The sequence below is a fragment of the Akebia trifoliata genome, chromosome 15, assembly GCF_017979445.1.
Source record: "Akebia trifoliata isolate Shusen 1 chromosome 15, ASM1797944v1, whole genome shotgun sequence".
NCBI classification, from domain to species: Eukaryota; Viridiplantae; Streptophyta; class Magnoliopsida; order Ranunculales; family Lardizabalaceae; genus Akebia; species Akebia trifoliata.
This window is the reverse complement of record NC_141389.1, coordinates 27,863,641-27,985,378: the sequence shown is the minus strand read 5'-3', so window position 1 is coordinate 27,985,378 and position 121,738 is coordinate 27,863,641. Positions and strand designations below refer to the sequence as shown.

Sequence of the window (121,738 nt, the reverse complement as noted above, 5' to 3'; positions counted from 1 at the left end):
TCCCATCCTAAAAGGGTGTAGGGTGTGTGGGGGGAGACACTGCGATATAAAATAAAAAATCATAATCATCCTATAAGTTTTCAGTGATTTTGGGTCACCATCAAAAGAAATAGACCCCGAGGAAAAGGCCAAATTTGATATGTGATGAGAGAAAGAGACAGATGAGGTTCAATTAACCACATTATACTAAATAAATAAATGTGGAGCACTGGGACAAGTAAGAAAACAAAGCTAGGTTATCTAGTTTGCATTAGTCTAAGATTCCCTAATCCCTTATTTAATCCAACAATATCAAAATGCTCCCTTTAATAATTCAATTTTTAAATTAAGATATGTTTAACAATTTTCAATCATTGATTAGGATCCGTGTTAAGAAAGTGGTTCGACTAACAACAACTTCAGCGTAGAAGGGTCGAATCAATAGCTCATTTGGTAAATTAGGTCAAGATTGATCTACTTGACGAATTTTAGAACTGTCGACGAAGTTTGCTAGGTTGAAACACGTTAGTATCCCAATCAAAGGATCTTACATTTGATAATTTAAAGTGCTAAAAAATTATTAATCAAACATTAACAAGGGTCCAACATGGTACTCTTATATTTAAGATTTAATTCATAAGATAAAATAATAAATCTTATAATGCCACACCTACTTTTATTATAGCACGTTCGATTGATGAACTTGTGAATATATAACTAGTTAATGTTTTTTTCTCTCCCTACCCTCTCATCCTCTCTCCGTTACCCTTTTCTTTCTTTCTCTTCGTTGTTCTTCAAAATTAATTAAACAAACTCACAAACAAAACCTTATACCAAAGATTTGGAATCAATTAAACAAATCATGTTCCTTCATTATATTCTATCTAAAGCCAAGTCTTTTGTTATTGAAAAAATTCATATTTATTTTCATTACCTCCATCTATGTTCTTTTGGATCCTCTTCTCGTTGTTTTCAAGCTTTCGATTTAAATTCTTGTAGTGGGATTGTAATGTAATCAACCTTCATTGAAGTTGTTCAAACCATCTCAATCGATTTTCTCTTAGTTTATCATTTACTGAAGTTATTCCTATAAAATTTTTTTTTTTTTTTTTAATTCTTCCATTTCTAATTTTATCTTTCCACTCAATTCTCAACTTCTAATTATTACACCCCAAATAAAAATAAGTAAAAGTTTGTGTGCCAATAGCAAATTGTAAACAACTAGTGTTATAATGTTTTTGAGGCAAAACTTTCTAATCTTTAATTGGAGGTGTGAATAATTTAAGAAATTGGAGTGTAATAAGTAAAAATTGGAACGTCAATACAAGCTCTTCCACATATTTCTCTATATTTTTTTCATTTTATTTAAAAATAATTTATTTAACTGTTTGGTTTTTATTAATATCCATGTAATACATATCACATCCATACTTATCTCGATGATAATCTTTAACAATTAAATTTTGTGTTTACAAGATCAAGATAGTCTGTCATCATTTGAGTTAAGAGGATCTATCCACAGTTTTAAAACTCGCTTTCACGTCTCATCTTGTCTCGTCCATGAACGAGACCAAGTCATCTCGAACGGAACATCCAATTTATATGAATTGTCTTGGACGATATTTAAAAAAAAACGATAAATGTCATAATTAGAACAAACCACGTCTTTGAGACAACTTATCGACTTGTCTCGTTGGTGGATGATTCTGAGACAACCCAAATGAGTCATCTCAATCACGGTCTTGGACAAGATTAAAACCATGACCCATCCCTTTAAATTTATAATACTAAATATGGCAGTACAAGTCCATCATCAAATTTTTTTTTTCTTTCACACCATTTTCGAAGTTGACTGGTGAGTTAGTTCAACCGACTTTTTAACTGAGTTAATTTGAAATCCAACCTACTCAAGTCGACTCAACGAATTTAAACCATGGACTTGTTCATATAGCAAAGAAGGGATGGTCAAGAAGATTGACAAAGATTTGTCTATAAAAATGGTGACCAGGTAAGTAGATAAAGAGAGCTTCTATGAGATTCACACGTGTGCTTCCCACTCTATCTCACGTGACAATAGGAATCCTTGAGAAATCCAAACCCCACATGATTTGGAGTCACGAGACCCTATGATTCTTGAATCTTTTTATTTTTTTTTATTTTGAGAAAGTTGATTGTAGCCCCTTTTAGATGTAAAGTTGATCACTCTTTAATAAGAAGTGATCCTTAATTTACAATCTTTTTTATGATCTAATTAAGATGGACCATCAGATCATACCCAAAATCCGATCCAATAGATCAAGGACTTGGGTTCCAATAAGGATACAATCTGAAAAGAATCCGATTTTATAAGTTATCAAATCGATTTTGTATCAATGTGTTTCAAATATATAAATAATATGTTTGTATTTTATTGGATTATGATGTATGTTCTTTATTTTTATTTTTTATATACTTTCATTAAATCGAATTGAGTTGGATTAACATTGATTCAAAAATACAGTTATCTCGAATCCGATTGGACCTGGTGTAAAACTGTTCTGAGATGTCTAATATTCTTATTGGGTTTGGACTTTAAAGAAGCAAGACAGTATCAAAAGGGCCTTTCCCAATGCGGAGTGGGCGAGGTGAATTTTATTATTATTTTGACTCTGTGAGGTTCCTTACAGTTGTGGACAGAGAGTCTGTAATCTTTATCGTTGATAGTGGATTTTTTCTCCCTCTCCTTCGTGGACGTAAATAATTTGACAAACCACATAAATAGGTACCAATCCAATTTAAATCGATCAATTAACAGTCATAATATTCCCCCGTATTTCTATTATGCTTGTGGGACCTAAATCGATAACATCTTAGATAACCCAATAATAAAATGTATAGTTCAAGTTAACAATATAATGGAGATAATCATGACTAGAAATATTTGAAAGAGAATTTTATTTTTTATATTTTTATTTTATTTTTATTTTTATAATATTTAAATTTGGTGATCAGGTTAGGCTGTCAACCGATCGTGTTCAGATCAAATGACAATCGAATTCAGGACTAATCCAATAAAAATCAAATTGAATCTTAAAACAATCCTACTTAATTAGATCGATTCCTTGATTTGGACTTTTAATAGATCGTAATATATATTGGGATCCAAAGTCCAAACCAATCCCATTTTGCTACTAAATAAAATGTAAATATAATTTATATATTTATATTCTATAACAAGGAGGATAAGCTCCAACCACAAGAAATCACCAATCAAGATCATTGAAAATGTAAATGATTAGAAAGAGGTGGGCCCTTTATTAAAGAGTCTAGGAATAGGGTGGACATGAGTACAGGCCTCGGATTCTTCTATTAGTATCTTATCCCACCCAGTTATCTTATATATCAAATAAAATATGATAAAATAAATAAATAAATCGAACCTCCAAAAGAAAAGCTTATTCTATTACAAGTAGGACATAATTTATCATTTTTTTATGCTCAAGTTGCATATAAAATTTCTCCTTCAGTACAGATATGAAGTGGATATTGTTACAGTATTTGTATTTTTTTATCTTTTGTGAAATAAACTATTACTCGCGTACAAAGAAAATAAAGACAAATTAGGCATATTTGAATCATGTATGAGAACCTTGAGTTAAAATATGCACCAAATTGGTTTAAAACAATGTAAAAAAAAAAAATTAATAAAAATACATTTAAGTTGAAATCTAACCAACAATGAGTCAATGACTTGCAACATAAAAGCCACCTTTAAATTTTAGGACAAAATTGACAAAATTATTTATGTGATCACATGTTCTTGAATGTGAAGATTATATAGCATGTGTGATTAATTAAAATCGACCCGCAAAATCATAAGGCCTTCTTCTAGGTTAAGCATCCAACCTTGTTGGAGGGGGTAATTTTCTACTTTTAGGAAATTAGGCTACCAAAGGATACTTACTATCTTGAGAGTTGAGAGGATCATAAAGTGAGAAATAATGGATATAGATCAAGATTCGATGAAAGTAAATCAAGAATGTCACTTATGTAGAATTTTTTTTTTTTTTTGCTTTGGTGGGCCTCATGTACCATCTCACTCCGTGCGTGTACAACATTAAGTAGTCACATTTTGGTGAAAGGGCATATATAGAATTTCGAAGACATGACCTGAGGAGCAAACCCAATCAACCTTACCATGCCACTTACGTACATAAATTACAACAAGATTCAATAATTGGAAATCATGATAAAGAGAAATGAATGTCCCAGTAACAAAAAGGATAAGGAAAGATTCCAACAAATGAGGGTGATATGCTTATTCAAGCATAAATATTACTTTACATAAACTTTTCTAAGTGATTTCGACTAAAAATTGACTATGAATTTGATTTAAGCATTAAAACTTATTTCATGGGTACCACACCAATGATCAAGAACTAGGATTATAAGGTGGTTGAAAGTGTTTAAATCTTGAGTTATCGGATTGATGGAAAATAATATTTCACAATAGATTATATATCTTGTGAACCTTTTAAAGGTCATGTGGATCGAATTGCCTAAGAAGTATTATTGTAAAATTTCAGTAATTTTACCAGTAGATAAGATCATTATTAGTATTATCATCTAAGTATTATTTGTTGTGTAAATGTCTTGTATTCTGTTGTGCTACCCTGACCGAGCGGGGGTGGTGTCCCAAACCCAAATTTTTTAAGGAGTACAAAAAGGATAATTGTGTAATATTTTTTTAAGGATTTTCTATTGGTGGGAGTTTTATATATTTTGATAACTCTCGGTTATATAAATAGAGATCTCTATGATTGTAAAACTTATGAAAAAAATAGTGATTGTTCTCATTATGTTCCGTGAACATATAAGCACAATGTCGAACTATATAAATCCTTGTGTTTTATGCGATTGTATTATCTTTGCTATTTTGTTTTCTCACATTATTTTCAAAATGTGACTTTAGTTGAGTGAATTGGTCTTCTTCACACAAGTCATGTTTTATGTTAATTCAAATATGATCAGTTAACTTCACATTGTATTAATTCAAATTCTTTTTCAAAGACTACTCAATAAGTTTACAAGTCATATTGATTATGGTGAGAAGGACCAAGGCCAGACTACACATCTACACATCGATAGAATCCCCATCTTTACAATTTTTGTAGGATACCTAAAATTCTATTAATTAAAATAGATTTTTTTAAAAAAAAAATTTTGAAACAATTTAAAATCACATTAGAGATTCATGAATTTAGAACTTTTTTTTTTATCATTAAAGGATAATCAATTTAATGAACTTTACTCAACAAAAACATATTTCGTATTTTAGATAAATTTAGCTTCACCTTTTATGAAAGAGGAAGATGTTTTATCAAAATTGGAAAAATGTCCAAAATTAGACAGTGATGATGAACAGATATGACCCTTATCACTTGGTCATTTCAAAGGGACATTTCTATCAAATCAGTGTGGCAAGGGAGTCTTAAAGCTATGAGGCTTCCTTAATATGGAAACCATTGATTCATGTTCGCTCTCAAATAGTGTATCCACATTGAATGGTAATCTTGTAATTTTTTGGTCTTACAGGGGTTTTTATGGCTAGATATTTGAGTTCTCATCATTATAATTAGAACTTTTCCAGCCTCAAATAGCATTCGATGCAGTTGAGATGAGATGATCATACACTAGTTTCCTAGGGATCAGTTCAAATTCTAGGGATCTGTTTCATTTGATGTTAGGGACTGCTCTCTTGATGGGGAAACTCAAATAGGATAGCATTTTCCTTAGTCCGACTAGCCTTACAAAATTAGTAAGGATGAAATCCTTACTAAGGATCCTTCGCTCACCTTGTGGTATCCAGAAGCATAATAAGATGCCTTAGGGTTGTAGAGGATACAAATTCTATGAACGTTTAAAAAAAAAAAAAAAAGAATTTTGAAAAAAGAGAGAGAGTTAATTTTCACCCTTGACTTTTAATTTTAAGTTTGGGAGTTAGGTGGAAGTTCGATCGTTGTTCAAAGTCTTAGATCAAATTCAAACGAGGTTGAAATGCCTTGAAATTTTTTAAAAAATCAATACTATTTTTCTAGGGACCAAACTAATTTTCTAATTTTACTTTTTTAGAAAATTATACCAGAGGCTCACTACAATCACTAATGGAGAACCCAAAAGGTGGTCTGAATTAAGCTTGTATTTTCCCAGGAAAAATTTCAATTTCTTAAGTTTTGAGAAAGACTTTTCTATCTTCAAAAGGATTTTATTAATGTCTAAGGATCACTACATATTTTCTAGGGATCATTTTCATTGGTTAATTAAGGAACTATCTTTACATCTCAGCCTAGTATTTTCCTTTCAAACTAAGGATTTAATCTAATCTCAAATATAACTTGCAGAGAGCATCAAAATGTACATTAACATATATAGTTTTAAATCTCATCCACTGAGACGACTTGTCTAATACGTCTTGGTATTGTCTACCAACGAGACGGATAGACAAGTCATCTCAAACTATATGTCTCTCAAAAAGCTAGTTCATTTATCTCGTTGTTGAACAAGACGATTCAAATGTATCAGGAAATTCGTACAAGACAACTCGATCTCATTCATGGATGAGACGAGATGTCAAAACAAGTTTTCTCAGCTTAGCGATAAAATTATTGATATGGATTGGCTCCCTTTGATCATGTGATCAAAACTAGGTGGCATCCTGACTTACTCGATTAAAATTGGAAAACATTCATGGGGTCAGGGCATGCGAACGTAAGGACTAATCCCATCACAAAGGGCTTCATGATACTTGTGATATAAAAAAGAACAAAAAAAGAGAGATTTTGTAGGGATTTGTTTTTCATGAATAATTCTAGTATATCATTCCACTTAATTGTTCATATGATGTTTTGCTTTAAATGTCATTTGGGATTGTAATTTTGGACAAAATAGATCTTTAATTTCTAGTCCAAAGCTACTAATGGAAAGAAATCCTTTATGACAAGAATTTCAGGGTTTTATTTTATTTTATTACATAGCACATGGTTCTGCATAGATACGGAACAAGAAATGAATTATGTACCACTTATTTTTGGTATTAATCGAAACTTTGTTGTGTCAGGAGAAGGATAATTAGAATAAAGAGATTTGTTGGCGTATTAACCGTCAACTTATTTTGTACTACCAATCAAAAAAATTACAATGTACTATGATCCCAATTCAAGTCTGTTGAATTAAATAAAGAACTTTTCTATCTTTAAACAACATTTATTAATACATCATACCTTTAGGATACGTAGAGATTTCTTAGGGATTTATTTTTATTGGGAGTCCCTAGAAATACCCTCCCTACTCAATTGTTGTTTGGTGGAGGCAATTTATCTTAAATTGATGAACATAATTGATGTCAAAAGGAGATGGAAGTTTTATACAATGAATCCTCTTTTTCTATCCTCACTTGAGATCGATCTCGTCATTATAACGAAGTGAATGAATTTTATTTTTAATACAAATTTATTTTAAATTATAATTTTGTTAATTCAAGTTTTTAATTTTTAATTTTTTGCTGAACCTCGACTTTGTCTCTAGACTCGAGATCAACCAACTAGTGTAAAAGAAAGAGATTTGTAGTTTTTTTCTTTTTGAAATTCCAGATTACTTAAATTATATACTAAAGTATTTTAATTTAATAGACTTGTATACGTAGGTCGTTGATGCCATTCAAATGTTTGCTTAACAAATTCATGAAAGGTAGAAAAGGGATAAAATATAAAAATAGATTGGATAAAATGTTGGAATCGATTTGTGAATAATACATTTATAACATGTGCAAGCATGGTTCCTCTACAAAATGTTATATGCACAAAAAAAAATCTATCAATATTTCAAAAGTTCCAACATATGATATGTTTATCGAAAAATGAAAATGTGCATATGAAACATGGTTAATACACAAACTTATGAACCGAGCAATTTACAGGATTTCTACGATAAAACCTTGAGGGGTTGGCTCAATGACAATTTCGAATCCAATAAACGGTGAGAGTCTATATGTTGTGTGTTCGATATCCAATATGAGCAATGGTTCCTCAAGGCCACTCATGAAGGTGTACTCTCACTTATCTGGTGTGTGTGACGTACGCGCATTGCACGTGCTCGGGAGAGAGACCCATATGCCCACTTGTCAAAACTAAGTTCAGATACCTCCGTTAATCCCAAAAAAAACAAGCAAAACTGATAAGGTCCCAATAATATCATTTTGGGACCGTAATTTCACCGAGATTACCATCGTATAAATACTAGTTCCCTTAAAATAATAATAAATTTTATTAAATCCCAAATTAATGTGGCTAACAATAGTTTGTTATTAATTTCAGGTAAAAATGGCACATTCAGAAACCAACAAAAGAAATAACAATTACTGTTACAACATGCGAGCAAAAAGGAAACATCCGGCAAAATCTCGAGGATTTTGGGTGCCACGTCACCGCGCCGCGGCTAGCCAAGACCGCGTCGCGGTCATTTCGAGGAATTTGTCCTCGAGATTTTTACAGAAGCTTCGGTGGTTGTAACTGATTGGGCCATTCAAATCAAATTATCCGCCAAATCACCCCGATTACCCGAATACGAACATTATAAATTTGAGGGTTGATTTCAAAGAAGGGGTCCCCTCTTGGGTCCCTCTTGACTCTTCTCCTCTTCTCTTCTTCCATAATTTCTGATTTTTCTTTCTTTCTTCCCTGTAATTTTTCCTTTGGGTGAGCTTTTGAGTGTAGTGAGAACATCAAGAGTAAGCCATTGGCTCTATTGTAACTCTTTTGAGAGATTTTCAAGAAAGGAATCAAGTTGTATTTCTATTTTACATTTTCTTTTCATCCATGTTCTTTGCTCTCTTATTAATTTCTGCAATTTTAATCCTTGCAATGAGTGGCTAGATCCTCATTAGAGAGATTAAAGATGCCAAAGCAAGTTTATCCCTCTAATGTAGTTTTAATTCCTTATTTTGCTTACATGTTTACTATTCTAGAAATTCTACTTTGATTAGATGATCTACTTATATTTCTGATTCAAACTTTGATAGCCATTACTTAGATAAGTTCAAGAACGGCTATGCTCTGCGAAGAATCTGAATATAAGCTAGGCAATCTCAATTAAATCTGAATTTTCATGAATGTCTCTTGGTTACCTTTGATAATTAAACCGCTCCACTTTCCGATCCATGAGCAATGACTTGCTACATGAATTGAGTTATTCTTGGAATTGATCTGCATTATGGATAGTTTGCAAAAGCTGATTTGATTTCTCTAAACCTCCTTTCTTATATCTTCAATCTCTACTTTCTGTTTTTATTTCAAATTACAAGTTAATTTCCATTTCATTTGTGCAACAAATCAATTTGTTTTTAAGAAAAATCTATTTTCTAATTCTGTTTTTGTTTCTAACCGAATGAATCTTTGAATCTTCATTGTCCCTGTGGAACGAATTCGACTTGCCCAAAGTCTTAATTCACATCTTAATCTCTGCATTTATTTAGCAAGATCTACAATCGATCAAAAAGATATATAGGATAAAAAAAATGTATATGATACACATGGAGTTTTTTAAATTGCCATCCCAAATGTGAAATGGAAAGGCGAAATCTTCAACACATCTTTGGACTCTAGTAGTTAAAGTTGAGCTTGACATATGATTCGGCCAAGACTTCTATAGTCAGAGTTAGTCTCATAATTGGGACTAACTTTAAAAAACATAAACTAACTTCAAAGATGGAGGCGAAAGTGCGAAAGACCCTCTACATGTCCGAAATTGTGCCTTCAATTATTGAATGTGGGAAGTCATCGACATTATATTAAGCTAAACCAAAAGATACATGTGATGATAATCTAAAATCTATAGAAATAAGGGTGAAAAAGGGTCAAAAAGTGTAAGTAGAGAGATAATTTTATTTACTACATGCTTAATGACTTAGGTAAGTGTCTTGGCAAATGTCCCCAAGTGATGGAAGATCACGAATCAAGGCAAAATTAATTGGATTGAAACATCAATACAAATCACAAAGTAAGGTTCGTTTTTTTCTTCTTTTTTTTCCTTTACACAATTCATTCTTTTTAGGGAAAATTACTAAAAAAGTATGAGATATTTTAATATTTATAAAAGAGAATCTATTTTTTTTCAAATTACAAAAAACAAATTAAATTTTTGGACAATTCTAAGTTTTAATAACTCACTGGACTGTTCAATGTTTTAAATGGAGGCTAAATTTCTAGGGTATTAAAAATAGTTATTAAAACATTGGACAGTCCAACGCTTTAATCATTCGAAGGGCATTTTTTATATATAAAATGTATTTTAACACATTAAAGCCTTGGACAGTCTAACAAATTACTAAAACACTGGATTGTCCAATGTCTTAATTCGTTTTTGATAATTTAAAAAAAAATAGATTTTATTTTATAAAAATTAAAATATTTAACCTTCTTTTAGTAATTTTTCTTTCTTTTTATTAAATAAACAAATAATTAAAGGAAGCTTATCCTCTATAACACATATCCAATGAATAAGAGAGATAGTTATCTTGAAAAAAAAAAAAAAATAGCATCTCAACCTATTGTGAACATGATTTAGATCTGATTTAAAAAAAATTCAAAAAACAATTTTTTTTCCTCTCGATCCATGTCTTTAAAAATGAACGGCTATTAAACACCCGATATTTTAAATGTGAGATCTAACTATATGACTGTTGTGGCGCTCTTTCAACCGTTGAATATATGCTATAGAGGATCATCTTCCATAATTAAATTAGGATGAGAATACAAAGGGTAACAAATCTGTCAAAAATCAATTTGATCCAATGGTCATGCCCATCCTATGATGATGATGATGATGATGATGATGATGATGACGATGATTTTAAGAATATGAAATGATCTAGGTGGGGTCCATCCAACAGTGGACCATTATTACCCTATAGATTCACCACCTTATAATTATGCAAATCTAATGTAGCAGTATCAAACAACCATACAAGAACGTATATTTGGGCTCACTAAGTCAACACTGAAAATATATTTGGAGCAAGATTTTAATAAATATGTGTAAGGTCTAACAGGAACATCTAGCCAGTTGTCTTGGATACAAAAAAAAAAAAAAACATAGTTTAAGAACCGATTTGGAATCTGATTGGTAACCCGACCAGAATTGTTTGAAATGACGAACCAGTCTGACTCATACTAATGAGTATCAAATTCCTTCAAATCAAATAAAAGTTGGAATTGATTCGATGATTGATAAATTTATGATTAAATTAAAAATTAATTAAAATAATTTTTCTATGGTAAATTGAATTAATAAACATTACTAGTTTTCTATCAATCTTGGACATCATTTAAATTCTTAAAAATTATTTACATATATGAAAAACACTAAAATTGTTCTACTGGAGTGATTGAAATCATCCACATTTTAAAAATTCAAATGAATCAATTTTTGATTGGGGAGACCTTTGAGTTCTTTCGCTCACTTGAATTGGAATGATTGAGCTGAGATTTAATGCCATTCAATGAGATTTATTTTGTTTAATATCATAAAAGTTTTCCACACCCTTTTAGAAGGGAGTAGTCCATACTTCATGCATGATTGCACACCTTGACCTCACGGTGGTTTTTTATGGATAAAATACGAGATCAACCAATTTTGATCACACGACCAAGAGGAGTAAGCCCCTATCATTAGTTTTATCATCGAGTTAATTCCTTGTTATCATATTATAAGATTTTGATTTAATATTTTTAATGCTAAGTATTATGGTGAAAGCGTTTTTATTGACACGTCAAATCTTACTTATGACACGTCAATGAATATAAAAACCTTTACTTATTTTCAAGGGATTTTTTCTAAAACATATATGTGAGTGAATTCATCATTTTATAATCAATGAAATTATTGATATATTTATGAATTCGTAGATTATAAAAATGACGAATGCATAATTGAAAATAAAAAAATCCTAATTTTGTTATATTCAATCCACAAAGTGGAGATTCGCCTTATTTTCATAAGGATTGGTGTGTTGTAAGTAAAGTTGGTGCGTTAATAGATTTTTTTTTTTTTTTGATAAATAGAAGCAATTTTCATTTCATCAATTAAAAATTTTGAAAAAAAAAAAATACAAGGCAAAACACCATCTACTCCCATTCGTCTCATCCGTCATCAAAACATTCAAAAGCTACATCTAGAGAGAGAAATAATTATCTAGTAGAAAGAGAAACTAGTGAGAGAGAGAGAGAGAGGGAGAGAGGTAGAGAGAGAAGAGAAGGGGGTCATGTCGAGAGGGGCCAACCACGTGAAATACCAGCATCCCACTCACTCTCTTAGTCATTCGGCCATACTTCCCTCTCGACGTCCCATCCTCCCCACTTTCTCTCTCTACCCTCTCTCTCTCTTCAACACCCCCAAAACCCTCTACATCTCACAAAAATTTCTTAAAAAAAAAAAAAAAAAAAAACCAAAACTCCATTAAGATCCTACAAAAACTTTGGAAAAAAAAAATACAGAGAACTACTTCTTTCTTCCGCTTCTCAGTCCTTTACTTCTCCTACAATGAAAGATCCATAGTTGAATTCTAAACCGAACCCATCAACAAAAATCAAATTAATTACAGGGAGAGAACCCATCAAAGAGTAGAAGAAATTAAAGTGATGGACTCAACATCTGGTAGTACTTCAGAACCCAAACCTACTGAAGCCCCATCAGCATCAGGAGGAGGAGGAGGTGTTAGTGGCTCGGCTGAAGGCTCAACAACTGCGGTGGCGACGGCGGCGGCTGCTGCGCCACCGAGTCGATACGAGTCACAGAAGAGAAGAGACTGGAACACGTTCTTACAATATCTGAAGAACCACAAACCACCACTATCATTATCTCGATGCAGTGGTGCTCATGTGATCGAGTTCTTGAAGTATTTGGACCAATTCGGAAAGACTAAGGTGCACCTAAATGGGTGCGCCTACTTCGGACACCCGAACCCACCAGCACCATGTGCGTGTCCATTAAAGCAAGCTTGGGGTAGTCTTGATGCTTTGATCGGACGGTTGAGAGCAGCTTATGAGGAGAATGGTGGACGGCCAGAATCGAATCCTTTTGGAGCGAGAGCTGTGAGGATTTATTTGAGGGAAGTGAGAGAAGGGCAAGCTAAAGCGAGAGGGATTCCTTATGAGAAGAAGAAGAGAAAGAGAGCAACGACAGCAACAACAACAACAACAGCTGTGACTGTAGCACAAGTTGATGGTGGGGTTGGTTCGAGTTCTGAGGCTGGTGGGGGTGGTGGTGGTGTTGCTCCAGCAACTACTTCCGTATAGTTTTTCATTAATTCTTCTCTTTATCTATTTTAATTTTCAAAAAAAAATTCAGTTTATATATATTATATGGTGATTTTTCTTTTATAATTTGATTGACCATGAACGAATCTAGTTAGAATTTTAGAAATCTATGTCTCTTTTTTTTTCTACCTAAGTTTGAGAAATGAGATCAATCAAATAGAAGAAAGAAACCCACTCTTCTTTCTCTTGTCTTTAATTACAGAAGCTTAATTATCTTTTTTTATTTATTTTTAATTTTTTTAATTGAGTTCAACTAAGGTTTATTACAGTGCTAGTTGGAGGGAATGATCTGAAAGAGGAAGATTTGAAAATAAAGGGGAGAATTGAGATTGTGAAAGTGGATGTGAACACACTTTGAATAATAGAAAATGGGCTCTGTCTAGAATTAAATGGAGGCACAGAATTTGATCTAGCTTTGATGATGATCATGATTGGATTACTTGAACTACTAAGAGAAGACCTAAAATTTTTCTGCTAATTCTCGAACTTGTTGTCTTTATGATTTATTGTATGTTTTCAGCTTTCCATTAGAAATGAAGAAAACCCATGAATTTCTTCATTCTTTTTCTTTATATATAATAATATACAATGATGCATTTTGTCCCTTTGTTTCATCAAAACACCATGAAAAGAGGTAAAAACTCCACCAATACTAAAAAAGAAAAAAAGAACCCATTTTAATTTCATTGAAAATGTTTACATGCACACTATAATTAAATAGATTTGCTACTTTTATTTTTCTTTTTGTTGAGGAACCCAATTAAGATTGAAGTAGAAAAAGAAGCCCAATCTATTTCTTTCTTGTTTCTCTTATCCATGATTGATTGCAGATGTTTTTTTTTTGTTCAAAGTTGAAAGAGTATTTAGGTTAAAATTTGAATTCTAGTGTACATTTGTGGGACGATGGTGATAGTGGTCCCCTAATCAACTGGGCCTCTGAGGGATTTTATCAGGCTTTGAAGGCACACGTGCGCCATCACCCATGATTTACCACTCTCAGTCTCAGCCAATTCAGGTGCCACCCTTCCCCCAAACATCACACACACACACACTTGATTTGGGATTAAAAGGGATGGAGAGAAAAGTCTCTCTCTCTCTCATGATGCCGACAATGAAACCAACATGAGAAGGAGAAGCAAACAAAATGAAGAAAGATAAAATATAATATGTATAATGAAAAATATTTTCTTATTTTATTGCCACTGATGACCACCTCAAGGTGAAAACAACCAGCAGCCAACCCTTTCTCTCATTTTATTTGAAATTAAAATACTACATAGCCCACCAATTACATTTACAAACAAAGAAATTTTTATAATTTCAAATTTAGGCCCATTTCCCAATAACCATGGCTAAAAGCTATATCTACTCATCATCACATCATCATTTTCAATTCCTTCTGCTCCTCCTAAATGTCTCTAGCTAGACTGAATTTAGATCCATGTTTACTGCTAGGAAAAGTTATATTTTTGTTTTTTTTTTCAAATCATACCCATTTCTTCATTTTTCTATCTATATGGCTATAATTAAATTGAAAATAGGTACATGTTTACAGCAATTAAAGTTGAATTTTCTTTTCCATATAATACAATATAAAATAACCCTCCTCTTAAAGTATTATTTGTTCAATTTTCCTTTGTATGATTTTAATTTGATTGGAATTAGGCCTATATATGTTTCTACCTAGTAAAAGTTGTACTGTTTTTTCATATAATATGATATAAACTTTATTTATTTATTTATAAGTATAATATGATACAAACTCAAATCACACTCTCTTAAAATACCCATTTCTTCATCTATCCTTACAGTGATTTTTTCCATTTCAATCTCAGTAAAAAGTCCGAAAACTTAAATAATTAATGATTTAAATTTTAAAGTATAGAGGGATAATTTATTTAATTAATTAAATAGCATCAACTCTGAAATTTGTATTATCTCACTGGTGAAAGGCAACATACCTTTAACCTTAAAAATTAATCTGAATTGATGTGCTTTGTATTGAAACACATTGAGTTAGATCTTAATTTCCATTGGATTGTTGAGATATTGTAACACAAGAAGAGATCAAGATATTAGAGGTTCGCTAGATTTGGGAAGTGTATATATAATGTAGTTTGTTTTTTGGGATATTTTGATTTCTTTATTCATGAATACCCTATATTTAAACTCCCCTCAAACCCTTGTTCTACTCTTCCCCTATCTAGTGGATCAATCATAAAACTCCTTCAAGTTTTGAACCGTTCATTGCCTATCACTAAATGGAAAAAAGTTGAGATTTGTGGCACGAAGTGCTCATTTTTCAATATTTTTCTCCCCATCGCAGCAAGCTTCTTTTCAAAGGCACTCCCACATTCAAGCTAAGGAGTAATCTAAAAACAATCCTCATAGGAAGTGAATGCCCTAGTACCTTCTTTTACTTGTACTTGTAGATTCTTTTCATCTTTTTCTTTTATGAAGTTCCATTTTCGATTGGGATTCTTATTAATTGACATCCATACTTTTGTTTCCCTGATTCTTGAAATCATGATTAAGTTTCCTTTCTGTTGGTATAGATTGAGTCTTTATTATTATTTTCATATTCTTGACAATTGATTTGTAGCTCTAGATCATCTAACATATCTTCTTGTAACTTTTTGGGGTTTATATTGACCGCTATTGAGGGTATTTATCGTTCACATTTCATCATGATCTTATCTCCAGTTTACACATGTACAATCAATGAGTAAATTGTATTTAATTTTGTTTCAACATTCACCATTAAGAACTTACTTAATTGTGATAATTAGATTAGATATGTTACATACAATAAAAACAACTAAAATGTTACATAGATGTATCTAAGATTGCAAAGCCCTTAAATTTTCTAATTTTACAAGAAACCCCAAATTTATAACTGATTGAAACCTAGTTGTTGCTTTACTTCTATAGTAAATATGTAACATTGATGTATTTAAGAGTTCTAACCTTACATGAACCCTATAATTTTTAAAAGCAAAAAAAGACTTAGCTAACTGTTGTTTTTTCTTTATCTCATTCCCTCTGAACTTTTTTCACTTACAAAATTGAAATGAGTTTTATGATATAGCTTTGTTGTTGACAAGACTTCTGCTTCTCTTCTTTTGGGTTTTTTTGTTTGTTTACGCTTCACTTGAAAGCTTCCTCGTGCTGATATCACTTCTACTACCTTAAATATCTCTTGATTAATGGAGGAAAACCAAAGGTTTATTCTAGTAAGTTAATCCACTCATTTTATGAATCAGAAGATAAGTTAGTTAACGATAATTTCAGAAAGGAAATGGTATGTCCAACACTTCGTGGTAAGCTAACATCCTCAATCATGTGTGATTTGCAAATATAGCATTCCATATTTTGTCATTTAATGCAAAATAATTAAAAAAAAATCATTCAATATATTTCCTTTCTCAGAATTAGGGTCAATTATCTTTGATTACATATTTACATGAACTGAACAAAGGGTTTGAGTGGATTCCCTAATTCAGTTTGGAACTGGGAGAGAAGAGAAAAGAGGAAAAAGGAAGAAAGACTCGATGGAGGGTCTTTTACCCCAAGGGGTTGGCCTAGTGGCAAGCCGTGCACTTGACAAGTACTTGAGGTAGGTCATGTGTTTGAAACCCATGGAGCTATGAATTTCTTGGGGCCACCCTCCAGGGTGATGCTGACCCTTGACTCAACCTACTGAACATAGGATTTCCTGAGAGGGCGGTGCGTGTGATCGTGGGAGTAGCCCCTCCAAAGGGTGGGGACAAGCACTGATAAAAAAAAGAAAAAAAAAAAGAAAAAAGAAAAAAAGGAAGGTGGAGGGTTCTTTTGTTATATCTAGTTGGTGATTGATTGATCAACAGTGTTGTCTTTTTAATTAGAGGTAAGAAAGAAACATTCTTATTTCATCCAAGGAAGGTAGACATCTATCTTTTTTTGTTTTGGGATTTTATCTAGGTCTCTCTCACAATAAATAAAGTGCATTCCTAGAGTGACAATTCAGGTCACTGCATTAGACACTTAGCTGACGTGGAGATATGCATAGATTCATAGTTATTTTTACTTGTACCTCAAGAAAAAACATCTACAATTCTATGCACACTTTCACGTTAATGCAGTGTCAAATACAGTAATATCATGTGCAGTCACTTAATCATTTTTCATAAAATAAGTAAGAGTCATGTTGGAGTGACCTTAAGTTGGAACCTCATGTCACACTTCTCACATGAAAGTGGATAAGAATCATAGATATTTTTCACTGGCATCCCAATGAAAAGCATCTATAACTCAAATGCGTCAAAAAGTGGGATATGAGGTTAAAATCTGAGGTCACTTCAGCATTATTTAATAAGTAATGATGCAAAGTGTATTTTATAATGCAAAATTTCAAAAGTATATATATATATATATATATATATATATATATATATATATATAGAGAGAGAGAGAGAGATTTAATTATCTTTGTGATTATATCTGGGTTTCTCCAACAATAAATAAATAATGACTGACAGTGTACTCTGTGACGCACAATGTAAAAAGAGAGGGAGAGAGAGAGAGTGAAGAACAAGAGTACTATTGTATTGTTTTTTTGTTTGATAAATGATTTGTTTACATCATAATGTGATTGGACATTGGTGGGTTTGAGTGAAAAGGGCAAAAGAAGTAAATGTTGTTAGGTGAGAAAGTTTCGAATTGCTTGTTTTGTCCCAATCAAAATCCATCCGTCCATCACAGCCTCTCCTCTAAAGCTTGGATGATAATGTACTTTCGATTCCATTTAAGAGAGTGAGCCTCAACCAACCATGGGTCAAAGGCAGGCAAAAGCTTGGGAATGATGGGGCCTTTGAAGCACCTGCACAGTCTAGTCTTGTCTTGTCCAGTCCTCCCGCTCTATTATTATTGTTGTTATACTTGTATATTATGGATGACTAATGGTTGAAATTGAATATAAATTTAAATTAGAGAGCTTTTATTGCCACACTAGCTTTTGCTAATACCACCCCAATTCATTCCTGAATCACCAAAGAATTAGCCTGCATTTGAAGTGGCCTTATCAAATTTTGGTGTGGCAATAGAATCTCTATTAAATTAAGACCTCCCTTCGTCGTTACATTTTATATTATGTAAGACATCAGATGGCCCTATTAAAAATGTCCTACTTTACCTCATCACATCATAAGCACATATCTTCACAAACGAAAGGTCAACTATCAACCGGATGGTCATTGTGAATCAAAACGACTCGGGTGGGTCATCCTTGTCAGGAAAGGTCGAAACCCACCAATCAGTTAGTCATTGTGAATCATCCATCACATTGATTCCTCTAAGATAAAGATGATTTGAGAGATATTTTGAAAATACCAATCGATTTATCAGTTGGGTTTTGTGTTTTTGATGTATAAATATTCATTTTTTTTTTAATTTTTAAATTAATTTTATGTGTATAAATAAAGATTTTGTGATGGTGCAATTATTAATTCATCTTATTACAAGAAAAATATAATTATTTAAATACATATTTGAATTGATTTAAATGATTTTTGACTCATCCAAGATGCAATGACATGGATGACCGAGCTCAATGTCAATGGAGAGGAGATGTGATACCAAGTTTTAAGACTATCTTCACAAATGAAGAGAAAATTGTGATTTTTCTTGGGTTTTGTGATGGTGAGGGGATGATAAGAAAATATGACCTACATAAATGCCTTCGGATTGGAATTCTAGAATATTCACCCAAAATTTTATAGAAGAAAAAAAATATATTACCATAGAGAGCTTGAAAATGGATAAGACAAATAAAGATTTTTGAGTCATGAATTTTCTATAGAAGATTCAAGTTAATGGATTGAAGATGAAATTGAATAAATTAAAAATAATTTGTCATAAAAAATTTGAAAATGGCATGGTTGAAGATCATTTAGATCATTTTTCGTTAGTCAATCAGAGAATACAAAAGAGGCATTTTATGAATATGTAGATCAATTGTATGATTGACTTTAGATATGAATAAAGCTCTTTTGAAAGCCTTAGTAGAAGTGGGTAATGGAATTGGGTGAATGGGAGGAAAGGGAGTCCAGACGATGGAAGAGTAAGGGGGAGGCCGGTTCATTTGACAAAAATGGAACATTTTATCTAAGCGGCTAAAGAATTCTTGGAAAAAGATGGAGCAAACCAATGAAAAACTATAAGAGGAGAATAAGGAGTGTATTTCCACGTGAGATTGAAATAGAAAGATAATTATATAGTTAAAAAATGTACTTGTTTAAAAAAAAATTTATTTAATTGGAATGAATAAATTATTTAGTAATTTGAAAAAAAGTAGGGAAGTCTGAATTTTTTTTGAGGAGTTGAATTGAAATTATTCTAAAATTCATTTGTAATTCGCTAATTATTTGGAGGATTGCTAATAGCTCAAGAAGACACAAGGGTATGTCAAATATTGACCAAAATTTGCACGGATGTGTTCTTTAAGATGAAAGTGATAAGTTAAATGGTTATAAAGATCCACTCAGGTTGATCTTTTATAATGCAACACCTCATATTTTCTTTGCTTTTTGAGAAAGAGAGAGGAGGAGGATTTCACTAGAATGTACTCCATTCTTCCTCTATAGCTCGTTCAGAACTGTTTCCATGCCTTTTCTCCAATTTTTTATTTTTTGTTTTTGAATTATGATTTTTAAGATCAGCTAACTCATGGTGGGGCGTAAAATTTGCATTCAAACTCTAATAATTACTTTTTGGACATAAATTATTACATTATATGGTCTTCACACTCTTATTTATGCACTCGCGTTGGAATAACATCTCACATCGAAACGATACTTTACCCTTATATGTGTGAATTAGTCGGTACTAACCTCTATTTAATTTCACCCAAACTTCATCTTGATTGTGAATAGATCATGCATGATTGAGTCTATAAGCAATGACAGCTTCCCTATGATGACTCATAAAACTTACTTACATTTACTACTTAATTTTAAGAGAGAATCTTGTTGTAAATCGTTTCGTTTTGAAGGATAGAAACCTTAACCCACAGTAAATATACTTATTAATGAGTTCTATGAACAAAGAGGAGCTTCTAGTTAAAGCAGCGACTTCAGACAAGTTAAAAGATCAAAAGAGACAAGAGGAGGGACAATAATTAAAGATTGACATGGTAAGGGTTGATTCAACGAATCCTTTTGCCGTCATAAGGATGGTTTATGTCTATCGAAAGAAATGACAAAGGATGGTATGGGTGATTATCAAGAAAATACACACTACATGAAAATTGAAAAATTCAACTGGTCAAATCCCACGAATTTTAAAAATTAAATTTTGATAGCCTAGGGCCTTAGAAAAAACAAATTTCCCCAAATTCGATGGCTCTAAGTCACTAAATTTCTTGCTAGTTGGGAAAAATTGACAATGAAAAATTTGACACCTTAATTCGTTAAATATGAATTTTTTTCCACATTGTGACAAGAGTCAGATTAACATAGATTAACATATCCTATTACCATCACAAGGATCATATGGGTTATTTTTTATTTTTATTTTTGTTAAGGTTTCACGATTTATCGATCAAAAAAAGTATATCATTTTGCTTTTAAAGAAGAATTAATATTTCTGTTTTTTATTCGGTGATTGGTATGTGTGTTTTCTTTTCTTTTTTATCTCTGTGCTTCGCATTTTATTGAATGCAAAAGATGATTTACTTTTTGTCAAGAAGGACTTCATTGCTAGATATTTTATAGAAGCTTTGTGTAATTTTTTTTCTTTCGATTTTGTACTTAATCAATTGAGAATGTTGCTATCTTAGAGAACAATTTGTGAACTTGATCTTCTCAAAAGGTTAGATACCGAGTTTTCTTGAGAAATGATTTAAGAACCCCCTAATAACTTTGTCATTTATAGAGTTTATATAAGAATAAATTTTCAATTATACCATTAACTTGATAGGTTTTAGTAAATCTTCCTCAAATTTTGGTAATTCTAAAGACTTTTAATGGGCCCATCCATTCCTTTGAGAGTGGGGCTTACGGCCAAACTATTTAATTCTTTTATCAACCCATTTTGATGGTTTTGTTTAGAGTCCAACCAGCCTTAGTAAGATAGTGAGGAAAAGGGTCTTACTAAGCCTCATACTCAATAATAATAATAAAAAAAAGGCATTCATACTCATGACAAATCCCGAGGACTTATTTTATGCATCTCCAGACCTTTTTATGGTGGATGGGGTTTAGTAAGGTCTTTTTTCTTACTATCTTAGTAAAGAAAGGATATCTCTTTTGCTCATTAGACTATGGATTTGTCATTTTATTAGATGTATGAGTTTAATACGTGGTATGAATTTCTTATATATGTTTTAATTTTATATGCAAAAACCTTATGTCCTATCTTAATCTAAGTGTCAAATTTGAATATCTAAGATTCATTTATGATGTAGAATTTTTTTTACATTTTATTTGAGATAGGGAGACTTTTTGCAATTTGATTTCCAAAAGGATAGTACCCCAAATCTTTCCTTGTCACACCCAAATCATAAACTTTGGATAACTACGTTTACATGTCAATCTTGGGTCCAATGAGGGGCAATTGATTACAAATTAGACTCCTTTTCCACCAAAACAAATTTCTAATGGATGATAATTGTACATTTGAACTTGACATTTTGAACACCCATGATAGAAACTTCAAAGATGCCCAAAAACAAAACCCTAGAAAGTGATGGGACATGCATTTTCCTTAAAGTGATGAGTCACCTGTGACTCTCTTTCAGTAGAGAATCTTATTGGGAATTACATGACTTGTACAGGTAAATAATAGGGTAATTTAGAAACATCCCCCTATGAAATTGATGATATTAAGTTTATCCCCTTACAAATACAAGATTAACCTTACCTCTCTTGACCTTAAGTCAATATTAAGTTTTATTGATTATTTTACGGGAAAATTTTAAATTTTTTTATTTTTTTGAGCTGTGTTGGAGTGACCTCAAACTGAACCTCATATCATACTTTTTGACATAAAAGTGGATAGGACCATACATGCTTTTTCACTCATATATCGATGAAAAGCATTTATGATTTCCATACATTTTCACGTAAGAAATACATTATGAGATTCCAGGCTAAGTCTTTTCAGCATTTTTTTTCTTTTAAAATACCCTTCAAATACTTAAATTAATAAATCAAAATTTGGTAAATATTAAAATTTCCCTGTTAAATCATGGATAAAAAATAACGTTGGCTTACGAAAAGGTGATAAATCTAATATCACCAATTTTATAAGGGGTGTTTCTAAATTACCCTAAACAATATGACTTTCAAATTTAAAGTAAAAAAAAAATTGCTAAGCCCATCAAGGGTACTAACGCAAAAATGATTTTTTAGTTAGTCATTCTACTTAACAAATGAGGATAGTAATTTTAACATCCAATGAAAATGTGAAATAATGATAATAATATAACGATCGAGGGTTTATATGAAAAATAGTATTTATTTCAAATTGTCAAATCCATGAAATAGACCGGCCACTTATATCATGCTTGTCTATATTACATTATTGATATTATGCCATCTTCTAATATAAATCCTAATCAATTCATTCATTCAATTAGACATAAATGTATAGAGAAACAAGATCTGTACAGCGGACTTCATTTTAAATGAGACTTTCATGATTATGATACTCAAATGTCACGGTCATTGTATTGTATTTTATGAGATCGTAACCTTAGTTTTACCTTATAGGGTTGAAATTGATATATTCAATGATGTTCACACACACAAGATCACATCATCAAAAGGTATTTATACAAAATTTACATCAACATGAATCCAATGCATCTAACTACTCATCAACCAAAGTTACGTGAAAGAAATAAATATAACACCTAATCTACCTAAACCAAGTCAAAAACATCATTTTAGCGTGAAATTTGAGAAACAAATTCAAAATTATTAATTTTGGTCAATTTTTCAGTTTGATTTTAAAAAAAAAATCTATTTTTGAAATTCAACTCAAATATACCATCTGATTCTAAAATTGAATAATGGAAGGTGGGTGAGGCTAGAAATGGAGGGCCCATTGCCTTGATGACACCCATGTTGTAGTTTGTGAAGCATGATAATATTGATCAACAGAGAGGTACTATAAATTCATCCACACATTCACACCAATCAAACTTGACGTTGAGCTCGTTGGGGGTGTGAGGGAAACCAATGCCCCTTCCCTTAGGGAGGCTTGGGGCAAAGGCCTCGAAAGACAAAAGGTTCTTTTATAATTTCATTAATATTATGTAAAATTCTAATTAGATTTCCTGAATTATTTATATTTCACGTTTTTTGTTTTTTGTTTTTTAAATTGTAATCTACATGTTTGAACCGTTACCTCAATCTTTAGATAATCATGTAAAATCTTTGTGTTTATTTTTGTGATTATATTTTATTTTATATTTATTTATTTATTTTATTAAAAAAAATTGAATTGCACCTATTTTCTTAACAATCAGTCATGGATGATGCCTAACCATCTTTAGATTTAGATGGTCAACCTCAAGTCTACTGTAACAAAATTAAAGGGTAACGTGTAACAAAATTAAAAAGGGTAACGTGTGAAAGTCGATATTAAAGAGTCAGGTTTTTTTTTCTTCTCCAGAGTTCCAGCATTTGGGGGGCCCATATGACCACCACCTTATGCTTATAAAAGTGAAAACTGAAAACTGTAAAAAAAAAAAAAAAAAAAAAAATTCTCCAAAATTAAAAGTCATCAGTAAAGACACACGTGTGAGCGTACAGTCGGTGGCAGGAAAGGACAAGAAATCTAAAAGAGAGAGGTGGAGATGATTAATAGTGAAGTGGGTCCCATTCGAATGGTTTGACTTACTGTACTTATAGTCGCCGACAAGATATCTAGGCCGTAGATTCTTGACAGAAGCTATCGTCCTCTCATCCTTTCTTACTCTTTTCTTTCTCGTGGATACTTTATTCTCTTTCTATATTTTGTACCAAATTTGAACTTGAGAAATCTACTCTCAAAACAACTAACTCTCTCTCTCTCTCTCTCTCTACGTCTCTATGGGATGATTTTTGTTGTATAAGTTATGTTGGCAACAATCATATACAAGTGTTACATGGACCCCACCTCATGTACATCCAATGGCCCAATTGGAGGTTGGAGGTGAAACCTGATTTAGGTTTCTCTGGTGAAAAGGCTCTTCTAGAGTTGAATGGCAATGGCTCAAAAAAAATTTTTTTGACTCAGGCCCATTTTGGGGCCCAACTATAAAAGGGGTTTTTAACCCGGTATTGGTTCAAAAATTAGGACTCAGGCCCATTTAAGGCCCAACTATAAATGGGGGTTTCAACCCTTATTTTGATTTTATGTTAACAGAAGAGGGTTTGAGAGAGGAAAGAACTCTTGAATCTTGCCAATTTTTACCTTTCATATATTGGAATCGGTGTGCATCCGTGGGAGTACCTCAATCTAGAGGGAATCATGTAAATGTGTGTGTTCTTCGTGTTGTTTTTCGATTTGTTTCTTGATTCGATTGCACCAATTTTCTTAATAGGCCCAAGTCCCAGTAGTCCAAGATCTTTCGATCTAAACTTATTTCATGGACCCACAAAGTGAGATCGTTCTATTAGTCTTGATAGAGAACATGATGAGATGCAAATTGTGTTAAGGTAAAAGTGGAAAAGTGTCCTCCATTAGTGTAAAAGTGTAAACCAAACCTTGGGCTGTGAATAGGTGGGCTTGGACAAGTCCAAGTCCAAACCCAACTCAACATTACAAAGGGGTTTGGGCCGGGCTAAACCTTGAAAGGTGGTTTTGAAGTCAGGTGAGAAACAGAACAAAATCTTGGTTAGCTAAAACTTGGAATTTTTTCGATTTTTGTTTGATATTTTCAACTTGGGAATTTCTTTCTTTTTTTTTTTTCTTTTTTTCCAATTTCTGGTTAGGATTAATGGAATTTATTTGATTGTGAAACACTGCAGATATTGTGCAAACAACGTACGAACAGCGAAGAAAGATTTATTTGTTATTTATAGGCACTATGTGTGAAACATATGGTTCCATCGATTTATTTGACACAATGAAAAGTTAAAAAACCCGACAACTTCAAATCCATTTATTTCTAAGGTATGAAAACCATTCTCCAAATGAACTCGGGATAAGATATGGTCACTCCCCGAGCTAGAAAAACCTATCGAATGAGATGCTAGGATGGGAACGGGTTTAATGACAGCTATACAGTTACTCTCAACCATGACAATAAAATTAGTTTCAATGTCGAACTACTCTCCTCGGCTTTACTCTTCTATACCAGTGACTGAACTTTCCAAATCAATCTCGCCCATTCCCGTATCTTCCTCTTGTTCGCTATTTTCATCGCCACTAAGTTCCTTATTAGCTTTGTGAAGTTTTTCCATGTGTTCCGCAAATTGCTTATCATCTCGTTCGCTCACCTACACCGATTATCAAATCATTGTAATAGGGAAAAACGAGGAATGCATTTGGCTTCAAAATTTCTCATACAAGTATGTTTCATGTCCACAAAAAATTTAAAGGTTCACCGGTGTATTACATAATAGGGGAATTTTTTTTTTGGATGGGGGAGACATGTTTGACAGGACTTGGAAAAAAAAAGTAGAAAAAAATTGGCACTCACAGCTCTTGGTGCCTCCTTCACGCCAAGCTTTCCCTTGTGGCGGTCTATTTCTTCGGTGCAAGCTTTGATGGCTTTGTTGAGAACCAATATCCCTTGATCCTGCCCACCCAAAAGAACATAATACTAGTACACATTTCTCCATAACATTTTCTTATGCAAGAAATACAGACTGAAAATAGTGTAGTTAACAATCAAGAATTATCCGCGTAAAAAGTCAAAATATAAAATACCACTGGAGTCTATTTTTATATGATTGCTATAATTTTGAAAAAGTTCAAAATGTCGTGAATTTTTACAAGGAGTTGAATTGGACGTTAGTTTTAATTGTTTTTTGTATCATTCAAAAAATTGGATATAATTCGTGAATTATTCAGAATTACTTACTACGGTAGAGTCTGTGTAGTGTGTAATCATACCACAGACCTGCGACCAACCTTCACAGTTAAACCTTTCAAAGAAAAATCACAATTTCTTTCCTCCAAGTGTCATAGTGTTCTTAAGGTTTTATAAGTCACTATGATTTAGGTCAAGGAGTTCAGTGTTCTGTCTATGCTATCGCAACGTTTCTTAGCACACTTTCGATTTTCACAAACACTCCACATCTTTTATCATTTAAGTTAGAGAGTCATATATTGCTCCAGCAACAGAGACAAAGGTAAAAACAGTGCTAAATTACTAAGAAATCATTCACTGACCTTGTCAAGAGTTTGAGTGGTAAGAACATAGAGTGGTGGTGCCACCAGTTTAATTTTCACAGGGCACTCGTTATTGCCAGTAGCTTCAGCTTTCCGCATAGCTTCCTACCAAGTCAAAAATCAAAATTAATTGAAAAGTACAAAATTTCCAAATTCAACCACAAAGTACAAGTGTTTGAACTATAACCCATTAAAGGAAATTGGGTCAAAAAATGAAGAACATGAGCAATACCTTGATGTGAAGAACCCCATCAAACTGAAAACATTTGATTTCAATATCTGCACGTATCTTCAATGGTTGTGGTGTCATTCGCCTCCTAATATTTTTTATTAAACAATCTTTGACCTCCCCTGACATAGCAGGTACCACCTTTGTCACCTATAAGATTAGTAATGGATGTCTACACAGTCAATGTCGTTGAGTGTCAAAAAAAAGGTAATAAGAAGCCAATATTATGTACACCTACATTACCTCTTGCCCATCAGGACCAACTTCTTTTATTTCACGAATGAGAGAATTTAGAACAGAACCAGGATCAGTCACAATTAACTTGAATGCCTGCCAAAAAAACATACATGTATGCAACTCCTAATTGAAAAGCAAAGAATCCCCGTATAAGATGGTCTGCGGTGTTACCTCAAAAGCATGCCCGTATTTTCGGTACAGAGGCCAGCCAACATGGATATACAGATCCTGTGATGAGTAACTTATATTTAGAATATAATGCACGAGGACAATACCTATTGCGTATTTTTGACATAACAGTTGCTTACTTTGAGACACTTTTATATAGAATTCCCATGTGACAAAGTTTCTGCCTTAAAGCACCAAACGTTGTTGCTCTCTAAAATATTTCAGATGTTCATGTTTCCTTGGGCACCCTTGTTTGCTTCCCTTTTAGGCTGAAATTTTTTGGATTTCATATAATAAGGCTATTGTAGTTGGCTTTTGATCGTGTTGCATGACTTCATCAAGCATCTTCAATCATTTGTGATTCACTTCTGTTTTCTTTGAACTTGTAAATATTATCGAGTCAATTATAGCTTTTGAATTTCTTTATTTCTTTTTGGTTCTTAAGTTTTTGTGGTCGAATCATACTTGGCTTATTGGAACTTGGAAGGGAAATGTCATGTTGCCTTTCTCAACAGGGTTGGATTCCATTCAATGCTCCTAATTGCAGCCACTATTTCTACGGTAGTTGTTCTAGTTGTTCGTTAGTGTCTTTCGTAAGATCAACCACCAAATCATACATCTCACGCTGATTTTTCATGTCATACAGTCCCGTGACGGCAAAGTGCACAAGTTAAGGGAACCATCCACAAACACATTTTCATAACAACTAAAACCCAAGTTCCTAATTATCTTGAAATCAAATAAAATTTCAAGATTTCCAATTTTTCAAACTTACCCTTAAAAGTACTCTCAATGGGAAACATGGTTTTAAATCTCATCCGAGTCATCTCGGTATTGTTAAGCAACGAGATGGATATACATTGTGCGTTCACACCATCTTGTGAGATAAACGAGATGACTCGGACGATATTTTGAAAATCTCGGATGAGTCAATAAAACTCGGCCAAGTCAACTGGGTTTTTGTAGATTTTGATTAAGATAATTATTTTTTTAGAATTTAAATATTTATTACATAAATAAAACATGATTTTATGACTAAAAACATCTTCTAATCTATCTTCTTATATTAAAAAATTATAACTATTTTAGAGAGTTACTATTGCCACATCAACTTTTACTATCTCGAAATCAAATAAATTTTCAAACTTACACTTAAAGTTACACTCAATGGAAAATCAAATTTTATGAAAAATTAAACAAAATTGAAGATAAAATTACCTCTAAATCGAGTTGCAACGTCTCTGCAACATGACGCATTATAGAATGAACAAGTTTGCTCTTATTATACCTCTCCTCACAAACTTGAATATCTTCCTCAGATGCTCTTCTCTTGCTGAGATCGATGTAACCTTTCTCTTTATCAACCCTAACAACCATCACAGGTTCTTGTCGACCAACCTTAATCAAACTGCTTACACTTCGAATTCTTCTGCGAGAGAGCTCTGAGAACAAAATCATTCCTTCTATGTTGTTGTACTCAAGCAGAGAAACGTAAGCGCCCATGTCAGCGATGTTCTTCACTTGAATCATCACTGCCATGTCGACTTCTGGGTATTTTGATTCGTACATTCGACACTCTAAATTGGGTGTGTTCGTCGCCATGTTCAGTGTGAGAACGAAAATCTAGAGTTTCAGTACTGTGGAAGAAATGTGGGTTTCTGTTTGCGTAAAAATTCTCAATGTTCGAGACGAAAGTGGATTCGATTCTCTGCTTTTGGGAGAAAAAAATTTGAAAAATGTTCAATGCGTCGACAGCAGGAATCGAAATGTTAGTGTTTCTGTAAAAATTCTCAGTCGTCGAGACGAAAGTGGATTCGATCCTCTGCTTTTGGGAAAAAATTTGCAAAATTTCCATTGCGTCGACAGCAGGATTCGAACCTGCGCAGGCAAAGCCCAACAGATTTCGAGTCTGTCTCCTTAACCACTCGGACATATCGACACTTTGACGTAAGGTTGTTACTTTTATAAATTATAACTTTAATTTTTAACACCTGTAATTCTCCTACATTTGACCATGGGATCCGTTCGAGTTAATCATTTAGATCAATACCTAGATGAAAATAGTTAAAGAAAGAGAAGGTTCAATGTAATATGAGGTAGAAGAATTGGTCGACTCATCAGATTCATGATATGAAAGACTATAGGTTTGAATCCTATCCTCTCCTAAGAAAAAGAGTTCGACAACAGAGACAAGATCGGCCTTGGGCAACCTCTACCCTTACTTGATATTTTTAATCCTCCTTTTGGCACTTATAAAGATAATCCAACCATATATTTACTACTATAATGAGAGAAGGCGAATTAAAAGTGGTTTGACACCAAAATTTAAATTTCAAAATGCCACTACCTTAACATTTAAATTTAATATAATCATGGTCATTTTGGTCAACAACCAAGAAAAATGAATTGTACGTCCTTGAAATCACGTTCGTTAATTTCCAAATTTTCAAAAATATTGTCTTACAGACTCACACATCCTTTGGTCAATGTTTTAAATTACAGATAATCTCTTTTGATACACGTGAATTTGCACATGCCATAGTTTCCATAACTTGGAGGTCATCCTCATAAAAATCCATTATTATGAAAAATTGACTTGAATTTGGTTAATTCACTTAAATCATTACTTCAATTAATTTTTTAGGCAAAAATATCATATGCTAAAGTGCAATTTTTTTTTTTGTAGTTTTAACTCAAAAAACACAAGAATAATGATACATAATCGTAGATTTTCTTTCCCCAGGATGCACAACTGCACATGTTGATGTGCATCATATACTAAAGAATAATGATTTTCAGCCTTTGCTTGCATTCCCATGTTTTATAACTTTTTTTCCTAGGTAGATTCTTGGTGACTTTTTACTTGTTTCTCAATTCCTAGAAAAAAAGCCATTTGTACCTCTCATTCATATTTTCTTTGAAAATTCTTCTTTCCTAATGGTGAGAAATATCTCTGATAAATTAGAAATTTTTATGAAAAAAATACAAGATTTCGGTGGGGGGTTCATTTTTAGTGTGTTGACCCGTAGAAGAAAATGGTGCAAATGAAATTTTAATATATGGTAGTTAGTTATAAAACACTTTGCAGGCAGAGCTCATGATCTCTTGTTCCACAAACAACGCCAATTTGTGGTGGGGAGATATGGGGATATCGTCAAATCTTCAGGATTCTCCCTATCAAACATGAATCAACAGGGAATGTTGATTTAGTGACTGTATTAATCTTAGCTAAATGATTTAGTAATTTATTTATTTTTCTTTATTCATCGGCCATGTTGGTTTAGTGAAGGTATTGTTAACAAAACCTAATATCATTGCTCCAAATTCTTTCGAAGAATTTATTTTTTACAACTGAATAACAAGTTTTAGTTTTTAGCTATTGCTTAATTTTTAATGATCATCATCATCATCATCAAGGCCTTTATCCTAAAAATTTATGGTCGGTTGAATGAATCATGTTCCTCCATTCAATTATGTCTAAGGGCGAATCCATTGAATAAAATAAAAGTATTTATCTTTAATTTGGGAATTCAGATTGTCTCAAGGAGTTGACTAGCCTTACTAATAGAGTAAATCTCGAAGCCATGTTTGACCATGGATGAGATTAAGGTATTGTTTCCTCACTAAGTTAGTAAGGCTAGTGGGACTTTTAGACAATTTAATTTTTTATTGGACATAAAGGTGTCTCATTTTTTTTTTTTTTTTTTTAAGATTAAAAGGAGGGGGGTGTTAGACAAACCTCCTACCAGAAAACAAGGAACGTACATTTTGTCATAAGCATGCCCACAAGCATCCTTGCTTACAATTCTTTGCAAATCAATAGGCAAATTCATAGGGTGTGACATGATAGCACTTAGGGAGTTGAGGAAGGATGTAAGGAAGTTCACGACTTGATTACATTCCCTGTAACAGAAGGAGATCTCAATGCTTCTGAATTGGGCAGCTGCAGCCTTGATAGCTTTGGCAATTTTTTTATTTTTTTTTCTCTCCATGGAGCCGTTATTTTCCCTTTTATGCAGTTTATGCCTACTTTAGTGTCAGCCCTTACCTTTAAGTTGTTGATTCTCAATGAGGCAGCCATGTTAATTCTTTTAAAAATTGTTGTAAGCTCATGGTGAAGGACTGATCTCCCTTGAGAATTCTCTACTAGAGCCATGATTATTATCCCTCTACCATTTCTGATAATAGCTCCCTCACCTCATTGATTATTTCTGAAGGACCCATCCGAATTTAGCACATGGAATTATTCTAGAGGTCCAACCCAAATACATCTCGTAAATATTTTTATCTAGAATCTAGGTTGCAAGTTCCATGAACTCATGAATTCTCTAGAAGATGCATTATCCTCTGAGGTCGCTTCCATCCCTTGGAAGGGCACTCATCTTAGTAAGTGCACCATTTTAACTTGTTTCTATGGTTTGACCAGTCCAAGAGATTTCAGCACCCCACCTTTTTCTTTTTTATGTTGATAGTGACCAAGCAATGTTGACATGCCTCTTTCAATGTCGATGTGAACATGTCATCGTAAGAAGGTTGCTATAATCATGATAAAACTTAAGTAAATACTTAAGAGGTAATTATAAAAGCACCCCACAAATTAATAAGAACAACCCACACCATAGCCGACTTGTTTTGTCATATGGGTTAAACAAGTCATTGAAACCATCCTCATCAAAAATCACCTCATTCCAAAATTTTCAATACATATAAAATAAAATAATTCGGGTATGGTGTGGGTTGTCCTTATTAATTCATGGGGTGCTTTTATAACTACCCATAGTTAAGTTTTCAATAATCTGTGGGTGACCTTATTAATAAGCGCCCTTAAACGCGCAGATTATGGGCATCTCGGTTGCTATCGAGAGGGATTGAGAGAGAGAAGCGTGGGCAATTCTCAGTCATCTTCAGCTGATCCACGTTTTGCTTCTGCGAGCAGGTAACCAACTATTCTCTATCTCTCTTAATTTCTTTTATTTTCAGAGATTTTACCCAAAAGGGGCTTGAAGATCTAAACTGTATTTTCCTCTCTCTCTCACTAATCAATCGCAGAGCAATTCACAATAAATCTCTCTCTCCGTTTTTCAGGCTAGATTCTTCACCCCCTCACTGACCCCCATAATCCCAATCTCATTAGCGAAACCCTAATTTCCTCAATTTTCGATTCATTAAGTCAAATTTTGATTCAATTTATGTTTGTGGTGCGCTTTCGATCTATTTATCTCTGATATTGCATTTTTGGTGTATTTTTAGGCGTATTTTGGGATTCCAGGTTCTTAGTCAGAGGATGTTCGATTTGGTTACGCAGAAGCGTTGTAACCAAAAACTCACATTTGAGGACCTCGAGATTGCTAAAGTAAGCGATATAGTATTAAAATGTTGATTGATAGTTGTTTTAATCTTTTTTTCCCCAATGCACTGTTGTTTAAATTATGGATTAAATTGTTCTTTCGCAATTGTTTGTCGTCATTATTTTAACTTAATTAGCTTATGATCAAGATGCTTAATGCTTCATCCATGGTCGAGTGTTTGTTTGGACAATAGTGATGGAATTGGATTATAATTGATCTAATTTCATATGGAATGGTTGGAATACTGGCAAGATTTGGTGCTACCATGCACAAACTTTACCACCTCTTCAAGGTGGCACCTTCGAATGACACATCATGCTTACATGCTTATGGTGTCCTTACAACTAGCAATTCCTTTAAGTTCCCACTTTAGCTATCTCAGAACCTTAATAAGACATGATCCCATCTCAGACAAGTTATCTTACTTCCATGCCTTCCATCTCGGGATCTTGGTTTTTGTGGTCTAAGTTTCCCTTGACGGTGCCTTCAGTGTGAATCTCAAGATGACAAGTGTATGATCAAAATTATATTTATATTTCCCCCCCTACAACTTCCCATTCTCAAGGTTGTGAATTCGAATTTAGAGCCCTGAGTTCTAGTTGTACTCACATTGTTTCAAGATTATTTGAGGCCAACTGGCAATTGTCTAGTTGTACTCTTAGGTCGGTTATAACTACTACTCTCATTCCTCGAGACCGCACCATTCTATGAACCGTCATAATGATGGAACATTACCTATCTTTGTTTCTATTCACAACACGTTGCAATGCTCCACCTCTCCACCAGCTTTTGCATTTTTGCTATAATTGGTGATGTAGCGCCCTTTCCTCCTATGCTTGCATTCCCAAGTTTTATAACTTTTTTTTCCTAGGTCGATTCTTGGTGACTTTTTTCTTGTTTCCCAGTTCCTAGAAAAAGGTCATTTCTACCTCTCATTCCTATTTTTTCTGAAAATACTTCTTTCCGAATGGTGAGAAATATCTTTAATAAATTAGAGATTGCTATGAAAAAGTATAAGATTCCGATGGGGGTTCATTTCCGGTTTGTTGACCCGTAGAAGAAAATGGTTCAAATGAAATTTTAATCTATGTTAGTTAGTTGAAAAACACTTTGCAGGCAGAGCTCACAATCTCTTCCACCACAAACAACGTCAATTTGTGGTGGGGAGATATGGGATACCATCAAATCCTCGGGATTCTCCCCAACAGACATGAATCAATGGGGAATGCTGATTCAGTGACTGTGTCTATCTTAGCAAAAAAAAAAAAAAAAAAGATTTAGTAATTAATTTAATTTTCTTTTTTCATCGCACCATGTTGGTTTAGTGAAGGTACTGTTAACAAAACCTAATACCATTGCCTCAAATTCTCTCGAAGAATCTATTTGTCGCAACTGAACAAGAAGTTTTAGTTTTTAGCTATTGCATATTTTTAACCATCATAATCATCATCATCAAAGCCTTATCACAAAAATTATGGGCCAGCTGAATGAATCATGTTCCTCCATTCAGTTATGTCTAAAGCCATGTCTTCTGCTGTCAACCATAATGTAGAGTTTCTTTTGTTAGTTTTCTTGAACCAACAGTGTAGATTCTGTGGCAGTTTTCAAATGCCATACTTTCCCCAGATGTGGAGAATCTCCCTAGCCGTTTTTCCATCTGTATCACTTTAATCATCTAAATCAGTTCTTTATAATCATGTATACCGATAAACTTGGTCATCTCATGTATGTATCATACAATATTGATACCTGTCTCATGCTATTTGTTGAATTGATAAACTAGCCGAATCTGTGGGGTGTCCACAAATAAACAGGCTAGCCAAATCTGCTTTGAACCTATAATATTATGTTATTTGTAAACACAAATAAAATATTGTTAAAAAAAAATTGGATTCAATAATCACACAGCATAAATTTTGATCAAGATTGTTGGTATCTCATTTTTCTCTTGCCAGTATTTAACTTTTGTCTATGGTATTGTGGTGCTGGATTGTATCTATATTGAAATGTTTTTGAGATGTACCTACAGTTCCTTTTTATATTTTCTGATTCTGATTATACAATGTGGAGTAGACAAGGTCAGAAAAATCATGACTCAAGACTTGACTTGCCTTGCAGTTAAACATAACTCGGGCAAATTGAGTTGATCATCACTATCATAAATTTTATATAAAATATTTTATTGGTGAGTTTGAAAAATGAGTAGTGCTTTCAGAATCTGTCTAATGTAATATCGGCAAGTCATTGAGGTACTTTTGAAAAATCTTGGTCTAGTGATGACCCCTGTCAGGTATTGCAGAGAAGGCAGATTTTCCACCTTTAGATGGCTAGGGTTAAAAAAAACCCATCTTGGTCTTGTCACGAATCTTTTGATTTATCTTTATTATTATTTGGCTGATTTATTTCTATGATGGAATGATTGCAGGATGCATGCAAATCTCATCACTTGTCACTTTCATCTGCTTGATGGGAAGAAAACAAATCATTCCTTGATGCTGTTCTTGTACCAATTCCCTGACGTATTATGTGAAAAAGAATGAAACCCAAATATTTTCTTGTGTCTGGCCGCTGATTACCATTTTTCTAAGACGTAAGAACTGCTACGAAATGGCATTTAGCAGAATCACAGAAATTGTTGCAGCTGCAGTGAGTCGTACGACAGCTCCCCATTCTCCAACTGGACCACCTATATCATCTGGAATATCTCCCTTGGAAGGTCCCGATTTAGCCAATCCTGGACAGACGAGCCATTTACGATTCTCCTCATCTCTCCAAGATTTCTCAACGTATCGTGGACTTAATCCAGAAGAAGGTCATCTTGACCTTAGGATCGACCGGAGTGAGACCCGGGCTATACTGCCTCGTTCCTTAGAGAGAGAGAATGGTGGTTTAAGTTTTTCAAAGGAGAAACCCTTACCTGGAAACCCATTCATACAGAAGAAATGGGTTCGAGCAACTATGGTTATTCTATGTCTACTCATATTCTTTTTTTTTATCTTTTCGTGTGCCAGATTTTTTATCACTTATTGGTCTCAAGAAGGATCGCAATTCTATGTAGTACTTGATTGTGGGAGTACAGGCACTCGAGTTTATGTCTACGAGTCTTCTATCGTTCACAAGAAAGATGGCAGTCTCCCCATTTCTTTGAGATCATTACCCGAAGGACTTCAAAGAAAAACTAATTCAAGGAGTGGGCGTGCGTACCATCGAATGGAAACTGAGCCTGGGTTTGATAAGCTGGTGCACAATGTATCTGGTCTGAGAAAAGCAATAAAACCACTTCTTCAGTGGGCAGAGAAGCAAATACCGAAGAAAGCTCATAAGAATACTTTTCTCTTTCTTTATGCCACTGCCGGGGTTCGCAGGCTTCAACACACCGATTCAAAATGGCTTCTCGACAACGCATGGTCCATATTGAATAATTCATCATTCGTGTGTCGGAGAGATTGGGTTAAGATTATCACAGGCATGGAAGAAGCTTATTATGGATGGGTAGCTCTTAATTATCAACTTGAGATGCTTGGGTCCATACTGGCAAAAGAAACTTTTGGAGCACTTGACTTGGGCGGTTCTTCATTACAGGTTACTTTTGAGACTGAGAAACTTGTACAAGATGAGACAAGTTTAAATTTAAGTATTGGAAGCGTAAACCATCATCTCAGTGCCTATTCTCTCTCGGGATATGGTTTGAATGATGCCTTTGATAAGTCCGTGGTTCATCTTCTCAAGAGTCGTCCTGGAATTACTAATGCGGATTTAATTAATGGTAACATTGAACTTAAGCATCCTTGTTTGCAATCTGGGTACAAAGAACAATACATCTGTTCACAGTGTGTTTCATTGAACCAAGAAGGTGGGAGTCCTCTAATTGGGGGAAGACATATGGGTAAAGGAGGAAAACCGGGAATAGCCGTCCAGCTTCTTGGTTCACCACATTGGGAAGAATGCAGTGCACTTGCAAAAGTAACGGTCAATTTGTCTGAATGGTCAGATTCGAATCCTGGAATTGATTGTGAGCTACAACCTTGTGCACTTAGAGATAACTTGCCTCGCCCCAAAGGGAAATTCTATGCCATGTCTGGCTTCTTTGTAGTGTTTCGATTTTTTAATTTGACACCAGAAGCCACACTTGATGATGTATTGCAGGAGGGTCAGGAATTCTGCGGAAAAACATGGGAAATTGCAAAGAATAGTGTCGCTCCACAGCCTTTTATAGAACAGTATTGCTTTAGGGCACCATATATTGTATCACTATTGAGAGAAGGTTTGCACATTACAGATAGCCAAGTGATTATTGGTTCTGGTAGTATTACTTGGACACTCGGGGTTGCTTTATTGGAAGCCGGAGGAGCATTGTCGATTGGAATGGACCTTCATAGATACAAAATGCTCCAAATGAAGATAAACCCGATGATTCTTTTTCTTTTGGTGTTTATATCACTGGCACTTGTAATTTGTGCCTTATCGTGCTTCGGAAATTGGATGCCAAGATTTTTCCGTAGGCATTATCTCCCACTTTTCAGACATAACACTGCAACTGCGACCTCTGTTCGTAATACTCAGTCTCCTTTCAGCTTCCAGCGTTGGAGTCCGATTAGCTCAGGTTAGTTTGTTTTTCAGATTATTTACATGCATATAGTGTTTCTCTTTTCCCTTCAAATACTTTTGAAGTACTACTTGGTATATGCTTAAGATACTTATTGTTAAATACTATTTATTGGGTCTTTGTTAACATGTGCCCTCTTCGAAAATTGGATTTTGTACTGAAAATTCCCTTAAAAGAATCTTTTATTACCCATCCTAAGGGGTATTTATTGCACTTTAGGGCACACGTTAACAAACCCCTATTTATTAATCCATTTACTCTTTTGTTTTGTTCACTAAATTTGGCATTCTTTTTAACACGCTAAACTCAAGTTTCCAATAAAATACAATAAATAAACAAATAGATAAATAAAAATCCAACATATCAGGTCTCTAAGGGTGGATTCCACTATATAGGGGATGTTTCAATGGAAGAGTTGTCATCTTCTCTACTCTAGGTTGATCTACATCTTCCTTGGTTCCTCTTCGTTTTTGCAATAGTTGTAAAACCATGGTTAGAACTGTTATAACCTGTCCCAGTTGATTGTTGATTCCTCCTACTAACCTTCCATGAGATTGGTAAGACCTTGATTGATTTCCTCTTCCTGTCCTTATTAACAAAGTCAAAGCTTGAGGCAGTGTAACACCCTCTAATACCATGATGCAAACCTTAATAGAATTGACGCAAATTAAGCAAAAATAGAGAGAAGCTTTATTGAAGATGTTCAATAACTTAAGTTCATCAAGCTTAATTAAGCTTTCTTAGTTGAAACTGCAAAGCTATGATTATTAATGTTTCTTTACTACTATAATTAGGCAAGCGGAGTAGAAGTGGTTCAACACCAAAATTTGGATCTCACAAATGCCTGACCTTTACATTTAAACTTAATCCAATCAGGATCATTTTGGTATAAAAAAAAACCCAATAAAATTGCAACCCACAACCCTATAATCACGTTGGTTAGTTTTTTTTTTCTTCAAAAATATCCTTTTACTCTGTAATCTTCAAAATCTCTTTAATTCATATTTTAAATTGCAAACTGGCCCTTATATGATACATGTGCATTTGTGCATGCCACCTTCTAGTTTGCTTTTAAAAACATTTCTATGTATGTCTTCCAGGTGATGGAAGAATAAAGATGCCACTGAGTCCTACGGTTGCCAGATCCCAGCAGAGACCATTCGGTATGGGATATGGGTTGGGAGGCAGTAGTATCCAGCTCATGGATTCTTCCTCGCACCACTCAAACGGAAGCGTTTCACATAGTTATTCCTCAGGTAGTTTGGGGCAGATGCAATTTGAAAATAATGCTATGGGTTCCTTTTGGACTCCTCATGGAAGTCAAATGAGGCTTCAAAGCAGGAGATCACAGTCTAGAGAAGACCTTAATTCTTCTGTCGCCGAGGCACACATGACGTAGGTCTGGCACAGACACCGTAGAGAAGCTCTGGTATGAGCACTTCTTCCCCCACAATGTATTGGTCATTGAGATAGAAATACTGAATTCTACATCAATTGCCTTGCCTTGTTTACATGGTTTCAAAACTTGGTTTGACATCTCACCTCTGACAAGATAAACCATTTAACTCAGTTTAAAATGATTTATTCATATGTATATATATATATAAATATAAATATTTAAATTCTAAAAAAAATTAATTATTTTAAATAAAATATACAAAATCCTGGTTGACTCGGCCAATTTTTATTGACTCGTCCAAGATTTTCAAAATATCATCCAAGTCATGTTTATCTTGCGAGATGGTGTAAAGTCTGTGATGCCACGTAAATCCGTCTCGTTGTTGAACGATACCAAGATGACTCGGGCAAATCATTTCAGTCTTGGACGATATTTAAAACCATGCTTATCTATTCTACTTGGTCATTCCTTTGGTACCACAGCAACACCATACCTTCTGATATTTGCTTTGTTATTTTTTAGTAGAGCAGCTTACAAGCACATTTCTTAATCCATCAGTTATAAAAAAAAGAATCTGAATTTTACACAATTTTTTTTCTTTTGCTTCTAAAGACAGTAAAAGCACTCATGTCATCAAATGCTTCTATTGTATCAGGTGTGATTGCAGAAACCAAGGGACCCTCTAAATGAAATATGCCTACGTGAAGGTTTGAGTAATTCTTTTGAGTTATTTTTGGCATCAGAGCCTTCGATGCACCCAATTTTGTTTTCAAACACAACTTTAATGCCTTGATCATTCTTTAATTATAGAAGTTGATTTCATTTCGTGTCACATGTCACCATTATACATTGAATTCTTGAATGTCTGACGCTGTTCCACTGTTACTTCAGCACTTTTTTGATCAGTGTGGGACCAATGACAATGTGGTCCAATCATAGATTTCACTGCAACAGAGATCCCGCCCCTGGTTAACCAATCTGCACCTAAGGCCCCCCAATTTCTACAATACCCTTCTTGTTCTCTCGGGTTGATCAGTTAACACCATTATACTGTGGTGCCTTCATGTTGATTGGTTGAGATATTTGACCCAATCCAATAGAACACTCTTTTCATTCATCGATGGAGGTTAGTTATTTTCCTCATGTTGTAGAAGGAACTAATCGAGTAATTGAATTCCGGTATTTAAATTTTATTATTTTTTCTGTGCAAACTTATGTTGCTTCCTTAATCGTTGTTTAATCACCATATTCACACCGTGATGGATACACAATGTTCGTTAAAACTTCTCCATTTTTGCAATTACAAATACATTTAATTCGTTATTATTTTTGTTATTATTTAGATTAATTGAAGGCTTAACTGTAAAATATTATCCTATATCGATCACAAATATTCAAATTATATATATAGCTCAGCTGAGATTTTCAAAATATTGAATGTTAGATCCCAGATGAGTTAAATGTGATGGGTGATTCACATCGAGTTTCTCATCCGATTGTCTCTGAGACCAAGATGGCTTGACCAAAGTTTACCTAATTTCGATCTTCAGAAAATGTTTGGGGGTATTAATCAATAATTCAAAGGGGAAGGTACCGCTTGACCTAGGTCTCTTGTTATAGACTGATGAAAAGTGACCTAAATGCCTTCATTTTCAGCCTTACCAAAGACCATTTATTTTTCTACCAAATATGTCATCTTCAAGTGAGTGCTTCAAAGCTTATGGTAAATTATTTTAATCCATTAAACCTCATCATAAATACAATATTTTTCTACTTAACCTTAGCTCCTTTTAGAAAATTCTTTAATTTTTTTTTGACCCAAAATTATATAACGTCTTCTATTTCTCCAAAATTTCTTCATTCGTTTTTGAGGCCTCAAGGTTGAATTAGATGTATATAGTGACAAAGTCAGGGTTCCTATCGAGATTAGGAAAGACATTATCTTTGGAAAGATTTGATTTGATTAGATCATCTAGATTTAATTTTTATTTAGGATTCTCTGCTATTTTTATACAAATCCTTTTAGGGTTTTGATACTATGAAGAAAAATGAGATTTTATCGATTTCTTTGATTGAGATTACAATAGCCCTAAAAGGTTTTGGTAGGAATAGCAGAGATTCCTAAACAGAAATAAATTTCATTTCTCTTCAATTTGGACTCGAATTATTCGAGTCAAATCCAAATCCTTAAATTTGAGCCTACATCGATCTCAATCAAGCTAATGAGTTAATCACCAAGCTAGACCCAAATCAAATTCGGTCAGACTGAATTAATTAATTTCAACTAAATATTCCCCTGTTAAATTGATGATATTAGGTATTTAAGTTTACCCCCTTGTGAAATGCAAGATTAGGTTTGCTCTTAAATGGTAAGTCAAGGATGCTTTTTCTGGAGATTTAATAGTGAATTTTTGATTTTTGATTTTTGAATTTTTTTTTTTTTTTCAATTTTTGATCAACTAATTGAAGTATTTGAAGAACATTTTGAAAAGAAAAAAAATCAAAATCAAAATTTTATCGTTAAAATCCCGATTAAAACAGCAGATTGCTAATAAGGATTTGACTTTTTTCGATTTTTTTTTTTTTTGGTAAGGATATAATTCATTGTGATTGGGTCTCTGGCGATGCTTGTAGTATTGAGTTGCTTTGATCGGTTCTCCATTTTCGTAACCCAAAACTGAACTGCAACTTATTCCAAATCGGACCAAACCAAACCACCCCAAAGCTATCAGTTAGGTTCGATTCTCAATTTGAACCGGACCAAGTTGCACCCCTAGTATTTTTGAGTAGGGTTTATTATTATTTTTACTCTGTGAGATTCTTTGTGGCTGTGGACAGAAAGTCTGTAATCTTTATCATTGATATTGGCTTTTTCTCCCTCTTCTCCGTGGACATGAGCAATTTGCCGAATCATGTAAATCTTGTGTGTTCATTTTGTTTTTTTTTTAATCTTTACTCTTATTACGCTTCCGCAGAACAAACCTTATCCTAAAGATTTGGGATGGACTAAATGAGCCATGTTCCTCTATTCGAAGATGGAATATTTTTTTTATATGAATAAATGATAAGATATATGATGCAAATAAGCTACTAACTCCCAAGATTGTTTCCTTCTTCCAACAAAGATAGGCCTAACTATTCAATCATATTAGGGCATTACTGAGAAAGAGACATGATAACTATTCTTCATTTCAAGACCTCCAACACAGAAAACAACTATTTGTTAACAAACCTCTGACACACTCCTTGAACTGTAGCCAAGTTTCAACATCAAGCCGCAGCTCCATTGTTGAGCAGTGTCTGGTCAAAATGCCATACACCTGAGCAAACCAACCAAAACCAATGCACTTATTAAGCACCATTTTTAGAAAGAAAAGTTGAATAAATAATGAAGAGTGAGGGTTTGTGTTTTTCAATTTGATTCTTACCATGTCCTTTCCCCACCCTTCTTAATTGAGCAACATATTCCGATATCTTTTTTATGGCTTCCACCTAAGTGAGTTAATGAATCCAAATCAAAACCAAACCACAAACATGTCTGTCTAATCACATCCGACAATCATAATAAAAAACTTCTTTTCTGGTGTTAAAAAATAAAATATTTTAGTTTTAGAAAATTTAATGACCCCAAAATGTTGAAAATGATGGTTGCATCCTCCCATGGGCAACTCTCTACCATTGGTATTCAAGAAATGAAACCTAGTCTCAAATCCCAGTCTTTAAAGTTTGTGTCACCTGCAAAGTGTATAAAACTCTTATATTTATAAAGAGTTGTGATTTTGGGACTCCCCCACATGGCATACTCAAAATACTCTCCTGATGTGGCATATGCTAGAACCCTAGATTTTATGCCTCGGATACACATCTGCACATCCCCATATGTATGAGCAGTTGTGTATCCCGAGGGGAAAAGATCTATGGTTCTAGCACATGCCACATCAGGAGAGTATTTTGAGTATGCCACGTGGGGGAGTCAGTAAATCATTACTCATTTATTAAAACATTTTGCCAGCTTAGAACCCTTTCTGAGTCTAAATCAATCTAACTAAACATTGTTCGACACAACTTTCCTAATTAGTAATACAAATAAAGGGATGAGCACAAATTTCAGACAAAAAAGAAAGAAAATAGTAGAAAATTAAACATGAAAGCCAAACTTCACCTGCTCAGTCAGAAACTCGCTCTCAATGAAATCTGCCAACTGCACATCATTGCTTTGGTTTGCCACCTTTTGTTCATCAAGAAAAAAGATAATATCTCAGAAGAGGTGTAATGTGTCAGTAACTAATTTAAAAAAAAAAAAAATTTAAAATGTTAAGCAAGGATTGGATGCGCTAAGATGTTTTACGCTGTGCAAATTCAGAAGCTTCTCATTCGTCAACTTCTCCAAAGACAATACCAGCTCCATAGCTGAATCAAGAAAAATGAACAATAAATACTAAAGTAGTGGAAATAGTGTTCAATTCAGTGCATCTTAGTACATGTGAAGAAAAGCAGATAATAGCACAAATTGATCTCATACACGTATAGACCTAAAACCAATGCATGAATTCACCATAAAATGGATCTCCCAAGACTACACAACATCTACGCGTTCACCCAGACATCGATGATCATGAAAAAGCATTGATGCATATATAATTAATACACATAAATATTCATTACACATGCATAAAAGGCATGGAATGTATCTACAAGGCACTTACACACAACACCAAGAAATGGCACACACGATACCCCTTAACATAAATGCATAGGGGTGTAAGCACATACAAATTTCCATGAATATTCCCAAAAGTGTACAACAGGACGACATACGTGGTCCCCCACTAAATGCTCTTCCTTATTCTGAAACTCCTATTAAGTGCTTGCTCATCTGTCTTGGTACCCAGATGTCTATAGAATAATAAAGAATAATGATTTTCTAAATGCCCCCCGACATACTACCCCATATTCTCCTGACGTGTTTTCCTCGGGATACACAACTACACATATTTATGGAGGTAGAGGGCGTATGCCAAGAGGGGGGGGGGGGGGGGGGTTCAGAAAATTATGACTCAAAAATGAAAAAGAAAGTGTGAAATTTACCAAATCATGGATGAGAGATCTCGAAATTAAGGCGACAGTATACGTTTCAAAATATTTACCAAATCATGTTTTTAATTGTTTATACAAGGAAGGAAAAAATCAGTATTTTGCCAAATTGATATTAGGGGCATTTACATTATTCACTAATAGCCTTTAAACCATTTAAAAACATCTTATTTACGCACACAAAACTTTTTTTTTTTACCAACTTTGTAATTAGTTTGGTAACTCAACTCAAAAGCAGTGATGTCAATTTGACTTGACTCAGCATAGTTTTGAGTCAACTCATTGAGTTTCAAAACATCACAATAAAGCCATATACATATCAAATGCGTAACTGTCAATGAATCGGGTTCGGATCAAATCAATCCATTGAGAATCAGATTGGATCTAGAACCAATCCAATGCTTATTGGATAGGATTCTTGTGGGATCTCAATATTGGGATCCAATTTCAATCCGATAAGAATAATATATTTTTTCTAGAATCAGATCGGGACCATGGTTTTAAAACTCGGTTTCGCATCGGGCGAGTTTTCCGATAAGTCTGAGACTTCTCATCCAAAATTTTGAAAAAGGAATGTGGGGTTTTAAATCTCATCTGAAAAATTGACTTGTCCATCAGTCTCATCCATGCCTGATACCAAGACGACTTGGTCTTAACGAGTTTTGAAACCATGATCGAGACATGGTTGATCCAAAACCGATCCAATTGATAATAGTACCAGATCATTATTGGATTACTTCATTTTACTTGGAACACAACAAATCTTTGATCCGAACCAAAAGTTATCGGGCCAAAAGGATCCTAGTTTAAGTCTGATCCGATCCATTGATCGTCCCGAGTATCAAGTACCAACTAATTTAACTAATCGAATAAAATGATCCCATAAAGCTTACCATACAGCGCATCTCCCTTCTCAAGATGATCAAATTCAGAAAGAGGCATAACTATTGACAGCAACTTCACTCTCCCTCCTCGCTTATTCTGAAAATTATCAGAAAACCCAATTAAATCAGATCTTGTCCAAAACAGCACATATTACACATCAAAAGCTTCGAAAAAAAAAATAAATTAAACATAAACGATCCAACAAACACCTGATATTCCATTAGTTTCTCTGCGTGTTGCCTTTCTTCTTCGCTCGACTCCTTGAAGAACCTGAATCAAACAAATTTATAAATCAAAACTCAAAGAATATAAAACTAAGAAATCTAAGATGAGAAAAAATCGAGGTTTCTTCTTTGAAGGATTACTTAGCAAGGCCATTGAGGGCGACGTTATCTCTGTCAAAGTAAGCGAACAACGCATGATACACATACGACACATTGTATTCCACACTGCGATTTAATCAAAAATAGAAAAATCAGAACAAATCAACAAATCCTAATAGAAAAACAATATTAGATCAGATCAATCCAAACAAATATAGAAAGTTAATTAAGACGAAAATCTCACTTAATCTGCTCGTTAATGGCAGTCTCGCACGCATCTGAATACTTCTGCCGAGCAAGAGATTGTTGAGGAACAATTGGAACCATAAACGCTTCATTCTTCACTTCTTCGAATGGATCGAACAACACAGTTGTGAGTGATCGACTGTTCAAATCCTTCGAAGCTGAAATCATGAATCCATCTTCACCTTTTCTTGGTGAAAATCGAAGAACAGAAGGTGTTGCAAACCAAGTAGACGAACGCAAGGAACCAAAGCTCTCCAATTGTGTTGTTGAGAGAGAATAAGGAGAGGCGGCTCCGAGAAGCATTTTGTTTGGAAAATTAGATGAAATAAAGCCGAAATGATGAATGAAGAGAAGACCTGGCGAAGAGACGTAGATATAGTTGTTTCGTTTTGGTTTAGACCGTCGGATGGTTTGCCATGTGGACGGATGAGATTGCTTGGTTGAGAAGGTCGCGTGGCGGGCTCGTGGTTGTCATGCGCCAGGTTGTCTCGGTGGAATCTCCCATTAAAATATCCTATTTATGCTCCCAAGGGAGTCACGGAAAAGTTTTGAAATATGGATCATGTACTCCCAGAAGTTTCATATTCAATCAACTACACATAATCCACCACAATCACTGCCCATACACCATTTGGATTCGTACGTGGCGTGGATTCATTGGTCATAATCTTTATTAGATAACGAGTTTTACAAGGCTATCCAACTTGGGGAAGTACAATATATAAATTCGGGTTTTTTTTTTTTTTTTTTTTTCCTTTCTACCTGGTAATGAGCATTATGGATATACATTAAGGAAATTTGTCAAATAATTATGATAGTTTCATTTATTACGAAAAGGAAAAAACTGGAATGACACAGGGTATTTACTGCGATTCCCACAAGTGTGACGTGGATGTGCACATAATCATAGATGTGTTTTCTCGTGATACGAATAAAAATCATCTAAAGTTATGTATACATGTCCATGTTAAAATCGGGAGAATCAATAAATCTTGTGTCACCCCAACTAGACACTTATCAAAATAGTTACTGTATTTTTTTAAGGAAAATGCTCGAATAACACGAATAGAGACACAAATGTGACAAAAATGATGTGGTGACGCACACTTAACCGTAGATGCTTTTTACGCATATCTCATGGAAAAACATCTATGGTAATGTGTGCGACACCACATCATTTTGTCACCTTTGTGTCTCCGTTTGTGTCACCCCAGCACGACTCATTTTTTAATTTATCATTGAATCATGCTAGAGTGACCTCGGCGTGGGACACTTTGACATAGTGATGTGCATGTTAGTAGATGTGTTTTACTCGTATCTTGGAGAAAATGCATTTATGGGCATGCACATGCCACTACATCAAGATGTCCCCTGTGTGTCTCCCACCGAGGTCACTCCAACATTAATCTTCATCATTTCATTATTTCAGGACATAAAAATCATTTCTTTTTGTGACATTTACGAAGTTATCATCATAAAGTAATTACAAAGTTTTTCACTTCAACGTGTTTAACTTCACGAGATATTTACTGAGTGATGTGATATGTTGTTTTTTTTAAGAATCATTCGATTTTCTTGAGATAAGCATAGGCATTTAATTTTAAAAAAGAGTCATGATAAATGCACACAATAAATTATACGTGATTTGTACACGATTGACGTGGCAAGGGCACAAAATTATAGATCTTTTTCTTTGGGTTACACTAGAAAAAATATCTACGATTTTGTGCCCTTGCCATATCAGTTACGTACAAACCGCACGTGTATTCATTATTCTTTAAAAAATAATAAAATTAACAAAAAGAGCATTTAAACCTACAAAAAAAACTACAAAATGCCATGAAAAAATTACTAAAAAAATAATTGTTAACTCACATTTATCAAAAAATCAGACAATAGTGTGACTTTATGGTTGGATTTGTGAACCATCCAATTTTATTGAGATATACATTGTTTTGTCCTCATAAAATAATAATAATAATAATAATAAAATCGGAAACATATTCTAAGTAATGTTAGTCGTAATCATGTTTAAAAATGATACCAATCAAATGGGAAAGAATTATGTAAAAGCAAAATTAAAAATCATTAAAGACAACTTGTCAACACTATATGATAGCTCTATCAACACTTAGAGACGTGTATGTCAATATTATGTATTCATAGATATTTCACAATCTAATCATTGGACTAAGGTATACTAATATTTTGTTATGTTTAAAAATTCATATTATAATGAAACTATCAAAACTCTTTATGTGATTATTTTAGATAACAATGTAATAAGCATTTTAGCAAAATAATCATTTTTTTTTTTATAAATATGATTAAGATAGAAATCTTAACAACCTTCAACTTGTAAATGAAGTTTTAATTGAGATTTAAATATTTGTTAATCATTTATAATAATAAAAAAATTACTTGATCAATTTGGTTGTCTGTTAAAATTTTTGTTAAGTTTGTTAAAATTATTGTCACGAAATGTCAATCTTGTATGAAGTTTTTGTCAATTCAAACTCTCATTATTTTTTGATTTCACAATTGCAAATGTTAAGAAAAAATTGAATTATTTTCATTCAGATCTATGACAAAAAGGAATATTTTACTATATCTACTTTGGCATCATTGGATGAAGAGTATTCTTGTAACTTTATTAAAAGTGTTCTTCCCTATCAATAATGACAATATCGATGAAGACATTTAAATCACTTCAGTTTGGTAGAATAGTTCATCAACAATTGATAGGATAATTACCCCCGATTTGTTAACATTAGATAAAAAGTATGTTAACACTTTATGAAGATATTGTCAACATAATAAGAAGTATATGCCAACGTAAAATTGTACAAATTTTTTGTCGATGACTTGAGATATGATTGTTTAAGATTTGTCAACATTTAAATGCAAGTTTGTCGACATTTAAAAAATAATTTTTTAACATGATACAAAGTGAGTCTCGACTATTATGGAATGATTTATCCACTATTAAGATATTTTTTATCAATTCTTAAGGAATTATTTAGCAACATATATTATAATATTCTCTTTTGTGTTTGGAGAAGTATGATAAACTTTTTTATTGACATATATTCTTTCTTTTGCCTCTATTTCTACAATGCCAATATTCTCTTTTGTGTGCATTTCATTTATAATCCAAACAATGATATATGTATATTCATTCAAAGTGTATGTTTGTAGTTGATTTAGAAAAGTAGAAAAACTATTTATTGGATTAAAATATACTACCTTTTCATGTTTCAAAATCCATATGATGATGAGAATGCCATTGATCTTTCGATATTTCTACATCATTGGGCATAATTATGTTCTCTATCGATATCACATTGATAATTAAATTTTTTTTTTTAATGTTATACTTGTTCTTTTTCTGTCAATTTGACCGATCTTTTAAAGAATTGTTATCAACAAAATCGATTGAATAAAAATATTTTTTTAATATTTAGATTATCTCATTTATAAATGTATCATCTATCATTCTACTCTATCAATCCATCATAGAAACACAATAGATCCTTGTTAATATCTGATTCCATATACAAACCCAACCTTAATAAGAAAACACAATAGATCCATGCCCATATTACATTTCTGTCAAAGTTTTTCTCAAAGTTTGTTAACATAACGTTCGTGTGTTGTTAACTCTATAATAAAGACTTGTTATCATATATTGTATGTTTAGTTATATATTTATCTCGTAAGTGTGTTATAAGTAAGAACTGGTGTGACAATAAGATTTATCTAAAAATCAAAGTTATTCAAGAGAACTTCTCATGCCTGAATATGGCAAAATTCTGAATCTAGTACACTATGCACTGTTAATTTTTATTCTCAAAACATGTTTTTTCAGTGAATTTGTCACTTTTATAATTAATGAATTCATTGATAAATTACCAATAAACTCGTCGTTACTTGCAATCTCGCTGGTAATTTATCAACGAATTCATTGATTATAAAATTAACCACGTCACTCGAAAAACATGTTTTTGGAATTAAAATGATCAATGTACTAGAATCGGAATTTTGTCATAAGTTGAGCACATTATAGGAAATTCCACCCCTTCAATTTGAAAAGGATTGTTGTGTCGTTGGTAAAAGTCGATGTAAACAGTTTGACTCATCCAGAACGAGATGACTCGGACAAGTTAACTCGAGGACCCGAACGAGAAGAGATTTCTCTAGTCCAGTCTTTAGACACTAGTCCACACTTACCCAGCTGTCTCAGAAGTGACATTTCTGCATGAAACATTCGAACACCACGGCAAAGCTTCACAAATGGCGTCGAAGCTTTGTCTGATTTTGTTCTTTTGGGCTGCTTTGAGATCCGCTTTAATGGCTGAAGCTATAGGGGTGAACTGGGGTACCTCTGCTTCTCATCCTCTTCCACCTCCCAAGGTAGTAGAGCTGTTGAAGTCAAACAACATCAGCAAAGTCAAGCTCTTCGATTCAGATCCTACTGTTCTTAGTTCTCTTTCGGGATCCAACATCGATGTCACAGTTGGCATACCAAATTCCATGCTAAGAAGCTTGAGTTCTTCAAAGAAAGTTGCAGAAGATTGGGTCCACAACAATCTCACTCGATTTTTAACTAATGTCGATGGAAGAGTTCGAATCGAGTAAGATTTTCTATTACATTTCTTTTATCTTTTAGTTTTTGATTTATAGTTTCAGAGGATTTTAGATTTCTGGGTTGTTTTCTGTTTGGGTTTTGAAATGTGGATTTTTTTTCAAGAGAGGGGTTTTTTTTGTTGTTGTTGTTGAGGGGACCGGGGGTGGGGGAGTGGTTCATTTTCTTTGATTTAGGGATTCTGATTAATTCTTCATTTTGGATTTTTGGAAATCTTTTGTTCTCTTATTGGATTTTATTTTATTTTATTTTTTAAATGATAGATAGGGGGAATTGATTATATAGTTTTATTATTCCAGCTGTTTGAATGTTTTATAATTGCCTTATAGATGATCTTATAGCCATGAGATTGTATAATTTTAGAGAAGTTTCCTATGTTGCAAACCTCCTTTGGACCATAAGTGAGTATAAGTAGTTTTATGGGAATTAATTCGTAAATAGATCCATAATCGAAGGAGTATGATAAGAAGAAAGTTTGAAAGTTGATGTTGGAGTGTCCATTTAAGAAAGGGCCTATTGATAAATTTATTCTGGAATGGTTTATATCATTCATTGAATTGAGTTGTCGAGTGAGTGTTTGTGGGCAATCGCCGACGTGGATCCCAACATTAGATGTAACGAACTACGTCTATGTTGTCAATCCTCTCATTTTACTTGCTCTCTTGTGGTCCTTCAAATGAAGTTGTTGCTGCAAATGTTTATTGAGATGAGCTAAAACAAGCTCATCTTCGAAAACAACAATGTCCGTGGCACATTCAAGTAGTGCAGTACAGCTAACATCTGATTATAGATAGAAGAGTGTGGGCTTTGATGTATTTAGCGAAATCTGAAGTGGAGAAAGAATTAAAGACCATGTAAAACCATGCTTGAAGACACTACTTATGAGCACATTGGTTTTTGTACCGACGCTGTTTGAGTTAATTAGTCGCTTGGAAGCTTTATTAGAGCTAGCTCTTTGAAGTTCTTCATGTTCTCCTGTTTATTTCTCTTTTTAATAAAATTGTACTTATCAAAAAAACAAAAAAAATTTAAGGAAATACAATAATCCTGATAACGAACTTGTATTCTATCTGTGAGTTGTCCCCTACTTGCTCAAATCATATATGGATTGAGTAGTTGGTTTCATGGGGAAGCTACTTGAATACACTTCTCCCTACATCAAATTATGATGCCCAGGTTCTTTTTGGCACAATAAAATATGGCTTTGTATAGAAAATCTGTTGTGTCATTAATGCTTCAATATCAGTTGTTTGTTTGCCTTATATGACTTTTACATCTAGTTGGGAGGACTTCTCGTATTAAGAGCGTTTTAGAAAAGAAATTATGTTATAGAAGATAATATATTAGTCGGAAAAAGGAAAGAGAACTGAAAATGTGAAAGCCACATCACTAAATACATTATTTTGGAAATAATTGTTTTCCCTGATTGGTTGAAAGAACAAGAGATTTGCTAAAGATAGCGAACCTTCACAAACTTGTCAATTTTATACACATGTCATCCACACTGACAAACAAGGGCAATGAGGATCAAAAAGGAGAAAAGCAAGCAATGCATGGTATTCCAAAGATGAGCACACATGTATTGCAAGAAAAGACTGAGCAATTTTCGTAGTATCATTGCATTCATGCAATGGAGTTAACCGTCACTTTCTCTCACTAATTGTCACCTATCATCACCTTCCTTTAATTATTGGCTAATCAGGTGATGAACCATCAATATGACTGTATATGTGTCTATCATAATTTCATCAGTCAGATTGATGTGGTTTGTTAGAGACATGTTACATAGGCTGAATTTTAGATAAATTCCAACAAAGTTAGGTGACAACAATTCAAAAAGTAGAGTGTAAAAGATAAGGTGTCAGTTAAAAACTTCTTAAAGTCATGCATGGTGTCTTGATCGAGTCTTTATATTCAAAATACCATTTTCGTTAATTAACTGCAAAAGATACTTGAAATAACACTATTTTACATTCAAATTATTGTTTGAGCCCATATTTGGAGTACAGTGTAGTCCTTGTTTCTCATCATTTTTTCATGCTTCTTTTTCTTTAGAATGCACCAGACCCATATCCTTCTTGGTGGGGGTAATATCCATTTGCAAATCCTTGGGGTTGTCAAGGTTCACTATCTTGAACAATAGCAAATATACGAGAATTGTATTATGGGGCAACATTTTTCTTGATCACTTGAAATAAATTGATTTTTCAAGTAAGGGAAATCACCATCATAGAACCAACTTTAGTGCTGCCTTGTGCTTAATTAAATTGTGTAGCAAATTCTCTCTTCTATTGTATTAGTTTGCTAATTTAGCAAGAAAGACTGGATGGTGATTAGAGAAGAAAGCATTGCAATTAAATCTACAAGTTGGTTGCACAAATCAAGACTAGGGAAGTTAGGACGTATCCAATAACTGGAGTGGAGGTTCTTTTAGTAGTTACAGCCGAGTTATTTGGAAAATCTATCTTCAAGTTGCTTATTGGTGAATTTGGGAACAAAGAAACTGGGATAACAAGTCCCCCTATTACTCTATGCTAATTGAAAGGATTAATGTGAAGTTCTCACATTTGGCTCTTGCATCAAAAGAGTTTAAAGGTGCAAATCTAGAAATACTTACAGAGATTGGAAGTTTGTAATGCGGTCCTCCCCTTCATCCCTTGGAATCCACATGGACGAAATCCTTCAAAAGTAGATGAAACCAATTTTGATGGTTGTTCTTCAGGCATTGGTGTTTCCTAATTCCAGTGTGATCATTCATGTCTATTTGGTTCCTATTGGTGATAGTGATTCAAATATGGCTGGAGTGCTCTCGGTTCAAAAATAGCCAAAAGATTGCATTGATTGGAAGTTACTCTTCCCATCCCATTTATTGGACATCTAAAATGGAAAATGGAGAAAATCCACTTAAATCAAAGTAATCTAGCACTTAATATCTTCTTTGGACATCTCTTTCTTGTGTGCAAGGAAGTCAACAAATGAGGAGGCAAACATCCTAACTAAGACGGAGTGATAAAAGTCTTTTTTTTATTCAAATGTGGTCTGGCCTTTGAGATTGTTTCCATTTTTTTCTTGTGATTTACTCTTGCTCATTTAATCTATTTTCATATTGTTTCCAATAAAAAAATGACACCTGGTTGATCGTGGGTTGAATAAATGCAATTCATTTTCTTGCATAATTAGTTTTCATCATTTTATTGGAGCTCTCTATGTTTATTTTCAATGGTGGCACCATTGATCTTTGTTGTACACGACCAAGCCATATCAACTCTATTAACTATTGGGTTTCTTTATATTCTCTTCGATACAATCATGTTTTATTTTATCATCATTATCACCCATTCCTTATCCCAAATATTGGATTCAACAACAGGAGTCCCTTTTTCCTACTCAAATCTATATAAAGCTACATCTTCCTGTCAAGGAATTTGACTTCAGATATTTTCTTACTATTTCAATCAACCTGATTGTTGGCTTTGCTATGGCCTTTTTAATGCCTTCAACTTACACCAAAGCGATCCTTTTCACAATGTCTTCATTTCTCTCTGTTGTACATGCCCAAGCCATCTCAATTGACTTTCCTTGTCTCCTATTGAGATTATTCCTAGGTTTGCATTCCCGTACTCATTTATGATTTAATCTTTCCTAACTTTCCACTCATCGATCTCAACATCTTTGTCTCTGCTACATTTTTTTTATGAGCATGTTTCTTGATGGCCCAACTGTTGTGTAAATGTCTTGTATTCCGTTGGCGATAACGCTGAGTTGCAGGGGAGAAGTTCCTCTTTCCCAGGGGCTCGGATGGTGGAGCCCCTAACCCAAATTTTTTAGGATTACGAAAAAAGGCAATTGTGTAATATTTTCTTAAGGGTTTTCTTTTTTCTTTTTCTTGTTTTGGAGTTGGACACGTTTTTTTTAATTTTAATTATAGGAAATAACAACAAACAAAGTGGTGAGGTTGAGATGACTTACACTAAAAAGAAGTACAATAGAAAAATAAACAAGAAAGAAGCAAAATGCAGAGGTAGGGCTTTGAAAAATTACAAACACTCCCCCAGTGGACTAGGAAATCCTCAAAGAATACCCCTTTGAACTCCTTGAAGATCTTGCACCGAAAGAACAATAGCCTAAGGACACGTTTTTCACTACTCCTGGTTTCTTTAAATAGAGATCTCTAGGGCTGTAAAACTTGAAAGAAAATAGTTATTGTTCTTGATCTGATCCGTGGATGTAGGCACATTGCCGAACCACATAAATCCTTGTGTTTGTGTGATTTTTGTCCTCTTTGCTGATTTGTTTTTTTCACAAATGAAATATATGGTTAGTCTTACTGTTTTTTTGCAAATTTTTCCCTTTAACTTGTTTGCTACACTTCAGTTGCATTATACTCTCCAAAATGGCACCTCCACTTTCGCAAGTCAACCATGGTTTTAAATCTCTGACTCAGAGTTCATGTGCTTTGATGTTGTTCCATTTTTCTTGCATTTTTATTAGCAGCAGTTTTTGTTGGACATCCAGCTCATATCTAACACCATTGACACATTTGCCTCTGTCCTAGGGTGTTATTAGATCAAATTTGGTGGGTGTTTTGATCGTATGGTGGGTGTTACAGGTATGTTGCTGTTGGAAACGAGCCCTTCCTTCAAAGCTATGGACAGCAATTCCAGCCCTTTGTTATCGGTGCAGTGACCAACATCCAAATAGCTTTGATGAAAGCAAACTTGGCCAAAAAGGTAAAAGTTGTGGTTCCATGCAATTCTGATGCCTACATGTTAGAATCCGGTCTGCCCTCTAAAGGACACTTCAGACCCGACCTCAACAAAACCATGATTCAACTCCTCACATTTCTCACCAAGAATCGCTCCCCATTCTTCGTGAACATCTACCCTTTCTTGAGCCTTCACCAAAATAAGAACTTCTCCCTTGACTTTGCCCTCTTCAAACCAACTGCACATTTTCTTAATGACACCCATAAAACTTACAAAAATAGCTTCGATTTAAGCTTAGACACTCTGATTACTGCATTATCACGAGTTGGATTTCCAGACATTGAAATTGTTGTTGGGCAAATTGGATGGCCCACAGATGGAGCAATGAATGCTTCATCCTCTATTGCTCACAACTTCATGGTAGGCTTAGTGGATCACCTTAAAAAAAAATTGGGGACCCCACTTAGACCCAAGAAGCCTCCAACCGAGACATACATCTTCAGTCTCTTAGATGAAGATCAAAGGAGCATAATCACTGGAAATTTTGAAAGACACTGGGGTGTGTTCACCTTCGATGGTCAGGCCAAATACTATGTTGACTTAGGTCAAGGATCGAGGAACCTTGTGAACGCGCAGAATGTGGACTATCTTCCCTCGAAATGGTGTGTGGTGAACAATAACAAAGACTTACGAAATGTAACAGCAAGTGCTCTTGAGGCATGTTCTGTTGCTGACTGCACTGCATTGTCTCCCGGGGGCTCTTGCTTCAATATTAGTTGGCCTGGGAACGTGTCGTATGCTTTCAACAGTTACTATCAACAGCACAATCAGAGTGCGGACAGCTGTGATTTTGGTGGTTTGGGATTGATCACAACCGTTGATCCTTCAGTGGGCAATTGTAGGTTTGCGGTCGAGCTTCACACTTCAATTTCAACTTCATTAAGTTGGACTTTGTTCTTTTGGTGGAGGTTCTTGACAGTGGTGTACTTCTCAATTTGTTTGCTTGGTTTTACATAGTTGGATTAGTATGTGTGTATGCTCATGTGTCGTGCAACATTTTTTGGTATTCCTTGGATCTTCCTCGAGAATGAAAAATTAGGATTTAGCATATTGTACAAGGTTTTAGGTTCCTTTCAAAGCCTTATTTTTGCTGATCATGACAAAAAAAGAATCGAAGCCCCATTTGGTTCCAAATGAAGGCCTTGTTTGGTCTCTGCCCTTAATATATGTGTTTTTTTGGAATCACTTCTGTAAGAGTTATTATTGCAATATTGATTGTTCGCTGATGGTGTTCAGAGGAGTACTGTTCAGTTTGTCTAGATGTGCTTTCTAAAGCTGTTGGGCATTTTGGTCATTATGAACGTTTTAAACCAAATCACTTATTTATTTATTTATTTTTATTACATTCCTTTCCAATTCCTATAGAAACTAGAATTGAGAGAATAGTTAGAGTCGATTTCTGTAGAAATCTAAAAGCCAAGTGTGAACCAAACCTGATTCTTACACCCAAAAGCACTATTCCACCATTGGAAGCTAAAATCTAATGAGAACCCTTTACTTAGGGTCGTATTGTTCAAATGGATCACCATATAAGTTTCTTCGAAAAACTCATATCCCAAAGAAAAATAGTTAAAAAAACAATTTATTTTCAACTTGATTGAAGGTTTTGAAAATGGAGGGCTATCGAACTTCCACATAACTCCCAAACTTAAAATTGAAATACAACACTGAGAAATAACTTTTTTGAATCATACCCACGTGCAAGTTCATAGAGTTTTGTCCTCTAAAACCCTGAAGCATTAGATCGTGTTTTTGGATGTCACAAGGTGAGGTTGAGGACCCTTAGTGAGTGTAAAATCCTTACTAACTTGGTAAGGTTAGGCGGAGTCAAACCTAATCCCAAACAATTATACTAAACATTATATAATTGGTTTTGGACACGCTCCATGTGGTGATGGCGTGGTTGACGTGACAAGTGCATAGAATCGTAGATCTTTTTCCTTGTGTCTCCCTAAGAAAAAGATCTATGATTTTGTGCACTTGCCATGTCAACTGCATATGCTCATCATGACTCTTAAACTAATGATATTACCCTTGAACTAAGTCTTTCGTGATAGGCTAATAAAAACTAACCTGATTGCCCTTGTCTTCAACATGTATCAAAAAACTTTCAATTTTTTTTCTCTTCAAAACCAATCATCTGTAATCTCATTTTCAAATCATTTATCTTAAACTTTAAGAGATGGTTTTAAAACTCATTTTGACATCTCGGACGAGTTTTTTGATACGTTTGAGACGTCTCGTTCAACAAAGAAAAAAATGAACATGGATTTTAAATCTCATTCGATACATTGACTTGTCTGTCTGTCTCATTGCTTGGCGATATCGAGACACTTAGGTGATATGTCTTGATCTTCATATCAATCTCGGTCTCGGACGAATTTTGAAACCATGCTTTAAGGTTCTATCTACTTCACACCATCAGGCATGATAGAAATTTTGGGGGGAGCAAAAGAAGATAAAATTTTGTGTAGAATGAATTAAAAATTAAGGTAAGCTTGAAGGCAATGGATTTTGGGAGAAAAATAAATGATTTGTTTGTATAGAAGTTGAAATTAACGAGATTCTAGTTAAGAAATAAATATAATATATTTTAAAATTTGTGGCACAACAGTAATTGTTGATGAAAATCTGGTTCATTTGAGAAACTAAGGGTATGTTTGATTGCATGGAAAGTCACTTTCCATGAAATTTGAAATCCATGGAAAATAGGTAGGGTTGGAAAATCAAATTCCATTGTTTGATTTCACTTGGATAAAATCATGAAAAATTATGAGAAAAAAGAAGAAGGAGGAAGAAGATGAGAGGAGGGGAAGAGGAAGAAGAAGATGATGAGAAAGAGGGAAGGGGGAGGATGTGGTGACGGTGACGATGGCGGCGGTTGCGATGACGACTGTGACGACGGCGACAAAAGTAAGGGAGGAAGATGGGGGGAGAATGTGGTGGTAGTGGTGGCGGAAGAGGTGAGGGATGAAGAAGAAGGAGAAGAAGAAAAAGAAGAAGAGAGAGAGAAGGTGATCGGAGACAGAGTCGACGGCGATGGCGATGGTAACGACGACGATGACGATGACGGCGATGTTAGTATAATGGTGGTGGTGGTAGAAAATATTTGAGGATGAAAATATGGGTGGATTTCATTTTCCCACCCATATGGGTGGGAAAGTAAAATTCATGATTTAGTGGATTTTTTGAATGTGGTGAAAAATGAATTTTCATTTTCATGTGCAATCAAACACTTGAAAAATGTCATTTTTCATGAATTTTGATTTTTCACCCTATTTTCCATGTGCAATCAAACGTACCCTTAAATGTTTATTGTAACGTTGCCTCGCCGAAAGGTATTTAAAGCTCCAAAAGCGAAACCAAAAACCTCACCCGCCATTTTTCTCTCTCAAATGTCGATCCCGATGTGGGAGCAAATTTCCCTCTTTCGTTCCCAGCTTGAACACCGAAGGTTCGATTTCTTCTCTCTGTAACCCTAATTTCATCATCTTTTATCCATTTTTTGTTTGATTCAGATCTTCATTTCGTTAATTCTCAAATCTCGCAATCTCCGCAGATTCGATGACGGAACTCTTCGAATTCTGGAGTCGATTCTGGTTTCAAAAGAAGTCAAATCATTGCTGGAGATCCGATGTAGATTGAAAGAGTTTATGAGATCTGATGCTCTCTGTGTTCTTCAAGAAATTAAAGAGAAAACTATCGAGCAAAAGCTTTTCGTCCTTGAATTCTTCGTTCGTGCTTTCGCTCTTGTAGGCGATGTCGAGGCAAATCTTTTTTTCTTTCTTGAACTATTCTTGGATTTTACTATAATCTGTGTAATTAGTAGCTGATTTCGCTTCAAATCACTCTAACCTAATTAAAATCGTAAATAATTCTTTCTCAGTTCACATAACCTTATCTTTGGGGAAGGCATCTTAGCATCATTTTTGTTTATGTGGTTCTATGTGTCTTGCAGATGTTCAGGCAGTTTTGTTGATTTTTATGCCATTAAATTTCATTTTAATTGATTTGTTCGTTGTTTCCAGAGTTGCTTGGCATTGAAATATGAGGCATTGGTTTTGCGGGAACGTAGGTCCATAATTCATGACTGGCTTCAAGTTTCATACGAGGAGTGGCTAATTTTTGTTGAGGATTCACTAGATAATGGATTTAATTCCATTGCAGTCAAGGTAACAACTTATATCATCATCATCTTATATTGTGGTAAATATAATTACTTCAATTTATTAGAGAGCTGCTACCCATAGTTTTAAATCTCGTCCGAGACCAAGACAACTCATCCAAGTTGTCTTGGTATCATCCACCAACAAGACGAGTTGACAAATCATCTCAAAGACATGGCTTGTTCTAATTCTAAGGCATTTTTTAAAATCTCGTCCGAGACAACACAGTCTCGTTCATGGACGAGATGAGACGTCAAAATGAGTTTTAAAACCATAGCTACACTCCAATTAAAAATAAAGAAAGTAAGTGCATGGTTGAGAACAAGTAAAAGTTGGGGTGCCAATGGAAGTTCTCTCATTTTTATGTTGTAGTTGTTGCTAGTTTTCTATTTTTTTGGGTTCAGGATTTTATATGAGCTTAATCATAATTGTATACAACTACTGAAATTGTTTGAATGAGTGTTGTAATGTTAAGATTATGATTTGAGCCAAATGTTTGAAATATGTTTTAATCTTTATTGTTATTATTATTATTATTTTGGGTTGGGGGGGGGGGGGGGGGTTCGGTGTGCTGGAAGCAACTGGGGTGTAAATTGCATTAGGAAATGTACTCTTATGGGTTGGGGAGGCATACTGTACTCAAAAGGGAGCCTTGGAAGTTAACTCGACACAAAAATTACTTAGCTTGGGGAGGCATAGCATTTTTTTTTTTAATTTTTAAATTCTAAATGTATTAATATTAGGAAAAATCACCACTAATGCCTAGGTCATGCTAAGAAGCATGAATGTTTTAATTCATCCCTTATGTAACCAAAAATAGTCCACAGCCATGGTCATGCATTATTAGTTATCAAAGTACCAATCCGAAAGAATTAGAGCCAGATTTTCTGAATTGTGGAATCTTCACTGCCGTTATTGTTTGTAATTTGTGTTCTATTCTGATACCAAAACCCGTGAACATTTTACGTTTTCACTGTTTGAGTTCTAGCAAATCAAGCTGGTTTAGCTCTGTAATATATGGTAAAATGTTGTTGCATTTGGACTTTATATTGGTTTCAAATGGCATGGTATAGGATTTGAGTTTTGTGATATTCTGGTGTTCATCATTATTTGAATTTTTGGCTTTTGTAGGGGTGTGAATATGCACTTTCATGCCTTCGGCCCAACAATATTGTAGATTCCAGATCAGACATCTACTTTGATGACGCACAAATTGTTGAAAAAATAAAGAAACTCAAAGATATAGCTGTGGCATTAGTTGCTTCACACTCTAGTACGTTTTGTTTTATATTAGATTATGACCAATTTGTCTCTTAATATGTAGTCCATTTTGCAAAAGCAATTGTTCTTGCTAACAATCCCTGTATGGTCAGCTACAAAACTTAATGTACAACCCCTTATTCCATATTTATTGGAAATTTATATATTCTGCGAGGATAAGGAAATTTGTCTTGTTAGGCATTTCAATTAGACTTAGAAACAGACTTTTGGGCCATTATCCATTCTTATATGCCTTTATAGAGGGTGTGGGTGTGTGTGTGAAACCCATAAGCTTAGTTGACGCATATAATCACCGCGTTTACCTCAAATGCTAAGTTATTGCCATCCGTGATCTATTTATTGATGGGTGTGCTACTATACAAAGGCTTAGGGGACCAAAACAAGATTTTTACTGTTAATTAGGAAAACACATCGATTATATGATACTTAACATTTCCTTCTAATATGTTTAAAGCCATTACGATGAGAAATGTAACAATTTTTTTTACTGTTAATCGCTTTCTTTTCAGGCCAGATGATGTTATTTTGGTACTGAATTCTCTCTCTCTCTTTTTGTGTGATAAATCAGTTCAGGCGCAGACAGCTGAGCACTTGAAAAAGAAAACAATCCAGCAGAACAAAAAACGTGATTCATATTCGATGGATACACAATGTTTAGCAAGTTTAATGTTCAGAGATGGGATTAAGAAACGGAACGTGAAAAAACTCCGTGAACTTCAAAGCCTGCAGCAGAAATAAATGGTTAAATTGTAGAACAGCTTAATGCACAAATTCAAAGGGCCTGCCAAGTTTTCCTTCATTTCTTTCACATTGCTTTCATGTTTTCAGTTAGAAATTTCTCAAGGGTAATTTTGAGCTCCCCTCCCGATATTGGTAAAAATTAGAAATTATGTAGAGTAGTCAACAAACGTTCTTAGTCATCAGTGAAAGAAAATTATAGCTTATTTTTAGTATTATTGGTTTGTTGTTCTTTTGGTGGAAGTGTAGATCAATTGAAATTGATTATTAGATTTGAAGACTAGGGTTTTCTTTTTAAATAGTTGGGCAATATTTTTAGTATTCTCAGTTTGTTATTCCCCTATTAAATGATTTTCCGAAGAGTCCTGATAATATGACTCGACAATCGTGTATCCCGAGGTGAACAGATTTACAATTCTTGAACTTGTCACGTCAGGGAGTCGATTAGTATGCCACTTGGCAAGTCATATTAACACGACTCTTTTCCAAATAGAATAATGAAAATGTGATTTAAATGCTCTACTCTTCAGCATCCTTTTGTTTTCAAAATCAATCATATTTTACTTCTTGAATAAAATTTGTCACCTTTGTCTTTAAACTTGATAATCAATTTCAATCTTCAAACCTCAAGAATAAGATGAGATTAAAATCGATGGATTGAAAATAAATAGATTGAAAGTAGTTTATGATACAGGCTGAAGAGCATGTTAATGAAGGGTTTTTTTTTTCTTTGAGGAAATTCAAGGGGTTTGGCTAGAGGTTAACGATGAGGGTATTTAAGTCTTTTTTCTAACTAACTATATAGAGAAGACCAAGATCAAGGGGCATGTCATTACTCAGAAATTTGCACAAGGGGTATCTTAAATATTCACCAAAACTTGGAGGGGTACTTTCTAAATTACTCATTTAAAACATTAGCTTCGTCCCCCACTCTCCTGAAGGTTGAAGCCCTAAGCTTTTCGAGTAAAGAACGAAGAACGATCACCAATAGAACATCAATCTGAGGTTAGTTTCCTTTCTTCTTCTTTTTTAATGTTTTTTTTTGTTATTTGTTTTTAATAAATCACGAAGAAGATCATTGTCCAATTTAGGGTTCGTGATTTACTCTAAGAACCCTTCAACGAATGAACACACGGCTGCATTTTCATGATCTATGTATCTTGAATGTTTAAATTTAAGACATCGAAGAGGAAGAGACCCTCTTTTTTCCTTACTTTTTTTAATTGTTCTTTATTTTGTTGTCTAAAAATCTTTCTTTTTTGTTTTTTGGGTTTTGTAAACAGAGATGCATTTTTCATTCTTCATGATCTTTTGACACACTCCATATGTTTTTGAATCGGTAAAATTGAAGATAAGAGGGGAAAAAAAATCTCTTTATTAAATTGTAGGCATTTTGGTTATCCTAGCATTTTTCTATTCTTCAGTGACAATCCTTCACTGGGTTTAAACGACGTTTATTATTTTTTGAAAAAAAAAATCATATATTATATTTATTTTTAAGTTTTTTATTTTTATTTATTTTTTATTTTTTTATGGGTGTAGGTGGACTTGAATAAGTTACTTAAGTTACAAAATTAATACTAACCGCAGCCTAAACCCTACCAAAATCACATCATAGTCTCTCTTTGCTAATGGACCAATAGAAGAGGAATGAGAAGAAAGGTGTCTTAATTTCATTTTATTATCTTATATTAGGTCAAATAATTCTGAAAATCGAACTAGTTTATTTTATGCCTTCCATTCGGATAATAAGTTTTATCCTTCTATGCATGTTATTCATTTTAGTGTCATTTCAAATGGGTTTATTTAATTTGAAATTGTCTGGTAATTTATTTGATAATTTAAAAAATTTTCGTTCTTCAGTTTTGTAATGGGTTAAATTCATTTTGGTTTCATTTCGACTGGGTTTGTTTGCTTTCAAAGATAAGTGTTTGATAGCAAAGACTATATTGTTTTTATTAATTTATTATGTTTCCTCAATCAGGAAACCAGTTCAACAAAGGAAAAGAGATAGGAGAGAGGAAAATGCCTCTTTATGATTGCATGTTGTTGCTAAAGCCCCATATAACGAAAGAAAGTCTGATGGACCTGGTTGCCCGGGTAGGAAAACATGTCTACAAAAGGAACGGTGTTCTTACTGATCTTAAGTCATTTGGGACTGTTCAGTTGGGTTATGGGATTAAGAAGCTTGATGGGAGATTCTATCAGGTTTGTGCTTTGCGTCTTCTTATTGTGTGACTTCATCTCTAGTCTTTCATTTGTATTGTTTCACTTGTTTTCTTTCCTTTTTTTGGTATAGTTTTGCTTATTGCATTCGATTTTTTTTCTTCTCACAAGTTGTGAAGTGCCCAAGTCTTGTTTAATCTATTAATTTGGTGCTGGGTGCTTTTTAAGTACTTATAGAAATTTAATATAAAATGTTTTTGGGCTGTTGTTGATTACACGATGGTGAAGTTTCATTCCTAGTTCTCTTAGATTTAAATCATAGTAAATGTAGTGTCTCTCCATGAGGATTCAAGAGGCTTTTATAGTTATAAAGCTAATAAGAGTTCTATGAAACACATAAAACTAATAAGAATTGCTATCCAAACAGTTCTTGAAGAACTCTAGCTTTCTAGCATTCTCCTTTCTCAAATTTTTAAGATTGTAGTGGCTATCACTTGATTCTGTTTAGAGAAACAGATAGCTTAAATTCAATATTTCACCAAATTCTGTCACTTGAATCCCCCATATGTTGCAAATCCTTCCATCTAACAATGAAGTTAGGTTGTCTATCTTGAGCAGGGATTCCAGGGCCATGAAGGCTCCCTATTGAAAATTAAAGAGAAGATTGGAGAGAATATTTTTGGATGGAAGAGGTTTTTTATTATTGAACTCAACTTGTTCTTTTTTTGGTTGATACAAAATGGTGGGAGAACATCTCTATTTATAGGACTCCATAGACAATTCTAGATACACTATTAAATGACTTAGATTATTCTAGATAACTCTTATATACCAATTAATAAATAAGTGTTTTAAAAAATACAAGAGTATTTCAAGAGATTCTAGTAAATATATGAAGATTTTAGAAACTCTAGCAACTACAAGAAAATTCTAGAGACAACCTATAATAAATCAAGCTTATTATTTCAATGCCCCCCTTTAAATTTGATTTGTGACTCCAAGAATGCTTTGTAACTTGGTAAAAGATTCTCTCTTGAGTGGCTTGGTAAAGATGTCCGCTACTTGTTCTTGAGACTTAACGAACTCTAACCTTATTTCCTTTCTTCCAATACATTCTCGTATGTAATGATAACGAGTGTCAATGTGCTTCCTTCTTTCATGAAAGATGAGATTCTTTAATAGTGCGAGTGCTGATTTACTGTCAACACGAATTTTGACAGGCTTTTTTTGTGGTAAATTCAATTCTTTCAACAAGTTTTTTTAGCCAAATAGCATGACAAACACATGAAGTTGCAGCAACATATTCGGCTTCACAAGTTGATAGTGTGACGATTGGTTGCCTCTTTGACATCCAAGTGAAAGCAGTGTTTCCCATAAAGAACACAAATCCGGTGGTATTATTTCTATCATCCAAGTGTCCACTCCAATCGCTATCACTATATCTAACTATCTCATAATTGCTAGAAGATGAATAAAACAAGCCGTAGTTATTTATAATAAAAAAAAAACAAGCCGTAGTTGGTTGTACCTTTGATGTACCGAAGTATTCTCTTTGCAGTCTTGAAATGGGTTGTTGTTGGAGCTTCCAAATAGCGACTAACGATTCCAACGGCATAGAGAATATCTGGCCTAGTACACGTTAGGTAACACAAACTTCCAACAAGGCTTTTGTAGAGAGTTGGGTCCACCTTTTCTCCTTCATCATGCTTTGACAACTTGATTCCACATTCCATTGGAGTGCCAACTGGATTAGAGTCATCCATCTTGAACTTCTTAAGCACTTCTTTAGCATAGCCTTCTTGAGTAATGAAGATGCCTTTGTCTTCTTGTTTTACTTCAATGCCGAGGTAGTGAGACATGAGCCCAAGGTCTGTCATTTCAAACTCTTTCACCATTTCTTTCTTGAACTCCTCAAACATACTCGGGTTGCTACTTGTGAAGATCAAGTCATCCACATACAAGCATACAATCAAAATATCTCCATTTTTAACTTTGATATAGAGTGCATGCTCATATGGACACTTGGTGAAATTCTTGTCTTGAAAGTACTTGTCAATTCGGGTATTCCAAGCTCTCAGCGCTTGCTTTAAGCCATATAAAGCCTTCTTCAACCTCAAAACTTTATCTTCATGCCCTTTTATTTCATAGCCCAATGGTTGCTTGATGTAGACTTCTTCTTCAAGGAAACCATTTAAGAAAGTGGACTTTACATCTATTTGGTAGATCTTCCATCTATTTTGGGCTACCAAAGAAATTATTAATCTAACGGTTTCAAGACGTGCAACAAGAGCGAATACCTCATCATAGTCAATGCCTTCCCTTTGACTATAGCCTTTTGCCACTAATCTTGCTTTGTATCTCTCCACGTCTTCTTTAACATTCTTCTTTGTCTTGTATACCCATTTTACTCCGATCGCCTTGTGTCCTTGTGGAAGTGTAGCTAGCTCCTATGTGTTGTTCTTTGTGATTGAATTGATTTCTTTATCCATGACGTCTCTCCATTTTTTGCTTTCTGCCGCTTCTTGGTAGTTTAGAGGTTCACAATCACCAAAAAGACACAAAATAGTGATGTCATTTTCATTCGTGTTGATAGCAAATCAGCACTCGCACTAGCAAAGAATCTCATCTTTCATGAAAGAAGCAAACACATTGACACTCGTTATCATTACATACGAGAATGCATTGGAAGAAAGGAAGTAAGGTTGGATTTTGTTAAGTCTCAAGATCAAGTAGCAGACATTTTTACCAAGCCACTCAAGAGATAAGCTTTTGCCAAGTTACAAAGCATTCTTGGAATCACAAATCAAGTTTAAAGGGGGGTGTTGAAATAATAAGCTTGATTTATTATAGGTTGTCTCTAGAATTTTCTTGTAATTGCTAGAGTTTTTAGAATCTTCATATATTTACTAGAGTCTCTTGAAATACTCTTGTATTTTCTAGAACACTCATTTATTAATTAGTATATAGGAGTTATCTAGAATAATCTAAGTCATTTAATGGTGTATCTAGAATTGTCTATGGAGTCCTATAAATAGAGATGTTCTCCCACCATTTTGTACCAATCAAAAAAAACAAGTTGAGTTCAATAATAAAAAAAAACCTCTTCCATCCCAAGCTAGACAAGAAGGTTATATCCAATAAAGCAAAGTAAAGGGAATTGTTGATGGGTTGGGGATCAATTCCATGAAGTTCTACTTTCTTAGATTATTGAATGGCAGTCAATTAAAAATTATATGGATGGAGCTTGTAAAGATAACTAGGAATGGAATTTTGGTGTCGTTCTAGAAACATAAGTAATGATACTTTTAACATCAATGTCAAGTTATGAATTTAACGGATATCTGCAAATCGGATAAAGGTCTCTATTAGATGATCTTTCACCAGGCTGAATATGGGGGGATCGACAAGTTTTATAGTTTGAGTGGCCTTAATGTGGTAGTTGTGACCAATGTCATAAAAATGGAGTTGTTGAAGACAAGGTTCTCTTTGGTTAAGGAAAAAAAATATACTCAAACATAATCTTTTGGTCATAACAGTGAATGCATTGAATGCTATTATTACGTTTGAATTTGATGATGGGATGGAACTTGATGATGAGAGACACAATTTACTTTACTTTTTAAACTTGAAGTACAATTAAGTTGTAGAGCTTTTGCTAATCTCAAATGGCTATTGTACGGAGTAATGTGAGTTTGTAGCAAAGTATTTGATTCTATAGTTGGGCAAAGAGGACTCTTTGGGCTCTTTTCCCCTGCATGGCATGTTAGGGGCATTTGGAAGGAAAGAAACTGTAGAGTTTTTGAAGCCAAGAAGCTCCCCTTGCAGGGCTTTGTATTTCTATCTTGGGTTTTATTTTTTTGGTGGTGCAACGTCTTTGTTTTGTTTACGGGGGTCTTTTTTTTAGGATTTTGTGGGAAGTTTGGAATGGGTTTGTGGTCTCTACTCTTTCTAATTTGGATTTTACCTTGCTGTACTCGGTTGGTCATCTTGAGCACTTTTATACATAAATAAATTGACATTTACCTTAATGTCGATATGTTATTTGGAATTACAAAGATGATTCTAAATGCTTCCATGTTTATGCCTGTTAAGCCTATGATATTATTCTGAAACATTTTGAAGATCGTAATATATAGATATGCCGCCGTTATGGGTTTTTAATTTGTTTGTAATCTCTTACATTTGTATCATTGGATATTGAGAGCCATGTGCATGCCTGATGATGATGGTGATAGGGTTCATGTTACCAACCTTAATATTTGCGACAAGGTATAGATGATGACAATGATGATCATTAGTGCTACTTTCACGTGTGAGAGTTAACACTCTAAACCCTTAATAGATTCGAACAATCCGAGACAGAAACATTATTTATTCAGAACAGCACCCCGCACCCAGAGCCTATGTCTAAGTAGGGGTGTCAATGGGTTGGGTTTGGGTCGGTTCCATGTATTCCCAGAACCGGAACCAAAATTAACATCAGGTACGGTTCTTATTGATTTCGGTTCCGGGTATGGGCAGGGGTGGAGTTAGTAAGCAAACAACGGGGGCAATTGCCCCCACTCAACTTTTTTGAGCATTTTAGATACCCTTGAATTTATGTTTAAATTTGAGATACCCCTACATTTTGAACTACTGACATGCCCCGTTTGACCTTGTTGCCCCCACTCCCTCACCTTCCGCCAATTTTTGCCCCCTCCCCCTCCAATTAACTATAAGTTTGCCCCCACTAAAAGAAAATCCTGACTGAGCCCCTGGGTATGGGACCCTTGGAACCAGAACCAATCCTAGAAATACCCACCGGACATGAAAATAAACTTTGAACATAATGCTATTAATTAATAATTATACTACTAAATGTAAGTGTCCTCTTAAATAAGTAAAATAAATTTTCAAATACTTAACCCAATGGAGACGCGATCTTAATGGGTCCTTAGAATGACTACCAAGAACCGACCTGAAAATTGATCAGGTCCCGCATGGTGGATCCAAAACTGAATAATTGGTTCTAGGTACATCGAGTAATGGTCATTGATGACACCCCCATTTCAAAGTGTATCAATATTCGCATGGTTAATACTGGTGTGCTTTGTACAGGGTCAACTAATGCAGATGACAATGATGGTTACACCCAACTTCAACAAGGAATTACATTACCTGAACAAGGAAGATCGGCTGCTTCGTTGGCTTCTAGTGAAACACAGGAACACTAAGTACGGACTGGAATTTTTGAGCGAGGATGATGGGAAGGGTGAAATTGACGATTTCCCTAGAAGCAGCATATATGATGACGACTCCGAAGAGGATGATGATGATGACACTGAAGATGAGGATGATGAATATTTGTCAGGGGAAGAGAAAGAGACCCAAGAAGGGGAGAATGCTAATTGTTTTTTTTTTTTCATTTTCTATGACCATGAGGACTGATCGTTACATATGGATTTTGTTTGGCTTAACTAATCTTTAATATTTCAAATAATGCTTCTTTGTACTTTGTATCCCAACAGACCAAACCTTACAGGGAATAGGAGTTGGCATGTGCAAACACATACGTATTACAAATATTGAATAGCCCATGGAGTTAACTGCAATCGTATTCGTATCCCTAGTAATTTAATGTATTATTAAAAAAAATCCTTGTATTACCCATTTAGTATCTCAGATCAATTTGTATCATTTTGTTGTAAGAGTCGTGCTGATTTTTTTATGCCCTTTTGACATATACTCCCTGTCCCAAGAAAAAGAATCTAGGATTCTATGACATGACATATCAGGGGGCCTGTGTCAGAGGGGGGGAAGGAAATCATTATTCTTGTTATAATGGCAAAATTGCATAGAAATATTCAAATGCCAAAAAAACCCTAAGGAAGAAAATTCCCAAATCAAAGTGAAAGTGAAGATCAAAACCTCTTGGTGAGGACGTGTTTTATACTACAAGAATAACAGCGTTGCGAGATTGGTTTGATGATGTAGAATTAATTAGGTTCAATTTCCTGTTTTCAAGTAGTTTACCGGGTAAGTGCTGACCCTTTTAAAGGAAGCATACATGAGTATGTGACATACTTGACACTATCTAGAAGCACAACAACAAAGATCCGAGCTAGAGAGTTTGGTGATGAGATTACTCCATCGTCTACAGTGTTGTCAGCTCCTTTGGGATCAAACAGCACAGAAACAACCATCGATGAAACGGTTTTATCATTACTATTAATGTTCTCGTTCTGTGATGCTCGTCCAACATGTTCTTTGGTTTCGTTAAAGGCAGATTCCGCAAGGGGAATAGGTAGACGGTTGAGAATCCGTCTATTCATCCTCTTTTTCAAATGTTTGGCAGAAACATTGGTGATTGAGGATGCTGGGATCATGGCACCTCGATTGGCAGAACCTGGTGAGACCTCAAATTGAAACACTTCAGTACACATGCCAGAACTTAATATTGGTCCTGCACCAAGGGAAACGGAAAATTTATAATCAAGTATCCACAACAAAACAAATATATCAATGACACAAGTATCAACAATGATGGAAGGACTACCACATTAAGAAATTAAAACAGCTAATTTTTAAAATCCAATTGATGAATATATATTACATCATCAATAACTCTGCTTCAAACTACTTCAGTTCTCTAGTGAAGACTGGATCAATATCAGGTATCAACAGCAGAGAAAGTAACATAAGCACTGCAAAACAACTAAGTATAATGGAAACGTAGATTCCCACATGCCCCCAAAGGTTGGGCCAAGTTGTTCTGCTCGTGTTGGATGCATGTGGAGACTTGGATAACAAATGCAAGGGAAAATGCTACATTTTGCCTCCATAAATAAATATATCTTTTACTGTCTACTTGGAAAAGCAATGAAATTCACCTAAAAAGACCTGAAAATTCATGAAGGTATCTTAAATGAATGTGAACATTTCTCAAAATATATGTAGTAGATGTGGGGGAATGAATGAACCTATGTAATGTAACTATGGGTCCTTGTTGGAGTCATTTTGTTGGCAAAACCATTTTGGTTGCTCTCAATGTGTGTTTCTCCACTGTTTACTGGCTGGTGCACTTCGAATTTTTTTTACTTATAAAAAAAAAATGTGTGTTTCTCCACACTTTTGGTCTTTTCTTTTGTCGATACAGAATAAACTTATGTTGAATAACAGAGTTACAAATTTTATTTCAGGTGAAATCAGAAAGATGGGGTCAGAGATTTGGAGTTGAAAAAAAGAAAGATACCAGAACACAACGGCAATGATGGTGGTGGTTGAGGGAGGGGTTGTGAAAGAAATGGGGCAGTGAAGGCCAGGTTGAGAAAGAAAGAGGGGTGGCTGAGAGAGAGTCTTAAGGCATTGCTAGTTCACATTCCTCAATCCTAATATTTAATAGGATTCAAAGATTTGAATTGTGAATACTTCTACCTTTTGATTCACATATCGAAAAGAAATTCAGACAAATAATTCAAGTCATTTGACTTGAATAATCATACATGTCATCAATTGATACTGCTCTAACCCTAGCAAAAATCTCACAAGCAACTCAAAATATTATTCCCACCATAATGCTAAGAAGTGCATATCTGAAAGTAAAATAGCATTTAAAAAACTCCAACAAAGAGCATATCATTTATTGACACTTTCCAATCAATTTAGAGACTACTTTGAGATATTATGATTTACGCACAATAAACATCGTGCATGTTTCCTAATGAAAAAAGAAGCAATGATTCTTCATGAAAATTCCTACATGCACAAGTGAATCTGCCAACATGGTTAATTCGTGTTTTTTTTTTTTGTGGCCTCGACAATCAATGTAAAATCAGCGGTCTCAACAACAAACTCTAAAAGCTACTCGGCTCAAGCAATATGTCACTACTGATCAATTTTCTCCACAATGTCTTCAATTTCAGTGGAGAGGTTTCCTAATGTGATAAATATGTCATATAGGAATTGAAGGCATGTAGCGTTCCATGCAGCCACGAATACTAACAATCAGATCATAATGAAGATAACATAAATGACATAAACAAGAGCTATAATCATTACCTGCCAAACCTTCACGGAACCAATTTTGCAGCAATCCATCAGCTGCAATTGACTTTGGGTTGTCCTTGTAAGCATCTCTTGAACCAGAAGGAAGTGCATTCTGTCCCATAATTGGGCTTCTATACAAGTTAGAGCTTCTCTCTACATTCTTTCCACCTGTAGCCAATGCGGAACCCAAATTTCCAACAATTGCCAAACCAGTTTGTGTATCTTCGTTAGCTGAAGGTACAGTGGTATTGTAACGTGAAGATGCCATGGCTTTCTCGCTAGCCATAACAGAGTGAATTATCAAATTCCCATCAATCTTCACAAGCTTGTCATTTCTAGGTACATATAAAGAGGCAAAAAGAGGTTCACTACTATTCCCCAGGCGCACAAATCCATCTGAACCAGTGAAAGGTCGTGATCCTCGTTTGTTTTGTTGAACTTCTAATTCGACCCCTTCAGTCCAACTTCTTTCACAGAGCACCCTTTCAATGTCATCTTCCCAAAAACCAGGCTTCCCACTACACAGCCCTACTACTCCTACACTTTGATCTGAACTATTGACAGTTAAAACACTCCCTCGGGGTTGACCATCAAAACTGTTGGTAATTAAACCTAATCGATTAGGAACCATTTCTTTCTTTTCCTTGTATCTAACATTTACAAACGGAACTAAACCTCCGAAAAGAAACAAGAAAAACAGCAACCCAAGAAAACTAACACTTGCAACCTTTTTACTTCTACTCTTAGATTTCTTAGCCTTGGAAGCCGATATGGGTTGCTGTGGTTTCAATCGAGGAATTGGAACTAAAGGAACTTGAGATTGGGGACTCATTGTATACGAAGAACACGGAATCCATGGGTAATGCATAGGAGCAGCCATTGAAGGAGGAAAAACATCTCCTACAGCTAATTGACCTAATTGATGGTGTAAACTTGCATTCTCTGCCATTATAAAAGAAATTTTACTGTTTAAGCTCGCAATTGTAGAATGCATTGATCTTACCTTATGTTCAAGCTCTTGAACATAATTCTTCTTTCTCTCTCTAGAAAGTTGCGCACTTTCTCTATTTCTGATCAATCTTGCTTTTCTTTTATCCTCTTCTTGTGAAGAATTCACATTGTTCGAAGAACTTGATGGCCTTCGAAACTTACCATCGCTAGGGTTTTCATCTTGATTCTTCCTCTTCAACAAGCACTCTTTCCTCTCATCCATAGCCATGGCATCTGATGAGACATTGCAGGAATTGGGGGAACCTGACGACTCTGAAACAATGACGGAATTCGGTGATGCTGAATTCAGAAATCCAGTAATAGCCGATCTACAACCTCCAGAATCCTGATCAGAGACAGGTCCTGAAGAATCTCGTACACAATTTCCAGAATCAGGAGACGAAGAATTAAAAACTCTAGAAATATCACCCGAGGGCGGATCACCGGAATTCTGACACACATTGGGAATTCGTTCGGCAACAACCGATTTACAACCACCAGAATCCTGATCAGAGAAAGTTCCTGAAGAATCTCGTCCACAATTTCCGGAATCGGGAAACGAAGAATTCAAAACCCTAGAAACCTCACCCGAGGGCCGATCACTGAAATCCACACACAAATTGGGATTCGATGACAACAAAACATCCGATCCTTCTGCAAGAAAACCCTCGTTTATAGGGGGAAACGAGAGATCGTCAAAAGAGAAATCTAAACCGTTGCCAAACCCTAGTTCCGCCGTTAAATCTTCAGGTAAGAAGATATCGTTGGATAAGAAATCCATATCGAGAGAAGGGCATTGCAGAGAGTCGAATTCAATGGATAAGTTAGGGTTTGATTGATCGATCTCACCGATGAAATCGTACGGTACTGTTGGGTTCGCCATTGCTAGTTTTTTTTTTTTTGGAACCAGAGAAGGTTACGAAGTGATGCAAATAGTGACCAAACGAAGAAGAAGACTTGTTCTTATAAACGCGTCTACCTGTACGATTGGCAGGAAGGTTTTCTCTAATCTCAAACACTGCTTGATGCATAGATCAAACGAACGGCTGAGATGAGAGGAAAAACTAGTCTCGCGCGTCGGCAATCGAATGGGAATTGGAGTCCACGTGGAGTTGTTCTACTAGGACAAGTAAAAGAATTTGGATATGGTCCTATAACTTTAATTTTAATAATGGTATTTTATCATTGGTGATGGAAATGAAACTTACTTTTTTTTTACAAAATATTATAATTTTACTAAGTAGATTACAGGGATCAGATTAAGTTACCTATTTAATTGTGTTGGGTTCGGGATTAAATTTTTTACAAAACTTTTAAATGGGTCGGATTTGAGTTGGGTAAATTTTTTACACGATACACTATCACACTTACGTTTAACTGTAAAAACACTTTTCTTACTGTCTTTGTAAGATTTTAAGTCTTACTAAATGTTTTTTGCTTAAATGGATTACTACATCAGCAATACAACACCACAACACTCTAGATTTCATGGAAAAAAATTAATATCTAAATAATAAAAAATTCTTTTGGATTTGATCTAAGTTTTAAAAAATGTATGACTACTGAACTTTCACTTAACTCCAAAATTTAAAATTAAAATTCAATGATGAAAAATAACTTTTTTTTAAAGGAAAAAATTTTAAATTCATAGAATTTTGTCATCGACAACCCTAAAGCATTGGATAATGTTTTTGTATGCTATAAGGTGAGGACAAGGGCACTTAGTAAGGGTGGAATCTTTACTAATTTAGTAAGACTAGTTGAACTCTTTAACTATCGTAGCATTAACATGTGTGTTGGCTCCGCACACAATCATGTATATGATTGTGATAATTATGTTGGTGGACACAGGTTGTAATTGTGGTCAAATCGTAATCGTATTCAGGCCATGGGTTATGCATGTCAATCTCATTACGACACGACCCAACTTGTTTATTAAATGGGTTAAATTAGTCGTGTCATGTTACCAATCTAATGAATGGGACGGGTTCAAGTATAGGGATTGGACATAATTATTAAACAGGCAAGTTCACGTAGGATAAATTTTAAGAATACCCTTATCCCTAATTTTTGAATGGTGACTTGAAATTCCAATTAGTTAATTTTTTTTCTTTCTAAATGACCTTTCTCCGTAACCAAAGTTTTGAAGTTTTGAAAATAACACTTTCTCACCTCTTTTAATTTAAATTTTTTTGCCGTTTCAAACATATAGTCATAACTTCTGAATTATTCTGACGACTTGTCATGACGAATGACTAATAGATAATGGCAGACTCTTGATTTTGAAAAGTAAAATATTACTTTTCAATGCTACTGATTTTTAAAGCATCAAGTTACCTAGCCAATAAGTGGTTACATAATAAGTAAGCAAATAAAACATATAAAAATAAAATTGATATTTGAATATATTATTGATATAACGTTGTGGAGGCACTCTACACCCTAAGATATTTTTCAACTTGATTCTCCATATTCTTGCACCTGCCCTTGTACCTGCTCCACGCTCTGATCACCAAGGGTATGTACGAGTCAATTTCTCGTTCTCCTACTCTAAAGGAGTGTAAGCTGAAACCTTGTTAGAAATAAGTGTAAGTTAGATATGCATTTTAAGAACCATATCAAAGAAGCGTTGTGAGAGGTGATATTTAATTATATATGGTATCTAGGAATCATCCTAGATTCCAAAAAAGAAAAAAAAAAAAATTGATCAAAATAATATATACAAATCATCTTTGATTCCAGAAAAATAATAAGAATATCTTCCAATACAAACTAAAGCAACAATTGGTCCAAAATCCAAATGACACCTAAACCCTTTAAAGTTCATAGTCTATGTTAGACTTTTTTCTAAAAAAAATTATATATATATAATCTGGCATAATCTAAGACTTTGAAAAAAGATGATTATAGAACTCTTAACATTCAAATCTAATAGTGAAAATGTGTTTTTGTGTTTTTATTTTTTTATTCTTTTTAGAATTTATAAAATTTCATCTTTTATATTGATCCCATTGATGATATTTTTAGTTATCAAATGGACATTCGAACCATTTTTATATTTTAAAATATTTATAAAATTAGTACTTTGTATTTGATTCATTAGAGTTAACTCGCGAGTTGATTTCTTAAAACCATGATTTAGATTTTGGAAATATTACATATCCGCGTGCGGTCATCCATTGGGATTAAAACACGTGGAGATTGGTAATTGGACAGCATAAACGAATTTCCCGGTCCACTGTTTTAATTCTACAGAGTTTAATATTAAATAGATTCTATTTTTACACCAATTGTTACTAAAAGCACTCCAAAGACGTGTTCTAAATACTTCTTTGATATCACGGAATGTTCTTAGTAAACGTTGGTGTGACAATAGGAAATCTCTAATATTAGGGTAGAGAGAGAAGAGAGAGAGAGATAATATCTCTCCTTTTTGTCATTCGGTTTTCCTCCTCTTTGAGCGCGTGCGGTGCGAGTCTCTGATGCTGAAGAGAAAGAAAGTCTTCTTCGTCTCAATCCTTCCGTGACAAGGAAGGACAGAAGAAGAAGAAACAAAGAGATAGAGAGAGAAAGAAGGAGTAATTGGTCTTATCTTCTCTTCTCTCTCTAACAATGGACTCTCCTCCACCACAGGCGCACGATAGCCTCAGTCACAAGGATAAGGAGGTCTACGCTGTGGATCCTTTCTTGAAGGAGGCTCTTCAGAACCCTCGTCATCGCCTTACAAGTGAGCTTCGATTCTTCAATTATTTCTTGATTTTGTTTTTATTTCATTTGATTATCTTTTTAGGGTTTTATGTTTATTTTTAATGGATTCGTTTTTCTTGTTATAGATAAGGTTTTGTTTGGAGTATAATTTTTTAGGGTTTTTGGTTGAATCTGATCTTTATTTGTTGTTTAGGTCAAATTTTAGTTAAATTTAATGTAGATCTGACGGATTTGTACTAATTATTTCGTATTTTTGTTTGGGTTAGTGTTGATTCTATTTGTTATCTTGAATCAAATTCTCAATTTCCATGGATTCACGGCGACTCCTAAGCTCAATAGAGAAGACGAAAATAGGGTTCATTCGAAGAGTCTTTTACTGCCAAATGGCCTTTAAAATTGTCACAAAAATCTCTCTACCTTGAAACACCTCTCTAATTGTAGTTTTTTTTTTTTCTTCTTCAAATAATCGGTAAAATATATTTTTGATAAGCAAGAGAGTTAGTGGTTAGTAATTAGTAGGTGAAGGCTGCTTTTGAACCCAAGTCTTTGTATAAACACTCAGACTTTTAGCCAACTTATCAAGTTGGCCTCTCTGGTTATAACCCCATTTTTGTGGGACCTTTAGGTTTTTTCTCCAAGAAGGGATTGCGTGAGGTTTTGACTTAGGTGTTTGATCACGAAGAGAAATGAAATTGAAATTTGTTTGGAGTTAGGTGTTCTCCTTTAATTTGGCTTCATTTTTTATTTTTTTTAAACATTTTCTTGGTTTCATGACAAGTTGATCAATTGTCAAGGATATCTTTTTCACTTATAGGAAATTGTAGTTAAGTTCCGAAAAGAAGATGAATCTACACATTTTTTTTTTTTAGAATAAAAAAATTGATATTATCCATAGAGAGTTTATTTGGTCAAGAGAAACCCTTTCCCTTACTAGGATAGTGAGGAAAAAGACCTTACTAAGCTTCATCCACTGTCAAAAGACCTCGAAATACTCAAAACAAGACCTCAAGATTTGTTATGAATCTCGAGGACATGTTTACACATCTCAATGTCGTTTTGACGGCGGATGAGGCTTAGTAAAGCCTTTTTTTCCTCACTATCTTAGTTAGGATAGTTGGACTCTTTGGCGAATGGTATGAAAGATAGAATTTGGATTTGACATGTTTACATCATCAATAACATGTATGATAAAGTGAGAACTAATATAAAAACAGTTGGTGGTGGTTAGTGAGTGAAGGAGGTTATCGTTAGTTTGCATCAGATATATCCCCAATTTTTGGAACATTTTGAGTTTGTTGTGGATGAATTAGTTATTCTTACTATAGGAGAGGTATTGTGTTGTATTGTATTTACATATTATGTAACGTTATTGATGGAACTAGACATGGAAGTGTATTCAAAACTAAAACTATGGATGGACCAGGGATGTCCCCTAACAGAGAGTTTTCCCCCCGGGGTATGTTTGCCATATATCGGGGTGGAAGATGGAATCGGGGCGGTTGGCTGCGGAGCCTGATGCAACCCCGATACGGGCGGAATTCATATTTCAGTAGAGAGAGCTATTACTATTCCAAATTCACTGTTCGGGGGTTAGGGTCTATCTAGTAAGGGTAGGGCCCCAAAGAGAGTTGCCCCATCTCTCTTCCACCCTTTCCCGTGATATAGAGGCTAGCACAATTCCGAAGGTGAAGGCGATCTGCCTATTTGTTTGAATATGAAATCAATCAAATGCAGAATTGTCAGCCCGCTGCTCCCGTTTCCCGGTGTTCCCTGTTTAGGAAGTGGACAGATCTATTTCTTTATGCATACTTTTATGTGCTTCCTATGGCTTGTTGCTTTTGACTAGACTACTGGCACTAACTAAATAGCTTCCTTACTTGCCTTGGCTTTCAAACACTTTTAGACTACTGTCATGCTTGACCTTGACTTTAAGAGACTCATGAGGAGTGGTAAGAAATTGATGGGTGAGAGACATCCCAAAATGACATCTTCCATTATTTAAGTAAGGTTATCCCTAAATATTGAAAGATTCGTGAACCAAGTTTAAGGTTATAGAATTCAATTGATTTTTTCGGTTGTAACCAAGCCAAGAGATTGACCACCAATTTGAAGTTTATGAATCAATTGGCCATGTGGTTGATATGGGGTGTAGATTGCAGGGTATGTATATATAGGGACACATTGCTTTTATTATATATTATTGTTTCTTATCTATATATATATATATATCCAAATTTTAATGTACATTAAGATACTTCAATAGAAATATTTGATATCTGAACCCCATATCATAATGAATCCCTTACTCGTGATTTGCTGTGTCAACTTGGTGTTTTAGGAATCAGGATGGCATAGTTAGGAGTTGGTCATGTGGTCTTTGAAACTATGAAGGCTGTAATTGCTACAGCTTATAAGGCATTCTAATCCTATGTAGCACTAAGTTGGCACAGATGTGCTCTTATGGCTATCTTGGGTATATTCTTTAGTTTATACGTGATACTTTTTGGGATATGTGAAATGAATGCAAATATCACCCATTTGGAGTTCCCTAAGAACACTGGTGCTTGGTTGGAGCCCTACGATCATATATTCATTGTCTCTCTTTTGCTTGTATGTGTTAGTCCTGCGAATGGAATTGGATATTCAGAGGTTCATGCAGAATCCTGATCAACAGCAATTTGAGTTCCCACATTTCCCTACTTCATATCTTCGGCTTGCGGCTCACCGTGTTGCTCAACACTATGGCTTGCAATCCACGGTACTGGATAACAGTGTGGATGGGCTGGGAATGAGAATAGTAGTGAGGAAAACAGCTGAAAGTAGAAACCCTTCAATCTGTTTATCCGAAGTTCCGGCCGAACAGCCCGAAAACGAGAAACCTGAACATGTCAAGATTGCTATCAGGACGAGGCCAAAACAAGCTTCCCCAAACAATGCAGATGAAGCCGGAACTAAACGCAGTCCAACAAGAACTGTGGAAGAGAGGAAAGAGGAGTACGACAGAGCACGGGCTCGCATCTTTAGTGGCTCTAGTAGTCCTGACTTGGAGGGTGCACCATCTGCTCAGACTGCAATCAATGGAAGAATCTTTTGTTCAAGCAGAGATGAGAGTAGTGAAGGTTTCAGGAATGTCATTAATGAGCCAGAGAAGTCTCCTATCATCAACAGGGATGGTAGTACTTCTACATCTAGAGTCGCCATCTTTAGAGACAGAGAGAAGGACCGAAGTGACCCTGACTATGATCGGAGTTACGAAAGGTACGTACGTCATCTTGCTTCATCAATTGGAACAATATGAGGGTCGTTGGTGAATTGGCTAACCTGAATACTTTGCTTATATTGGTGCACAGGTATGTTAGGGGCGTCCCTCTTAGTCAGAACTTTAGTTTGGGGCCTTTCAACATGCAGAGCGTCCCACCTTCGTTTATGCAATATGAAGCTGGTTTTCCTCAGGTGAGTCAGTTGCCAAGGACCACCCAGTCGTCTTTTAACTATGGGCCTTCGTCGAATCCGATTATGAGTCCCTTCTGTGCTGTTGGATTGAATCAGACTTCTGGGGATGCTGTCTATATGCAGTGGCCTAGTCCTGCAATGATGCACATGCAGTCGTATGATCCATTCAGACATGCTGTTTTCCAGGTACACTACGGTTCCATAACTTCACATTGACAAATTGTTTTTTTTTTTAAATAGGAACGTAATATTTTAGTCAATATTTTGTTTATGATAATTTTTTTTTATCATGTTGTTACTGTTAATGCAGGCTCCGTTCTATCACCAACCACTAAGCTTTGATTACTCACAGAACCATTAGGAGATCGGGGGAAATAGTAGTGTAACGATTAATATGTGATTTTTCATAATTTTTTTTTTCTTTCTTTCTTTCTTTCCTTCGAATTTCTCTTAGGTTGCATTCAGAGTAGGAACATTGTCTTGAGATTGTTTTGACAGACTTTGTTTCAAGTATACTTTGTTTTTCTATTCTCTCTTTGAAGCTTTCCATTATCAGTGAGGAGCTAAAAGATTATAAGGAGAGGTATATAAATGGAGTCTGGATTTTCTGAAATAAGCTCCCTGATATGGCATGGGCTAGAATCATAGATTTTTCCCTTGGTATATACAACTGTACATCCCCATAAATATGTGCAGTTGTGTATCCTGAGTAAAATATATGGTTGTAGCACATGCCATGTCAGGGGGCATATGGGAGTGAAATCATTATTCCTATACATTATAGTTTTGAAACATGAGTTGACCAGAAACTTGGTTGAATCAACTTGACTTCAAAAGCCCTTGATTTTTTTGACCTGAAAATCCATCCATAGGCCCCAAAACTCCAACGATGTAGGGGTATGAAGATAGAAGGAGAGGAGGACACAAGGTTTTATCACCCGAGTTTGAAGTTCATTGGTTTAAAATCCATTTTTGTTAGTCTACTCTCAACAAAATCTTTTCTTCTTCATGAAGTATGAAGGTAGAAGCATATAAGATCTTAAGGTTGAAAGAGGGTTCAAAATTTTACCCTAGATTTTGAAGAGGACTGGTGTTGGGGAGAAGCACAAGGGTATGCATTTGGTTGGAGATTTGGATATTATTAGGGTATTTTAGGTCATTTTCTGTTATTCTCAAAAGAGGTGGGACACCATCATCAGTTTCAAATAAAGGCATCAAAACATACAATCAAGAAACTCGTCACATGTTAACGTATGTACTTAATAGTCACAACCACATGTTAACATATCTTAATGTATTTTGTGGGATTATGTCGAAATTTAAGGCTTGAATATCGACTCAATTCAATAGGATGTCAAGTTGACTCGAAAATCGAAACATGGTTTTAAAAATCGGATGAACGGTTGGTATGTACGACCACATTTGTAATAAAATTGATTTGACTAATTAATCATCCCATTTTTTAATGTCACTCTTTTATGATTATAGATAAAGGTAATTTAGGACAAATTTATACACATTTTTAAGGATTTTTTTATTTTTTATTTTTTATATAGTAAACATGGATTGACCAAAGCAAAATGAACTACGATCCGACCAATTTGACCTATCCTAGATCTGATCTTCAGTTTTATTTTTAAAACATTAGTTATATATAATATATTTCCATTATTAACTTAAACATAAAATTTATTTAGATTCAAAGGTTTGTTTCTTTTGTTTTTATCAGAATCAATCATTCATGAACTTTTGATCCTACCGGCAGTGGACCTTCACTCCCCTCTCCCCACACCACCACCAACACCCAACCTAAAAAAAAAAAGCACGGAAATTCCACCCTTATAATGATCAAGACTAATTATAATTGTTAAATTTATAATATTTTGTAATTTTAACATATAACACTTAACCGATGAGCATTGGGCACACTGGCCAAGGCATCCTCTCCTAAAAGAGGGAGGTCTTGAGTTCAATACAAGCTCTCTCGTTGCTGCATGCAGGGATTTTCCCAACTAACTTTGCATTTGTGGTTTATTGCAGGGATTTTCCCAACTAACTTTGCATTTGTGGTTTATGGGATTTGGGCGAGATGATTTTTAAGAGGTCAATTGTCTTGTTCCTGCTAAATAGTCCTAAGTGGGAGTTGAAACCAAAATTCAAGGAGTCATAAATGCCTCTATTCTTATATTTAAATTTAATAATAATCAGAATCATTTTGATAAATATATAATAAAAAAAAAAGAAAAAGAAAAAAGAAAATTGCAATCTCATCTTATTTAATTTTTAAAATTACAAAAATATTTTTTTTACTGTATAATCTTTAAAAAACCTTTAATCTAATTTTAAAATTATAAATAAGCCCTTTTGGTGATGTGGTTTGCACATGCCACCTTCTAGTTATATTAAACAAAATTATTTCGAAATTTATACACATATTTTAACACACGTCAAAATAGACGTGACCGATTTGGGAAATTTTAATTCGGTCGAGTTTGATTTACCGAGTCAAATCGGTCATTTGGCTGCGATTCCCCCAAACCAAAAAAACCATGACTCAGCCCCGAAACCTTTGAAGTGGAGGTTTTCTTTGGTTTCATGTACTTCTCTTGTCTGAGGAGTAGAGTTGCAGAGATGGACATCGCGCTTTTCTCTCCCTCTTCGCTTTTTGCTGACGAAGATGACTCCTCTTCTGGTACTCTCTCTCTCTCTCTGTCTCTCATCTCTTGCTTTCTAAATTTACTGACTTTTGTTTGCAGAAGAGGAGACAGAAGAGATCCATCAGAACTATATGGAGAGAAGCCACCAGTTTCCTGGAATGGTAAATTTATATATGTTTTTGAATCATATCCAGAGAGAGAAACAGATAGCAATAACATTTTATATGAATTTTATAGATTTTTCTTTTTCTTTTTCTGATAATTTCTTATTTTAGAATTTGTTCCTTAATATATAATTTCAAAGTACAGTTTATGATGGTGATTCATGTTGTTATTATTGATTTACTGAATCCCCTGTTGTTTCATTTAAATTAAACAAATTCCCATCAAGTGATTTGTGAGTTTGAGTTGTCTATAGGGGAGAGAATTTGGGTATTTTTTTTTTTACTTACAAATAAATGGCTAGATTGGTTCTTGTGCTCGAAAGATTGTTCGGTTCTTCGGGACTATGGGGATTTTGTTATTGACTTCCTTTACATTGTGATACCTAATATCCGTTTTTGCTTGCAAAGAAAAAATGATTAGATGGGAAGCAGCTTTTTGTTTTTTACATGAATTGGGTATTCTTCTCAGCATATGTCAAGTTGTATTCTATGTATTGGGAAAGTTCCATTTGTTGCAATCAAGTGAAGGAGGTGTAAATGGTTTCGCAGAAGAGACATGGATGGTTTCGCAGAAGGGTTGGTGGTTTGGCTTGAAGAACCATGTGAAATTCTATACGGACGTATAGCAGTTTTGAAATTGAGGTCAATAGTCTAGAATTGAGTAATTTGAAGCCTTGCATATATGAGTTTTATTTTAGCTTGTTTAGGTTTACAAGATTGGGTTGTTAGACATGGCTATGAATGGGATTATGGAGGAACAAGTTTTATTTAGCTGACCCAAAATCTTTAGGATAAGACTTTGATGATGATGGGGATGACGGCGATGACAAGATTGAGTGGTTGTGAATGAAGACCTCATTGAAATCAGCATGACTTGGATGTGAAAACCTATTGAAAGTGTCAGGCAAGCACTTACACTTTGGTGATACCCTGTTTCTCATATTTCCATATAATCGCCCATGTTTAGTTCAGAAGTCAAACAATTCCAACATGATTTGCATTCAACTTGGCCTTTACGGAGGGATTTTCAATAAACTTATAGTGATTTATTATAAGGTTGTAACCCTTGCAATCGCCGCGATTGTATTCTTTATTGCGTGTGTAGCGATAGATAAAGATTTGATAGTTAGTGTTATGAGAGAATAAATGATAGAATTTTATTAGTAACTAGTCTTAGTGATATACATTGGAGACCAACTACGCAACAATGAAAAGTATTTCTTTAGTGAAAGTTGAGGATTCAATAAATAGGAAAGGCTGAAAATAAAGTGGATTGATATAGTAAGGAACTATTTGAAGACGCATATGCCTTGACAAAAAACGTAGCTCTAGTTAGAATTGAACGGTAAGTTAGATTCATGTTGCCAACCCCAAATATTTGGGATTATGTTGTGAGTAAATTTATGTTTATTGTTAAACTTCATACAGATAGAAAGAAAAAATAAAAGAAAATAAGTAAAATTCATTTTTTTTTCGTACTATACAAATAAATTCATTGCAACCTTTACTAAAATCTCTGGATTGTCTACAGGATTTGCTTATCAGAGAGTTCTCATTTCATCAGCTGAATGCCAACTTGCTTTGGCCGGGAACATTTGCATTTGCAGAATGGTTAGTTCAACACCAATCCTTGTTAGAAGGACGACGCATCGTCGAGTTGGGCAGGCATGTTTCATGAATCACGATTACAATATGAGTATACTTAATTGTTGTGTGGTTATCCTTAGCTCGTACACATTTTCATTCTTGTTGCATGCAGTTTAGCCTTGCTACAATTGCAATTGTGTGCTCATGCACATGTTTATGTGACTATGTGCAAAAGAGACCTGAATCTTAGTACTACAAAGTACAAATCAGATATGAACGATATGCCCAGAATCAGGACATATTGCACACTTAAAGAGGAGCTTATGAGACTCTAGGCCTACCATTTGATGGTCCTATCTATGGGTTCTTATAGTTCGTATCTCGGATGGACGGATGGAGTGATTTAGGGATCTTTGTCAAGCATGTCTTATTTCTGCCCTGCTCCTTCAAACCCATCCTAATTCTCATTTAAATCTACCAATTCTCATCACTTAATCAAGTTTGTCTGCTAATCTGTTGCTTTTTTTTTTGATAAATATAACTTTTATAAATGGAGAAAAGGAGTAAAGGAGGCTGAGATAGCCCCCCAACAACAAACCACCAGCAACAACAAAAAAGAAACAAGTAATGGAAAAGAAAACAAGTCTGACGGGAAGCTAAGAATCACAAATGCTTCCCCAGTTAAATACAAAATCTTGAAAGCTTACTCCCTCAAAGTCCTTACTCATCTTCGACCAAAGGAACATCATCCCCAAAATCTCTAAGATCACTTGTTGAGATGAGCTTTCCTTACTGTGGAATATCTTGTTATTGCGTTCTCTCCAGAGACCCCAAGCAATGGCAGACGGAAGAATAGCCCAGAGATGCCTCTTTCTAGCAGAGAAGATATTGAAACTCCAACCCCTTAAGAGGTCAAAAAACGATAAAGGGACAACCCACTCTACCTGGAATCGTGATAAGAAGAATATCCAAATAACACGGGAGAAATAACAATGAATAAGAATGTGATTGACAGACTCCCCATCCCTCGAGCAAAGATAACAAAAATTTGGGATAATCCACCGCCGACGAATCAAGTTATCCAAAGTAAGGATTCTACCCAAAGAAGCTTGCCATATAAAAAATGATATCTTAGACGGAACAAGAGCGGACCATATGACAGAAGGAGCGAAGGACACCTCACCCGCATTAAGCAAGCAATAATAGAAAGACTTGACTGAGAACTTCTTATCCTTAGCCTTGATCCATTCCCATCTATCCTGCTCGTTCTCCCTGAATTGGATTTGATTAAGGAGGTCTAGAAGAGATGTAACCTCCATCAGTTCCCAATCATTGAAGTTTCTCCTAAATCCCAGATCCCAAGAATCGGAGTTCCCGTCTAGAATCAGACACTGCCTTACTGAGTTATTCTTTTTCAAAGAGCAAGTGTACAAGGACGGGAATTGGGTAGACAGAGATGGAGTTCCCATCTGTTGCTTGATGTCACTGTTTACTTGTAATGTGCAATATTTCTTTACAATTTCATGAATGATTTCTTGGACATTTGTATTAGGTAAGTTGTATCAATAGGTAGAGTTGAAGTATCCATATTAAAATTTGTCTTGACAAGTGTTTCTTCTATTTATTCCACGACAGTGGCACTGGAGCTTTAGCCATCTTTCTGCGAAAATCGTTTGGAGTTGACATCACAACTTCAGACTTCAATGACGAGGAAGTTGAAGAAAACATAGCCCATAATTGTAGGGTTAATGGAATATTACCCATGTTGCCACATATCCGACGTGTGTTTTCCTTCTATGGATACCTACAACTTATATATTAATTCATTATGGAAAAAAGGAAATCTAAAGCACCAATTGCATCCCTTTGTGCTGCAGAGGATGAAGGATTGCAATGAGTGCTTTGTTTTCCTGTCTTTGTCAAGGGCATGGTAACTTAATTAACTCATATTTCGATTTTGTTCAGATTCATGGGGAGACACATTTCCGACTAGTGATCCAGACTGGGACTTGGTCATTGCTAGTGATATCCTACTATGTAAGGTTTGTTGTTTGATCTAACGTTGCCATTTACATTCGTAAAAGAGTAGTTAAAAACACTCAGCAAGTTAACGTAACCAATTTCCAACACCCAGACTAGATATAGAGTACCAAACCAAGTTCCAAGTCTTAACTTTTTTTGTTGTTGTTGGACTTTTCTGTTTGTAGATGTGAAACAATATCCAAACTTGATCAAGACACTGTCCTACCTACTCAAAGCTTACAAGCCGAAGGATAAGAAAGCGAGTCCTGGAAGCTCTCAGGATAATCAGACGGGTATTATGCTAATTAATATTAGAATTTGAGTGAAATATCAAATGAATTAAATTTGATTTGTTTAGATCAATTTATATGCTCTGCAGGAACAGATGTGGGGTTGCCATGGCCAGCATTCTTAATGAGTTGGAGACGTAGAATTGGTAAAGAAGAAGAAGCACTTTTCTTTACTGGGTGCGAGGATGCTGATCTTGCTGTAAAGCATGTTGGGTCTCGCGTGTATTGCATCAGCCTTGGAAAGTCAATTATTGCAGAATTAAGTGAGAACTAAGCAGTAACACCAATACTGCAATGCGTTGAAACTCACCCAGAAATAGTTGCCATCTGCCAAACCAACTTGAGTTCTGAAAATGAATCTTTTAGCTTTATTGGATGTCTTTCTGTAGAATACTCAGAAGGCTTACAACCATTTCACTTTGTTTATCAAAACCATATCTTCTATTAATGCAAAAAAATTGGTTCTTTCTGCTCTTAGTACCTCATGGACTTTTGCTTAGTTTCTAATGTCTTTCTCATAACTTCAAATTTAACACATACAAAACTGACTCAAAGGCTACTCTTGGTACGCAAAAAATCATTCGCATTGTGAATGTTTTCTAGTGCAACATTTACTACCACAAAATCTTCCTCTACATGGGTGTATTTTGCAATGTAGAATAATTTACTTCTGAACATAAAATGTGGAGAAATTTTTTTAGTTATTTAAACTCATCTTCAACATCTAGCCAGAAATCCCCAATTATTCTTGTAAAAAATCCACCATCTTATCACATTTGAGGTTTGAAAGTTGCAAGAGAAAATCTTGAGGTAGAAGATGATAGGTTTTCAGCAGGAGGTTGAAGATAAAGGTATTTATATCATTGCAGTTTAGTTTTCAAGAAGTGACCAATGTCAGGTATGTTCAAATTAAATAAGAAATATTCTTCTTCTTCTTGTCATCTAAATTACCAAAGATAAAGGACATTCTTCTTGTTATTTGAATTATCATTATCATCAAATGGTTATAATTATTTAACTAAGCTTGATAAAAAAAATGATCATTTGAAACTATTGGGAGAAAGATGAGAATGCGTTCCCATGCAATTTTACAACGTAAATCAATCACAAAAAGCAAATTTTTTTGTTTTCCAAAAAATGCTCTAAGAAGCTCAAATCAATGTAGTTATTGTCTGTGTGTGCATGACAATATGAAATTAAGATAAACAGAATACAAGTGTATCGGAATCTCAGGTTGACGACTTACAAAGCAGAAGCAAACCATCAACCAGGCAGACCAGGGCCAACAAATCATCTTAACCATCTATCTCTACTTCAAAATATTGCAGGTTCATTTGCAAGTTCGATGTTCTGGAAGTGCAATGACCAATACAAGCCTATATCTGTAGATCATTAAATCTAATCATCTTGAGAAGTTATTTATTTGGCATTTTGCATTTGCCCCAATGATGGGGATTAAAAAATGTCGATCATAAATAAAATGAAAAAGATAATACAAGCTCATGCAACTTGCTGGCAAATCTTAAGGAGCCTCGAGGAGAGAATTTGAAGGGATACCTAAGAAATGAAAATTTTGGATCCCTCAAGCCAGGTTTCGTGTGTAGTTATGAGTTTTACATGGAGAAAAGTTCCTGAGCTGTAGAAGCCACAATGCAATCTGCATACCGAAGAGACGAGCTTCCAACAAGATCCCCTCCAACCATATGCTCAACCCTGACAAGAAGGACTTCTTTTGCAACATCTTTGTCTCGATAATTGCCTCTGACGAAGCTCTTCCAATGATCAAGAATGACTCTAGAGAAGACCCTTGCAACTGCCAAAGAAACCATGTCAGGGCGAAAGTTAAAAAAAAAAAAAATTGTCAATAAAAAAATAAAAAACTATATCTTGAACACGGTAGACTTGACTCCTTTAGTTAAATTGCATCCACTGAAGAAAAGACTAATGCAATACCAGACAATTATTGACTGCTCGTATGCAGTCATTGGTCTTCAGCATTAACAAAATTTCACGTGGAAGTCTCCTTAGAAGCTTCGAGATCTGAGGGAAATACTGGGAAGCGTACATCTGCCAAAGATAGAGAGAGACGATGTCAAACAACAGGTAGCGGAGGTTCTCGAAAAAGATCTACTTCACCCATATTATTGGAACTACAATGTGAACATCAGTAAATTTACTAGTATAGGGATGGGGTTTCTTGGTTTCACAAGATCATAATTTATCACACGAAACCATGATTCCAAATTACAGCATGCAAAGAAAGAACAGACAGAATCAACATACTTTATAATACCATCTGTATCATCATTTACTCCATCTAGCCTAAAACTCGAAAGGATCCAAAAAGTTGTGAGAACCATGGGTTTCAAAACCCAGTTTGACGTCTTGTCTCATTCATGGAGGAGACAGTTGTCTCAGACGAGATAAACCATTTAACTCGGTTTACAATTATTTGTTCATATATATATTTATATGAAAATAATTATAATTTTTTAATATAAAATAAAGTAGATTAGAAGATGTTTATTCATAAAATCATATTTTATTCTGATAATTATAATTTAAATTTAAAAAAATTGTTATTATTTTTTACTAAAAAAATACAAAATCCCAGTTAACTCGAACAAGATTTTCAAAAAATCGTCCAAGTCATCTCGTTTGTCTCATGAGATTTTGGAAACATGAGAAGCCACGTCCATCCGTCTCGCTCACGGACGATACCAAGATGACTTGGGTGAGTCATCTCGGTTTGGGACGAGATTTAACACCATGATGATAACAGCCCAATCCCTTTTTGACATAAGATGGCTGGTATGGCTAGAGAAAGACCTGGAATTCGGGCTTAGACCCATAGCTCAGTTGGTTTGACACATTGCAAAGCAACTTTGAGCTCGTGGGTTCAAGTCCAGCTTACCCATCCAAATATATATATAAAGAAAAAAAAAAGGAAAGACCTGGAGTTCTGAGCGGTCACTATCACCGCCTTGTATAACCAAATGATCAACAGATGGGTCAATAACCCTATTCCATGGCCTCATTGTGAGAATCCCAGCAAACAGTGCATAAAGATCTTCTCCAGCACCCAGTTTTGCACTATTTTCCTTTATTGCATTAGCATCAGCAAATATCAATCCCTGCAACAATGGACAGAAGATGAATGAGGGACTTAACAAGTGAAATGCAGTTGCATTGCAAGCATGGATACCAAATCTTTTTGGAAAACCAACAGATGACGATACCTTCCAAAGTGCAGCATAGTTGGTTCTAGTGGAAAGATCAAGATTCTTGTATAGACCATGGTCAAGCAGTATCAACTGTGGCTTTCTCTTGCCTATATATGAGAAGGAAATTTACAGATTCATATAAAGGAGGAAAATCTATGTAATATTCTTACAGAACTTCTATTGCCACACCGGCTTTTGCTAATGCCACCCCAAGATGTGTGCTAATTCCTTGGTGATTTACATGTGAATTGGGGTGGCATTAGCAAAAGTTGGTGTGGCAACCGAATCTCTCTATTCTTAAGGAAGCGAACAAAGATTAGGTGACACTAACAAACATGAGGAGTGATGTACAGTCATGATTGGAATAATAATGGGAATCCATATTTCATACTGTCAGCACTCGTACCAGTACAAGTGGTAATTTATATGAAATGGAGAAAGTTTGAATATATATTGTGAATGAGAATTGGTGCACTAACCTCCATAGACAAGTCTTCCAAAAATGCTCCTCTTGCTGTCTGGCAAGGGCCGAACCAGCAAGTTGGCAGCGTGTGGATCACAGTGCACAAACCCATGTTTAAAAATCATTTCAGCAAAAGTTTGGCTAACCTGCACAATTTAAGACAATAACTTCTCACTGATCATTATATATTCTTTCTCTTTCAACAATAAACGAGGAATACAAAGCTCAGGACGCCCACTCATCCAATATCTATACAACCTACACATTCCATATACATGATATACATGCAAACAGTTTGAGACTTTCCTTCTGATGTGCCTCACTTAACTGTAAGGACAAATGTTAATCAAATAGGATTCTAACGTTAAAGCCTGTTTGGATACACTAAAAAAGTAACTTTTTTTACTTTTGAAAGGTAAAAGGTAAGTTTGGATCCATTTTAGAAAACTACATTTAAAAAGTAAAAAAATCCAACTTTTTAAAAAGCTTTTGAAAAAGCTTTTGAAACTACTTTCAACTTTTTAAAAGCTACTTTTTCCCAAAGTTACTTTTCTTCCTAGCTACTTTCTACTTTTTATCCAAACGGGCCTAAATCTACGAGCGGGGGCGTGCGGAACAACTTCTACATTCTTTTAGATGGGCAGAAAAAATTCAGCTGATGGTCCAGAAAAAAAAATGTGTATAGATCAGACAGTTAGGATTACCTGATTGAGTCAATTATTTTGTAGGTAATCTTTAGGTGAGACCTACAAAATGATGGCCGGTTGGGCACAAGTACGGTGGTAAGTTGGACGTGGATATCCTGATCTATGTACTTCTCTAATAAATACACTTATCAGGTAATGTGCAGTCCATGGACTTACTAATTTTGCTACTTCACTTGGTTGAATTCCAAGTCTTTGAATTTCCTTCACGTCTTGTATCTCCGCAGCATCCATAAATTCCATTGTTAATAGCTTTGAGGTACTCAAATTCCAATAAACCCTTGGGGCATATACATAATCTGAAAGATGAGGAGATAACCTCCTGAAGTTATCCAGACACTTCTCGCTGTTTTTGGCTTCAACCAAGAAATTTAATTCCTGAAAAGCATAACTGTAACCAATCAAAATCATGTCCATAACACCTTGGATAACTATTGAAACCTATATAACAAAGAAGGTAACATGTGTGCAAGGGTGTTCCACATGGGTACAAAGGGTAAAATTCACTAAACCCACAAAACAAATAAGCCGACATGTCTGTCCAGTTTATTCCATAAGCTGAGCGACATAGTTTTAGAATACTTTAGTTAATGTGTAGGTGTAGAAAGTTTGTGTTTATATAAGCTGATATGCATTAAAATCCTATAAGTTGGCACATTAAGGCAAGTATGCAAGAGATCCCCAAATGGCAAATGGTGTATTTAGGAGAGGAAAGAACTTCTGAATAACTATAGGGGATTCAAGATGAGAAAATAAGGGATTGAAGAAATAAGAAGACAAGTACGAAGAAAGCAGGAACTCCTTACCGTGCATAGAGTGGTTGGAGATTCAATGAAATATACAGAGTCGAGAAATGACAAACAAGACAAACCACTCCATCTAATTTATTCTATGTATCAAACAAGACAAACCACTCCATCTAGCATGTTGTGTTTGGTCAGGTGATGAAACCTCCTGGAGCTTACAACACACGGAAGAACCCTAATTGATTAGGAAGTGGAATTGATTGTCAGCTTGAGGGGTTGCATTGCATACATCCTGGTCTCACCTAAAATTGAAGACAAGAAAGTGGGGAAAAAACATCAGGACGGAGTCTTTTAGGTCAAATCATATTATACCTTATTAGTTCAAGATAAAAGTCGCTCCTTCTAGGGATCCATTATTTGGAGCTCAAAAATCCTATCGATTTCTTTGTTTGGTCGGCAGTTCTGGACAATTCTATCTCTCAGCCATCTGATTTCCTAAAGATAGTCATTTTGTTTTATGTGAAAAGAAAAAAAGGAGGTGAAAATGTTAACCACCTCTTTATTTATTGTGATTTGGCCAAAAATGTTTGGTCTTATATATCACTTGGTTAAGAATGGGCATATGATGCAATTCATGTTCCAAACGTGAACCAATACAGGGACACTTCAAAAGTTTGGAAATTATAAGGGGATACTACTAATAACTTTTGCTTATCAGGGAGTATTGCAAAAATAACACAGTTATCTTTAAGAACTACCAAAAGAGCAGGAAAAAATACTAGTATATTAAAAAGTACTTGCCTTTGGTACACTTTCACGCATTTCATCAACCAACCACCTATATTTGAAATACAAAAACAGTTTAGTTGAATCAAGGTGCTTCAAAGACAACACAAAGACATACTTGTGTATGCGAGTGTGCATGTACCTATTAATGGTTAACATACTCAAATACCATATTCAAGACAATACACTTAGTTTAATAAACCAACAAAACATAGTACCTATAATCAAATGTGGGGAAAACCCAATTCAGGGTGTTCACTATCAAATTCACAGTTGCACAATCTGCAGCCGCAGTATCTGTCAAGTGAGTGTGCTGAACCTGGATATCGAGGTTGTAATGGAACATAAACAGAGAATACTAATAAGAAATATTTAAAATTTAATCAATAGAAAGCCACAACATTCAACTTGAAAGGTTCACATAAAGACTTCATGAATGGAGCTAAAACAATAATTGTAACCTTAACAGCGACTTTTTTTCCATCATGAGTGCGAGCAGCATGAACTTGTGCCAAGGATGCACTTGCCAGTGGGACAGGATTGAATTCTTCAAAAATCTGTAACGGACACTAAATCAATATTTTGTCTAGTTTTCATCAAACTATTAACTACAATGCTAGATCAATAGGAAGAAAAGAGTCATTCTAAACTGATTGTGCTCGACACTGCGCTGACATGGCAGGGTCCCCAGAACCATTGATTTTTTTCCTTGAGATACAATGAGAAAATTCTATGGTTCTGGAGATACTGCCACGTCAGCACAGCGTCAAGTGCAGTAGATTGAAGTGAGTGAATAGCCAACACAATAATATCTGAATGGAGAATTTCCAAAACAAAACGAGAGGAAGATAACTTACTTCATCAGGCATCCCTCCAAGCTCCTTTTTGAAGACTTCACATACTTGATCGTATGAAGAAACTGGACATCTGTTCAACATGGAAATTCTCATTGTCCGAACATACTCTTCAGGAACCAAGTATTCCTGCAAAGGATAACAATCAGATCCCGATGAGCAATATCGATACCCAGATTAAGCAGTTATATTATATATACTTAGCATCAATATTCAGATTTTACTAAGTGAATATCTGAAGGTATCTGACACAAAAATCTGAAGGTACCAATTATGCCCCCACTTTATATTTACATTTAATATAATTGGGGTTAGTTTGGTTAAAAAAAACCAAGAAATTTGCAACTCACAACCTCATAATCACATTGCTTAGTTTTCAAAATTACAAAAGTATCATTTTTACTCTGTAATCTTTAAAAACTCTTTAATCAATATTTTAAATTACATCTTTACTATTATAACAAGAGAAGGTGGAGCAGAAGTGGATTGACACCAAAATTTGAGTAGCCATGAATGCGCCCACTTTTATATTTAAACTAGTCGGGGTACTCTGGCATCCCCCTTTGACATACGCCCCCATCACAGAACCGCAGATCATTTGCTCGGGATACACAAGAAAAAGATTAATGGTTTTGCGTATCCTAATGCAAATGATCTATTGTTCTGTGATGAGAGCTGTTAGAGGGTGCATCAAAATATCATTATTCTTAAATTTAATATAATCATGGTCCGTTTGATAAATAACAAAGAAAATTGTAACCCACGACTGTGTAATCATGTTGCTTAGTTTTCAAAGTTACAAAACTATCATTCTTACTATGTAAACTTCAAAAATCATTTAGTCAATATTTTAAATTACAAATAAGCCCTTTTGATGCATGTGTTTTTGCACATGTCACCTCTGAGTTCTTATTAAACTAAGAAATTTCACCGGAAAAATATAACTAATGTTTAATGGTGAATTGAATAAAAAGCGTACCAACTGACTAATGTGTTGACCAAGCTTGATATAGATTCCTCCATTCCTGAAACATAGTTCTTGAAGCCTATGTGCAGACCGAGTGTGAACTTCGTGTTTAACTTTTGCCCTCTCAACACTGCCTTCTGGAAGTCCATACAAGGAATATTCATAGTCTGATGACATATGCAAGAACAAAAGTAAGTAGACATCCAAAAGCATTGGGATCACTTCTCAGGAAACTCCAAAGAAAAAAGTTATTACATTGATTATTCATATAACAAAAGCACAAACTAACCATCATTGGAATCATGATTTAAAACAAGGACAAGTCCGAGTTGATTTGAGTGAGTCAGAATGGACTCATAAAGCACCGCGTAAGTTTTCCAATGTGAATTGTGGCCCTCTCTAACACAGCCAAAAAATAATCCAAATTGGGCATTTTCTTGAAAAAAGAAAAAAAAAATGTTTTGTTAATCAGACTATTGATCAAGTCATATGCGACTCAGAGAAATCTGAGCAAAAAAGTCAATGAAATCACCAATCACAATGACTTATCCAATATTCAAGATGAGTAGCCCAATATTTGAAAATCTGGCAACCCGTTTTGATATTTTTTCATATAAACTCACCAATTTTTAATATTCTAAATGTTTGTTATCTATATAAAATTATATTTTATGATTGAGCATCTAATAATTCGGAAATTTTGGCAAAGGCCGTTTTGATTTTCTTTTCATATAGATTTATCAATTTTTTAATAATCCAAATGTTTGTTATCTATATAAATTTATATTTTACGATTAGCATCAACTAGTTCGATTTTTAATAGAAAATTTATTATTATTATTTAAATATTACTATATATTTAAAAAGAGAGCTACTATCGCCACATAACTTTTAGTGGTGCCACACCAATTCCTTTATAAATCACCAAAGAATTGCACACAGTTGGTGTGGCAATAGCAACTCTCTTTAAAAAATATATATATTTAAACTGGGTTCAAATAGGCCGACTCGTTCGGATACCAGGTTTGAAAACCATGTTCAAACTTCCACCAAAACAACTTGTACAATCTTAATTCTCGGTTCAATCCATTCCAATTTCACCAATTCTTGTCGAAATGTAATCATCATCGTCATTATGTTACTGCTACATTCAATTTAGGAGAATAAACATGTATAAAGAAGCAGGTTTCGCAATTCGAAAACCCTAAACCTAACTATGAAAACTGATTAGAAATATTCTAAGAAGATTGAAGAACAGAGATATAGAGAAAGAGATAGAGAGATAGAGAGACTGACCAAAGGCGATGGCAGCAGCAGTGAAGGAATCGCGAACAAGTCGAAGAGGAACAATGGTGCAGATCTTAAAAGTGGTCTTTGGATCTTCAGAGGTCGCGATCGTAGCCGCTGCGGCTCCGCCTCCAAGGTGGTAGCAGCCAACGCTAGCTTCGCTCGGCTGCGCCACAAAGATCGCGTGGCCATGTTAAGAAACGCACAAATGCTTACGTACCAGAGAGAGACTTTTTTTGTTTTTATCGAACCCGAATTTTTCGAGTGCGAGTCGAGAGGCGAATCTCACGCGGGCCGTATAAATGTTGTGTTGGATTTGCTGTCCAATACAAGATATTTTAAACGCATTGGTCATCAATCATGACTATTATAAGCTTCCGTTAAAAGGGTTTTGTTAAGTGCACATGAAAGTGCAATAAATACACCTAATAAAAAAAATATTTAGAGCATTTTTTATACAAAATCCAATTTCCAAACTGTATTTCCTGCACTTTAAAGAGGCACCCTACTTATCTATTAGGGCCTCTCAAAATTTTGAAATATTTAACAGCAATGATTTTTCTGACGCCCCTAGACGTGGTTTAGATTAGAACCTTAGATCTTTTTTATCGGGATACACAATGTCACATATTTATGAAGATGTGCATCTCAAGAAAAAAGGTCTGTGGTTCTAGCCTATGTCATGTCAGAGGGGGCATCAAAAAATCACGACTCAATATTTAATTATTTATAACTTAAAACAAGTTACGATAGATTGGAGCAAATCCATTATCTTTTTTCTTCTTATATTCCTTTTCTCTCTAAAATACAAACGATGTGATGGTGCTTTTACTCCGACAAAATCATCAAAGAATATTACAATTTCGATGAAATTACTCCATTGTATTAAGTTACTTTCACAATCCCCTCTCTCTAATAAGGAAAGTCCTATTTGCTCTTTTTACATTGAAGGCAATAAAAAAAAATATAAAAGAAAAAGGAAACGAATAAGGGAAATCTTACTTTAGTTGCTTTATTACAAAGAATAAAAGAGAAGGTGATGGTGGTGGTTCGTTTATTAATGAGGGAGATGAAGACGATGGAAAGAAGATGAAGCCGATATTCGAAAGAGTATATGAGTAGATGCATTCACTAGGTAGGTGTATATATCAAAGTGTTATAATTAATAAAGGTGCACTTACGTCAAATGGTAGGTGCAACAAGGACTACCCAATTTATAAACCAAGAAAAAGTTAGTTAATTAACCATGTGGGAGGGTTTCTTTTTAAATAGCCCTTGAATTTTGGATGCTATCTTCATAATCCATTTAGTATAAATTTTATATGTACGGGGTGCCTCAACCCTATATCACCTTTTAATATTTTTTGGAGAAATGCTATTGGCATATCAACTTTAACTTATTATATCCAAACTAAAATTAAAAACAATAAGTGAATGGTAAAGAATAAGTAAAAGTAGGGGTGTCAATAGAGTCTCTATCTCTCCAAACAACAAACACAATCTCCTCTCCTTACCTCATAGCAAATGTGCTCCTCTAAAGTTAAAAAAAAAAAAAGCCATACTTGAAATACATCTCCAAACTCCCTACCCATATGAAAATCTACCCGACTTACACTCCCATCTCAAAGGGTCCTCTCCAAACATCTTTGTAGCTAACTTCCTCCATAACTCCTTTGTCTCATTGTCGAAACGTCAACACCATTTAAACAACAACACTTGATTCATTAGTTGAAACCTCCTAATTTGAAGATTACCCACTTTTTTAGGACGACAAAGTTACTTTCAATTCACAAGAATCCCCCACTTTATCATTTCAAAGAAAATCTCTAACCAAATTTTCTAGTTGAATCTCGATCTTTTTTACATACTTGGATTTTTCAACATCAATCATTTTCAACAATTTTCTATGGTAAATGCTGAATAGAAAATAATATACTTTTAATTTTGAGCATATTTTTCAATCTATTTCAACTTGTAATAAAAAAATAACAAATGAAGTTAGGATTTTTTTTTTTTTTGAAATTTCATTGTCTGTCTTGCAACTATAATATATGCATTTAGGTATTTCAAAAGAGATTTCAAGTGTTGCGTTGGAAAAAAAAATCATTAAATCACATTTACAATATCAAGTTTAACATTTTTAATTGTCGAGATTAATATATATATTAAAAATGTTGATCAAAATGATTACAAATGTCATGAATTCCCAATGGGACCCATGTGATGGTTGGCCTCTCCTCACAGGCGCACAATATGGTATATCATTATCAAAAGAGTAGGCCTAGCCTTACTGAGGGTCCTTGAGCTCAACTCGTGACATCTAAAATCATAGTATGTTGCTTCAAGGCTGTAGATGACAGAATTCAATGAATTTTAAAAAAGAAAAAAAGTTCTAAAAAAATATTATTTTTCATCGTTGAATTTTAATTTTAAATTTTAGAGTTATATGGAAGTTCAGTAGTCGTTTATTTTCAAAAACTTGAATCACGCTCAAAAGAAATTCTTTTTTGATTTTTTTTTTTGGATTTCAAGTTTTTCAATGAAATTTAGAGGGCTGCGGTGTTGGATTGCTGATGTGGCAATCCATTTGAGCAAAACGACCCTTAGTGAGGCTCAAAATCTTACTATATTAGTAAGAAAGTGTTTGACACTTTCACTTATGAATACCACCAGAGACTACCATATGCCGCCCCAATTCAAATAATTTCCTTCTTCCTTCCCGCCAGTTAAATGCGTCAAAATCACGAATTTGACACATTTCGACAAACATCTCATAAGCGTTCAACTCGATTGAAGAGGAGAGATTCTGCAAATCGAAGTAGAATTAAAACCCAAAACCCTTGATGAAACCAGAAAATCTCCTTCAACTGTTCACTCAGAAATGCACACTGGGTTGCCCGATCCTTGATCGAGTCCTCGCAGGATCCCCCACTTTATCATTTCAAAGAAAATCTCTAACCAAATTTCTAGTTGAATTCTCGATCTTTTTTACATACTTGGATTTTTCAACATCAATCATTTTCAACAATTTTCTATGGTAAATGCTGAATAGAAAATAATATACTTTTAATTTTGAGCATATTTTTCAATCTATTTCAACTTGTAATAAAAAAAATAACAAATGAAGTTAGGATTTTTTTTTTTTTTTGAAATTTCATTGTCTATCTTGCAACTATAATATATGCATTCTAGGTATTTCAAAAGAGATTTCAAGTGTTGCGTTGGAAAAAAAAATCATTAAATCACATTTACAATATCAAGTTTAACATTTTTAATTGTCGAGATTAATATATATATTAAAAATGTTGATCAAAATGATTACAAATGTCATGAATTCCCAATGGGACCCATGTGATGGTTGGCCTCTCCTCACAGGCGCACAATATGGTATATCATTATCAAAAGAGTAGGCCTAGCCTTACTGAGGGTCCTTGAGCTCAACTCGTGACATCTAAAATCATAGTATGTTGCTTCAAGGCTGTAGATGACAGAATTCAATGAATTTTAAAAAGAAAAAAAGTTCTAAAAAAATATTGTCTTTCATCGTTGAATTTTAATTTTAAATTTTAGAGTTATATGGAAGTCCAGTAGTCGTTTATTTTCAAAAACTTGAATCACGCTCAAAAGAAATTCTTTTTGATTTTTTTTTTTGGATTTCAAGTTTTTCAATGAAATTTAGAGGGCTGCGGTGTTGGATTGCTGATGTGGCAATCCATTTGAGCAAAACGACCCTTAGTGAGGCTCAAAATCTTACTATATTAGTAAGAAAGTGTTTGACACTTTCACTTATGAATACCACCAGAGACTACCATATGCCGCCCCAATTCAAATAATTTCCTTCTTCCTTCCCGCCAGTTAAATGCGTCAAAATCACGAATTTGACACATTTCGACAAACATCTCATAAGCGTTCAACTCGATTGAAGAGGAGAGATTCTGCAAATCGAAGTAGAATTAAAACCCAAAACCCTTGATGAAACCAGAAAATCTCCTTCAACTGTTCACTCAGAAATGCACACTGGGTTGCCCGATCCTTGATCGAGTCCTCGCAGGAGGAATCCCTTGCAACTCCATAACCGAACTCGTCTCCGAGAGCGGTTGTGGCAAAACCCAACTCTGCTTACAACTCGTTCTCTCTGCTCAGCTCCCCATCTCTAATGGTGGTCTCTTTGCTTCATCTCTCTACATTCACTCTGAATTCCCCTTCCCTCATCGTCGCCTCCATCAACTTTCTCTCTCCTTTCGATCCTCTTATCCTCATCTCTTCCCCTCTCACGATCCTCGTGACAATATCTTCGTTCGTGGAGTCCAATCTTCCGAAGAATTGCTCGCTCTGTTAGACCGAATCGATGATTCTCTCCTCACTAAACCGCCTTCTCGATTACCTGTTAAACTGATCGTAATCGATTCAGTTGCTGCTCTTTTTCGATCTGAATTTGATAACACACCGAGTGATCTAAAGCGGAGATCGTCTCTCTTCTTTAGGATCGCTGCGAAGTTGAAGTTTCAGGCTAAGAGGTTTGGATTGGCGGTGTTGGTTACTAATCAGGTTGTTGATTTGGTAGAACCAGATGGGATAAATGGGGTGAGAATTGGGAATTTAGGTTGTTTGTTTACGTCCGGGAGACGTGTTTGTCCTGCTTTGGGGTTGGGGTGGGCTAATTGCGTTAATTTGAGATTGTTCTTGTCCAGGAATGAGTGGGTTGTTAGTAAAGATGATAGTTCAGAGGAAAGTATTGGTGGTGTAAGGACAAGGAGAAGAATACAGATTGTTTTTGCACCCCATTTGGCAGAATCATCTTGTGAGTTTGTGATTTTGAGGGAAGGGGTGTTTGGGGTGGACTTGTAGCAATTTTTTCTGGAAAAATGCAAGCGGGGAAGGGAGAGAATTGAATTCTGGTTTTCTGTATTTAAAGGGAAAGGCACATGTGGTATCTGGTAAGGAACATTTAAACTTGAATTTTGTTTATTGGTTTTCTTACATGTCAAAACCATTTCTTTTAATGGAGTTTGTTATTGTTAACTTTATCACACTTATTTAAGATATTTCAATCTTATGGGTACCAGAAATAGTGTCAAAAATGACAAAACAACTCTCATGCAGGTGTTCGATAGTTTGCGAAAGAGAGTTGATTTTCTTTTGGTTGTTCTTTTTAATTTGAACCCACCCAACAGCCGTAAACAAATGCATTTGTAAATGAACACAACCATTCATGATTGTGAATGTATTTGAGCTTCTATTCATTTTCTATAATGACCCTTTTGTCACTTTCACCCAACTCATGAGTGTTCCATGAGATGATTTTTGAGATTCATCTTGGCAGGGAACAAGTTTCTTCCTGCATGGAGGACCACCATGAAGAATGCCAAAGATGGAGTCTAGATATGAATGCTTCTGATCTCTAAGATTCTTGGTCTTTCAAACCTTGGGCTAGTAGACAATTACCGTGGTTGCGATCACGACTTCTACTATGTAGGTTGATGAGCATCAAATGTCCTCCTTTGCTACTCCCTCCTCGAGATCCTATTCTCTGCCTCCCCCTTTGTTGTTTACATCCTCATTAGATTCCCACCTTACCATTTCACTTCAGTCTGTTACTCTGATTCCTTCATCTTGGTTGCCATGTTTGCAGTGATAATTTTTTTTTTGTTGGTGATGGGTGTTCAAGTTGCATTTTAGATGTTTTAGCAAATGAAAGAAATGGGTTTCTTCTTGGACATGGTTTGTTAAGGCTTGTTTGAGTTGGTATTGGTGTCGGTGGTGGGATGGCAGTGTTGTGATTGGGAAACATGTAGTGGGTTTACTGTTGCCTTAAGTTTTATTACGGGTTATATAGTGTGGATTTTTTTTTAATCAACGCATCTTAGAGTCAATCCAATTTGAGTCGATGCGATCAATATAAAAAAATAAATGAAGAAACTATAATTTTATTTGTTCGTTTTATGAAGAAAAAATTCAGTCAACACAGATGGTCCAACTGAATTTTGCGCAATCTGACTGATTCCAGTGACAATTTGGACAATTTGATCCCCAAATCTCCACTTTGTTCCAACATCCGGTCTTTGTTTATGAATTGAGCTCATCTTTGAAAACATTGACTGTTTAGGGAGAACCAGTCTATAGTCTTTCTATTTAGCTTTTGGTCCCATTAAAAAGGTTTAGTAAAAACCATTGTGAACAATTCAACTTGTTATTGTTATAATCATTGTCAAGTTGGTCGTCAGATTTGGCATCATCACTGTTGCTTTTGTTATCTGGTTGTATGTTATCCCTAGAAATATATCTGACACATTGGGTTCTTGTTCCTTCTAAGGGGCATGTATAGCAGTGATGTAATGCCCGATTGGTTTGAAACAAAGAAGACAGTTGAATATCAGTAATGTGGGGTTCTTCAAAGCTTCCAAAGTTCCTACAAAAACTAAAAGCCGATGCAGAGACCACCATGAACTACTCACAACTTGAACTGATTGTTGTAGACTTGTAGTAAGCTATAGTATTCAGTACAAGGCATGCCAAAGCACCGCTCACAACGTAGAGTTTGGAGTGGACAATTTCATGTTATGGCAATTGATCTACACTGAACCATATATTTGTTTCAACAAAGGCAGAGCTATGGTAGACAGCTTGTAAGTATTTATACATCCTTTGTAAGGAAAGTTTACCAAGATGCTATCATTGTGGCTCCATAATTCTTATTTTAAACTTTATACTATCTGTGACTTTACTCACAGATGCAGTTCTCCAGTCTAAAATGCTTGGCTCAGAGGGGCACCATGGCGATCTAGTAGGACTGCATCAACTAGAACAACATCTTGAGTAGTTGTTTCAATGATATGCCGCAATGCTATTGTATTTGTCTATATTTTAAAACTGTAACTTTTATTATTTAGTAAATACTGATTATGTTACTTTGTCTCATTTCTCAACTGTTATTATCATGATATCATAACAATTTAGTCATTGTTGATGTTATGAGATCTTTCCTTTTTTTATTTCTTGATATTTTGGGACAAGTGGGTACATACATGTAGATTGGATGAATTCCTTTTTTTTTTAGATCCATGCACCGCTTAATTTGTGATATTTGTTCTACCATCTTATGGATTTCTAATAAGTAATGGCATTGTATGCATTTTTAGCTTTCCTTGTAACAATTATATTTCATGATTGCACCCCAAACTTATAATATAATAATTAAGTACCATAAAAAAAATGCCTTCCAATGTTTTCAAATGATGACATACCTTTTGACTTGGGTCTTTCATGAGAGACTGGTTAAATGATGTAAATGCCCTCATCTTCAACTTTTCTCAAAATCCTTTTCAACGTGAAACCTCAAGAACAAGATAGGCTCTGGTTGAGCTGGTGCCAACTAGCTTAATTGGTAAACTCTATGAGTGATTATGCCATAGACCTTGGTTCCATTCCCGCTGGCACTGAGTTAACTGATCTCATCAAAAACAGGTTATCAATCGGATCAAATAGATAGGATCTGGGGGAAGGTTGAGGACAGTAGGTTTTTGGGAAGAAAAATCAAGGGTTTTTTCGAAAAGGTCAAAGACAATGGGATTTTGGAAGAAAATCAATTTTGTTTTTTTGTTTGTTTTTGAGGTTGAACATGTGTGTTTTCGTCATTTTATGTTTTCTCACGCGCGACTCAAGTCTCAAGTCAAAGGTATGTCATCATTTTGAAAACCTAGGGAATTATCTCTAATTTTTACCAGTAACTTTAAATTACCTTTTGAAGGTTCTCGTTCCACTGGCGCTTTTAGTTTTATTTATGAGTTTATTTATTTATTAAATCCTAAAAAATAAGCCTGTTTTTACTAATGATAATCTGACGCTCTTAGTACGCTCCCTGGTGTGGCAGTGATAGAACCATATATTTTTTTCCTTACGTATCTTGAAGAAAAAGATCTATGATTCTATCACTGCAACGGCAGGGAGCGTATAAAGAGCATCAGGTTTTAGAGCACCAGATTATCAGGACTCTTTTTGTCTGTGGTGTACTCTTATTATATTACTGGTTATATAATAACAGCCCTTTATTTATTTAGTCATTTTATTTTCCTCTTTCTTTCACTCTTCTCATCCATTTCATTAATGAAATACTCATTTTACATAATAGTTATTTCTTAATAAAATTTTGGACCAAAAAAGATTATGTTTTCGAAAATTGAGATGTTGGATCTCTTTCTTTAAGATAACTTGAGTAAAAAGGCTAGAGAGAGAATTTTCGTTAATGAAATAATTATTAAACATAAAATTATTTCTTAATATAATTACTTAGTGGATAAAATACAAGATGGGTAGTAGCGAAAATTAAACTGAAGAAAATGAAATGAATCACCATTAAATAAAACTATACACTGCTTAATATAGGGAGGGTGTGATCCATATGGGTCGGTAGAAAAGTACCTTAGACCTATCTATGTAATATGGAAATGGTTCTATACTTTGGTTCTCCATGTTGAAGATACCTACATCATGACCTCCCCCTCTGCCACCCGAGTCAGTATTACCCCCCAAATTATCATCATCACTAAAGTAAATGCAATTAGCTTTACATCCAGGAAAGTCCTTGGCACACAGAGACAAAGAACAATTGTCACCCAAGAACAACATGCGGTCACCTAAACTTTTCACCTCGACCCATTCTCGTTGCTCATGATTTAGCTTAAAAACTTTGAAAAATAATGTTTCATACGTCTCATCTTCCACACCATCTTCATATTTGACAATGGGAAATATTCTGTGCCTGTAGACTAACAATAGTTCCCCTGATGACTCCACTAAAATCTTCTTGTCCCATGGGCAGCATAAATTTTTGTGTGGTGTAATCATAACTATTTTTGGGGAAGAAGGATCAGTATTAATATCACAAACAACAACCCTTCCCTGGCGATCAACCACGTAGAATTGCTCATTGTAATATATGATGTCGTCGACTATCTTTGTATCTTTTATTATAGTCCACTTGTTATCTCGGATCTACAATAGGCCAATTTCACAACATCTCCATATATTGCCATTGCAGTATAATCATCGATGTTGTCGGTAGGATTGTTGGACAAGATTACCTTTTTCATGTAGAAGTATGCCACTTCTCTTAGGCTATGTGTGATCATGTCTTCACTTAAATTCCTATGAAGATATTCTTCACCAACTTCCGAAATTCTAAAATCCAACATATCTGGAAATGTTATAACTGGTGGGAGTTGGATTTGGACCCTCGTGATCGGATTTAGTAATGAGATGGCCGGACTCTCTTCCACCAATACCAACCATCCTTGTGAAGATCCGCAACTGCGTTTGCCAAGAGCCTCGGGTAACTCAAGCCAATAAATCTTATTATCAGAGAAACTGAAGAAACCACGAAACGTGCTATTATTTTCGTCTTTATAAGGTAGCATCAACCATGGAAGTTGGCATGGTAAGTGATGAGGAGGACTATTCAATAAAGAAGATCGCCAAGGATCACAGACAGCTTGAAACCTAAGATAATCCGCATTGATGGTAAGCTGTTTGGATATCTCTACAAGCAATTCCTTTGGAAGACTAGACCAATCATCCATAGTTGATTTGTTTGAATTTCTGAAAAAAATTAATAGAGAGGAGTAAAGAATTATATATCTGTTAAAGAAAGAAATATATTACTCAACCAGACTCTCCATCAAAACGAAGTAATCATCTCTAGGAAATCTGTCGGACCTTGGTGTCGAAGCTAACTTTACAGATTTCTATATATACTAAGACGTACCTTGTTTTTCAGGATTGAAGGAGAATGATCCACAAGATTGTAGCACTAAATAGTTTGATTTGTGGAAGAATTTTTAGTTTTTATAGCCTTATTTAAATCGTTTGCGGATGTAAACCTTTTAGGAGTACGAATTACAGAAGGAAACTAAAAGCTTCCTTAGTCACGACTCACGATGCTATTTTAAAATAACATCTTTTTTATATCTTATTTAAACAGTGTGGATACTTATATTTCTATGGTAGGGACGAACTCAAATTATTCAACACTAATTTTTTTTTTTTTTTCAATCTTGACTTATAAAATTATTTGAGAATATTAAGGAGTGATCATAATCTGACTTAGGCGTGTGGCAACTCAATCGACTAACCTGACTTACTACTAAAGCAACTTACTTACTAGTAAAGCAACTAACCTGACTTACAACTAAAGCAACTTACATGTAAAGACACAGTCGTTGCCCCTCACAATATTATTATTATTTTGTTTTGATAAATAAAATTTCATTCATAAAACAGCACTAGGTCGGTCAAGATAATCAATCTGGTAAAGCCTTACAACACAACCGCTAATCACGGGTAGAGCAACAAATCCCATCCTAATTGTACAAAAAAATCCTCAAAAATCATATCCCTAAACTCCTTATAAACTTTGGACCAACAAAAGATAAGACCCAAAATGGATATAATCATATTTGGATAATCTTTTTGTTTCCCTTCAAAAATACGTCAATTCCTTTCAAATCACTCCCCAATAGATTGTGAATGTTGTAATGCTCCACAACATCCTCTTTGCACCGCTAAACGAGTGACTAATTGTCGACCAACAAGTAAAAAGATTACTAACTGATTAGGGAAGGCATGTTATAATTCTATACAACTTAAAAAATGAGCCCAAATGTCATATGTGAATTTGCAATGTAGAAGAAGATGATTTGATGATTCACCATTATCCATGCATAACATACAATAACTTGCCCCGCACCAACCACGCCGCATAAAAAAGTCCACCGTTTGGATTCTTCCTAGAGCTGCCATCCAAGTGAAGAAAGTGACTTTACTTGGCACTTTTAGACCCCAAATTGAAATAGGGAATCTTCTGAATGCACTACCACATACATGACATATATGATGATCAGCCTTGGTGAAGGTCACGATTGTGATTGTCGATTTGTCTTCTTGTGTGAAAAGTTAAAGCATGTTCAACACAGTAGAATCTTCCTAAATCCCCATCCATATCTCCTCTTCCTAAATCCCCATCCATATCTCCCTTTTTCTCTCTTTTCTTCTCTGAAACAATTCGAACTTTGTATACGATTTATAGGCCTCAGTCATTCAAACCTGATTCTCAGATGGCATGTCATAAGGTAATGATGGGTTGTTGGAAACTTCACTTTAGCATGTAATACTACAAAGAATTCATGAGCGTTGTAAGAAGTATGAAATATTATTTCTTATGATGGGTTGTTGGATCAAACCTTGAGTCCAATTTGACTCATCTGATCCAATCCAAATGCACCTCAAATAGTTAAGTCGGATACTGAAATTTATTGAAAAATGCATCTCAAAAAATAATTATATTGTTAATTAATTAATTATTTGAGTTATAATCTGATTCAATTGATGCTATGGTCATGAAATGTCATGTTTTGTATTAATCACGAATATTTAACATCTTGGATTATTATATTAAAAAAATGGGTGAGTCAATTAGGTGAACAATTCAATAGTGAAAAACTCGCTAAATGAACTTCGAATTCATTTAAACTTGCCCAGGTCAACTCATTCATTTAAATTTTGAATTTGTTTACACCTAGATATGACTCGACTATGTTGTCTATCTAAATGAGTCAACTCAATTATTCAAGACCCACTCCCTTCATCCCTAACATAAAAGATAGATTGGGATTTCATCTTACTATGAATGTCGACTATAACTTTTGTCTTTTTTTTCTCCCCAATACCCCCTTCAACTTTATTTCATTCTCTCTTCTACCCCCCTACCAATCATGCCCCTCCACTTTTATTGTCTTTCCTCTCTTATCCATTTTTCTATAATACCCTTCCCATTTTATTACCCCTTACTTTTATATCACTTAACCCTAAAGAAGAGGCCCTGACTAAGGCACAAGAAAAGTCTAGTGTAGCATGTAATGGGCGAATGAGAAACCATTAGAAGGTCCAATGATGGAATGTGGTGATTATCAATGCATTTTAGACTTCTATGAATTTCTACTACTCTCTGTTCCGTCTTGGTAGCAACTCTAAATAGAAATCATTGATGTGGATGACCGGAAACAGAAGGAGGTTTGTGCAGCCAAGTACCAAAAGAAGATGAGACAGAAAAGGGACTGGTAGACACTCATATACCATTCTTTTGTATATCTTTTTGTATATAATTTTGGTTATATTTTCATCATTTGCTTCGCTTCCTCCTTTGTCATCCTTCTTGAATATTGGATAGGACCTTATGATGGTCTGTTAGTTTTTTTGGGATTCAGGCGTGGACTGTCTCATCAATCGTGCCCTTTCTCTTGGGATAGCCTAAAAAAAGTGAACTCAAGTGCTCTTTGAATCTACATTGACAATCGGGTAAATTTTAAAAATTTTAAAAATTTACCCGATCGATAACTTAAAGAGATTGTTGGTGTACATTGATAAGACATTCGAGATCCTGTGTTTGATCCATATGATGATCATGTTAGGTGAAAAAGGAATTTGTTACTGGTGCTACAAAAAATTTGTACATAAAAATAAAAGCTTAGCTATATATCAAGATGTCTTTGTTCTGATATATAGAGCATTCTACATTAATATATTTATACCTTAAATTCAAATCTTTAATACATTTTATAAGATCTGAAAATTAATGATGGGTTTTCTTCACTTTCTGTAAATCAAACTTTGATTGATGCCATTTTCCAAATTAACAAGAAATCTTTCTTGCCATATAATTGCTTTGTTTCAAATTAGTGATCTATGAACTATAAAATACTTTGTTTTTGCACACTTCAATGATACAATGACGAGGTTCTCCACAGCATTGATGGAATGCTTGGATCCAGAGGAAACTGTGTCTCTGAAAGAAGTTCAAGAACATACTTTCTTTAATTGATGGAAAGGTTGAACAGGGCATGGAGTCTTGGACTTTCAGCTTGGGTGGATATTCTGAAATCAAACACCAAAGCTATTTTTGCTCTCATTATCAATTGTTGAAAGTTGAACTCTTGAAAGTTCCAAATCTCTGATTTTCAAACACACCTTAGGTTTTCAACATACTTCATATCGCACAATCATAAATCTACTTGTAACTTCTTACAACAAATATGTCAAGGTTCCAACTTAGTTAAGTTGGTAAGGTGTGCAAGGTATTTTGGTTTCATTAATGAAATACTTATTTAACGTAAAAGAAAATAAACTGAATCTCCATTAAATAAAACTACAAACTGCTTAATATAGGGAGGGTGTGACCCATATGGGTCGGTAGAAAAATACCTTAGACCTATCTATGTAAAATGGAAATGGTTCTATACTTTGGTTCTCCATGTTGAAGATACCTACATCATGGCCTCCCCCTCTGCCACCTGAGTCAGTATTACCCCCCAAATTATCATCATCACTAAAGTAAATGCAATTAGCTTTACATCCAGGAAAGTCCTTAGCACACAAAGACAAAGAACAGTTATCACCCAAGAACAACGTGCGATCACCTAAGCTTTTCACCTCGACCCATTCTCGTTTCTCGTGATTTAGCTTAAAAACTTTGAAAAATACTGTTTCATACATGTCATCTTCATCTTCCTCGGGAAATATTCTGTGTCTATAGACCAACAAGAGCTCCCCCGCTGACTCCACTAAAAGTTTCTTGTCATAATCGCAGAATAAATTTTTATATGGTGTAATTGTAATTATTTTTGGAGAAGAAGGATCGGTATCAATATCACAAACAACAACACGTCCTTGGCCGTCGACAGCGTAGAATTGTTCATTATAATATATGATGTCGCTGAAGGCATTCCTCTTACTGTCTTTTATTACAGTCCATTTGTCGTCTCCTGATCTACAAAAGGCTAATTTTATGACATCTCCATAGATTGCCATTGCAGTATATCCTTCGTTGTGGGTAGGATTTTTGGACAAGATTACCTTATTCATGTACATGTATGCCACTTCTTTTAGGCTACGTGTGACAATGTCTCCTCTTAAATCCCTATGAAGATATTCTTCACCAACTTCCGAAATCCGAAAATCTAACATATCTGGAAATGTTGTAACGGGTGGGAGTTGGATTTGAACCCTTGTGAGAGGATTTAGTAGTGTAATGGCCGGACTCTCTTCCACAAGTACCAACCATCCTTGGGAAGATCCACAACTACGTTTTCCAATAGCCTCGGGTAGCTCAAGCCAACAAATCTTATTATTAGACAAATTGAAGAAGCCACGAAGTGTGCTAGTTTTGTCGTCTTTGTAGGGTAGCATCAACCATGGAAGTTGGCATGGTAAGTGATGAGGAGAACTATTCAATAAAGATGATCGCCAAGAACCACAAACAGCGTGATACCGAATATAATCTTGGATGATAGATAGCCGCTTGGATATCTCCACAACCAATTCTTGTGGGAGATTAGACCAATCACCCATCCTTGATTTGTTTCAATTTGAATTACTGAAAACATGAAGAGAAAAAAATTATGAAAATTCCCCTTTCCCTCCTACTCTATAAAAAATCATTCATAGATAGATGCTTTTCATCGAGATCTCACTACTAGATCTCTATACTAAATACTAAAGCAGTAAAGCGTACCTTGTGTTTTCCAGGATTGGAGGAGACTGATCCAGATGACTGTAAGCAATTGAGTTTTGGAAGACTTTTTATGATAAATTGTAAGTCCTTTAAGGAGAAAGAATTGCGAGAGACTTTAACAGTCCAACTTTGTCTAAGAATCCGATTTGATTACATCTTCTTATATCATCCAAAACGGTATCTACCATCTAGGTTGCGTGTTTGGGTAGGATTATAAGAAACATTAGATTGCTACCGTGCGACTCAAATACAAAAAGTTGAGGAGTATAATAAGAAAGAGAAAGCTACTGTGATTTTGTAAGATTTCAAATCTTACTAACGATGGTTGGACCCATATGATCGTTGGATCCATTTTTTGGTAAAGTTTGGAAGGATAATGGTGAAGTAACATTAAAACGTACATTGTGGGGTATATTTTTGACGTAGATGTGTGTTAGATTCATAGATGTTTTTCATTGAGATACGAGTGAGATCTCGATGAATAGCATTTATGGTTCTGACACACATCCACATCATAAATGTCCCCCCTGTCGTACATTTCAATATTTACGGCTCTTTTTGAAAAAATAGATTTTTATTTGTAAATATTAAAATATTTAACCTTTTTTTAGTAGTAATTTTCATTTTTATTTATTTATGGGAAATATGGACTTGAACCACCTGACAAGATTACTTTGCGATGTCTCAAACTGTTGAGTGTTATGTTATCCGCCTTTATTCTCGGGTGTCATGTGCTCACATATCGTGCTCTAATTCGACCCATGACCCTCTTATATTCATAGTTGCGTCTTCCCCATCAAATCGATCTTTTGGAATAGTTAGTTGGTTAACATGTTAGAGTGATAGGTTTGTATAGGTCGCGAGTTCGAATCTTTAAGCCTTTATGGGTGAGGGGAGAGTTGAGTGTATATTTTCCTCCACTCTCGATTATGTCATTTCTCAATTAAGTCCTGTGACCCTCTTATATTCATAGTTCTCCCATTCTCCATCAAATCAATATTTTGAGGTAAATGGTTGTCAATATAGTATTAGAGTGCTAAGTTTGTATAGGTCATGGATTTGAGTCTTCTTGAAGGAATTTTTCACCCTTATGGGTGAAGGAGAGTTGTATTATTTACCTCCACTCTCAGGTGTCACGATCTCATGTATCGTACCCCAATTCAACTCATGACCCTCTTATATTTATAGTTGCGCCTTTCCCATCAGATTTATTTTTTGGAATAGTTGGTTGGTTAACACAAACCAACTGAGCTATGGGTCTAAGACCATATATATATATATATATATTAATTGTGTTAATGAACACTTTATCCAGTCAATTGGATTGTGTTTTTTATTTTAAAAAGAGGATTTTTAGAATTAGAATTTTATTAAGCACTCTTAACACACACACACACACACACACACACACACTATAAATGGTCAAATGGAACACAATATTCCTCTTTTTCTCTCTCAGTTTTTCTAGGGTTTCTTAGGTATCCTTAAGCTTCTCAGTTGATGGAACGTTTACTCATCGACTTCCCTTTCTCTCAATTAAACACCCATTGATTTCACTCTATCTCTTAATTGAACCCATCAACAATTCATTATGACAATTTATGATGGCGAATTATGTGGAGGGATAAAACCCTCACCATATGGACCATTAATGCCGCACCAATTAGTGAGAATCTCAAGATGGACACCTGACAATAAGGATGAACATGATAATTGTAACATAATTATGATTAGGTTTCATATTTTATTCAAGGTTTAGGATTTTTCTATTTAAAAAGATAAAGGTTATTGAAAAAAAGAGGGTGGAAAAGATGGATACAAAAGAGAGAGAGAAAGAGGTTTGAAAGCTATCATGTAAAAGGGTTACTCATGTAATATAAATATGAAATATAATAGAATGGCTTCCCGAGCTCGTGGATGTGGCACTTTTGTCGAACCACTTAAAAATTCTTGTGTTCCTTATCTTTTTCTTGTTTTTCTATTATTCTTGTGATTTATTTGTATGGAATCTTGATTTGGACTGAGATCTCGATGTAGTGCAAATTGCATCTACAAATCACACAAGGAGAATGATAAGCTCACAACTTAAAAGATTTAGATGTAACTTTTCACCTATTTGGACCATGTATGAGAATGATTTACAAAAACTAGCAACATACTCATAATTTTGTGGCATAAAAGTCTCATCCAACTATGGTTGGGGTGAAAATCTATCTGTCTTGTTAGGTTAAATAGGGAAAAAAATCATATATCATGTCTGTAAAGGAAGATATGAGACAAGGCCACATTTCAAATTGCGTTACTTAACAAATCAGACTGGGACCAATGGCGATATTGGAACCGTAGTTGGCAAAGAGGAATGATCAATCTACAACCCAAGAGTCAATTCACGGACCCTACTCTTTTCCAAAAGATATAAGACAAGGACTTAAAAATCTCTCTTTTTTTTTCACTCTCAAAACTATTAATTAATCTTCTTCATGATGATGGTTGGGGAGCCCGGGGGGGAGGAGGAATGAGAGCATCAAAGTCATTGTTCATTAGTCCATAAGAAAAGACCAAGATCAAGGACATGTCAATAGTTTTAATATATAGGAATGGTTCAGCAGCCCTAAAGTTTGCCAAATATTGTGTCAAACATTTTTCAAAACATGAGTTAAAAGTTTTGGAATGAGCTGATTTTTTGTGAGGATGATCTTTACAGTGAAGAGATTATCTGCTCCAAAAATCAACTCATTTTGAAATTTCTAACCCTAGTTTACAAATTGAAGAATTGTGGACCGTCCAATTTTTGTAAATCAGTTTTGATGGGGTTAGAAGTTTTGGAATAGGCTGATTTTTGGTGAGGATGATCTCCTCATCATAGAGACCATCCTCACAAAAAATCAGCTCATTCCAAAACTTCTAACATGTTTTAAAAAATGTTTGACACAATGTTTGGCAAACTTTAGGGCTGCTGAACCGCTCCCTTTAATATATATATAGGCTATCTCAAATATACTAAAAGAAATGTTGAGGATTTAGTGGGCCAATAGGGTGGTCCTACCAAAATCTTGAAGCAGGCTGGCCGTGCCCAAGTCACGCCTTCTCTTCTTTTTTTTGTTTTTGTTTTTTTGTTAGAGTTCGTTGAGTGTGATTTTGAAACATGGTTTCAAACGTAACGCCCGAGTTGTCTCAGTATCAAGCATGGACAAGACAGGTGGACAATGTTTTTTCGTTTTGCTGAATCTCGCGAGACGAACGATACGTCTCAGACAAGCTATAGAAAATCTCATCCGAGACAAACGAGTTTTACCACTTTTCATGATTGTAATCCTATAATTTTCATCCTTAAATCGAGTTTTGCTTCTCTTCTCAACCAAGTAAACCAGAGAGCAAAAGGTTTGGATCCAAATGGGGTGAAAAACTTCATCTTCTTCATCAGATATTTCAGATTTTTTAAATGGTTGAGAACCATTGTCACAATGTCGAAACGAGACGAGATGTATCGTCCGAGTCAACTCAGTATCAGGCATGGACGAGTCGTGAAACCTAGTTTTAAAACCATGTTTTGAAGACCCCACATTCCTATTGATTCACATGTATTGAAGGACATTCCAACGTGGCCATAGCGTTGGTACTTTTGTAAATTCAGAATCCCCTTCAACACACATAGATCAATAGGAATGTGGGGACTCTGGGTATCTAAAATGCAGGAACGCACTAGTTTTATCACTTTTATTATTTTAATTTGACTATTTAAGGTGGTGCACTGAACAAAAATGGTGGGTGCAAATAATCTCTTGGGATTCCATTTTTTGAGAAACCATCGTTAGCGCTATCTTTTTTAGATGTTAATGATACGTTAGTGCTATCTATCTCGACGATAGTAATGCATTGATCTTACATTTTTGTAAATCTCTTAACCTTAACTTGGTAAAATATGGTTTATAGGAACTGGATTTTTAACATGATTTTCGTCTGTTGGATTCATCTGTTTCAATTCAGATCGAGGACCCATCCATGGTATGATCCGTTGTTAGTTGGGTTTATTTTAATTGTTTTTTTGGTGATCAATAGTTTATCATAGATGTTAAATGAATTTAAATGCACTGAAGAGGTTTTGGTGTCCTCTCCAAATTTTCTTTTCCTTTTCTGGTTTTTTAGCTTGAAATCTTGTTCTAAAAAATACATAAATTGTGGATCATTAGGAGTTTTGAGTTTCGATTACGTAGGATCGAAAAAAAAAAAACGGCATCTATTCTTTTACCTACTAGTAGTAGGTGACTTGTGCAAATGCATCTGAATTATAAAAGATTATTTGTAATTTAAAATATTAACTAAGGGGATTTTGAATACAACATAAAAAATAATTTTGTAGTTTTAAAACTAACTTATTTTAAGAATTGTGGGATTGTAATTTATTGATTTTGGTAAAAAATGACCATCATCATTGTAAGTTTAAATGTAAAATTGAGGTCATTTTAGATGATACAAATTTTGGTGCTGAACCACTCTTACTCAGCCTTCTTTCATGATTTTTTCAGTATAATAGTAAAGATGAAGAGAAATTTTTTTTTTTTTTTTTTTTTTTAATATTTTGAGAATGGCAGTATCAAATACTTATATTTTAATGGTATGGGGTACTCAAAGTATTCAACCCGACATGGAACCTTTATCAATTTCCATTCTTGATAGGCTTAGAAAAAAATTGCACACGGTAAATTGTTGTTTTTGGAATTAAAATTTCTTTACCAAACAAGAAAAAATGAAGTTAAATTAAAAGAATACCCTTCTCAAAATGATGTGTTGAATAATAAACACTAAGGGAATTTTAATAATTTACTCGACTTTTTCTTGTTTTGTAAAGAAATTTAATTATTTTACTATTTTCGGAATCAAAATGAATAGTGACTTGAAACAGGAATTGCAAAATTTTCTTAAATGGTAATATTTTCTCCACTTGATTGGTAATTTTACCTTTCTGTGAAAGAAATTTTAGTCGGAAAAAGGAAAAGAAAAACTAATAGATTTTGATAACTAATCTTAGTTAGTTCCAAAAAAGTAAGAAATAGCTATTTATAAGTTGTATTTATCTACCTACTTGATATTTGAGTGATTATAATATAAGTTTATTGCACTGAAAATTTATTACATTAATTATTTAAGTTAAACTAGACATTCCAAACATTATTTAGATTTTAACATAACATTATTTTATTTTAGACCTAGTAATAACCATCAACTTCTTCATTCCTTCTGGCGTCACGAGGGTGTGGAGTACTAACATAACATTTTTTTATTTTAGACCAAATAGTAACCATCAACTCCTTCATTTCTTCTTCTTCTGAGCGTCACGAGGATGTGGAGGACTGTTTACACAATATAGAAAAAAAATGTCAATAATGATAATGTTAATGGATGTATATGATTTAAAACCTCAAAATCATTACCAGTAATTTGCCTGGTGATCGTTAAGTTCAGCGAATCTTCTGAATGCACTGCCACATACGTCACATATATAATGATCAGCCTTGTGACAGTCACGATTGTGACTCTCGATTTGTCTTCTTTGGTCAAAAGTTGACTTATGTTTAACACAGTAGAATCTTCCTAACTCCCCATCCATCTCTCCCTGTTTCTCTCTCTTCTTCTCTTTCAATTAAAGGTTGAAACAATTGGAACTTTGCATACGATTTATAGGCGTCAGTCATTCAAATCCGATTCTCAGATAGCATGTAATAAAGCAATGATGGGTTGTTGGAAACTTCACTTTGGCATGTAATGCTACAGAGAATTCATGAGCGTTGTAAAAAGTATGAAATCTTATTTCTTATGATGGGTTGTTGGATCAAACCTTGGGTCCAATTTGACTCATCTGATCCAATCCAAATGTACCTCTGATACGGATACTGAAATCTATTGAAAAATGCATCTCAAAAGATAATTATATAGTTAATTAATTAATTAATTATTTGTGTTATAATCTGATTCAATTGATGCTATGGTCATGAAATGTCATGTTTTATATTAATCACAAATATTTTACATCTTGAATCATTATAATAAAAAATGGGTGAGTCAATAAGGTGGACAATTCAATAGTGAAAAACTCGCTAAATGAACTTCGATTTCATTTCAAATTGTCTAAGTCAACTCATTCATTGAAATTTTAAATGTGCTTACACCCTGATATGACTTGACTAAGATGTCTATCTAAATGAGTCAACTCAATGATTCAAAACCCCACTCCTTTTATCCGTAACGTAAAGAGAGGTTGGGATTTCATCTTGCTATGAATGTCAAGGATAACTTTTGCCTTTTTTTTGCTCCCCAGTACCCCTTCAATTTTATTTTATTCCCTCTTCTACCCTCCTACCAATTACACCCCTCCACCTTTATTGTCTTTCCTCTCTTATTTATTTTACAATAATACCCCTCCAACTTTTCTACCACCTAACCCTAAAGAGGAGGCCCTTGCCAAAGGCACGAGAAAAGCCTAGTGTACCACATAATGGATGAATGAGAAACCATTAGAAGGTCCAATGATGGAATGTGGTGATTATCAGTGCATTTATACTCCTATGAATTTCTACTACTCTCTGTTCCATCTTCGTTGCAACTCTAAATAGAAATCACTGATGTGGATGACCGGAAACAGAAGGAGGTTTGTGCAGCCAAGTACCAAAAGAAGATGAGACAGAAAAGGGATTGGTAGGCACGCATATACCATTCTTTTGTATATCTTTTTTTCATATAATTTTTGTTATATTTTCATCATTTGCTTTGCTTCCACCTTTGTCATCCTTTTTGAATATTGGATAGGACCTTATGATGGTCTGTTTGTTTTTTCGTGCTTCAGGCGTGGACGGTCTCATCAATCGTGCCTCTTCTCTCAGGATAGCCTCAAAAAAGTGAACTCAAGTGCTCTTTGAATCTACATTGACAACCGTGAATTTTAAAATTTTCCACGATCTGTAGGGATTGATAACATAAAGAGATTGTTGGTGTGCATTGATAAGACATTCGAGATCCTGTGTTTTTGATCCATATGATGCTCATGTTAGGTGAAAAAGGAATTTGTTACTGGTGCTACAAAAAATTTGTACATAAAAATAAAAGCCTAGCTATATATAAAGATGTCTTTGTTCTGATATATGGAGCATTCTACATTAATATGTTTATGTCTCAAATTCAAATCTTTAATGCATTTTATAAGATCTGAAAATTAATGATGGGTTTTCTTCACCTTCTGTAAATCAAACTTTGATTGATGCCTTTTTCAACATTAACAAGAAATCTGTCTTGCCATATATTTGCTTTGTTTCAAATCAGTGATCTATGAACTATAAAATACTTTGCTTTTGCACACTTCAATGATACAATGAAGAGGTTCTCCACAGCATTGATGGAATGCTTGGATCCAGAGGAAACTGTGTCTATGAAAGAAGTTCAAGAACATACTTTCTTTGCTATAAAGAAAGCTTGTCAGAAGCGCGAGTGACCTCATGCCAAAAAAATAATTCTTGCTTCCGATATAGATATAATTAGGCATTTTCACTTCAATTATATTAGTAAAATAAACTTTGTAAATGGATTATCATATGATTATTAAAAGAATTATATAAAATTTTAAATTATTATATATTTTAAGAACTACCTTAATGAAGTATTTTATTGATTGCTAGACCACAATGCATACATAGTCATGACATACCATCGATCCTAATAACTTCAAGCATGTTGAAACCGATCATTGTGTTGCCATTCATGATGGTGGAACTGTTGATTAGATCTATGTTACCCAATTCATTGGTACTAGTTTGAACCGTGAATCAATACGAACTGAACCAACTCGCGGTATGCTTCGTACTTGATTTTTAAAATCAAGAGAACCATGGACCCTTCAAATTTTGATTGGGTTCGGTGAACTTAATTTTAGAATTCACAACGATCCGCCATCATCCTTGAACTCATCTTTTTTACGTTTATGAAACATTTAAGCCTTATTACAAATCAAGAACACTTGGATACTTCTATACATATTTGTTAAACATTTGGTGAATAATTAATAGTTTTGAAGTTAAAATCTTCACATCTTTTTTTTCCCTCCCTTCTCTTATGTCAACTTACTGTACTCTCTCTTATTTCATGTTACTCTTATTCAGCAAAACAACTCGTTTGAGAGGGAGAGGCACAGAGAGAATAGGGGAATTTTGGTCGATAGCGTCCGTAATAGTTATTACTTAATAGAAATTAAAATTTTCTTCGTTGTAAAAATACAAGATTATTGGTAGTAGAAAATAGGTATACTAAAATTTATCCATCATCAACTTCTTCATGATATCAAGGGAAAATATTCCATGTAATCAATTGCATAATTGTTATATACAGTATAATAAAGATGATAATGTGCATGAGATGTATCATATCAATGTTATGGTGTATCTCATCACATATATCTGATTCGAATACATCTTCTTATATCATCCAAAATGGTATCTACGTGGTGTGTTTTTGTATGGTTTTAAGAAACATTAGATTCCTAATCAAGCCGTTTTCCATTACAGGCAGCCCAATGTATTTGCTTTCCAATAAATATGTGCCACGTAGACACCGTATTTTCTGTAGAACATGGTACCGTGCAACTCAAATACAAAAAGTTGAGGAGTATAATTAGAAAGAGAAAGCTACTGTGATTTTGTAAGATTTCAAATCTTACTAAGGATCATTGGACCCATATGATCATTGGATCCATTCTTTGGTAATTTTTGAAAGAATAATGCTGAAGTAACATTAAAATGTAGATTGTGGGGACATTTTTGTCGTGGATGTGTGTCAAAAAATATATATATTTCATCAAGATACGTGTGAGATCGTGATGAAAAACATATATGATTCTGACACACATCCCATAAATGTCCTCCATGATGTACATTTCAATGTTCACAATTCTTTTTGAAAAAATAGATTTTTCTTTGTAAATATTAAAATATTTAACCTTTTTTATTTTATATAGTAAATTTCCTTTTTATTTATTTACGGGAAAGATGGACTTGAACCACCTCATAAAGTTACTTTGCAATGTCTTAAACTGTTGAGTGTTATGTTATCCACCTTCACTCTCGAGTGTCTCGTGCTCATATATCGTGCTTCAATTCGACCCATGCATGGATGCGCCTTCCCCATCAAATCAATCTTGTGAAATAGTTAGTTCGTTAACAGGGTTGCGGGTTCGAATCTTTCCACCCTTATGAGTGAGGAGAGTGTTGAGTGTATATTTTCCTTTACTCTTAAGTGTGTCATTCCGTTAAGTCTTGTGATTCTCTTATATTCATAGTTCTCCCATTCTCCCTCAGATTGGTCTTTTGGGGTAAATAATTGTCAATATGGTATCAAAGCGCTAGATTCGTATAAGTCACGGATTTGAATCTCCTCAAGGGAATTTTACACCCTTATGGGTGAAGAGGAGTGTTGAGTGTTGTATTATTTACCTCTATTCTCGAGTGTCACGTGCTCACGTATCGTGCCTTGTGTATCTCGAAGAAAAATATCTATGATTCTATCACTGCCACGTTAGGGAGAGTATAAACAGGTTTTAGAGTGCCAGATTATCACGACTCTTTTTTTTTTTTTTGTGATGTACTCCTATTATATTACTAGTAATATAATAACAGCCCTTTATTTATTAAGTCATTTTATTTTCCTCTACCACACCATCTTTCTTTCACGCTTAATAAAATTTCAGACCATAAAAGATTACGTTTTCGAAAATTGAGATGTTGGTTCTCTTTCTTTAAGAAAACACCAGTAAAAAGGCTAGAGAGAGAGAATTTTGGTTGATATTGTCGTTAATGAAATAACTATTAAACATAAAATTATTTCTTAATATAATTACTTAGTGGATAAAATTCAAGATGGGTAGTAGGGAAAATTAAACTCAAGAATATGAAATGAATCACCATTAAATAAAACCATAAACTGCTTAATACAGGGAAGGTGTGATCCATATGGGTCGGTAGAAAAATAACTTACACCTATCTATGTAATATGGAAATGGTTCTATACTTTGGTTCTCCATGTTGAAGATACCTACATCATGACCTCCCCTCTACCACCTGAGTCAGTTTTACCCTCCAAATTATCATCATCACTAAAGTAAATGCAATTAGCTTTAGGAGACAAAGAACAAATATCACCCTAAGAACAACATGTGGTCACCTGAACTTTTCACCTCGACCCAATCTCGTTGCTCATGATTTAGCTTAAAAACATTGAAAATTAATGTTTCATACGTCTCATCTTCCCACCATCTTCATATTTGACAATGGGAAATAGTCTGTGCCTGTAGACTAACAAGAGTTCCCCTGATGACTCCAGTAAAATTTTCTTGTGGTGTAATCATAACTATTTTTGGGGAAGAAGGATCAGTATTAATATCACAAACAACAACCATTCCCTGGCAATCAACCACGTAGAATTGCCCATTGTAATATATGATGTCGTCGAAGGTAGTCATCTCAGTATCTTTTATTATAGTCCATTTGTTATCTCCGGATCTACAATAGACCAATTTCACAACATTACCTTATTCATGTAGAAGTATGCCACTTCTCTTAGGCTACGTGTGATCGTGTCTCCACTTAAATTCCTATGAAGATATTCTTCCCCAACTTCCGAAATTCTAAAATCCAACATATCTGGAAATGTTGTAACTGGTGGGAGTTGGATTTGGACCCTCGTGATGGGATTTAGTAATGAGATGGCTGGACTCTCTTCCACCAATACCAACCATCCTTGTGAAGATCCGCAACTGCCTTTGCGGAGAGCCTCGGGTAACTCAAGCCAATAAATCTTATTATCAGAGAAACTGAAGAAACCACGAAGCATGCCATTATTTTCGTCCTTATAAGGTAGAATCAACCATGGAAGTTGGCATGGTAAGTGATGAAGAGGACTATTCAATAAAGAAGATCGCCAAGGATCACAGACAGCTTGAAACCTAAGATAATCCGCATTGATAGTAAGCCGTTGGATATCTCTACAAGCAATTCCTTTGGAAGACTAGACCAATGTTTGAATTTCTGAGAAAAATTAATAGAGAGGAGTAAAGAATTATATATCTGTTAAAGAAAGAAAAATATTACTCAACCAGACTCTCCATCAAAACGAAGTAATCATCTCTAGGAAAACTGTTTTCCCTCTCTCATCCCTACGTCGGACCTTGGTGTCGAAGCTAACTTTACAGATTTCTATATATACTAAGACGTACCTTGTTTTCCAGGATTGAAGGAGAATGATCCACACGATTGTAGCAATAAATAGTTTGATTTTTGGAAGAATTTTTATTTTTTATGTCTTTATTTAAATCGTTTTCGGATGTAAACCTTTAAGGAGAAAGAATTACAAAACGAAACTAAAAGCTTCCTTAGTCACGACTCACGATGCTATTTTAAAATAATATCTTTTTATATCTTATTTAAACAGTATGCATACTTATATTTCTATGGTAGGGACGATCTCAAAATTTTCACCACTAACCATTTTTTGCTCATAATCTGACTTAGGCATGTGGCAACTCAATCGACTTACCTGACTTAGTTACCTTCACACCATGTACATGTAAAAACTCACAGTCGTTGCTCCTCACACAATCACATGTTCTCAACAAACATCTCAATTTGATAAGAAAAAAAAGTCCTAATGTTTCCATTTTGTAGTTTCTTACTGAACTCACCCAATCGGTAACTGTGTTTAATAGAGAGAAATTTTTGTATGTAATATAATAATGTGGACGAGAAGCAACAAATCAATGTTACGGTACATCCCATCACATATATTGAAGATCTAGATTTGCATCAATTAGGTATAATATAATATTGGACATATTGATTGTCGTTCCATATTGGTGAATGTTTTCAATCTATATAAACCTAGTAGACAAATGTAATCATCATCTAAGAAATTCTCAATAATTTATCATTTAAGAAATTCTCAATAATTTTTTTTTTCATGGTATCAGAGCCTTAGCTCTACTGAGAGCACGATCTTGGAAGTGATGATCCACCACCATCACCGAATTTAAATCAAATTGTTTCCTTTGTTACTATTTAATTTTTATTTTTCCAATAAAAATCCTACATTTCTCTAAGTTTCTACAGACAGCCCTACCACACAATCTCAATTTTCTTTTCATCTACAATCTCTTTAATGAGTTCTATCTAGCATTCCAATATATTTTCTCTCTCTTATCTCAATGCCTCGAAGTGTAGAGCTAAGGTTAGA

At 34.6% G+C, this 121,738-nt stretch overlaps 14 protein-coding genes and 1 non-coding gene across 21 annotated transcripts; 8 read left to right on the top strand and 7 right to left on the bottom strand.

The window, feature by feature from the left end:
- The first annotated feature begins 12,247 nt into the window (after positions 1-12,247).
- Positions 12,248-13,931, top strand: LSH5 (LIGHT-DEPENDENT SHORT HYPOCOTYLS-like protein (DUF640)). Its single transcript, XM_086426555.1, has one exon. The coding sequence runs from the start codon at positions 12,651-12,653 to the stop codon at positions 13,305-13,307; it is 657 nt and encodes a 218-aa protein (XP_086282681.1). The 5' UTR covers positions 12,248-12,650; the 3' UTR covers positions 13,308-13,931.
- Positions 13,932-25,361: 11,430 nt separating this feature from the next.
- LOC147385022 (eukaryotic translation initiation factor 2 subunit alpha homolog) lies at positions 25,362-29,199 on the bottom strand. Its single transcript, XM_086426960.1, has 7 exons — positions 28,543-29,199; positions 27,328-27,384; positions 27,163-27,249; positions 26,923-27,069; positions 26,691-26,795; positions 25,996-26,094; positions 25,362-25,792 (listed from the first exon to the last, which is right to left on the bottom strand). Exons 1-7 carry the CDS (start codon positions 28,924-28,926, stop codon positions 25,637-25,639), a joined length of 1,035 nt encoding a protein of 344 aa, XP_086283086.1. The 5' UTR covers positions 28,927-29,199; the 3' UTR covers positions 25,362-25,636.
- TRNAS-CGA (transfer RNA serine (anticodon CGA)) lies at positions 29,182-29,263 on the bottom strand. The gene has a single exon. It is a non-coding gene; the product is annotated as a tRNA-Ser (tRNA).
- A 2,839-nt stretch (positions 29,264-32,102) lies between these two features.
- On the top strand, positions 32,103-39,880 carry LOC147385020 (GDA1/CD39 nucleoside phosphatase family protein). 2 transcript variants are annotated; one of them, XR_015172483.1, is made up of 6 exons: positions 32,103-32,260; positions 32,575-32,677; positions 35,098-37,275; positions 38,379-38,707; positions 39,333-39,384; positions 39,569-39,880. XR_015172483.1 is itself a non-coding variant. In XM_086425096.1 (5 exons), the coding sequence occupies exons 3-4, from the start codon at positions 35,280-35,282 to the stop codon at positions 38,675-38,677; spliced, it is 2,295 nt and encodes a 764-aa protein (XP_086281222.1). In that variant the 5' UTR covers positions 32,103-32,260; positions 32,575-32,677; positions 35,098-35,279; the 3' UTR covers positions 38,678-38,707; positions 39,333-39,880. The 2 variants fall into 2 exon arrangements, 1 of the variants encoding a protein (XP_086281222.1); XM_086425096.1 differs by having other exon boundaries at positions 39,333-39,880.
- A 1,823-nt stretch (positions 39,881-41,703) lies between these two features.
- Positions 41,704-45,585, bottom strand: LOC147385019 (ferritin-3, chloroplastic-like). Its single transcript, XM_086425097.1, has 8 exons — positions 45,224-45,585; positions 45,022-45,105; positions 44,866-44,926; positions 44,665-44,752; positions 43,026-43,087; positions 42,840-42,905; positions 42,106-42,169; positions 41,704-41,997 (listed from the first exon to the last, which is right to left on the bottom strand). The coding sequence occupies exons 1-8, from the start codon at positions 45,526-45,528 to the stop codon at positions 41,948-41,950; spliced, it is 780 nt and encodes a 259-aa protein (XP_086281223.1). The 5' UTR covers positions 45,529-45,585; the 3' UTR covers positions 41,704-41,947.
- A 3,843-nt stretch (positions 45,586-49,428) lies between these two features.
- On the top strand, positions 49,429-55,879 carry LOC147385018 (O-Glycosyl hydrolases family 17 protein). The gene is made up of 2 exons (XM_086424857.1): positions 49,429-49,859; positions 54,480-55,879. The coding sequence occupies exons 1-2, from the start codon at positions 49,519-49,521 to the stop codon at positions 55,591-55,593; spliced, it is 1,455 nt and encodes a 484-aa protein (XP_086280983.1). The 5' UTR covers positions 49,429-49,518; the 3' UTR covers positions 55,594-55,879.
- Positions 55,880-57,946: 2,067 nt separating this feature from the next.
- Positions 57,947-60,880, top strand: LOC147385017 (protein DOUBLE-STRAND BREAK FORMATION). Of its 2 annotated transcripts, none has more exons than XM_086424858.1 (5): positions 57,947-58,090; positions 58,196-58,403; positions 58,665-58,808; positions 59,934-60,075; positions 60,652-60,880. In XM_086424858.1, the coding sequence occupies exons 1-5, from the start codon at positions 58,032-58,034 to the stop codon at positions 60,819-60,821; spliced, it is 723 nt and encodes a 240-aa protein (XP_086280984.1). In that variant the 5' UTR covers positions 57,947-58,031; the 3' UTR covers positions 60,822-60,880. The 2 variants fall into 2 exon arrangements, with proteins under 2 accessions (XP_086280984.1, XP_086280986.1); XM_086424860.1 differs by having other exon boundaries at positions 60,593-60,728.
- A 290-nt stretch (positions 60,881-61,170) lies between these two features.
- On the top strand, positions 61,171-68,640 carry LOC147385016 (Translation elongation factor EF1B/ribosomal protein S6 family protein). 2 transcript variants are annotated; one of them, XM_086424862.1, is made up of 4 exons: positions 61,171-61,826; positions 62,364-62,483; positions 62,806-63,029; positions 68,085-68,640. In XM_086424862.1, the coding sequence occupies exons 3-4, from the start codon at positions 62,847-62,849 to the stop codon at positions 68,412-68,414; spliced, it is 513 nt and encodes a 170-aa protein (XP_086280988.1). In that variant the 5' UTR covers positions 61,171-61,826; positions 62,364-62,483; positions 62,806-62,846; the 3' UTR covers positions 68,415-68,640. The 2 variants fall into 2 exon arrangements, with proteins under 2 accessions (XP_086280988.1, XP_086280987.1); XM_086424861.1 differs by lacking the exon at positions 62,364-62,483 and having other exon boundaries at positions 61,183-61,826.
- A 307-nt stretch (positions 68,641-68,947) lies between these two features.
- On the bottom strand, positions 68,948-72,947 carry LOC147385015 (bZIP transcription factor 17-like). Its single transcript, XM_086425910.1, has 2 exons — positions 71,025-72,947; positions 68,948-69,429 (listed from the first exon to the last, which is right to left on the bottom strand). The coding sequence occupies exons 1-2, from the start codon at positions 72,883-72,885 to the stop codon at positions 68,996-68,998; spliced, it is 2,295 nt and encodes a 764-aa protein (XP_086282036.1). The 5' UTR covers positions 72,886-72,947; the 3' UTR covers positions 68,948-68,995.
- Positions 72,948-75,437: 2,490 nt separating this feature from the next.
- On the top strand, positions 75,438-79,691 carry LOC147385014 (uncharacterized). 2 transcript variants are annotated; one of them, XM_086426145.1, is made up of 5 exons: positions 75,438-75,729; positions 78,332-78,968; positions 79,061-79,163; positions 79,260-79,349; positions 79,474-79,691. In XM_086426145.1, exons 1-5 carry the CDS (start codon positions 75,615-75,617, stop codon positions 79,522-79,524), a joined length of 996 nt encoding a protein of 331 aa, XP_086282271.1. In that variant the 5' UTR covers positions 75,438-75,614; the 3' UTR covers positions 79,525-79,691. The 2 variants fall into 2 exon arrangements, with proteins under 2 accessions (XP_086282271.1, XP_086282269.1); XM_086426143.1 differs by having other exon boundaries at positions 75,439-75,729; positions 79,061-79,349.
- A 1,833-nt stretch (positions 79,692-81,524) lies between these two features.
- On the top strand, positions 81,525-86,352 carry LOC147385013 (S-adenosyl-L-methionine-dependent methyltransferases superfamily protein). Of its 2 annotated transcripts, none has more exons than XM_086426142.1 (7): positions 81,525-81,855; positions 81,920-81,981; positions 83,516-83,595; positions 85,207-85,352; positions 85,537-85,608; positions 85,779-85,886; positions 85,973-86,352. In XM_086426142.1, the coding sequence occupies exons 1-7, from the start codon at positions 81,759-81,761 to the stop codon at positions 86,155-86,157; spliced, it is 750 nt and encodes a 249-aa protein (XP_086282268.1). In that variant the 5' UTR covers positions 81,525-81,758; the 3' UTR covers positions 86,158-86,352. The 2 variants fall into 2 exon arrangements, with proteins under 2 accessions (XP_086282268.1, XP_086282267.1); XM_086426141.1 differs by having other exon boundaries at positions 81,540-81,855; positions 83,516-83,649.
- A 584-nt stretch (positions 86,353-86,936) lies between these two features.
- ATH9 (ABC2 homolog 9) lies at positions 86,937-95,107 on the bottom strand (the record flags this gene model as incomplete). Its single annotated transcript, XM_086424999.1, has 12 exons — positions 86,937-87,696; positions 87,837-87,950; positions 88,838-89,017; positions 89,123-89,214; positions 89,587-89,716; positions 90,434-90,652; positions 91,822-91,858; positions 92,025-92,125; positions 92,268-92,363; positions 92,664-92,789; positions 93,640-93,794; positions 94,924-95,107. Coding segments are annotated over 12 exons (1,665 nt in total), but the record flags the coding sequence as incomplete, so codon positions are not given.
- Positions 95,108-98,696: 3,589 nt separating this feature from the next.
- On the top strand, positions 98,697-101,822 carry XRCC3 (homolog of X-ray repair cross complementing 3 (XRCC3)). Of its 2 annotated transcripts, none has more exons than XM_086426901.1 (3): positions 98,697-99,851; positions 100,238-101,540; positions 101,646-101,822. In XM_086426901.1, the coding sequence occupies exon 1, from the start codon at positions 98,887-98,889 to the stop codon at positions 99,760-99,762; it is 876 nt and encodes a 291-aa protein (XP_086283027.1). In that variant the 5' UTR covers positions 98,697-98,886; the 3' UTR covers positions 99,763-99,851; positions 100,238-101,540; positions 101,646-101,822. The 2 variants fall into 2 exon arrangements, with proteins under 2 accessions (XP_086283027.1, XP_086283026.1); XM_086426900.1 differs by having other exon boundaries at positions 98,698-99,851; positions 101,228-101,540.
- Positions 101,661-104,489, bottom strand: LOC147385010 (F-box protein SKIP23-like). Its single transcript, XM_086424997.1, has 3 exons — positions 103,995-104,489; positions 103,333-103,905; positions 101,661-101,771 (listed from the first exon to the last, which is right to left on the bottom strand). The coding sequence occupies exons 1-3, from the start codon at positions 104,487-104,489 to the stop codon at positions 101,661-101,663; spliced, it is 1,179 nt and encodes a 392-aa protein (XP_086281123.1).
- A 3,631-nt stretch (positions 104,490-108,120) lies between these two features.
- Positions 108,121-109,311, bottom strand: LOC147385009 (F-box protein SKIP23-like). The gene has a single exon (XM_086424996.1). It carries the CDS (start codon positions 109,309-109,311, stop codon positions 108,121-108,123), a length of 1,191 nt encoding a protein of 396 aa, XP_086281122.1.
- Between the last annotated feature and the right edge of the window lie 12,427 nt (positions 109,312-121,738).

Bases quoted from the DNA above. Each gene is read 5' to 3' on its own strand.
- LSH5 (XM_086426555.1), top strand. From the start codon at position 12,651: ATGGACTCAACATCTGGTAGTACTTCAGAACCCAAACCTACTGAAGCC.
- LOC147385022 (XM_086426960.1), bottom strand. From the start codon at position 28,926: ATGGCGACGAACACACCCAATTTAGAGTGTCGAATGTACGAATCAAAA. The intron at 26,095-26,690 runs GTCAGTGAATGA...TTGGGTGGGCAG, and splicing joins CCACTCAAACTCTTGACAAG to GATCAAGGGATATTGGTTCT. The intron at 25,793-25,995 runs GTGAGTGCCAAT...TAATCGGTGTAG, and splicing joins TGAAGGAGGCACCAAGAGCT to GTGAGCGAACGAGATGATAA.
- LOC147385020 (XM_086425096.1), top strand. From the start codon at position 35,280: ATGGCATTTAGCAGAATCACAGAAATTGTTGCAGCTGCAGTGAGTCGT. The intron at 37,276-38,378 runs GTTAGTTTGTTT...TATGTCTTCCAG, and splicing joins TTGGAGTCCGATTAGCTCAG to GTGATGGAAGAATAAAGATG.
- LOC147385019 (XM_086425097.1), bottom strand. From the start codon at position 45,528: ATGCTTCTCGGAGCCGCCTCTCCTTATTCTCTCTCAACAACACAATTG. The intron at 44,927-45,021 runs GTAATCCTTCAA...TGTTTGATTCAG, and splicing joins GCCCTCAATGGCCTTGCTAA to GTTCTTCAAGGAGTCGAGCG. The intron at 41,998-42,105 runs GTAAGAATCAAA...TGGTTTGCTCAG, and splicing joins AAGGGTGGGGAAAGGACATG to GTGTATGGCATTTTGACCAG.
- LOC147385018 (XM_086424857.1), top strand. From the start codon at position 49,519: ATGGCGTCGAAGCTTTGTCTGATTTTGTTCTTTTGGGCTGCTTTGAGA. The intron at 49,860-54,479 runs GTAAGATTTTCT...TGGGTGTTACAG, and splicing joins GATGGAAGAGTTCGAATCGA to GTATGTTGCTGTTGGAAACG.
- LOC147385017 (XM_086424858.1), top strand. From the start codon at position 58,032: ATGTCGATCCCGATGTGGGAGCAAATTTCCCTCTTTCGTTCCCAGCTT. The intron at 58,404-58,664 runs GCAAATCTTTTT...CGTTGTTTCCAG, and splicing joins CTCTTGTAGGCGATGTCGAG to AGTTGCTTGGCATTGAAATA. The intron at 60,076-60,651 runs GTACGTTTTGTT...GTGATAAATCAG, and splicing joins ATTAGTTGCTTCACACTCTA to TTCAGGCGCAGACAGCTGAG.
- LOC147385016 (XM_086424862.1), top strand. From the start codon at position 62,847: ATGCCTCTTTATGATTGCATGTTGTTGCTAAAGCCCCATATAACGAAA. The intron at 63,030-68,084 runs GTTTGTGCTTTG...TGCTTTGTACAG, and splicing joins TTGATGGGAGATTCTATCAG to GGTCAACTAATGCAGATGAC.
- LOC147385015 (XM_086425910.1), bottom strand. From the start codon at position 72,885: ATGGCGAACCCAACAGTACCGTACGATTTCATCGGTGAGATCGATCAA. The intron at 69,430-71,024 runs GTAATGATTATA...CCCTTGGTGCAG, and splicing joins GTTCCGTGAAGGTTTGGCAG to GACCAATATTAAGTTCTGGC.
- LOC147385014 (XM_086426143.1), top strand. From the start codon at position 75,615: ATGGACTCTCCTCCACCACAGGCGCACGATAGCCTCAGTCACAAGGAT. The intron at 78,969-79,060 runs GTACGTACGTCA...ATTGGTGCACAG, and splicing joins TATGATCGGAGTTACGAAAG to GTATGTTAGGGGCGTCCCTC. The intron at 79,350-79,473 runs GTACACTACGGT...CTGTTAATGCAG, and splicing joins TCAGACATGCTGTTTTCCAG to GCTCCGTTCTATCACCAACC.
- LOC147385013 (XM_086426141.1), top strand. From the start codon at position 81,759: ATGTACTTCTCTTGTCTGAGGAGTAGAGTTGCAGAGATGGACATCGCG. The intron at 81,982-83,515 runs GTAAATTTATAT...GATTGTCTACAG, and splicing joins GCCACCAGTTTCCTGGAATG to GATTTGCTTATCAGAGAGTT. The intron at 85,609-85,778 runs GTAAGGTTTGTT...TTCTGTTTGTAG, and splicing joins TGCTAGTGATATCCTACTAT to ATGTGAAACAATATCCAAAC.
- XRCC3 (XM_086426901.1), top strand. From the start codon at position 98,887: ATGAAACCAGAAAATCTCCTTCAACTGTTCACTCAGAAATGCACACTG.
- LOC147385010 (XM_086424997.1), bottom strand. From the start codon at position 104,489: ATGGATGATTGGTCTAGTCTTCCAAAGGAATTGCTTGTAGAGATATCC. The intron at 103,906-103,994 runs GTAATCTTGTCC...GGCCTATTGTAG, and splicing joins CATACTTCTACATGAAAAAG to ATCCGAGATAACAAGTGGAC. The intron at 101,772-103,332 runs GTACTTTTCTAC...TTTAAAATATAG, and splicing joins ATTACATAGATAGGTCTAAG to ACAAATACAATAGCATTGCG.
- LOC147385009 (XM_086424996.1), bottom strand. From the start codon at position 109,311: ATGGGTGATTGGTCTAATCTCCCACAAGAATTGGTTGTGGAGATATCC.